This window comes from Lepisma saccharinum, chromosome 21 (assembly GCF_977018435.1).
Source record: "Lepisma saccharinum chromosome 21, izLepSacc3.1, whole genome shotgun sequence".
Taxonomy (NCBI): domain Eukaryota; kingdom Metazoa; phylum Arthropoda; class Insecta; order Zygentoma; family Lepismatidae; genus Lepisma; species Lepisma saccharinum.
In genome coordinates, this window is record NC_139249.1 from 45,340,486 (window position 1) to 45,484,664 (window position 144,179).

Below are 144,179 nucleotides of genomic sequence, written 5' to 3' on the forward strand. Positions count from 1 at the left end.
GCACATCGTGCTTCTCCATTTACTGTTATTTGGACATTCACTTGGAAGTTAAAACTTAGCTTTGTGTGTTTGTTTTCACGTGCATGTGTGTAAGAAGAGTGGTGTGCACATGTGTTCGATGTTTTTCTGGGTATTATTTTTGTTCAAAGCATTAATATAATTGTAAAATATGGAATTTACTGTAATGCAAGGAGTGAAAATATAAACCCAGTTCGTCAGGTTCGTTCCCAAACAACATTAAATAATGGAACGTAACGTGGACCGAGTATTATTCCATGTCGAGAACACGAGACATTACGATCGACAATGTTCATCTCGTATTTCTCTTTGGCATCACTACTCAATTTACAGAGATGTATACCCGTGACTGGTATACAAGCCGGAAAATTGCACTGTTGGTTGGGTTGTCTAGTCACAAGGCGCTTGGTGGTCAGACATGGATGACTTGCTTCAGTGCTTCTTCAATAGGGTCGTTACAACCCAGAAGAGTCCGTGACTGTACAATAACCATTCTTGTACTACGCGGGAAGTGTGCTTCTGCTCATTATCTTGATAAAACATAGAGTTACAAAGAATACCCATCATTTCAGCACTAGTCTTTAGAATGTCAAGGTAATGGTACCTGTGCATTGTCTGTTCGATGAAAGCCAATTTACCAACGCCTTGGGCCGACATGCAGCCCCAAACCATTACGTGACCACCCCCGTGCTTCACTGTTGCTTGCAAATTTTTCTCTCGGAGCTCCTCATTTGGTTTACGCCACACTGTTACCCTCCCATCTGACTCACAAATATTTAATTTACTCTCGTCAGTGAAAATTACCCAATTCCACCATGTCTGATCCTTTCCTAAGTGTTCCTTTGCGAATACTAGTCTTTTTGTCCTGTTTGGATTACTTACAAATGGCTTTCTCCTGGCTACACGTCCATGATAGTTTGCCCTTCTGAGCACTCTTCGTATAGATTCAGGATGACTATGCTTTTCACACTCCTCAGCTACCTCAGCACACACCATTGGAGCACTTATCTTTGTTTTTTTTTAAATTTTGCTCCCGATTACTGTCTCTTCTCCGGGGGAAAAAAATCTTGGTCTCCCTGTATGACCGTGAGACTCGATCCTGTCTTCATCTTTAAATCGCTGAATAATATCTGCAACTGTACTTTTTTTCAAATTCAACATTGAGGCAATTGCACGGTAAGTTTTGCCCTTAGCGTGGTGCCATATCACTAACTGACGTTTTTCAAATGAAGTTCGCCACATTTCTACATAGAAAATGTTCTTATATCACAACTTTGTTAAACAAAACGCGATCGTAATTGCTATAGAAACCTACAGGAAACCACAGTTAATATATATGAACAGAGTATACATACATCAATCAATTCGTAAATCGAAATTGTCACTCTATCGCAAACTTACGTTAACATTTACTATGTGTCCGAATAATTTTGTGGCACTATTTTTGCAACGGTAGGGATTCATCCTCTGTTATATTGTTGCTGATTTTCGTTTTTTAACTTTTTATCGTCCAATTTTGTGCTAAACACAGGGACGTAGCTAGGTTGATCAGTTCGGGGGGGCCAAAAACTTAAGATTTTTTTTTCTATCAAACCATTAAAAACTAACAAACTATAAATATACCATATAGGCCTACATAAGTATATGTACAGTATGTATGTGTATATATATATATATATATATATATATATATATAATCTTGTTGGAAGAGAACATTATTTTCTCCTGTAGCCCCCAAAAATTTACGGATATAGACTCGCGAAATCCACGGCCATTATTCGGGAATCTAAATGCAGAATGAACTTATTAACTTAATGGCATCTAGACAGTCTTCAAAATTCCATGTATTTTCTCTTATGTTAGATTTTTGAGACATCAAGAACAATGTCATTAGTCCTTACTCCTTAGATTTGTAAATTTGCTCGAAGAAAATTGAGAAGTAAAGAAAACTCTCTTCCGTGGGTTTATATATAAAAGGGTGCTGGTATCAGGTGTACGTACAAGTATGACAACGGTGCGAAAATGAAATGTTTGTGTAATGAGTTCAAGATAGGCATCCCATATATATCGCTTATAGCAGAATCGAGTCCGGCGGCCTTTATTCTATGGGACATGCACGAGTCTTTTGTGGCGTCGTACTGTTCACATTGGAGAATGATGACGATATATATGAAATTTTATGCACGCATCTAGTTTCTTAAAAGCAATCTTCTTTGCGCGTGCAAAACTGAATATATGATGGCAATAGAAACAACAAAATTCCCGCGCGTTCAAATTATTGCGCTCTAGTCTTTCAAGGTTCGATCCCTGGTAGGAACTCCAAAATTTCTGTGATGGCCTAACATCGTGAGGACAATTGGGAAGCTACTTGAAATCAATATGTAAGCGAATTCTACTCTCAAAGCTAGATGGGACTCGATGTGATGACCACGTGTCACCGAATGGAAAAACCCATCGGAGGCTTTGTCCTTCAAAATTAATTGTACTGAATAACTGTACTTTTCTTTAGAGGACCTAAACATGGATTTTTTGCACAGTACAGTGTTGTTTTCTTTCACCCTACTTTTATAGTTTTTAATTCAAAGGATTCCACTCCCGAAGCATGAGCATGACGCACTACGAAACCAGAGGTCCAAGGTTCGGACCTTGGACAGGTGTGGTTGTACCATGTCTCTCATCGCTATTCCTTCGGATCATCATTCAGTCTCATCGTCGCATTTAACACAAGAGGGAGAAACCGGCGTAAAATAACGAAATAGAAATTATTGATTGACTTGGTTCATTTTACTTCACTTTTCTGACACTTTTTGGCTAATCGTGAAGATGAGAATGAGTTAAGATTAACTTGATGAAAGGACCATCACAAAGTAGACACATTCTCAGGCCGGGATTCGAACAAGGGACATTCAACACGGAGTTGTCGGCCCAAATAGAAATGTAAATTAGAAAATGCCGTCTTGAATTTGCAGGAACCGAGTTCACCAGCAAGGGCAAATGATTTTCGCTCCCACTAGGATAGGCAAAAACAGAAAATGCTTGGTAAGTAATTTGGCTCTCCATATTTCATGATATTATTATGTAAGCAACAATTATTCGCTATATACCTTTGGATAAATTTTATTTGTATGTCTAGTCAACTTTTCCGCCTAAGCAGCAGCCACAGCGTCTGCATTTGCGGGCGGAGGCCAGAGTTGTTATGGGTCCAGGAATTTTAAATAAATCCAATTCCGATCCAGGAGAAAAATCAGCAAGCGTAAATGGGTTCTGGACCGTAATGAACCTTTTCATTTGAAAAGTTTTTAATTCGGCCCAGGAATATTCTTCCCAGATGAATTTAATTTCGGTCCAGGAACCTTATTTCCTGAAGAATTTAAATACGGTCAACGAACATTTTTTTCCGGATCAGTTTAAATAGGGTCAAAGTTCCGTATTGAAATGAAACAATTCGCAACTTGGTACGAATTTAGATTGTGCGAGAGAAAAGGTATCGGTCCTATAATGGGATTAGAATGTATGCGTTCCCTACTTTAACAATCCTAGGGTTGTTAATGGTCCAGGTATTGTAAATAAATTCATTTCACATCCGGGAGAGAAAATCAGCAAGTGTAAATGGGTTCTAGCCCTCAATTCGGTCCAGGAACCTTTTTTCCGTATGAGTTTAATACGGTGCAGGAACCCTTTTTTTCGGTAAAATTTAAATACGGTACAGGAACCTTATTTTGTGGCTGAATTTAAACACTGTCCAAGAACCTTTTTTCCAGGATCAATTAAAATTCGGTGCAGGATTTTTTCCGGATCAATTTAAATACGATCCAGTAACTTTTTTTTAATGGAACAATACACTACTAGGACCGAATTTAAATTGTGCGAGAAGAAAGGTTCCGGTCCTGCAACGGAACTCAATAAAACCCATATAACTTATGGGTAGATGGACCTTTGACAACCCTGGTGGAGGCTAAATGAAGAAAAATCACAAAATAAGCAGAATTTTGAAACGTATTATTTCTAGAGCATGCACACTACTTTATAAAGTTGACTACATACCTCGTTTCCTTCCTTAATTGAAATGTGACTTATTCTTCATCACATGTGAGATCAACCGTCCTGGGAGTCAAACCCGGTCTCCTGTGTGGTAGTCGGACACCAATTTAGAAAGTCAATGTGTTGGACATTTGGTTGATCAGTCGATCCTACTTCAACTTTTTCGAGACCAAAACAAGCTGGCAGCTTCACACTCGAAATTTCACTTCGCCTACCCACGTGGCGGAGTGGTTAGCACATCGTGCTACGATGCCAGGTGTGCCGGGTTAGAATTCCGGACTGAGCATGGGTGTTTGTTGTGTACATTGATCAATTTAATCATATCATCACTCATTCCCATCTTCGCAATTAGCCAAATGTGGCAGAAGAGCAAAGTAAAATGAACCAAATCAATCAAAATTTCACTCGCAAAGCATGAAAATGAGATCTCAAGCACTCCGTGATCCTACCGGAATCTCACGTTTACAGAAGCTAACTATGAAACCACTTCTTGGATCAAACTGTTCTTCGAACTAGCTGGCAGTCATCAATTGTCGACCAATCAACACAGTAGGGCAAAAAGAAGCAGATGTTTCTTGAAAATGAGTGGAAAGTTACCAAGGAAGGATATAAAGTCCATTACAAAGGCTTATTATGGCCTTTCCTTTCATTGCAGGTTATGAGCACAAGGGTTGAGTGTGGGAACCTGAAGGAACCGCGACATCTTTGTCATTCATCTCCCGTCAGAAAAAGGACAAACAGTAGAATTTTGTCTCTTGCAATTTGAAAAGCCTATGTCCATGCTGAACCATAAAGTAATTAACCCAGAAAGTCCTAGCTACCTGCAGTGCGTTTCGGCGCGGCCGATAACCAGAGCCAGATGAAGAGAAGATTTTGTGGGAAGGGGTGACCTGGCATCTGGCTTAGGCCCCCTGGTGTGCATGAAGGGAAAGTGTGTTTTCAAAAGGTCCCCGACTTCCCAGAAAGGGACGGCCCATAAAATCACTGCATTTCCTACCAATGCGTCCGTTTGTGTTCAACCAAAGTGTATGTCACCGTAGGATCCGAGCGCTTCGAGTTCTGTCGGTTGTGGGACTTATTGAGTCTTTTGTCAACATGGTGCCAATCAGAGTTTCTTTCTGCCAAGGTCGTTGCATCTATTAATCGGCTCTTCAGCTTGAGTGGCAAAATACATGTTGTACGGAGGAAAGTTGCACCGGAAAAATTACCTTCTTAAATACGATGAAACCTGTAAAATATCCACAGATATTTATTCGGGGGTGGTCCCTTTGACAAAACATCAATATTCTCAAAATTCTTCGAACGGACTGTGTAAAACATTGCAATACTCCAAAAACTGAACCTGCTCTGCAACACAAGGAAAATGCCTCATTTAGCAATCAATGTGCCTTTGTTAAGTTGGTAAGTTCAGTATGGCACTACATTTTAAATAATGCTGATGGAATAAATCAATAAAGTTTGTTAAATGACAACGACTCCTTACCACAAGAATATAATTATTCTTTATGGATATCCCCTATAACGGTTGGGGGTTCGACGTGCTGACCCCACGTCACCCCATTACTGGTTAAAGATCTCCACACCTCTAGGTAGGATTGTGGGAGGGACTGGCAGTCGGGAGATAGACCAAGGCCCTTCCAGGGCTGTCGAACCACGGGTTATTATATATTTTTAGATGCTTAAATATATGTGCAACCTCACATGTCTTTCCAGTGACTTATTGCAAGGGTTTTTATTGTACTTGACTCAACAAAATAAGCTTACTGTGTGAGGCAGATTCATACGAACCAAAATAATAACAATAATAATAATAATTTACTTCAAAATTACAAAAATGTATTTACTTGTTCTTGTTTAAATTTTCGATTCTTCGAAAAGTTTGTTAAGGAGTTGAGTTGAGTTGGTGTTTTTAGTCCACTTTATGCACAGTAATGCTAATCGGGACTGGACCTACAGTTTAAAGTAAGATCCGGACCACTGTGTATCGCCCCTCATGTATCGAACCCGGGACCCCTCGATTACAAGGCAACAACGCTATCACTGCGCAATCCGGGAGGTTAAGGAGGATTCTCAAAATCGGTCTTCACGATATCGAGAAAAATATGCGACTCGAGAAATCGTACAGTTTGTGAAGATAATTACTTTTAACACGTTGCGTGTTTTAGACTGTTTCAATAGTAGAATAGTTATTTGGTGCGAATAATACTACCTTACCCGGAGATATGAGGCATCCTGCCACCATTATACTTATTTAGCGTGCATTGCGCTCTGATTCGGGACCAGTTGTAAGTGTTTGCACATATGTGGTTTACCGCTGCACAAGCGGTCGTTCTTCAATCTACTCAAGCTCAAAACTTTGTTTGGACGCAACGGCAACACTCAACGCCCAACCCTGCCTGTTGTTGACCTGCGACTGCTAGGGGTGGAAAGACAGCTCCCTCAAAATTTCGAAAACAACGAAGTTCTAGGTTCCTACACTGACATCCACTATAGCTAGAACCAGAAAAATTAGAAAGAAATCTGGTTTTGGGTTTATGCCACTCAAATTACGTACAGTGTTTCTAACTGAAAGAAAAAATACTGAAAAACTATTTTGCAATATTTGTCATGAAAGTAAAATTTTCAGCAAATGTAGAACAGTTTGCCGGGGCCACGTGAACGTTTCGGGGGCCAGTGCCCCCCCGTGCCCCCCCCTAACGACGTCCCTGGCTAAACATGACATTTTTTAAACGAAAATCAACTTCAACGGTGTACACAGATTTCACTCCCTTCCCGCTCTTAAACGTTAGAAATTTACTGTGTGTCCGAATAATTATGTGACTCACTGTGTGTGTATATATATATATATATATATATATATATATATATATATATATATATATAGCCCCAGTCCCACCATTCACTGACATAAATGTTCTCCATGAAGGAAGCCCCGGAGGCAAAAAATGACCGATTACGACCCCCCATGAAATTGTCCCAATAAACAGATAAAATTCAAAAATCGCCCAATTTGCCCTTTCTTAAGGGTGAAAATGCACTTTTTTCACTTCCTTAGCAACCGTTTCCATGGCTTTTCTTTTTGCTCACATTGTTTCCTTTAATTCTGTAATTCACACATCACACACAGATAAATGAACTCCTGGTTTTGAAAAGGTGCCTCAAACAAGGATGACATCTACATAAGAAGAAGATTCAGTCCAGATACAATTACGTATATGTATATTGGTATACTCAATGCGAGAATATCTACATCGTGCTCGTTTCAAATAAATGTTTAGAGGTATAATGATAAGCAATTCTTTAGAGCTTGCCGTGCTTGTTGTTGACCATGGACACGGACGTTGCTAGGGAACTTATTTAAAGTTTATTTTAACCTCGAAAACTAGTGTAAGTGAATTATGCTAGACTTTTCGAATTTCAAAATGTGAGCGTCAGAATTTATTACTGAGGGGAGGTAGGAATTCGATTACGTTTAAAAATGCGAAAATGACAAGAGACGAAAATATTGCTATTCCGATTTAGTGTCGCTATTGAATTATTTTATACAAAACATCCAACTAACTACGCTTGAAACGGTTATTTCTTACTTAGTTTATTATTAAGGAAATAGGCAATATGTGTACCATATTAGAGCCCAAACACACATAACATTACGTTGAAAACTTTTCAAATAAGCGATCCACGTCGGCGAGTGCACGAGACGCTCACTTAGCCTTTTTCAAAGGGTTAAAATACCCGTTTCATACTCCCTAGCAACGTCTGTTTTTCGTCCAGGAGCTAGAAATCCGCCAATTTTCCCTCATGGCTTTAACAACTTGTACATACAATAATTAAATTTGAAATTCACATAAGTAGTAGTTGAATACGATAAAGTCAATCGCTATTTAATATTCGCAATTAATTTGCACGTACTTAGAACTAATTTGCACGTACTTAGAACTAATTTGCATGTACTTAGAATACTTTACATTTATGTATTTGCATGTTTATAACTTTTATGAATATATAATTATTTATTTTATGAAAAATATGTATATATGAAAGGTAATTAGAGGTACTAAACGCTATGCATATGGTTTTATATTCATTACTGCAAAGTATGTAATGTATCAATCGATAATATTAATGTTTATAATATTGAAAATAAGAGTTTATGGTTTATGAACCGCTATGAAAAGTGTTAATGGTACGAAAGAAGACGGTCCTGGTACTCGAACCCGCGACATGCAACGGTAATAATTAGTATTATGTAATAATGTATGTTATTATGTTATGAAAGACGATGGTACGACACGCTAGACAGAATACGGTGAACTCCGCTCTGAGGATTGACGAGAAAGGAATTTGGGGGAAGTGCGGTCAAGGTCAAATGACGTCAGAACGTCAGAACAAAGAAAGATCCCGATTGACCAATCAGAGAACGCGTCGGTAGATTTTCAGAACCGGTTTTTCCAAGGTTAACTATAACGCAAGAACAGGGGAAAGGTATGCAATACTGTAGGGCAGGGGAGGGATTGAACCAGACAACAAAGGATGTCTGGGAATGCGCAGCAAGGGTCAAATTTTTGAAACTGTGCGTCGCTTGTAGAACCGGTTTCCGCCGCCAATTAATATTCCGCTCAGGGTTGCCCTAAGGCACAGAACGCTTTACCGCGGGTTTTAGGCTAGAGCGCTTGCATGTCAGAACAGATTTCCGTCTAAGTAGGCCAAGTTTGCCCAGAACACAAGAAAAAAGGATTTTTGGATACCCAATTAGATTGGAGCGAGAATTTTACTTTGAACAAGGAGAACGAAATGTAAGGGTTTTTTATCTGTACTATGAAGAAGGGAGAGCTATCAGGGACTGGGCCTACAGTTTTCACTATTTGCTTTTATCACGGGGTATCGAACCTAGGACCCTTTGATTATTGATTTAGGTAGTAAATGTATGTTACTGTGTGCTATTTAACATAATATCGAGTTTATTTTTTACCAAACTTTGACTTTATGTCAAACATTTTCCCAGCTTATCCTTATTTTTATTCAAATAACACAATTTAAACGATTCTAGCAAGAGTTTTTATTATATTTTGGACACACAAAGTGTGTCTTGTCAACTTTTAACTAATTATTTTACAACTTTGTTAGGCAACATTTTTTATTAAATTTTGGACTCACAAAGACATTTTTTTCAACTTTTAACTTATTATTTTACAACTTTAGGCTTATTATTACTCAAATAACACTATTTATACTATTCAGGCAACATTTTTCATTAAAATTTGGATTCACAAAGACATTTTTTCAACTTTTAAGTTATTATTTTACAACTTTATGTTAATTTTTTATCAAAATAATACTATTTATACTAGTCAGGCAACATTTTTTATTAAATTTTGGACTCGCAAAGATATTTTTACAACTTTTTAATTTATTATTTTACAATTTTATACCTATTTTTACCAAAATAACACTATTTATACTCTTCAGGAAAGAGAGAGAGAGAGAGATTTTTTCCAAGTTTACATGATTATTCTCTAGTTTACTCAAAAAACACAATTTAGATGTGGTTTGAATTAAATTTTGTACACATGAAGTATGTTTCGTCAAGTTTTACCCTTTTATTTTACAAGTTTAGGCTTAATATTACTCAAATAACACAATTTAATCCAGTCAGTAAGGATTTGTTATTATATTTTGTATTTACAAAGAGATTTTTTCAACTTTTAACTTATAATTTTACAAGTTTAGGCTTATTATTACCAAAATAACGCAATTTTATCTATTCAGGAAACATTTTTTATTATATTTTAAATTAACAAAGAATTTTTCAACTTTTAATTTATTATTTTACAAGTTTAGGCTTATTTTTACCAAAATAACACTATTTATATTATTCAGGCACCATTTTTTATTAAATTTTGTACACACACGCACTCACACACACACAGACACACACACACACACAAAGAGAGAGAGAGAGAGAGAGAGAGAGAGAGAGAAAGAGACAGAGAGAGATTTTTTTCCAAGTTTACAGGATTATTCTCTAGTTTACTCAAATAACACAATTTAGATGTGGTTTGAATTAAATATTGTACACATGAAGTGTGTTCGTCTAGTTTTACCCTTTTATTTTACAAGTTTAGGCTTAATATTACTCAAATAACACAATTTAATCCAGTCAGGAAGGATTTGTTATTATATTTTGTATTTACAAAGAGATTTTTTCAACTTTTTGTACTGATTTTTTCCAGGGTATGTATTAATTTTTATTTATTTTGTTTTGTATCATATATACATTTACAAATTTTTAACTTAGAGTTTAGTATTTATTTAAATCTTTTCAAAAACACTAAATAAAAAGTACTTTTAGCTAAAATGTAAGCCACAGAATATATTATTATTATTATTATTAGGGTTTACTGATTTCCACTATGCTATTTTTGGTTCTGTATTTCTATATGTATTTATTTAGGTCAGGTTACGCCTGCTACGTAGGAAAGTTGGTTTATTTTAGAGTTTGCTGAGTATTTTGTTACTCTTATACTGGGTAAAGTTTCCTAAATATATCAGGTAGGGCTCCATCCATATACTTTTGTTTTTGCTGTTTGGAGATGATGTGATCAGCATCACTCTCCATTTGATTTTGATTTTATGTACCCAATATTATTTTGAGGCTTAGTGAATTCTAGAGCCTATTTTATCTGAAAATTTTGATCTCAGATAACCCACAACTATTTGTCAGAGTATTTTAAAGGATATTTTATATTTATTATGTGCCACTAGAATATCAAAGCTTGCTTAATTTTTATGTCTGTAACGCTGTTATTGTATTTCTAGCTTAGGCTTACTGGATAAAGTACACGAAATGTTTATCATTTCGACTATTTACCTTTATACTAGGCTAAATTTTTAGTGTAACGAAAATTATTGTGTGTCTATAAAGACTGAAATTTCTTTATCGATGGGTCCATAACTGGACGCTTACCAACATTGTTCCTTTTTTTAAAAAATATAACCATTTATCAATATATTGACAATTCACAGGACAAGACGAAGTTCACAGACGACTGACTACGTATATGAACCATAGGTCCACTTGCTAAACTTTTTTCTATGCTAGAAGAATAATTTAGCCTTATAGCCTTTTTCAAAGTATTTTTGAAGTATTACTAGTTTTTTGGATGCATCAACATTTGGGTTATTTCCATTTGGTTTATTATACGAGGCTACAATCACTATTTGAACACTGAAATCCTCTGATTGAAACTAAAAGCTTAGGCTGTAACTAGGGAGTTAGTATGTATATCGACAATTTATAGGACAACACGAACCTTACAAAGGATTGTAGGTGATGTAGGCCCACACGCCAGAGCTTTGTTAACCTGCAAGAAGCATTTACAGCTAATGCTACGAGGAAATGAGGTTGATTTTTACTGTTTCAGTAGTTATGGTACCGCCTTGAGTCCGATAAATCAATTGATTGGAAAAGATCGATCAAAGATCAATTGATGACGCAGCAGGGTTTTTTTTTTTTTTTTTTTTTTTTATGACGTCATAAAAGGGGCGGGGCTTATTTTGTAAGGATGATTTTGATTGGTTGTGACGTCATAAATGGGCGTGGCTTATTTTGTAAGGAGTGTTTTGATTGGTTGGAGGAATTCGGGTTTTTCCCGCGGGAGTTTCCGGCGTCTGAAAACAGATGGCGTTGATGAGTCAGAAAGTGTGGCGCGGTTGGTTTTCTCGTAATTGGAGTACGTGTTTCCGGTGTCTGAAAACAGATGGCGTTGATGAGTTAGAAATTCCGGGAATTTGGGTGTTTCGTTGTTTGAAGAGAGATGGCGTTCATGAGTCATTTAGGGAGGAGGTGTTTTTCTCGGGCGGCCGTTGATGAGTTTGAAATTCCAGGAATTGGGTGTGGTCTGAAACATGCCCGAACATGTTTTAGATTGATGAGTCATTCTGGGGAGAAGATGTTTTTCTCGGGCGGCCGTTGATGAATTTGAGTGATGGAGAAACAGCAAAAAGAGAAAAGGGGGAGAGATGTAAAGAAAATAAATAGAGTAAAAAAAGTAGGTTTCACGGAGGGGGTGACTGTGCATAGTGTACCAGGGCAGGAAGAAGATAGGAGAGGCACGTGGGCGTTGGATGCTCTGCGCAAAACGATGCGTGCCGAATATAATTCGAAAATACGTCACGGAGACAGTACTATATAAAAAAGAAAAATTGTGTACGTACCGCAGAACTGTTGATCGAAGCCTACCGACCGGAGATCATAACTGAGACTGGCACATCTGTTGCGAGAGTGAAGAAAATTGAAAAGGTAAGAGACAAATATGTAGTTTTAATGTTCTACCTAGAACAATGCAAATCGCTGGTCAAAGACTATCATCACCTTCACACAGTGAGAACCGTAAACATAAATACATCTTTCTTTTGAAGCAGACAGCTTGAAAGGTGAGAAAATAAAAACGGTACCTGTGTCATCAACAGTTTAATGCAGAAGAGGATGACGTTTAACAGTGATCGATGGTGGTGGGGTCGGCTCCCGGTCCTCTTCTGCTGGGGGTGGGAGAGGGGGCGTATAGCGTCCCTCCTCCTCATCTTCAACCACATCGGTGACGTCGTCCTCTTCTTCCTGCTCTGACAAAACAGGAGAAACAGTAGAAGAAATAGAAGGAGAAACAGGAGGCACCAGTTGGCGCTGCCGATTGGCTCTATCGTCATTTCGGTTACGCATTCTGAAAAACAAAATATAAGAATTAGAATATATTCCGTTCCATGTAGATATCGGCTAGAAAGAAAAGTTATCAGATATGTAGCATATATAATCGGAAAAACAGCATGCTATAATAAACGATGTTATCAGAAATAAATTGAAAAATAATTACCTAGCTCTATACCGACGGAGATTGGCGTGGAGCCTTTCCCTGTTCCTGGTACGTCGAGCCCGGAAAATAGCGGAGGCACGCTGTTGGGCCTCCTCAATTCTATGCTCTTCCTCCAGGTACCGCTCAATGTACCTCGTAGCCTCTGCGAAATGCGCAGCGCCTTCAGTGCCTGCTTGATGTCGATAATATGCATTTCGCAGAGCCTCCCCGTGATGGAGTATGTGTTCCTGAAAATATGTGTGAATTAATATATGAAAGTGATTAATTTGTGCAAAACATAATGAACATATTTTCTGTCTAATTTCAGATGTCGACACTCCCTCTCGGATTCAATTTGGTGTATGGCGATATTAAGGAGACAACAGCAGGTCCGACAGAACGAAGGAACTTATGGAGCAAAACACATGCAAGACAGGTTGAAAAACACATCGGCAATTATGTGAATTTCTGTGAAGAAAATGGACTGGCGGAAGAGTTATTGGCAAAATTAGAAGAGACATGTAAAGATATCGAGGTATCGGTGGACTGTTTGGTCAAAATATTTACTTACATTGTTGACAAGAAACGAGATGCGCCAGTGTTTGGCGATTTTGTAGAGAATATACAAAGAGCGCAATATGTACCTTCCCATCTATCTTTAAGAATATGTTTCGAATTGATGGAGGTGTTTAAAGGTGTGAGAAATGAGAAGGGTGAAAATAAGAAGACAGGGGGAACAGGGAAAAATATACATGAACGAATGATGGAGATGTTGAAAAAAAGAAAACTGAACGATTAACAAACACATACTAATACACTAACATCTACCTGTAGTGTAACAAAATATGTAAAAATATCTAATAACCTGTAGTACGAGTTGAAATGAAAAGTTTGTATATGTAGAAAACTTGTAATTTTCTGTAGAAGTTCAATGTGTTAATAAAAGATTTTGTACAGAACAATATTGTTTTTGTATATAAATAGTATTATATTAGAATGCCTAAGACAGGATAAAAACTCCAAAAGTTTAATGAAAAAAGTACCCCGAATCCTGAAATTAACTATGTTTTGATAAAAGAGGTACCGGATTCGAAACCCTCCAGACATGGTTCGAATCCTGGAATTGCCAATGTGTGCATAAAGAAAACCCGGATTCGAATCCCACTCAGGTATGGTTGCGAATGTCGATAGAGACCCTGGATTCGAATCCTGCAATTAACTAAGGTTCCTAAAAACATGTTTGATTCTGCTCAGGTATGGTTTTGAAATGTAAAAGGGTACTTACAACATGTAATAAATCTTGACCATCCATGTTGCTACCCAGATGAAAAGGAGATGAACTGGAGGGAAGGATGCCTGCAGAAGGAATTCTATCCACTTCCTTATAGAGACACACATCTGCAATTATTTTTTGCAACGTACGTTAGAAGTCTGCATATGAGATCACGCAGTTTTTATGAGGCACAACAGTTCCTTGATAATTTTCACAGAAGTTCCTTGTTCCGTGTCAGCACATGTTCTTCGAACAAGACTTCCTTATAGAGACGGACATCTGGTATCATTTTTTGCAACGCGGCCCAGATGAAAAGGAGATGAACTGGAAGGAAAGATGCCTGCAGAAGGAATTCTATCCACTTCCTTATAGAGACACACATCTGCAATTATTTTTTGCAACGTACGTTAGAAGTCTGCATATGAGATCACGACGTTTTTGTGAGGCACAACAGTTCCTTGATGAATTTCACAGAAGTTCCTTGTTCCGTGTCAGCACATGTTCTACGAACAAGACTTCCCTATAGAGACGGACATTTGGTATAATTTTTTGCAACGCGGTTTCCTAATTTCTTTATTTGCAATCGTAGACCCACCTTCCGACCACTCTAACGAAAGGTCTCGACGTGCAGATTAAGAATATATAATCAGATCCGCTCTACGTCAATTAGGGGAGGAGCTAGAGCGATTTGAAAAGTTCGATTTTTTTACCATTTTTTTCTGCGAAAATTTAAAATCGCTGTAGCTCGGCTCCTAATTGAGCTAGGAGGGTGATCGATAGCTTGTCGGACTCGCAGTGAAGTCCTCTTTCCGGTGAACCAGGTTTCATTGTTCTAGGACCGGTGGTTTCCTACTTTCTTTATTTTCAATCGTAGACCCACCTTCCGACCACTCTAACGAAAGGTCTCGACGTGCAGATTAAGATTATGCCTGTAAATTAGTGAACAGGCAGATGCTATTGTGAGGCAATCCTTGAAAATGTCGATCTTGCATATGTCTAGGAAATTCTGTCTCAGCTTCAGACATCCTTGTCTCAACAGCGTAACATCCTTGATGAAGTATTGGAGTAGTTGGTTTTTGTTGTTGAAAGGTACATTTTTGCTGCATTCAATATCATACCAAGACATAAAACGGTGCTGATCTTCAACTGTTTTCATATATTCATAGCCGTATGCAGAAGGAGGAGGCATCGACCCTATGTAATTTCTGTTCTTGTAGGTGTTCCACAGATGCGGATAATAGCCTTTCTGAACAGGCAAACCGAAAATTTTGGAAAATCCGGCAAGATTTGTCTGAACGTAGTTGAGACTGTCCACAAAATGAAGATTTTGGTATGACATACTGATGATTTTGGTACCGTCTAAGATCACACGAGGTTTCATTTCTCTTTCCAGCATTCTTCGTAATAGAAACGTGCAATCGTAACCTCGGGCATTGTGTGCACAAATGGTTATGTTGGAAAATTTATGTTGCAATTCCAGGTAGGACAGGAATGTGTCTACAGGGTCATCCCAGAATATAAACTCTCTTGTTCCACAAACAGAACATGGAACCGTTTGATCCTCTTTCTTGTAACATGCGTGACAGGCCGTCTGCACCACAATAAGATTAGGAACATGAAGAAAAGTTTTCTCTTTCTCGTAGTGAGGAATATCTGTGTAACATTCAAAATCGTAAAAAATATATAGAAATTTTGAATTCTGTTTAGGTTTTGGTATAGCCATGTAGCAGAAATGATTTATAGGTTTCACGCAGTTGCATACAGTACAGTATTTCATGTTACATTTATGTACTTTTTCATATGTATTGTGTGTTAGAATAATTCTGAAACATCGAGGACACTGCTGGATTTCACTACAGACTGTACCATTTCGGAATGGTGTAGAAACATGATTTGTGAAGCAGTTCTCATTTTTGAAAATTCTGTGACATGTCTGACATATTCTGCGAACACCCTGTTCAGGCACACACGGTGGAGTTGAACGGCACATAGAACATAATTGTTTACACAGATGGTTATGAGCTGGTCGAAATATGAGTTCGTTACACCCACGACATTCTTGTTTTACCGCAAATGCTCCAACACGGTTTACTATCACATCATAATGCTGTCGAGTGTTATCATACAGAAGGTATATATATTTGGAAGCATTTTCAACCTGTCCTTCAAACAAAACATCTTTCACATCACGAAGATTGTTGTATACAACAATTTTATATTCTGTAAGAACTTGCTGAAATTTTCTCAGTTCAGGAATTCCACTTCCTGCACACGCATTGTCTGTGAGATCTACATCTGCTTTGCGCATAAGTTCGAAAACAGGTTTGAGAAGATTTCTATTTTTTCGATACTGTGAATAGGACGGATCATTATCGGCATGAGCTTTTCCTATTACCAAAGCTTCAGCTAAACAGAGTGGTTTTTTCCTATTCGGCACACCGACGATACTCCTTTTTTGCGTGCTTAACATGTAATTAGGTAAACAATATGTTCGTTTACCTCCACCACCTCCGACAGGTATATCGACATTGTCGGCTCGTAAAATTAACCGATCTGTAGCCGTGAATGTTTTCGCACTCTGCAATATTTTATACATAATGTTCCACACCATATCACTGTGTAACTGATCACATCTGTGCCACCCGACATAAATATCTTTCACGGTGGGGTCAGATATGTTAGACAGAGTTAAACCTATCTTGTCTTCATCTTTGGTGTTTTTCTTAACATAGGTGAGAAGATTTTCGACACCTTCACGGATCCATGTGTGAGGATCGACAGTTTCTGGAGGGTGTGAGAAACTGAATTCCACACGACGTCCTTTGGAACGGAATTTGGGATATTCGCGTTCTTGAATGTTATGTAATATTATGTTCCCTATTTGTTCACGAGGCACTGTATCACGTTTTCTTTTCTTACCTCTTCTATCTGATACAGAAGCATTTTGGGATAACGGTTCTGCTGAGGGTAAAGGGTCCGGTCTCCATGACGGTCCTGGTAAAGGTTCCGGGTCTGATCCGGATGCGGTGTTTCTGGAAGTTCCTGGTGATGTGACGGCTATCTGCTTCTCCTCGGCAACTCTGGATACAGGATCAGGTGTCGATGACGGGCCTGGCGACTCTTCGGAAATATCTCTCCATCCTTCTCCGGTAAGATCGGGTACGAATGATGTCACGGTCTGTAGTAGACGGTCATATTCCTCTACTAGGGAGATACTTTCTCCCGCGATGATTTTTTGCGCGATGATCGTCAACACTTCCCGCAACTGTCCATGTGTTGTGTAATATCCATCACGATAACGTGCTAACAGATCGTCAGCGGATAACTGTACATCCATGATCGTACGATGACTGTTTCACGAACACTGTGTTGTGGAGAGAACGCCTTTCTTTATATACGCAAGCATGACAAAGCAGTTATTCCCGTTCCTAACGGTTCTACTACGGCTAGTTAACCGTCTTCACCAGATGTTTTCCTGGCAGATATGACAACTCATGTAAAATTCTCAGAAATCGTCAAACGTCTTCAGCAGATGTTTTCCTGACTGATACGAAGGCTCATGTAAATTCTCGGAATCAATTAACCGTCTTTACAAGATGGTTTTTAGGAGTGACACATTCTGTTATTCAACGCAGATGTCTTCCTGACTCATATGAGTTGCAAAAATCGAAATTTTCAAATCGCTCTAGCTCCTCCCCTAATTGACGTAGAGCGGAGCTGATTATATATTCGTAATCTGCACGTCGAGACCTTTCGTTAGAGTGGTCGGAAGGTGGGTCTACGATTGAAAATAAAGAAAGTAGGAAACCACCGGTCCTAGAACAATGAAACCTGGTTCACCGGAAAGAGGACTTCACTGCGAGTCCGACAAGCTATCGATCACCCTCCTAGCTCAATTAGGAGCCGAGCTACAGCGATTTTAAATTTTCGCAGAAAAAAATGGTAAAAAAATCGAACTTTTCAAATCGCTCTAGCTCCTCCCCTAATTGACGTAGAGCGGATCTGATTATATATTCTTAATCTGCACGTCGAGACCTTTCGTTAGAGTGGTCGGAAGGTGGGTCTACGATTGCAAATAAAGAAATTAGGAAACCGCGTTGCAAAAAATTATACCAAATGTCCGTCTCTATAGGGAAGTCTTGTTCGTAGAACATGTGCTGACACGGAACAAGGAACTTCTGTGAAATTCATCAAGGAACTGTTGTGCCTCACAAAAACGTCGTGATCTCATATGCAGACTTCTAACGTACGTTGCAAAAAATAATTGCAGATGTGTGTCTCTATAAGGAAGTGGATAGAATTCCTTCTGCAGGCATCTTTCCTTCCAGTTCATCTCCTTTTCATCTGGGCCGCGTTGCAAAAAATGATACCAGATGTCCGTCTCTATAAGGAAGTCTTGTTCGAAGAACATGTGCTGACACGGAACAAGGAACTTCTGTGAAAATTATCAAGGAACTGTTGTGCCTCATAAAAACTGCGTGATCTCATATGCAGACTTCTAACGTACGTTGCAAAAAATAATTGCAGATGTGTGTCTCTATAAGGAAGTGGATAGAATTCCTTCTGCAGGCATCCTTCCCTCCAGTTCATCTCCTTTTCATCTGGGTAGCAACATGGATGGTCAAGATTTATTACATGTTGTAAGTACCCTTTTACATTTCAAAACCATACCTGAGCAGAATCAAACATGTTTTTAGGAACCTTAGTTAATTGCAGGATTCGAATCCAGGGTCTCTATCGACATTCGCAACCATACCTGAGTGGGATTCGAATCCGGGTTTTCTTTATGCACACATTGGCAATTCCAGGATTCGAACCATGTCTGGAGGGTTTCGAATCCGGTACCTCTTTTATCAAAACATAGTTAATTTCAGGATTCGGGGTACTTTTTTCATTAAACTTTTGGAGTTTTTATCCTGTCTTAGGCATTCTAATATAATACTATTTATATACAAAAACAATATTGTTCTGTACAAAATCTTTTATTAACACATTGAACTTCTACAGAAAATTACAAGTTTTCTACATATACAAACTTTTCATTTCAACTCGTACTACAGGTTATTAGATATTTTTACATATTTTGTTACACTACAGGTAGATGTTAGTGTATTAGTATGTGTTTGTTAATCGTTCAGTTTTCTTTTTTTCAACATCTCCATCATTCGTTCATGTATATTTTTCCCTGTTCCCCCTGTCTTCTTATTTTCACCCTTCTCATTTCTCACACCTTTAAACACCTCCATCAATTCGAAACATATTCTTAAAGATAGATGGGAAGGTACATATTGCGCTCTTTGTATATTCTCTACAAAATCGCCAAACACTGGCGCATCTCGTTTCTTGTCAACAATGTAAGTAAATATTTTGACCAAACAGTCCACCGATACCTCGATATCTTTACATGTCTCTTCTAATTTTGCCAATAACTCTTCCGCCAGTCCATTTTCTTCACAGAAATTCACATAATTGCCGATCTGTTTTTCAACCTGTCTTGCATGTGTTTTGCTCCATAAGTTCCTTCGTTCTGTCGGACCTGCTGTTGTCTCCTTAATATCGCCATACACCAAATTGAATCCGAGAGGGAGTGTCGACATCTGAAATTAGACAGAAAATATGTTCATTATGTTTTGCACAAATTAATCACTTTCATATATTAATTCACACATATTTTCAGGAACACATACTCCATCACGGGGAGGCTCTGCGAAATGCATATTATCGACATCAAGCAGGCACTGAAGGCACTGCGCATTTCGCAGAGGCTACGAGGTACATTGAGCGGTACCTGGAGGAAGAGCATAGAATTGAGGAGGCCCAACAGCGTGCCTCCGCTATTTTCCGGGCTCGACGTACCAGGAACAGGGAAAGGCTCCACGCCAATCTCCGTCGGTATAGAGCTAGGTAATTATTTTTCAATTTATTTCTGATAACATCGTTTATTATAGCATGCTGTTTTTCCGATTATATATGCTACATATCTGATAACTTTTCTTTCTAGCCGATATCTACATGGAACGGAATATATTCTAATTCTTATATTTTGTTTTTCAGAATGCGTAACCGAAATGACGATAGAGCCAATCGGCAGCGCCAACTGGTGCCTCCTGTTTCTCCTTCTATTTCTTCTACTGTTTCTCCTGTTTTGTCAGAGCAGGAAGAAGAGGACGACGTCACCGATGTGGTTGAAGATGAGGAGGAGGGACGCTATACGCCCCCTCTCCCACCCCCAGCAGAAGAGGACCGGGAGCCGACCCCACCACCATCGATCACTGTTAAACGTCATCCTCTTCTGCATTAAACTGTTGATGACACAGGTACCGTTTTTATTTTCTCACCTTTCAAGCTGTCTGCTTCAAAAGAAAGATGTATTTATGTTTACGGTTCTCACTGTGTGAAGGTGATGATAGTCTTTGACCAGCGATTTGCATTGTTCTAGGTAGAACATTAAAACTACATATTTGTCTCTTACCTTTTCAATTTTCTTCACTCTCGCAACAGATGTGCCAGTCTCAGTTATGATCTCCGGTCGGTAGGCTTCGATCAACAGTTCTGCGGTACGTACACAATTTTTCTTTTTTATATAGTACTGTCTCCGTGACGTATTTTCGAATTATATTCGGCACGCATCGTTTTGCGCAGAGCATCCAACGCCCACGTGCCTCTCCTATCTTCTTCCTGCCCTGGTACACTATGCACAGTCACCCCCTCCGTGAAACCTACTTTTTTTACTCTATTTATTTTCTTTACATCTCTCCCCCTTTTCTCTTTTTGCTGTTTCTCCATCACTCAAATTCATCAACGGCCGCCCGAGAAAAACATCTTCTCCCCAGAATGACTCATCAATCTAAAACATGTTCGGGCATGTTTCAGACCACACCCAATTCCTGGAATTTCAAACTCATCAACGGCCGCCCGAGAAAAACACCTCCTCCCTAAATGACTCATGAACGCCATCTCTCTTCAAACAACGAAACACCCAAATTCCCGGAATTTCTAACTCATCAACGCCATCTGTTTTCAGACACCGGAAACACGTACTCCAATTACGAGAAAACCAACCGCGCCACACTTTCTGACTCATCAACGCCATCTGTTTTCAGACGCCGGAAACTCCCGCGGGAAAAACCCGAATTCCTCCAACCAATCAAAACACTCCTTACAAAATAAGCCACGCCCATTTATGACGTCACAACCAATCAAAATCATCCTTACAAAATAAGCCCCGCCCCTTTTATGACGTCATTAAAAAAAAAAAAAAAAAAAAACTGCTGCGTCATCAATTGATCTTTGATCGATCTTTTCCAATCAATTGATTTATCGGACTCAAGGCGGTACCATAACTACTGTTTCACAAGAATGCTATTTTTTATTCACAAAATATTTGCTTTTTCAATTATCTACTTGTACCAGAAGCACTTACAGGCCAACTCTAAATAGACTTCGACTTATTCTATATCAGGTGCTAAATTTATAAAGAACTATGATTGTGTATATTTCTGAGGAAGTACGCAAATGCAGATTACCCGATTAAAGTATCTGAAAAATAGATTTTTCTATGCAAGTATATTTTTATTGACTGGATTATTTAACAGATCAAACAGGAAGACTGCAAAATTCATTAAATGTAGTTCTATAGTATAGGTGGTTTCAGAGATATAAAAGGAACAAATATAAGATTTCGCTTTTTTTGCTTATGAGGCTAATCGTGACGCTAAGGGTAAATGGCGAGGAAATGTAACAGAGGAGAAACAGCCCCAAAAGTTATGGGCTGCATGTAAGTTAATACCACAGAGATATTACAGTAGGTGTAGGTTCTACCACCAGAACTTTTCTATTATAATAATACTGGTTATGCTGTACTGTTAGCTAAAGATGCTGATATTTGAGAAACTTAAAAGCTTATTTGCAAAATTTTAGATAAATAATAATCTGTTAGACTGTAAACATATTTTATATCCATTCTGCAAAAGATCCGATGACAAAATTTAAAAATTGTAATCGCCCAGACAGGGACTCGAACCCTGGACAGATAGGTTAAAAGCCTAACGCTATACCAACTAAGCTATCTGGGCAAAAGGTATTATTTTCTTGAAAAGTTAGTTATGTTAAGAAATATATTGAAACACTTGAGAACACTCTTGGTCTGGTTCGACAGAGAAGGAGACAACATTTCCAAATTTTTACAGACTGGGTGTATTTTTCCACTATAGAGGACTTCACTATATGTAATTCGAAACGCTAAAGTTCAGCTAGCTTCCAAAATTGAGGTAAAGATTGTGTTTGGCGAGCTTAACAAGTTACAATTATATCCAGTTACGGACAAATAAAGCTAAAACTCTCAGATTTACTGTACTAGCCAAGTTTTAGTAACATTTTCTTCACTTTAGTACAAATACCAAAGAAATAGGTATTTTTTATTTATAATTTGACAAAATGTACTAGTATTTAATTCACAAAGTTAGGTAAAAAACAGTATTTTTAAAAAATATTGTTACTGCCTTCAAATTTTATGTTATTTAGCCACTAACAACTGGTTTACACTGTTTGGCATCCTTTAAATAGGAAAAGAAGGAATTATTTGTTTAGTATTTTTACTACTTTATATTTATTTAAGAAAACAATTCTACAGTTTAACTTAATTTTAACAAATTGTTACTAATTTATATATCAAAGTTATGTTATTTAGAGTGTATGAAGGCGTATAAAGTTAATATTTGTACTTATCAGTTCAACTAACAATTATATTTTACACACAAAAGATAATGTTTACAGTTAAATTACTTGAATCAGAGAATAATATTTTACAGTAATTGATTCATTCAGCACTAGTCAGTACTTTTATGCATCAGAAAGTTTTCTTAATTTTCTATTACGCATGCTATTTTGGGCTATTCTTAAAATGTATTTCTAGGGCAAACTGGTTTAATTTTCTGCTTATAATGCAAAGTTGACAGTTTTCGCACAATGCATTGTACATTTGTTATATTCTCTACTTACAATCCAAATATTATGCTTATTTAATGTATAACTGACTAACTCTCTAGCCTTCTTAAACCCGAATGTTCATGGCTGCAGCAACACATGCCTTTCATCTGTCCCTGTCCTGAGCAAGATCTATATACGCCTTTCCTTCCCTACCAATTTCCTTTAGGTCCATCTCTACATTATCCCTCCATCTTTGTTTTGGTCTTCCTATTGATCTTTTACCATCAGGTTTCCCAACAAGAATCCTGTATACTCTTCTTTCCTCTCCAATTCGTACCACATGATCTACACACCTAAGTCTTCTTGATTTAATCATTTTAATAATATCTGGACATGAATACAAATTATGTACTTCCAAATTATGTAACCTTCTCAACTCATCTGTCTCCTCATCTGTTTTAGGCCCAAATATTTTCCTAAGGATCTTATTTTCAAATACTCTCAATTTATGTTTCTTTTTCAATGTAAGGGACCAAGTTTATTTACTGTATTTAACTTTTATTTTTGTAATTAACAAAAATTAAAAGCTTATACTGTAGTTATTATATTTTTTCTATCAGCTTATTTTGAAATTAATATTATTATGTACAGTCTTTGATTTATAACTATATTACTTTTTTATCAATTTATCTAAGAGTACACGCAGACAAACACATGTGTACACACTTTTATGTAAATAGATATGCCTTTTTTCAATATTTTAGTATGAAGATTGCACTTTAGCTATTTAAGCAAGGGTAGGAAAGGTAGGATTTCTGAGAGTTTGTTGCAGGATTTTGTTGTCCAAGTATAGATGAGAACTGAGCTGGGAGACTGTTTTGAACCTTTTCATGATAGTTTGCATGTGAACTGTATGCAAATTGAGCACTATTGACTGTGCATCCTTCTAAGTTTGGCTGTTATTTTACATCAAGTCTGTGAGACTGTAGTCAGTTTTCCCTTTTCAAGTAGCTTTTATTGATTGTATTTGTATATGTTTTGGAGACTTAGCAGTTTTATGTTATGAGGCAGTTTGTTGTAGATTATTTTTACATGATTGTTTTGAGATATTGAGTGTCTGCTGTTTTACTTGTAATTATTTTCCTTCTTGTGTTATGTATTTGACTATATTTTGTCCAAGTTCGTAGTATTTAGAATAATTGTTATTGACTTGTAGATGTAGGGAGTAATAATCCTTTGCAAGATGCCCTATACTTTACTCTGAACATTATTCTTAGTGTTCACTTTTGAAGCCTTAGTATTCTGGTAATTTTATTAATGTAGAGGTAAATTAGGCTGAAATGTAGGCATTTTTCTGATAATTAAAATACTCACTTAGTTGTTTCAGCAGGTAGAAGTTGCATGATGGTTTACTGCTCATGATGTTAATTTGCTCTTCTTATGTACTACGTATGATGTAGCTTACTTGAGTAATTGGAATTTTCTACTGAAAAGAGGATTGCTTGTCTATTTTATTCCTATGTTGTTGAGTTTGTCCATAAGCAAGCCATGATTTCAATCTATCCTATGCCTTGGAAAAATCTAGATATATTGTGTTTGCAGTTTTATGTTTCTCTAAGGTTTCAGCTATGTAGTTTTTTAAACTGTGCTATGGGTGTGACTATTGATTTCTCTTTCTGGATGCCATGTTGGTTTCTGTGTATTCCTTTTGCTGCTTGAATTTGACTTAGGTTGTTTGCTTTATTTCTTAGATCTGGGAATACATCACCTACAATCCTTTGTAAGGTTCGTGTTGTCCTATAAATTGTCGATATACATACTAACTCCCTAGTTACAGCCTAAGCTTTTAGTTTCAATCAGAGGATTTCAGTGTTCAAATAGTGATTGTAGCCTCGTATAATAAACCAAATGGAAATAACCCAAGTGTTGATGCATCCAAAAAACCAGTAATACTTCAAAAATACTTTGAAAAAGGCTATAAGGCTAAATTATTCTTCTAGCATAGAAAAAAAGTTTAGCAAGTGGACCTATGGTTCATATACGTAGTCAGTCGTCTGTGAACTTCGTCTTGTCCTGTGAATTGTCAATATATTGATAAATGGTTATATTTTTTAAAAAAAGGAACAATGTTGGTAAGCGTCCAGTTATGGACCCATCGATAAAGAAATTTCAGTCTTTATAGACACACAATAATTTTCGTTACACTAAAAATTTAGCCTCGTATAAAGGTAAATAATCGAAATGATAAACATTTCGTGTACTTTATCCAGTAAGCCTTAGCTAGAAATACAATAACAGCGTTACAGGCATAAAAATTAAGCAAGCTTTGATATTCTAGTGGCACATAATAAATATAAAATATCCTTTAAAATACTCTGACAAATAGTTGTGGGTTATCTGAGATCAAAATTTTCAAGCCCTCTCTCCTGCATAAATAGGCTCTAGAATTCACTAAGCCTCAAAATAATATTGGGTACATAAAATCAAAATCAAATGGAGAGTGATGCTGATCACATCATCTCCAAACAGCAAAAACAAAAGTATATGGATGGAGCCCTACCTGATATATTTAGGAAACTTTACCTAGTATAAGAGTAACAAAATACTCAGCAAACTCTAAAATAAACCAACTTTCCTACGTAGCAGGCGTAACCTGACCTAAATAAATACATATAGAAATACAGAACCAAAAATAGCATAGTGGAAATCAGTAAACCCTAATAATAATAATAATAATATATTCTGTGGCTTACATTTTAGCTAAAAGTACTTTTTATTTAGTGTTTTTGAAAAGATTTAAATAAATACTAAACTCTAAGTTAAAAATTTGTAAATGTATATATGATACAAAACAAAATAAGTAAAAATTAATACATACCCTGGAAAAAATCAGTACAAAAAGTTGAAAAAATCTCTTTGTAAATACAAAATATAATAACAAATCCTTCCTGACTGGATTAAATTGTGTTATTTGAGTAATATTAAGCCTAAACTTGTAAAATAAAAGGGTAAAACTAGACGAACACACTTCATGTGTACAATATTTAATTCAAACCACATCTAAATTGTGTTATTTGAGTAAACTAGAGAATAATCCTGTAAACTTGGAAAAAATCTCTCTCTCTCTCTCTCTCTCTCTCTCTCTCTCTGTGTGTGTGTGTGTGTGTTCGTGTGTGTGTGTGTTCGTGTGTGTGTATGTAAGTGCGTGTGGGTCCAAAATGTAATAAAAAAACACGTTCAAATCGTGTTATTTGAGTAAATATTTGGCTAAACTTGTGAAATAAACAAATAAAAGTTGAGAACACACACTTTGTGTGTCGAAAATATAACTAAAAGTCTTTCCTGAATAGTATAAATAGTGTTATTTTGGTAAAAATAGGTATAAAATTGTAAAATAATAAATTAAAAAGTTGTAAAAATATCTTTGCGAGTCCAAAATTTAATAAAAAATGTTGCCTGACTAGTATAAATAGTATTATTTTGATAAAAAATTAACATAAAGTTGTAAAATAATAACTTAAAAGTTGAAAAAATGTCTTTGTGAATCCAAATTTTAATGAAAAATGTTGCCTGAATAGTATAAATAGTGTTATTTGAGTAATAATAAGCCTAAAGTTGTAAAATAATAAGTTAAAAGTTGAAAAAAATGTCTTTGTGAGTCCAAAATTTAATAAAAAATGTTGCCTAACAAAGTTGTAAAATAATTAGTTAAAAGTTGACAAGACACACTTTGTGTGTCCAAAATATAATAAAAACTCTTGCTAGAATCGTTTAAATTGTGTTATTTGAATAAAAATAAGGATAAGCTGGGAAAATGTTTGACATAAAGTCAAAGTTTGGTAAAAAATAAACTCGATATTATGTTAAATAGCACACAGTAACATACATTTACTACCTAAATCAATAATCAAAGGGTCCTAGGTTCGATACCCCGTGATAAAAGCAAATAGTGAAAAATGTAGGCCCAGTCCCTGATAGCTCTCCCTTCTTCATAGTACAGATAAAAAACCCTTACATTTCGTTCTCCTTGTTCAAAGTAAAATTCTCGCTCCAATCTAATTGGGTATCCAAAAATCCTTTTTTCTTGTGTTCTGGGCAAACTTGGCCTACTTAGACGGAAATCTGTTCTGACATGCAAGCGCTCTAGCCTAAAACCCGCGGTAAAGCGTTCTGTGCCTTAGGGCAACCCTGAGCGGAATATTAATTGGCGGCGGAAACCGGTTCTACAAGCGACGCACAGTTTCAAAAATTTGACCCTTGCTGCGCATTCCCAGACATCCTTTGTTGTCTGGTTCAATCCCTCCCCTGCCCTACAGTATTGCATACCTTTCCCCTGTTCTTGCGTTATAGTTAACCTTGGAAAAACCGGTTCTGAAAATCTACCGACGCGTTCTCTGATTGGTCAATCGGGATCTTTCTTTGTTCTGACGTTCTGACGTCATTTGACCTTGACCGCACTTCCCCCAAATTCCTTTCTCGTCAACCCTCAGAGCGGAGTTCACCGTATTCTGTCTAGCGTGTCGTACCATCGTCTTTCATAACATAATAACATACATTATTACATAATACTAATTATTACCGTTGCATGTCGCGGGTTCGAGTACCGGGACCGTCTTCTTTCGTACCATTAACACTTTTCATAGCGGTTCATAAACCATAAACTCTTATTTTCAATATTATAAACATTAATATTATCGATTGATACATTACATACTTTGCAGTAATGAATATAAAACCATATGCATAGCGTTTAGTACCTCTAATTACCTTTTATATATACATATTTTTCATAAAATGAATAATTATATATTCATAAAAGTTATAAACATGCAAATACATAAATGTAAAGTATTCTAAGTACATGCAAATTAGTTCTAAGTACGTGCAAATTAGTTCTAAGTACGTGCAAATTAGTTCTAAGTACGTGCAAATTAATTGCGAATATTAAATAGCGATTGACTTTATCGTATTCAACTACTACTCACATACCTTCTTTAAATATTTTTCTAATTGCAAACTAAATTTGAAAATAGTTAATCTAGATATCTAAAATAAAAACAAATCTCCTGCATATGTTTAGATTTTTTATGAATCGCACTGGTTAATGCAAGAGCAGATGTTGCAATGCTAGATTAAAAATGTACACGGTCATATTCGACTGATGCGACACATGGTGCCCAAGAAAATAATAACAATTAAAATAACTTGCACTTTGTATCTTTCGGTGCTTAGTTGAGAGTTTTTAGTACCTTCCAAAACTTTTTTATTATCCTCGATTTTGATTTGATTTGATTTAGTTTATTTTACTTCGCGTTTTGTGCCTCTTGGCTAATTTGCGAAGATGGGGATGAGTGATGAAATTGATGAATGGACATTCACAAACAACCAAGCCCGACCGGGATTCGAACCCGGGACCCTTGGCGTCGCAGCGCGATGTGCTAACCACTTTTTTTTTTTTTTTGTTAAAAGGAAAGCCCCTATGCGGAAGCTTCCCCCCATCACACTTCATTCACTCATATCATTTCATTCATATTTCAATTTCAAGACTTTTCAGGACAGACAATCACAAACATCCATGGCCGAGCCGGGAATCGAACCCGGGACCCCTGGCGTCGTAGCGCGATGTGCTAACCACTCCGCCACAGGGGCCGCCCCCTCTCGGCCACAGGGTCGGGCTTATTATCCTCGAGATAATGACCATCACATATAATTAAATTCATAGTTAGAAAACATGCATCAGACAAGAGTTACATACGAAGATTTAGTCAAGAGATAACATAAACAGTCATGAATAACTTACTTAATTAGTACTTAAAATTCGATAAATCATGGTTATTTTAATAAATTGTTTAGACTTGTAATACTGTTTTGTTAGCCATGCCTGTAATTGAACTTGGAAGCAGACGTTGAAAATGTTACCTTAATGTCTTATTTTTCAAGTAGTGACGTCACGTAAAATATGACTCAAATCAACTGTCCATACCTCACGGAAAATAAATTTTGTGAGGGGAATTGACTACCAGATGAAAACTAAGATTGTGGCTCATGTTGTTTTAAAATGATTCTTGTGCACAATAAGAGATTCTAACAATATACCATAGAACCTTATGGGCTGTATCTGTCAAAAGAATATAACATATGTTTCATTAATTTTATTGTTGAGAAAACAAATGAACATTGATTGATAGCAAGTTTATTAGAAGTGTATATATAGACGGATAGTATGTTAGATATAACTAGAATTACCTTCACCGTAAGTTAGGTTTCAAGGTTTGTGCAGTATATAATTAGTGTGTTATCTTAAAAATGGATACTAGGGAACTTAAAGAAAGTTTATTTACACCCCGGAAACTACTGTGAGTGAATTATGCCAAATTTTCGAATTTCAAAATATGAGCGTCAGAATTTATTACAGAGGTAGGAATTCGAAGGGAATGACGGGAAATAATTACTTTTCATTTACGTTCAAAAATGTGAAAATAACAAGATACGTAAAATATCGCTTTTCCGATTTAGTGTCGCTATTGAATTCGTTTATACAAAACATCCAACTAACTATCTCGTTTGATTCAAGTCTTTATTGTGAAGCTACATTATTTCTCACAGATCACACACACTCTTGGTTTTGAGAAGGAGCTTCAAACAAGGTTGACATCTACAGAAGAAGATGTTTCAGTCCAGATATAATTAGATATTGGTATACTCAATGCGATAATATCTACATCGCGGTTGTTTTAACTAGATGTTTGGAGGTATAATGACAAACAATTTTTCAGAGCTTAACTTGCTTGTTGTTGACCATGGCAACAGACGTTGCTAGGGAACTTTATTTTCACCCCAGAAACTACTAAGTGAATTATGCTAGACTGTTCGAATTTCAAAATATGAGCCTCATAATTTATTACACAGGAGAGGTGGAATTCGATGGGAATACGGAAAACAATTATTTTTCAATTACGTTTTAATTGTGAAAATGACACAATACGTAAATATTGCTTTTCCAATTTAGTGTCCCTATTGAATCCGTTTACAGAAAACATCCAACTAACTAACTTGAAACTGTTCTTACCCAGCTTATTATTAAGAAAGTAAACAAGAGGCCGAACACACATAACGTTATGTTCAAAACTTTTCAAATAAGCGAGCCACGCCGGCGAGCGCACGAGACATGTCGCTATTTAATTCGTTTATATGAAATATCTAAATATTTTGAAACGGACCATATGTACCCAGTTTATTATTATGAAACTAGACAATAATATGTGTTAAATATTTGTAAAATGTAAGAGCACATACACACACAAGCGAACTTATACACGTGTTTCCCTTCATCCAATACAACATGCACGCATCTTCAAAATCATTAAGATAATTGAGGAACCCCATTTATAACATGATTGGGCCCACAAAGTGGCCGAAGGTCAAGCATGCGAGCGTACAAGACGTGGCCAAAGGCCACGCCTAAAGTGCGCGAGTCTTTCCATATAGTAACGCTGCAGCACAGTCGGTGTGTTATAGGGTAGAATATTGGCCACCGTTCTTCTTCACGCCACTGTTCGATCATATCAAATTACATGCGCATGTTGATGGTTCGAAATCTCTGGAATTCAGAAGGAGCGAGCGAGTGATTTAGAGAGCCAAGGAATCCCCCTCCCCCTTCTGTTCTAGCCGTAAATACGATAACGTGATGATTCAGTTACAGAAGAAGAAAATAATAGCTACTATAGTTTTATTTAATTTTTCGCGGAAGACGTCAGCTCAGGCGCGTCTAAAAGCAACAGTAAGAACCGGCTGTAGAGGAGCATCGGTACTTAATGGACAAATCGCAGATTAACTAACAACCTCGCAGAATATGTACTGACTATGGACTTAGCATCAATGTCCTTCAAGAACGTAGTTTCTGAGGTGTATTACATGGAAGTGGAAACGTTGATATTGGAGTGCCTTCTAACAGTTCACTCATTAGGTCCTTAGTTATGTTGTCATTTATATAGTGTGACCGTACGTCCCGTTTTGACCGAGACAGTTCCGTTTGAAAGGCGTGTCCCGGTCGTCCCTTCGATATTATTTAAAAACACTATTTGTACCCTTTTAGAAAAGCCTAGGTGTTAGCTTGAAAACCAAGTATAAAGTTGAGACATTTCTTACTAAAAAAAAGTTGTACCTATTGTCTTGCGTGTGTTCCGTTATTTGTAGAGAGTGCAGTTTCAATATGAACTTGGGAAAAGACACAAACCACAAACTCAAGTGGCAAATCTCGCGTCAGACGTGTGGGGTAAGGTTTTGGAGGAGATTTACAAACGATTGGTGAAAAATTAAGCCGCTCTCAAGAAAATTTTGATTGTTCTGATACATACTTCTGGCACTCCTCAACTTCAGCGTAGGGTTAACATCAAAGGTTGATCAGAAGGAACCAGAAATACCGTGTAAGTCACACCGAGATTATAATAAATAATACCTTTTGACAACGAGAGATCATATTTCAAATAATAAAATAATAATAATAATACTTTGATTATAACAAAAATTTTATAATTAGGCCTAACTGCTTTTTCAGGAGGGGAGGAGGTAAATTGATCTCCTAGGGATGTCCCGTTTTGGGGTCAAAATATTATGGTCACCCTACTCGTACTAGGGCGCCAGAATATCTAGCTGCTCGGTTCTCATTCAATTGTAATTATCATACTCTTACCATGAAAAGGTCCCCCGCGTATTATCCGCGGTCCCGGGTTCGAACTTAGATGAGAGCTCCAAAATTTGGGTGATAACGCAACACAATTAATATAATTCAAAGACTTAATAAGGTTCTCCAGGCGGGGGAGAACAGGGAATTTTTGCACCTGTTCAGGCAGCTCCGGCGTCCACCCAGCGTCGTTTAAAATGGGTACCTGGGGGAAATTCTGGGGGTAAAGGCGGCAAGGGGCGTGGTGCTGATGACATCACCCCCACCTTCGGCCGTGACCAAGAAAGTGTGAGGCCATAACCCCACACCCCCTATACGCCTTCATGGCGTGGTGCATTGCACAGGGGAGCAATTTCCCTTCACTTTTTTTTAAAAAAATAAGGACGATCTGGCTCCTATTGAGAAAGTCTGATAACAGCGTCGATGGGGCTGAATGCGCTCAACGAAGAACCCATTTGATAGGCTCTGGTCTTCAAAAGGCTGTTGGACTATAGAGTGTACCTCTCCATGGCTATGCAGAGCAGCTGCGTTACATTGAAAAACTGAAAACTTCCATTACGTGAAGTCAAATTAACATTTTTTTAATAGCCTCTTCACCCGGTGCCAATCGAAGACCAGTTCTGCCTTTCCTAATCCATTGTTACTTGATTCCACACAAGCTTTATCTTGTTCATGCTTATTATGATAGATTGATTGATTGAGTTAGTTTATTTTACTTCGCGTTTTGTGCCTCTTGGATAATTTGCGAAGATGGGGATGAGTGATGAATGGACATTCACAAACAACCAAGCCCGACCGGAACTCGAACCCGGGACCCTTGGCGTCGCAGCGCGATGTGCTAACCAGTCGGCCACAGGGTTATGCTTATTAGAATTTGTTTGAAATTTGAGTTCCCGTTAGCACACAGTATGCGCAAGAACTGAGAAGAAGGGAAGATGTAGAATGTTGATTGCAATTATTAGTAGTATTAGTATTACATAACAATTTCGTTGTTGGACGATAAAATTACTTTACTTTTTGTTTTAATATTTACACAGTAATGAAACATGAATCATAATTGGATAGTTTCATATTTCCGGGTCGAGAATAGAATTTGACGTCATTTGTATCTCATATTAGGAAATTTTTATTAATACCTAAGAAATATTTTTTAAACAAGTAGAAGTGTGCATGAGCGTCATAAAGCAATATGTATTTCGAGCAAAGCGAAACAAAATTCTAAATGGGTCATTGGGAGAGGAGTGAGCAAGTGAGCAGGATTTTCTTGAAACTGCCAAATCCATTTAAGTCGCCTGTTCTTTCTAAATAAGAATGAGATGGATGTGACTATTAAGAACGGTTCGCAGTGCGTGTCGGAGTGAGCAAGAAATGTTTAGTAAATATATTTCTTGGAAAACTGAGTGCTAACTTTAAAGTAAAAAGCTTAACTTTGAGTTGCGGGCCATAGAAACAAATGTTTAGAGTCCGGAGCGAGCAAAACATGGTAAAGACAGAGAATTTGGTCCAAATTTAACAAAGTATATCTTGTCCCAACCCTCTATCCCCTGTCACGTCCCTGGTCTTGTATATATATAAGTGTCAGTTCATTAGAAACCGAATTCGTTGACTGTGTGCTCACTGAAGGTCTGCTTGAGACGATTCCAGACACTTTGGCGCCAGCGGACAGCTGGGTCGCTCATAACTTGCTTCTGGCGCGGGCACGATTCGGATGGAAACAGACAACTCTGCTAGTGATTGTTGCAGTCTAATTCTCGAATGAATATTTCACCTTTCAACTCCCATGTTCGCAAAATGGTACATATTGTGGTTGGTTAAGTCCACTTTATGCATAGTAAGGCTAATCGGGACTCGACATACAGTTTAAAGTGGGATCCGAGCCACTTGTGCCTCCACCGGGTATCGAACCCTGGACCCCTTGATTACAAGGCGACGACGAACAGTCAATATGATGATGATAGCACTGCGCCATCGGGGAGCCCCAGTACATATTGTGCCAAAATATTTTAAATAGCAGGTGTTAATTGTATTTTTGACTGTAAACACGAGAATCTAATAAAAATGTTCCTACATTTTTCATCACGTTTTAATGAAGTCAAAAATACAATGTTCAGACTTTCTTGTAATACTTTTCTACATATCCAAGTTACAAAATGTTGTAATTTCTCAATGATAACTTTGTTGCAACTTTAATATATTTCTGTCATTGTAATCAGCATTTCTCAGCTACTATATAGTAAACGTTCATGCAACTTTGCACTTTTTTCCTTGAGGCCTGCCATCATAAATTAGGAGGGAGGAAAAGAAACGGATGACACGCTCACTCAACAAGAAACCTTGCATCAGTGGTGCTTTCAAATCTGGTCCGATTAACAATTACAAAAGTCAGAACGAGTTTACGCCATAGATTGAGCTGATGCACTCTATCCGGACTGAGATTTTCTGTCTCCTACAGTTGACTGCAGGCATAGCAGCTTCGTAGTCGGTCAATATTTTCCAAATAATTGCCCTAAATCAAGAAATGTTCCAAAATAGTGGGACATTAAGTGAGATATAATAAGTGGCCCCTTACAACTACATCCATGCAACACTGTAATGCACTTTACTTTACCCTTGCATGTTTCTCATTCATATTATTTATTAGTATTTTTTGTGTTAAGAACACTACAACTTTCCAACGACATTGAAATGTAAAGTCTTAAAATACCACCATAAAATAGAGATTGTTCATTTTATGCTCGTAGGCTTGTTGCACTACGTCGCTGTGTATTAGTAGCGACATGTTTTGTGCTGCCATTGGTTGGAAATGTTTCGTGTGTACGTCGATCCGAACTGTCTCTTTCAAGGTTAGTTGGTAAAACTACACACAATAATAAAACTAGACCGTATGATCGCAATAATCGAGACAGTTTGCTTCTTGTGCTTTTGTAGTCGAGTCAGTTTGTTCTGCCAAGACAACGCCATCCACTTTTTATAAGTAGTTCATTGGAAGCATTTCTTGTGACTAAGAAATGTCTCCGTCTGTTGCTAATATCGGATTCTTGAGATAACAGTGCAGAATAATGGTGTGTTCGCCTCTACCTCACTTTGGTGTAGCCACTTGTTTTATTGCGACATGTTACGAGAGTTTTTTAGTCGACATTCCAAAAAAAAATGTAACGCAACATCAGTTTAGGGTTGTACAGTCACGGACACTTCTGGGTAGTAATGATCCCATTGAAAGTCAATAGTGTTGCTACAACACAGAAGTGTCCGGGACTGTACGATATGATTATTTACCAATAATATACTTCTCCCAACTCGGCCTCGAGAACGTTGGTTCATTTCTTTTTCTTAATCGTGGTTGCCTATTGCAAGGGTGAAGTACTTGTGATATGGAGGTAGCAAGGTGGTAAAAAGGGTTATTTTTTATCCTGCGTTTGAGATTGGGTAACAACATAAAGACATAGGATATTTAAACTTCTTGACTGTATGCTTGCTTTTGGTGCAGCTGGAACTCGTTTGTTTGAGTTGGTGTTTTAAAAGTCCGCTTTATGCACAGTAAGGCTAATCGGGACTGGACCTACAGTTTAAAGTGGAATCCAAACCACTAAGTGCCTCCACCGGGTATCGAACCCGGGACCCCTTGATTACAAGGTGACGAAGAAACCACTACGCCATTTTTTAAAAAGGAATACCCCTAACCGGAAGTATCCCCCGTTTTTCACTTTATTCTCAAGATTTTCATTTCTCGGGTATTTTCAATTTTCAGGTTTTCTCATTTGGATAAACACAAATACCCGTGCCTTACCGGGACTCGAACCCGGAACCACTGGCGTCGTAGCGCGCTTTGCTAACCACTCCGCCACGGAGGTCGACAGGGCCATCGGGGAGGCCTTTGGTGGAGCTCGTACCCCTCCTACTTGACTGCGAGAAGAACTACCGAAGTAAGATTGGACCGGGCGTCCGGTAAAAAAGGCGCGAAAACGAAATGCTTGTGGTCCAGGTGCTAGGACGCAAAGAAGCACCAGCAGACTTCATGGATGACGTGGAAGTAGAGGTCAGGTGATCAACAGTTACTGTGATTGGGTGGTTGCAAGGAATGAGATTTATAAAATATTTTCTTGTTTGCTCCATTCGCGAAACAAACATTTCTGTACGCTTCACATCAAGTTTATACGTCAAGCATTCATTATTGGGTCATTCCACGCCATTTCAACGGGGTCATGACACCAACCAACTCCGATTTCGATGAAATTTGATATACACCCTTCCTTTATGATTGAAACAAACCCCCTAAATTTTTTCACTCTATCTCAAACCGTTTTCAGTTTACAGCACTTTGAAATGTCATCAAATCAGTGTTGTCTGTCACTCTTGAGACCCTACACACAAGATACCCTTGCTTACATTTTATTTCTTTTCTCCTTAACCAATCATCAGATCTCTTTGAAATTTACACAAAGTTCAATGAAATAATGAGGATTTCAGAAAAAATACACCAGCACTAAAAAAATGTTACAAATGCCTATAAAAAGACTAATAATGGATTTGTAGCCTAATTTTTGTGGTGGGAAAACTAGGTTACGAAAATCTGAATTTTCATCATGTGGGTATGATGGAACCAAAAACCTTTGATGTTGAAAATCATTGCAAAGATATGCTCTTTCTCTACAAAAAAATAATTTCTTTGGTTTTTTATTCCTTGTAACGAAAATTTTACGATTTTCGGAAATTGATTAAAATTTCAGGGTCACTCCGTACCAAATGGTCCAGCACTGGTCGCACGACTATTTTTAAAATTTTTCATTTGTTTGTCGTTGTAACCCCTGTTCAAGGGTAGTTCAAAACAGCCATAATTTTTCTAAAACTAGACTTCGTTTGAAAATGGCGGCCATTTTTGTTTCATGACTTGCAACATTTTTGGCCTATGCAGACAGTTGCGATAATTATGATAACTCAGATAAGAAAAATTATAAAAATCTGGGGTAAAAAACATTGTTTTCAGTACATTTCAGGCTACATTTTATGTTTCGTATCATTTTTCACCACATCTAATGCAAATGGCTGAAATTTAGGGTCAAAACTGGCTGATTCAATTTTGAAGGGAAATCAATGTATAGGATATATATTTTTTTTAGTAGGTAAGCAATGAAATATCAGAGCTATATTTTTTTAGAGGAAAATTGTAATATTTCAATTATGTCCTATTTCAGCGGATCCCAAACTTTGTAGTTTTAAAATTTTCCCGCGGCGCCCAAGTCAGAATGTAGGCCTATCTAAAACTTGCAACGCTAAGTTAGTGTTGTTAGGTTGCTTGTCTTAAGTTAAAAAATAAGCACATATTTCAAATTCAGAAACACTGTTATTGTAAAAATTACTAAATAAGCACATGTTTGGAACAATCATATCTAAAACCCTGTGTAGACTAACAAGTAAGTGACTTTTCAGTAAAAATATCAAAACATTTCGCGGCACCCCAGGGCGCCACGGCGCACTCTTTGGGAACCACTGTCCTATAGACTCACACCATTATATACTTGGATAGTTGTACTGTACTGGACCTGTGGTAAATTAACACTTCATTCATTTTACAAGGAAATTAAATAAGTGACTTTTCCTTAGCTCGTTTTGTTCAAATGAGAGAGAGAAAATCACCCAGAGAGATAAAATCAAACAATTCTATTGCGAGTAACCCTTCACAACGATGAAGCAAGTGAGATCCTAGCTCCAGCGAATAATTTGTTAGGGCCGCTTCAGTTGATTATAGTGCACGCTGAGTGTGCACAGAAAATAGAGTTTCAAATATAATGAGTGGCTTTGCAAATGATCTGTGGAGACTGTATTTGTATAAGCATTCTCTTCCTTTCCTGAGGAGAATTCAATAAACCAATGGCTTGGTGTAGCTTTCAGAGGGGAGCAGCACGTGACACGCTTAACTTGCAAACCAGCATTCAGAAATAAATGCAACCTTTCGTATCAAAGCGACAGGACAAGCTGCACGTGTCGCTCTGATTAGGCAGTTTTCTCAATACCGTGCATCCTGTCACCTCGTGCTCTTGTTAGCTCATGCGCGGTGAATGTTTGAATTTAAACTAACTGTGCTAGTGTCGCTTGCCGCTTGCAGCTTCTATGTGAATTCTCCGTGTCGCTTGTCGCCTGTCACTTGTCGTCTGTCGTTTGCAGCTTTTTCGCTGTGTAAGGGAGATTTCACACGAAAGCGACAACCACCACGTGTCCCTTGGAAGCGAACCCGCAGTAATAAATTGAACCTTTCCAACAGAAGCGACACGACAAGATGCAGATGTTTCTTGTAGCTTGCATGTCGCTGTGATTGGCCAGTTTCGTTAATACCGTGCACCATATCACTTCGTACTTTTGTTCGCGCATGCGCGGTGAATGTTTTGCCTTATATGGAATTGTCTAATGTCGCTTGTCGCTTTGGTATAAAATGTCCATGTCGCTAGTCGCCTGCCGTTTAAGCAGATTCCAGACCGAAGCGTAACGCGACAAGCGACAAGCCTCGGTAATCAATGCAACGTTTCGAACTGATACAGCACAGTAAGCTGCAAATATTGCATGTCGCTTGGTTGTGTCACTCAAACTGTATATTTTATCAATGTTGTGCATCGTGACGCCTCCACTTGTTGTCGTGCACGGGCGGTGAATGTTTTAGTCTACAAGACAAAAGAAACCCGTGTCTCTTGTCGATGTGGAAGCACACTGTCGCTTGTCGCCTCCGTCAGAATTCTTCCCCTGACCCCTTCAAGGAGACTTCAGATCGAAACGACAAGTGGCAGGCGACAAGCGACAGACAACACTGGCATGGACGTCAGCAGGGTTTTTTCCAGGGAGGGGCAAGGAAGGTATTTTTTTCCAGGGGGGCAAATAAGCCACATTTTCCCCATTCCCTCAAAGACATTGCTTACATTTGAATTTATCATATTCGTGCATTAATTATTGTGGCTGCAATGAAATTATATGTGTGAAATATAGTCTATAATTTTTGGTTGACTTTCATTTTCCAGGAGGGCACGGCTCCCCTTGCCCCCCCCCTTCCGGACGCCCATGAACACTGGCAGGCGCGTGCCCAGGATTTTCGTAAAGGGGGGGGGTTATGAATCCAACACATTTTCCAGTTCACAGGTCAAATTTCTTGTAATAAATTTGATAGGGGCATATCCAGAAATAGAATCTTAGGGGGGGGTCCAGCCAGGAGTGCCCATTCCCAAGGGCATGCCCCCCACATCAAGTATTTAATGATGACAGCGTATCTATTATTAATAATAATAAAAGTTACTACACACAAAGTGAATCATGTTTTGCTTAAAATCATGTTTCACACACTAACAAATAGTGTTTAATAGAACGAAGAAGAAAAAACAGTTTCGCGGATAAAGTGAGTATTAGTTTCTCCATATTTAAATAGTGTTTCATACTGCCTGGTAGTAATGCAATATATATTGTTTTTAGGAATTCACCACTGCATGTATTATTCTGACTGAAAAAAAATCTTTACTTACTGTACCAAAACAGTGGAGTTCGACATGGCTGAAGATAGGTCTACATTTACAGTATGACTGGCACAGTGTGCACACATTCCTTTTGGGTATTGTTGATTTATTCACGATTCCACACCATTACATCTGCCACTCACATCATAACCTTGACCTGTGTTTTTTTTCATGTCAAGACCAAGTTTGTGACGTTGTTCAAAAAGAACTGATGTCAGATTTTCAGCTGACATATCACCACCCAGTGTGGAACTTGTAAACTTTTAGTGGATATTATTCTCAGAATCCACAAACCATGCACACAGAAAGAATTCTTCTATACCTGCTACATCGTGTCTCATCGGGAAGTATTATGAATCAACCATAGTATTTCCCAAATTTGGGGGGGATGGAGTTCCAGACCCCCTGGATACGCCCCTGATCACATACACACATGTATGCACGAAACAATATTAATAATAAGCATGGTCATTTGAAATGTTGTGTGTTCATTTATAAGAAAGTGATTAGAGTGGAGGCACCGGTAATGGCCACCTTAAGACATTTTTGTACTGTAGATGTAATTTTGTATCATAAAAAAATTGATATTGATTTTGGAAGATTTGAAATGTATAGTTTGAAGTTTTGTGAATCTTGTCATGTGGTCAAATTTATTCTATACATAATTCCCAAAAGACGAAAACATTTTAAATTTTCGATGACATGTTTCCCCACTTTTGGCCACTCTGTATCTAGTTATGGGCATCACTTTCTCCATCTCTAGATTCTCTACATTTTAGAAATTTCTTTCATAGAGGAGCTACTTTATCTGTGCCTTCACTGCCTCTGTTGCAGCCTCCTGTTTACACAGAAATCTGTGAATTTGACCTTGATGTCATAATCCACATTCCTTCCACATCTGCATCAAAGGTCAACAGCTCACAGGTTTTGGGAAGGAAGGGCTGGAATACATGGTAGGCACTAATATTGTGCATTCATTTTGTATGATGTATATATCTGTATCATCAAAATTATTTTAGTAGTCAAGTGTGTAGTAGAGGATGATGTCAGTAGCAGTCAATTAACACCTCAAGAAATGTTTTAGAAGATACATAGAAAAACTAGTTTTACAACACACACATTTAATACTGTTAAATTTTGTTAATTTTAAATACATTTAAATTTTGACTGATTTTCATATTTTTTATATTTTTTTCCTTTCTGTAGAGGATATTGCAACGATGAGATGAAATAGAACGGTCTCACTGCAGTACATGGGCTGTTTTTTTCCTCTAAATAGACAAACAAAATTTATATCCCTTGAAAGTACGTACCTTCTACTTCCATTTTCCGGTGTTACTTTTCTGATTACTATTATATTATTGCGCATAAAAAAAGTTTTTCCTGCTACTAAAAGCAATGCATTTCTCCATTTGTTCACGTCCATATTGTTTACACACAGTTGTTGTCATTTGTTTCGGGGTCCTCCTCTCCGCACAAGAGTTTTGCTACTTTGTGGGTAAAAATTTACTATCCTTCGGACACCTCTAATTTTTTCGTTTCGTCAATTTTTGACATTCGTACTTACGTATCTGCTTCGCGGAACATTCCTGAAGGTGTAGAACATCTAGAAATTGCAAAATAAGCGAAAATAAGGCATTAGTTTTCGGAATGGAAACTGTCGATTTTCGCGATTTTTTTTGTTTCACAACCAAATATATATATTCCTGATACTACCACGACACCAAATTTTAACTATGTTTCTCTAACCTAACCACGTGCCAATAGTTCGTGGGGCTAGCATCAATGGTTCGTGGGGCTAGCGCCAATGGTTCGTGGGGCTAGCGCCACTGGTTCATGGGGCTAGCGCCAATGGTTTGTGGGGCTAGTGTCAATGGTTCGCAATTATTTCCAATTTCTAGATCCTGATACTAACACGACACCAAATTTTAACCATGTTTCCTAACCTAACAGAACTAACCTATCCACGCACCAATGGTTCATGGGGCTAGCTATTCTCCGTCGGAGAATTAATTTTCAACAAACAACACGAAATTTCAGCTATGAAACATTCCCACATCACACAAAACACCTTCCCCATGTTTGACAATGCTACAGGAACTTATTACGGTAAGTAGTTTCTTCTGTAAAAATAAATAAATGTGTCCGAACGATAGTAAACTAGTACCCATTTTTCGGTTAATAAGTGTTAGTGTAACAACCACGCGGTAGTTTTACAAGATGACGTGTGAGCATTTTTCCAATTCAATTTTCTATGTTTGCCTACCCTAACTGAACCTAACCTAACCTTCCGTGAAAGGTTTGTGGATCAATTTTCGCTTAAAAACCTTTTGTGAATAGTTTGTGCAGCAGTTATCAGTTCATAAGTTGGAAACACTGCACATCAGCGGACGATAGACAACATGAGTCAAGATTTGCCCACCGAATTAGCAACGACCAATAAATAATTATAATGTTAAAAATAACGCTTTTTTCATGGAAAAAAAGTGATCCAAAGTTGAAAAATGTTCCGCTATGCATATGAGGTAAGTAGAAATGAATTTTATTTGAAAATAAGGTATAATTTAACAATAACAATTTGTTTGAAATTCGGCATACTCACTAATTTTGGCCCCCTAATCACGAATCTGCAGTCAAAATTTGGCGATCACGTATAAATTTGGCGCTTATTTGGGGGCAGGTGAATCCGGCCAATTTCTAACATGCCCTTAACAGGGAGTCTATAGATATAGGCGGGGAGCAGGAGCGGAGCGGAGCGGAGCGGAGGCGGGGCCGCGATAGCGGTTGGGGGCGGTAGGTCGATTACCCCAGGGGCGGAGCCCGGAACCGGCGGGAAATTTGGAAATCGAGGGTGTGGAAATAAGAACTTAATTTCGATTATTTTGCTATTTCCACGTTTGAGCGCCAAATTTTGACTGCAGATTCGTGATTAGGGGGCCAAAATTAGTGAGTATGCCAAATTTCAAACAAAATGGAGAAATTCCCGGTATTGTAAAATCGCTCCGAAAATAAAAGAGTTAAATGTGTCTCCGGCATATCTAACTGGTACCGAAAATTTTTATTCCGCACCTTCAAACTTACTTTTCCCGATTATTACTAACTACAAAACATTACCAAAAAATTATGAACCGCGTTCCTCCTAAGCAGCCCATATTCTGCAGTCTTACCCTAACGATACTAAATGTGGACTTTAAACAAAAACTAAACTTAACTGGACATTTAAATTTTGACTGATTTTCGTCTTATTTATATATTTTTTCCTTGCTGTAGAAGATATTGCAACGATGAGATGAAATAGAACTGCCCTTGCCTTGGCTAGGGTTCGAAGCCCAGACTTTCGGCAACAAGATCGTGAGTTTCATGAAATAACTTCCCTTCCAAAGAATCGAATTCACCAAATTTTTCTTACGTGAATAACTTCCTCCAAATTTCCAAGCACTTTATACTGGTGTGATTTCCAGCTGCAGCAATCCACTGACATTTAATATTACCTTAATTTGTTGTACATTTATGAGCTCATTTGGCATGTGCATTCAATGGCTTTTTATATTTGTAGGTTTTTGCACAAATGTTGTAGAGAAAAATATCCAGAAGCAAATGCGACATCTTTGCCACGAAGTTTGTATTTGCGTTTGCTTGTGCTACAAAAGGCGCTGTACTTGTGCCTTTCAGTCGCAATGTTGCTAACTAACAATTCTCATTTTTGTTAAAAGAAAACGGCACATTCGCATACGTCCGTAGGTTTTTTCTAAAGCTATTTATTTTTCTGGGTTGGCTACTCTGATTTTGTGAGGCCCCGGAATCTGGATTTCATTATCACTTCCGGTGCGGGTCCTGGGATATGTGGAAAGCGAAATTTCGCGTACCGACATGGCTGCGGAGAGCTCGGGAACAATTTGAATAGCTGGAACAAAGTAACTTCTGTAACGAAGTACCCAATTGGTGATCACAGGATCCCTAGCTCACAATGACGAGCGTTCACACTCACGACTCGCCTTTCGCCCTCATCCTCAAGGATCGACTTTGCCCTCACCCTCACAAGTCTTCGGAGGGTAATGGTGAAGTCTGCTCTCATGAGCGTCGTCCCCCGAAGGGTGACCACTAGGGGTTAGTGATGGGCACCATCGACTAATTTCCACCATCGACTAATTAGTCGTTAGTCGAAACAAAATATCGACTAATTAGTCGAAAAAATTAGTCGACTACTTTTTCGACTAATATTAGTCGAATTAGTCGTTCGACTAATATTAGTCGAATTAGTCGTTTGACTAATATTAGTCGAATTAGTCGTTCGACTAATATTAGTCGAAAAAGGTAGTCGACTAATTTTTTCGACTAATTAGTCGTTCGACTAATATTAGTCGAATTAGTCGTTTGACTAATATTCGTCGAATTAGTCGTTCGACTAATATTAGTCGAATTAGTCTTTCGACTAATATCAGTCGAATTAGTCTTTCGACTAATATTAGTCGAATCAGTCGTTAACGACAAATATTAGTCAAAGTTGAACTATATATTTTTCTTATTAATTTCAAATTCCTCCACTCTTGTGCTGAGCTGAGCCAGGCTAAATTGGACTGTTTATAAACGAATGTTTATACACACACACACACACACACACACACACACACATATCTATATATGTGTGTGTGTGTGTATGTGTATATATATATATATATATATATATATATGTGTGTGTGTGTGTGTGTGTGTGTGTGTGTAGGCGCACAGAGAATAGACCCGGGATCTCTTCATTACAAGGTCACGCATGAGAACATTGAGAACAGTCTCTGTGGCCCGAAACGTTGAGTTGTGTACTCACGATGTCAGTCACCATCAAGGTTCCGGCTTCAAATAAAGACGTAAAGAAGACATAGGCAGGCCCATAGACGGGAATTATCATGTGTCTTGGGTGGGGGGGGGGGGCAAATCCTAATTGGAACAAAGAAAAGATGCGAAATGTTGTTTGTTGGAGTGTCAGATGTGACCGATAACTTTACTATAGTAGTATTACAGTTAGACATACAATTATAGAGATGCTACATTAAAATCTAAAGTAACGGAACAAATCAATCTCACTGATAGATACCTCGCATACGTCGTACAGCTTCATGTTTGATGTTTACATATATTCTTAGAAGTATTCTAATAGTATTCTAATAGTACTGTATTCCTTAACAGTGTTTTCAAATTTCCTTTAATCAACAGTGGAGGCGAGTTCTTGCTCCCATACTATCCAACACATATTGGTCGAAATTTTTAAAGGGGTATGACCATTATGTGAAGCTTTTAAAAATATAGTTCTGATCAGTTAAAAATTATTTATTACGATGTAAACTGCCTTTGGTGCAATATTAGGATGAATGAAATACTAGCGAATAAGTTGAAATTGAATAGTCTAAAACGACAAATATAATTTATTTGTGACAGTAAGCCTTTTTTCGGTATGAAACAAAAAAGTAAGACATTAGTTGTTATTGATTTGTGCATTATAGTCGAAATATTACACCTGAGAAAATTTACCAGAGTATTGCGAAACTGCGTCGAAAGATCATGCGCCGCTATAATTGGTTTCGTTCTCTAACGCACCAATGCGACGATTACGAGATGAGAGATTATAAACCATTTTTTTGACTGAAAAAGCAGGGTGCGACGGTTAGTTAGAAGAAACTCGGGACAGGGATTAAAAAGATTTGACTGTCCCAAAAAATGTGGATGTCTGGTAGACTTGCATCAATTGTTATAAAACTACCTGGGTACAATTACCAAATATGGCAGACTGGAGCCTGCCTCTCTCTGCGAACAACCCATTCATTTATGCAAGGACGAAATAGAATTCATTATATTCGTAAATTTTTATAGCTTCACATTAAAACGTATCATAGTTCTAGGAAAAAATGGCCCCATTGCTGACGTGGCTGGACATGAAGTTCTTTATCAGTCGAACCTCTAATTCACTCATTTCCTAACTAATAAAAGTTGAACTTTTATTAATATTTGAGATTCTTTAATTGCTGGGGAACGCACACCGGACCTTTTGCAGGGTGGTCAGACGCGTTACCGACTGAGCCACCGCGGGCACAAATGTTCGTGATTATAATCGAAATATGAGGGAGTTAAGTATGGATTTATAATTGTGAAAAATGGCACTTTCAAGCAGCTCATCTTACTGAATAAAATGCATTTGGCCTACACGAATATAATTTTGATGTAAAATTGAAATGCAAATGTGCTTCATTTTCTGTTAACAAATCAAGGATCTTACTTTTTTTGAGTGAGGAAACGCGTATCTCATCCTGTTGTGCCTAAAACAGATTAATATTGACTGAAACTGTGTTCAATATCGCATGAAGTGATGGGAGTATATTTAAAATAATTAAGGGATTTAATCGCGAAGTCTTAATCTTGTATTCTCTATTGTTGGTAAGAATGTAATTCTAAAAAAGTGCATTTTCAATTGTCAAGATTCAAAATAAACAGAGACTATAAAACAAACAGAATACAAATGAACGGAAAACTTTAGTATTTAATACAAGAATGGAAAATGTAATAATTGCATCAATGGAAAAATGTTTGTAAAATTGAAAATTATATGTAAAAATAACAAAAATATGTAAAATGTGTGCCAAATGTAAGTATGTAAAATAAATATAGCCCTTCTCGATTCGATTTCCGAGATTCGAAAAGATAATAGAGAATGATTGATTGATTGATTTAGTTTATTTCACTTCGCGTTTTGTGCCTCTTGGCTATTTGGCGAAAATGGGGATGAGGGATGAAATGATGAAATTGATGAATGGACATTTACAAACAACCAAGCCCGAGCGGGATACGAACCCGGGACCCCTAGCGTCGCAGCGCGATGTGCTAACCACTCGGCCACGGGGTCCGGCATAATACAGAATGACATTGATTTTAGCATCATATGTAGATATGTGTTTCCATGTAAATCCGTTCCCTTAAAGTATGAAAGTCTTTATTTTGTGAAGTGAAATATCAATATCACAATAATTTGATTGAACGTTATGAATCACGATTAAGCTACTTGAGGAAACTTCGAGAAATACGAAGATAAGTAATTTTTGTCGCAATTCCCTGCAATGATATATCTCTCTATTCGTACATTTCTTATTTTACGCCGCATTTTTGTCTCCCTAGACAAATCGTGACGATGAAAATGAACGGTGATTAGATTAAATTGATGAATGGAAACTTACAAAAGAACATCCATGTATACACTGGCACTCGAACTCGGAAACGTCGGTGGGGAGAATGTGAATGTGAGTCAACCACTGAAGACGCTCACTTACAAAAGTCGCTTGCAATTTCTGCTGCAGAGGAAACAAAAGTGAAAACATATTAGATGCTGGCTGAAGGAAGTTTCAGATCATAATGCCCCTCATAACATTTAATCTTTTCCCCGCAAATATAACTAGTGCTTATTTTAAATTAAAATAGTTTTCACTGACTTTGTATGAGAACTGTTAGATCATTAGTCTATATTATTTTTTTAGCCAGTGGTATCGATTAGGGGGTCGTAGGGGACAGTTGCCCTCCCCACCTTTTGTCACTTTTGCCTCTGCACTATGCTAAACCTTACCTACCAAGGGAAAGTAAACTGTCCTTACCCCACCCCTCTGTTTTCGAACCCCGTCGCCGCCCCTGATTTTAGCGGGTTTAAAGTAAGAATATTTTCATTTCAGAACAGTGCTATTAACATAACATTTTTACTCCTGAAGGCAAGAAATGGAGCGTGTTGTGATTTTATATATTGCAATATCAAAGAGAGTGGATAAAGATAATTTTCAGGGTTTATTATCAGTACTGCTTTTTCGAAGTCACAAATAGTGCTTGGGAAGGAATGAAGATTAATTTTCCCCCAAAATACTCTCGCAATAATAACACTAAGGAAACATGCAAACCAGCAATATTAAAATAGCAAGACTGCCCCTTTTTACAATTGTACGTTTATATCAGTGGATAGTATCAAACGTCATATAATTATTTTCAGGGACACGTTCCTAGCTTCAGAAAATGTTATCTACAGCAACAATTTGAATATATCCCTTGGTAACACAAACTTTTAACGTGATAAAAGTTTCTCTGAATTATACCTTGTTTTGTTTGATTCTGTAGATCTTTTTATTTATGCCAAAAACTTTCTCCATGGATCAATCCAATAATCAAAGTAATATTACAATGAACATGTACGAACTATTTTTAGCACTGTAAGCATTGTTCAGAGCAATAATTATTCACATCTTCTGCTCAATTCTAAGTGGCAGTTATTCAATTACAAGCTGATCATATACAATGTAACAAATCCTTGAATTGAAAAATATTACTTACATTACATACTTGGATGGCAATCAGTGATATTTTTTATCAATTATCCAATAACTAAAGTAGTGTTTTAATAAACACGTATTGTAAACACTGTAAGCATTGTTGAGCGCAATAATTATACACATATTCATCTCAATTGTAAATGGTAATTATCAAAATACAACCTGATCATAAAACTACATGAAATAAATCCTTGAAATGAAAAAAAAAATACATTACATATTTGAATGTCAGTCAATGGCATTTTTCTTCTCCATTATTATAAGTTGAGAGTTGATTAGAATTTATAACAGAACATCTACACACGCTTTAATTACCAACACATTTTTCTCAGTCATCAACACTTAACATTTTTCTCTCCCCCTGTTACCATTTAGAAACACCAGTATGCCTACATTGCTGGGTTTAAGTCTATTTCTTCTTTCTGAAATTATCTGTCCAGCTTTTGAAAACACTCTCTCAGAAGCCATTGATGTCGCTGGGATGCTTAGATATTTGGTAGCAAGTTTGTACAGATGAGGCAGTGATTCCTTATGTCTCTTCCAAAATAGTCCAGGACAACTTTTCCGGCTTTGGTAGGGCTTGTCAAAGTACTGTTGAACCATGACACTTGCACCTGCAGCAGGTTCTGTTAAGTTTTCCAGTTGCGTTACTTTAGAATCCAAAAAGTTCCACAGGTCCAAAGTTTCCGAAGCTGTTTCTACTTCAGGTGAAGATTCTTCAATCTGCTCCACAATTCCATCTTCACTAAATATTGTGTTGAGCTCTTTGGTCAGTCCTTCAATAGCAAGATTTAAATTTGTTTCGCTGCTGAATGCTGCTTTCTTGAATCGAGGGTCCAGTAAGGCAGAACGTGCTATAGTCTTCACTTCTTCTACCTTTCCGAGCCTGATGTTGATTTGTTCAACTAAACTATCTTTTAGTTTTTCCCTCACGTTTGTTTTTGTGTTAGTGTGGTTAATTTGATGGAGCATGCCATTAACCAGGTGTATTATCTTAGATATTGTGGGATAGTTTTCCGCAGAAACTTCTCTGGTCATTATTTCTAACGGTTTGAGCAGCTGAACACATTCCATGATGATCTCCCACTGATCAGAATTTAAAGGTGAAGGACTTCGAGGCAATGACCCCAAAGCAGCAGAAAGTGGTTCTTTAATTTCTATGAGTCTCTCCATCATAATTAAACTTGAGTTCCATCTGGTTGGAACGTCTTGTTTCACTTTAAGTTCCTTACATCCTAACTGGAATTGTAGAAGTCTTAACTTGTCGGCAGCTACAACACTGGATTTAAAATGAGCCACTATAGAGCGGCAATTCTTCAAGATATTTTTCAGATCTTCACTACTTACAATATCACGTTCTACAGCTAAATTCAATCTGTGAGCTACGCAATGTATATTTTCAATGTTCAGTTTCCTAACAGCCGCGGTAATATTGGAACCTCCGTCCGTTACAATCACAGTAACTTTGTCTTTGATATGCCACTCATTCAAAACTAATAGGATTTGTTGAGCTAAATATTCACTTGTGTGACTCTCATTAAGTTGTTTCGTTGTAAGCACAAAAGACTCCAATTTGCCTTGATTTTCATTAAAATGGTGTGCAGTTACTGTAATGAAGGAGACTGTATTCCTTGAAGTCCAAATGTCTGTTGTAATGGAAACAAATGAAGTTTGGTGCAGCGAGTTCTGAATTTTTCTCTTTGTAGTTTCGTATAGTGAAGGAAGAATATTGGTAGCAAGTTTCTTCCTGCTAGGCAAATTATATCTTGGCTCTAATTCTTCAATTAACTTTCTGAACCCCTCGTCTTCTACAATGGAAAGTGTCTGAAGATCTTTTGCTACCATTTCACCCAAAAGAGAATCGATTTTCTTGATTTTCGCTTGTGAAAGATCGACCTTCCTCCCTTGGAAGCTCATTTGAATTTGTCTTGTTGTTCTGTGGGAAATACTGAGGGATGGCTGAAGCGTAGACTGGCTGTCGGGAGCAGACATATGTTGATTTTGTGAAGTAGAGGCACATTGTGGTGTAGAATAAGGGGCGGGAATAGATTGTGATGAAAGATCAATTTCCGAGGTGGCGGAAGATGACGCCGTAACTGGGAGAGTTTCTGTTTCAATTGTTGGTTCGTCCGGATCTACACAGAATCTTCTTTGTCTCAAGCTGCTCTCAAACTCGGGTATGTGTTTGCGTTTTAAGTGTTCTCTTAAGTTTGATGTGTTATTCGATCTCTTCAGTTCCTTTCTGCACACTTTACACACGGCTGAAACCAAGCCTTTCTTCTCAAAATATTTCCACACATCTGATCTGTGTTGTCTCAACATCGTGGAAGTTAACACTAAAGCACTAACTGCACATCAACTAATCTGCTTGTACGTAATAACACAAGAAACACCACACTTTGAAAGAATTCAGCACATAAAAAAAAAACAGACGCAATGCTGACTGAACACAATGTTCGACCAAAGGTTGAGGCACAAGTGGTTCCGATTCCACTGTAAACTGTAGGTCCAGTCCCGATTAGCCTTTCTGTGCATAAAGTGGACTTAAAACATCAATCAATCAATCAATCAATCAAAACCATCTATGTTTGACTATCAATTAACCAATCATGATAATTAGATGTATAGAAAATGATATATTTTTAAATTAAGTATGTGATAGCAATGATACTTATAATGAAGAGCATGTCTGAACTCCACGAACTCTCCCTCAGAGTGCCCAGACATAAAACACGGAGCAAGGAAACTTTCCACACTGCAACGCCCAGACTCTCGCTCATACAACGTTCAATATTCCAAAGGCTACCGAAACAATTCAACAACATCTCAAACCAAGTAGATATATTCACTGCATATTCGTCTTTTATCACCAACTTGAAAAACATTGTACATAAGTAATGCATTGTGTAAATAATCTGTTTACCTTGGTACTGTCTTGTCTTGTTTATTATTTATATTTTGTTTCTTTTCTTTTCTTTATTATAATTTTTTAATTTTTTGGTCTTGTTTAGTGTTTAATGTGTTCGTTTTAACACCAGTGTACTTTTTACTGTTGTTTCTTTCCGGTTTAAATGGCTTCTGCTGTACTGGAAATTTCAATAAATAATTAAATGAAAAAAAAGACATTTTTTCATCGTGAATGCAGTTCGAAGAAAGTCGGGACGGGGATTTAAAACAAGGACACTCTGGGCTGAATCCGGGCGTCTGATAGATATGCATCAATTAAACCTTTAAAGGTTATAATACTAAAATTATAAAATAACCAAATATTGTAGACTGCAGAGTCCTGGAGCCTATCTCGCTTCGCGAACAACCCATTCATTTATGTAAGAATAAAATCGAATTTCTTGCAAAATCTGAAAAATCGTCAATGTTATTTTCGTAGGTTTTACAGCTTCATATTAAAACATTTCATAGTTGGAGGGGGTAAATGACCCCATTGCCCCACCCCTTGAGTATTAGGCTGGACATGGATGTTCTTTTTGATCAATTCGTCCTCAGTGACATACATCCTCTATCTTTCTTTATTATTATCCTCATTTTACATCGCTTTTATGCCTCTTTAGGCTAATCGGGATGATGAGAATGAATTGTGATTACAGGAAATGGATGAGTGGAAACTTACAAGAAACACCCATGTCCACCACAGGATTCGAACCCGGAGCCGTAAAAGGCGTGAATGTGAATGAACCACCCTGCGCGCTCTGCCACCGATGTTGCTGGCAAATTTGTACCCCATAAGGGGCAGAAAGGTAAATTAACATCTAGCGACTGCAGCAAGTTTGAGATCGTTCTGGACAGCGTATATTTTAGTATTTGCCCCACGAACATAATTAATGTTTATTTTTAATTAAATTAATTTTACCTTACCTTGCATCAGAGCTGGTGGATTGTAAACTCTCTTCTTATATTCGACCGGTTTTTTAAGTTTAAGAATATTTCCATTCCAGTAAAATGCATTTATCATAAACCCTCTAATCCATCTGAAGGTCAGAAATGGATAGTTTTGCTTTTAAAATGTTGCGGTGTCTTTCTTGCACCAACAATGTGCACTGGCCTGTGAATACCAAGAAACTCTCGGAACTATGAATGTGTATCCCTTCAGAGAAAACAAAAATAGCGACATGAATGACGGTAGGCATCGCCCCCTGGAGGTAGGGGGGGATAGAGCTACAGCAGGGTCAGCTTTCCCTTTGCATACCAGCTCTGTCGCGGCATCAAGGGATAAAAGATTCGAGTCACTGACCTTTCCAAGAAATACCTACCTGCTTTGCTTCCCTTCTTGACAATAAGCCCTCTGCTCAAGTAGTCGATTGTTCGTCTGGAAATGAGACATGTTCGGTCATTTCGACTAATATTAGTCGGAATGTTGCCGACTGAAATCAGTCGAAATGTTTCCGACTAATATTAGTCGGAATGTTTCCGACTAATATTAGTCGAACGACTAATCCAACTAATATTAGTCGAACGACTAATTCGACTAATATTAGTCGAACGACTAATTCGACTAATATTAGTCGACTAATTTTTTCAGTCAACTAATTTTCATTAGTCGATAATTTTTTCGATGGTTTTAATAATCGACTAATATTAGTCGACTAATGCCCATCACTACTAGGGGTGTGCGGGATCTAGGTGTATGCGGGATCCCGAAAAGTCGCGACCGGGATCGGGAAAAAAATTACCGTCCCGATCCTAACTTCGAGAAATGATTTACCGACTTTTCGAGATCCCGAGCGGTCGGGAAATACCGGATGGTCATTTTAAAAAGTCGTTAATTTTCGACGTTTTCTGCTTTGTAAGTGTCTGGAACTTATTGTAAATTATTAGTTTTTATTCCAGAAATTTAAAAACAATCACGTGAGGTGAAAATGACGTGTAGAATTCGAGATTTCAAGAGCTTCGTGAAATTTCGGACATTTCCGTCCGTCGGGAAATTACGAATTTTTACCGTCCCGAATGTCGGGATTTAAAAAAAATCCCGTACCCACGAAAACAATTCTGTCCCGCACACCCCTTGAATCCCAAAAAGTCTGGACCTGGATCGGGAAAAAATATTTCCGTCCCGATGCCGACTTTTCGTGATCCTGAGCAATCGGGAAATACCGAATGGTCATTTTAAAAAGTCGTTAATTCTCCCGATTTTTGCATTGTAAAAGTCTGGAACGTATCTAGAATTGTTAGTTTTTGTACCAGAAATGCAAAAACAATTATTTAAAGTGAAAATGACGAAGAATTCGAGATTTCTAGAGCTTCGGGAAAATTTCCCGTCCCGAAAATTTTCCGACTTTGTCGCTGTTCATGACGTTAATAGTTCGATCTGGCCATACTGTGTGTTTACAACATGGATTCCAATACAGGTAACCATAGCAGGTAAACTGCCTATGCTATGTAATGCAAGAAGAATATATATTTTCTTACAGAACAGGAACACAAAGTGAGAAATGCACAGTGCGAACTTGAAGTATGAATAGTGAGTTTAATGTGTCTCCGGCTTATACTACTGTTACCAGGTATTGTTCTCGACATCTACGTTAAAGGTAAGGACACGTAAGATTGACTTGTAGTCTATAACGAAGGACAAATCATTATATTGTAATGCCCATTTGTTGTTATATTCTTTTTAGGGTACATTTTATTTGTTCATTGGTATATTGAAGAATAGTCACAAAAAACAGTTCAAAACATTCCAGAGAAGAGGTGGCTTGACGCGAGTTGTTTGCTGCTGTGGGTCCTGGCCTTATATGAATAACATTTTTGGCTGGTGTCTTTTCCTTGTTCTGTTGGCATTTCGTATCCCAAACAAACCCATTCTTGCCCTTCATTGTTTCTCCTTGCACTTTTATAACAGTTCCGATAGTGTTTTCCTCACCACTTCTTGGTACGCTTGGCTTTATTCTTTTAACTGAAAGAATTAAACTTTCTCCAATGGTATCAAACCCCATAGTGCATCATACCCTCCTTCTGAACATACATATTCAGAACTTCCAATACTACTTACTAACAACTAATTTTTAAGGTGGCAGAGAAGTGCATTGAATTTAAGCTTCAAATATAAGGATATTCCTTACTTAAACCAAAATGTTATTCTAAAACAAAATTACAATTAAATCCAATTTCAAATATAATTCCAATATATTATCCAAATCAACATAATGTAACCCATCATTTTATCATCAAGTATCATTTTTCTTTTTCCGAGGCTGCTCTGGTGTAGTAGAAATTTCAATTTTTTGTACTACTTCTACTTCCAAAGAATCTTAAGTCTACTAATCTGATATTCCCCGGACAGATTTCTTCATTTTTACAGAAGAAACTATTTACAGTAATAAGTCCCTGTAGCATTGTCTAACATCTGGAAGGTGTTTTGTGTGATGTGGGAATGTTTCGTAGCGGAAATTCAAACATTGACGCATAGCCCCACGAACCATTTCCGGTAAGGTTAGGTTAGGTAGGGTCACGTATAGGGTACAATAGTTAAAAATTTTGTTCGAAAAAAATGTGTAGCCCCACACACCATTCTCGCATAGCCCGACGAACCAGGCACATAGCCCCACAAACCATTTGCGGAAACGTGCGTTCTTCAGTTACAGAAACACTTTTTTTTAAAAGAAAAAATGCAATCACTTTGATCAAAAAAAAAACGTGAATACACGTTAATGAGTGTTCCGCGAAGCAGATAGGTAAGTACAAATGTCAAAAATTGACAAAACAAAGAAGTTATAGGTGTCCGGGGAATATCAGATTACCACCTTGGTACTAGTTTACTATCCTTCGGACACATTTATTTATTTTTACAGAAGAAACTACTTACTGTAATAAGTTCCTGTAGCATTGTCGAACATCGTCAAGGTGTTTTGTGTGATGTGGAAATGTTTCATAGCTGAAATTCATGTTGTTCGTTGAAAATTAATTCTCCGACGGAGAATAGCGTTTGGCGCGTACACCTTCATACACCATTCTTCTTCTTCTTCTTCATGCATCACTCGTCGTGATTGTGTTTTGTTCATGTTCATTGGGTATCCAGTGTTTTGAACTGTCTGCATTTGCAACGAGAGTTAGAAGGATGGTGTGTCGCTAGCCCCACGAACCATTGGCACGTGGTTAGGTTAGTTCGGTTAGGTGAGGCAAACATAGTTAAAATTTGGTGTTGTGTTAGTATCAGGATCTAGAAATTGGAAATAATTGCGAACCATTGATGGTAGCCCCACGAACCATTGGCGCTAGCCCCACGAACCATTGGCGCTAGCCCCACGAACCATTGGCACATGGTTAGGTTAGGAAACATAGTTAAAATTTGGTGTCATGTTAGTATCAGGATCTAGAAATTGGAAATAATTGCGAACCATTGAAGCTAGCCCCACGAACCAATGGCGCGAGGTTAGGTTAGTTCAGTTAGGTTAGGAGACAGTTAAAATTTGGTGTCGTGGTAGTATCAGGGGTATATATATATATTATATATATATATACAAAAAAAATCGCGAAAATCGACAGTTTCCATTCCGAAAACTAATGCCTTATTTTTGCTTATTTTGCAATTTCTAGATGTTTCCAACTTATTCCAGGACGGATAGCCCCAAAAACGATTCACGGATAGCGCCACGAAAGATTACAATTTTCTTCGTAAAAGAACGCGAAAAAAATGTAAAAGAAATAGATCTGATGAACTTTGTTCATGGGCATTTCTTGGTTCCGAAGGTTGAAACACTGCATAACAATTGAAAATCGAGGAAAGACAAGCCCGACGCGTCATTATGTAGGAAGGTGTACGTTCCATATTGTGTGTGAGGCAAGCGGAAAGGCTAGGAGAAAGAAGTACTGGTAATGTGAAAAATTGATCTTACTTTCATCAAAACAACGTTGATACACCTTCAGGAATGTTCTGCGAAGCAGATACGTAAGTACGAATGTCAAAAATTGACGAAATGAAAAAATTAGAAGTGTCCAAAGGATAGTAAATTTTTACCATTTTAACTTCAGATTAGTAAATTTTTACCATTTTAACTTCAGATTTGTGATTAGGTGCCCTAAATTAGTGAGTATGAGAAATATGAACGAAATTCGAGAAGGGTCCGGTATTGTAAAGTCATACCAAATCCGATAAGGGTAGGGACATGTCAAACTGGCATCTAAGTTATAGAAAAAAATATCCACATACAACACAGGAACGCAGAGTCCACCTGCACTCGATACCAGTAAGTCGGCAACTGACAAGAGAAAGCACTGCTGTCGTGGGGAGCACCTGGAAGGGAGAAGAGAGGGAGGGGATCCTACTAACCTCTACTTCCGTGTAAAATTTACATACACTACCTATGTAGGGTTAGCGAATATAGTTTTGTGTCGGAACAGTAAAACACCAGGGTCTCTAATGCAGCATTTTAATATGAGATCTGAGTTGTCATAAATACTTATGTTTGAAAACTACTTTATTAAATACTGTGCAAATAACATGCATAAAATGGTGCTATGCATTTCACCCCAACCAGGCAGGCCTTTAAAATTAGAAGAATTTAAGTTTCTTCTTACCCAGAATGTGGAACGACCAAAGTCCGCACATCAACATTCAACATAACTGCAACATTACAGACATGTAATAGTAGATAAACTGTATTGTAAGCAATAAGTTATTGTCATAGAAAGGTATCCCACTTTAAATTTTTAAAAATCGGGACATAGAGTAAAAAAAAAGGGACTGTCCCAGCTAAATTGCAACATGTGATCAACTTATGGTAGGAACATGGATGCTTGTACTTTTTAAAAAAATACAAATCCTCCCATGATAATATTGTGGCCAAGATTGTTACCTGGTAATCCATAGATTCCATGTATAATTGCTGGTGCAGTGAGCACACTGGCTGAGATTGGACAATTAAATTGTTACACACCTACGAGGAAGTACACATACATATACATGCATTAGAGCTGAGCTAATACCGATGTGATGTATTGGTATCGGCCAATACAAGTGGTATCGGTATTGGTAGCAAGTGGTGTTGCAAAACCACTTCAACAAAACTTGGATACTGGTATATATCACCAAAAAAAGTAACTTTTCCTCATAAACATTACCTCAAAAGTGCTTAGTTTTTGCATTCTTAAGTGCTTAAAATCTAATGTGTATTTATGCAACCCAACACTTCAAACGATCACTCTGACATAACTTCCATGGGCACGTGGCAGGGCTGCCACTAGCGTCAATTGACAGTCTTACCTAAGCAAAATACAAAAGAATAATGATACTTACAATGTTGTAATATGTATTTACAGTACTTACAAACTAACCAAGACATAGAATTTCCAACAAGCGTGGACTGAAATTCAAATGTTCATTATAAAAAGTCTATTGTCTTCTGACTGTCATGCAATATCAATAATCACAAAAGAGGTTTGTGACAGATGTTGATGAAATTGAACAATCAAATGCTGCATAATGTGCAGCATGATGCAATGCCAGGGGCACCGGGTTCGAACATGCAGACTTTAACAATTTGTTCAGAAATTATGCCTTGGCATGTAGCAAAACTTTTTTTCATGTTCGTCACATAATATGGGAGCAAGCCCTTGACTGGGAACAAAATAATATTAAGGGTAAAACATATAATTTTATTGTCTGTGTATGCACTAATTGACTTTTTTCCTGTTATACAACACACCGAAGAATTTAGTTTTTCTAATTTCTTATGTCCACTGTATCCGAACCACTACATGTCTCCACCAGGTATCGATTCCAGTGTGACATCCTTTCCTGTCATATATGTATGATGTATGATTGATATGTGCCATTGCATTTCTGTGTTTACGCCAGTTACAGTAGGTGCAATGACCAATTGATGTATCTTGTTTGACTGTCTAGGTTGTTCACCCTCCCCTCCCCTCTCCTTGTTCCCCTACGTTGCATTGTTTTAGGATGCTGCATATTCTCATTTCTTCCCTGGATAAGCTGTAAGCCATTTCCCAACATTGAATATCATCAATTACGTTCATTCTTTCCTACACTCTCCCACAGCGTCAAAATCCTCTCATCTTCTGCAGGATCCATTCTAAAATGGCAAACTAGACAGCTTGCGGCTGGTTATAAAGATCGGGAATATAAAATTTATAGTTCGCACTGGGTGGATACGATCAGGTCCGAAAGTAAAACTTGTTTTCGCTAGGCCTGGAGCCAAACTGAGAAGTGATGAGAGAGTGGAGTGTGTGGCATTTTGCCCGTATCATTGGGTTTTTTCAGGTTATGTTTATTTATATATTTTAAAAATGAAATTCAATTTTCCCTGACAGTATTATATTGAAAATTTGTATTGTTTTAGTCCACTGAATCAAAAACTATTTAATATTTTCTGTTAACATAGTTAAGAATTGACAATCAAGGTCTTACAGCTTGAAATGATTAAATTGAAATCATACATAAACCATTCCGTAACAGACCATTGAGGGTCCAGGCCTACCTACCGACTGCTGGCCACACTCCCACCGGATCCTACTCTTACAGGGCGATGTGTGGTCAGCACGATGAACCCCCAGTCATCTTTGTAGGATTTCATAACCGGGTTATGCTACTCATTCATAGCTCCCCAATTTAATCATGATGGTGAGTGGTCACCAGTCTCATACAAAGGCCGAAATCTCAGGAGAAAATCTGTTACATTTCCCCAATGAGACTCAAACCTGCACATGTCCCATAGCCAGAGCCCAAAGCATGACCTCACAGCCACAGTGCTATTTGACCAACTGTTTGATTCTACTCTTGCTGGATGGCATAATAGTTAATATATCTATGATGAGTTCCCAGGGTTGCACATTGCAATACTGTACTAATACTTGATAACTTTCGTGGTTTAGTAAACCTCTGTTGGGGAGTTGTTAGCACAGCATGCTGCAATGCCAGGGGCACCGGGTTCGAATCCTGGTTTTGATGTGGATGTTTGTGTTTGTTCCAATTATAATACAGAGAGCTGGCCCCCGTGGCAGAGTGGTTGGCAGATTGCGCTAAGATGGTAGGGGTCCCAGGTTCGAAACCTGGTCTAGGCATGGATGTTTATAAGTGTTCATTCATCAAATCATCACTCATCCCCATCGTCACAAAAGTGCCACAAGAAGCAAAGTAAAATAAAAGCAAATCACTCAATCGATAATATAGAGAAAATTCATGTGTGTGAAAATTGAGAAAATAGAGAGAAGGGGGATACTACTGCTTAGGGGTATTACTTTTATTACAAATGTAAAAAAAAAGTAGACAGGCTGGCTGTCATGCAGACGACCCGGGTTCGAATCTTGGGGTGGGTGATCTAAGGTCTTGCCCTGCACAAAGCAGCTCTGGAACTCACCCAGCCTAAAATCAATGGGTCCTGGGGGTAAAGGTAGCCAGAGTTTGGTTGTGATCACATCACCTTTCCGAGATCAAGAATATGTTGGACCTTACCCCCATATCCCCTGAATGTGCCTTCATGGTGCAGTGCTATATGCACGGGGAACTATACCTTTACCTACTATACAACATACGGTAGCTACACACACACTTTTAAATCTGCTTCAATACAGTTTGTTCACACTTGTGTTTTCGCATTATTTTTGTGGATGTTTCAAGTTTATATATCTCCTCCGTGTATTAACTATGCCAAAATTATAAGGCTGACATATTTTATTATCCAAATGCCATACCATATCCATCCTTCAAAATATCTGGTTGCTAGGAAACTAACAGTTCCTGTGCACAAAACCTATTTGGATCCCAACATACATATGCACTATATTGTTAAATAAATTTTTTGTCAAGCAGCCTAAAAAATACCCTAAAATATTTAAGTCTCCATTCTTTATGTCCAAAAATTTAGTTTAGGCAGATATTTGAAAGTGGCATCAGAATTTGGAGCTACCTCAGAATATAAAAAATCAATATTTCATCTGCCATCTTGCTTTCAAGAAATGCAAATGCAAAATAAAATCATTGCCTTGGTGTATCTACTTGCAAGATGAATTTCAGCTAAAGAACTCTAAATTTGCTACAGATATTGTAGTCTCAAAATTGTTGACTTTCCCTCACCCTTCCTAAACCACACACTATATTACAGAGTTTTTATTAAAAACTTCAAGCTTCAAGTCCTAATGTAGCTGAGACTTGGGTTTTTTAATCTACGAAAATCTAACCTCAGATATTGGCATATCTTAAAACTCTCACAAGACATGTTAACTCAGTCTTTCGTCTACCATCTTTGCACATGCCGACAATTTTTTCTCAAATCCTCTAAGTTATCTTGTAACTCAAAAGCTTCACATTTATGGCAAAATGTATGTTTGCGATTTTAGCACCACTCCTCTCCTAATCTATGAAAAATAATTTTAAAAGCTTTACTGCAAATATATGTACTGACGAATTATCTACAATGTCTGAGTTTAGTTCCTTATACTCCGAAAATGCATTGTAGACAGTTTTGGGGAAAAAGACAGCATGGTATAGAGCGTGCGTGCAACATGACGAAAATCAGTTTTTCATTCACCATCTTTTAGCACATTATTCAATTTCACTCACATGTAATACCATTGCATTGTGTCAAGTTTTCTAACTGCAGAAAAAATATGTTATCATGGTCACTAAGTAGATGACTTGACTTTTTTTGCCCATCCACCCCACCCATGCTCCTCCTAAATCGTGCATTATGTTTCGATAATTTTATTGTGAATTTACAGTGCAAGTAATGTCACAATGCTCCTGAAAGTTTTATGCACAAAGTTCGGAATTGTAGTCTCTAAAAAGGTTGAAAATGTCAAAAATTGTCAAAATATGAAAGTGTTTACTTGAGTACCTACCGCACACCCCCTATTTTTAAGAAAAAAGAATTTATGGAAGATTATGAGAGTGAATATATCCTGAAAAAACCACTATAACTTGTACTACATTAATTATTTTGAGTATTATAAGCTTCATTTTCTGGGCCATCACCAGGCCCGACCCTAATTAATAACACCTTGCCCTTGGATAAATCAGAGCATGCAGGCAGAGGGATGCATGAATATAGATTGATGACATAAATAGTACTAACCTCCCCTGGGTTAATAGGTTCATTAAATCATGTTGTGCAATTATTATGAATGCCTCTAATTGATTTTCCTGTGTGATGTTAATCATGATTCCACATGCTTGCTACTATCCATTCTTTAAGGGTTTAAGTTCATTCATGGGCAACCTTGAATAGGTGTACAATCAGAAATAAGGCCATTTTACAGTCACGTCTGTAATCCTTGGGGGGGATTGATCGGACTTTGGACTAACCCTGTGATTCTGCTGCCATTTTCATCAAGATGGGCTTGTTTTTACATTTGAGTTGGTGTAATACACTGCTGTTTGTGAAAATTGCAACACCAAGAAGGAAACGTATGATTGAAATGAACTTTATACAACAGATTAGGTACATGGCAATACACAAATGATTAGGGTTACAGACCTGTATATGATCTCTGACCTTGAGAATTCAGTATGGTGTGAAGTCCCCATGTGTTGCAAACAGAGCCTCTACACGTTGTGGCATGGAATCAAGGAGGGCCTGGATATGTTCCTGGGGAATCTCCCTCCATGCGGTTTGTATGCGAGTCCACAAAGCATCAACAGTGGTTGCTGGAGGACCATGACGAACAAGTTGCCGACCAACCATATCCCGGACATGTTTGATGGGCGACATGTCAGGTGAACGTGCAGGCTAGTGAAGCAGTGGTAACGGTCATTCTTCGAAGACAGCTTGCACATTCCTCGCCACATGTGGCCGGGCATTGACCTGCTGAAATATGGCATGTGGAGTTGCCTGAAGGAGGGACAGTGCCTTGGGCTCTAAAACCTCCCTGACGTAGCGGTTGCTGTTCAGATTGCCTTCAATACGTAGGAGGGGAGATGACACGTTGTGTCCAATGGCGCCCCAAACCATCACACTTGGCGTTTGTCCGCTATGCCACTCAACAATGCAGGTTGCCAGATTGCGTTCACCACGGTAGCGTCTAACACCTATGCGGCCATCACTGTAAGATAAGTTTAAGCGGGACTCGTCCGAAAACACTACATTTTGCTACTTAGCATGCCAGCGATGGTATTCACGTGCCCATTGCAGTCTGAGGCGTTTGTGGTTTCTGGACAATGGAAGCCGATGCAATGGCATGCATGCCACTAGCCCAACCCGCAGCAGACATCGTCATACCATCGATGCAGACAGGTCCACAACCGTTGTAGTGCTCCAGGGTCGAGCCAACACTGTGGACGAAGCTGTACGGTCCGTTACAGCCATGCGGACAAGATGGCGGTCATCCCGTGCTGTGGTCACATTGCGTGGTCCAGTACCTGCTCGTCGCTGTGTACGACCCTCTTCTATCCACTGGCTCCACACACGCATCACTGTCGTAGCAGCATGCCCTGTACGAGCCGAAATGTCATGGTATGACCAACCCGCTTCCCGGAGACCGCTCATTCTGCCCCGTTTGAACACACTCACATGCTGATATTGCATCCTTTGACGTCGACGAGGCATACCAGCACTTGCTTTCACGTTTCCACTTCGTTTGACGGCTCTTGACTGACTGAGCTTGGTGTAACACTGACCTTTTTGGTCACACAAGAGAGGGCCTACATACACGCCATCTCTCTGCAATCCTAATCACTTATTGCTGTTCTACACATCCTCCGAGTTTGGATTCATTTGGGCCATTATTTCTGGGTGTTGCAATTTTCACAAACAGCAGTGTACAATCCAAGGAGAGATGGCTTACTCAGTTATTTTCATTTTAATCAGATACATGTTTTTATTGAACCTGTTCAGAACCACTGTGACCACTGGTGGCATTTAACACATCATTTCTCGTACGATTAACATGCTACTTCTCTTGAACAAAAATGTTTGAGTTCATTTTATTTCAAATTTAATTGTTTGTTCATTACATGTATGAAAGTGTGACATATTTGAATTTGTTTCCAATTTGTGGGGTGGAAATTTCTTCAAGAATATGCTTTATATTTGTTATTGGTTGTAACGATTTTCTTGCATTATAAAAGCATTATTGATATTCATTAAAATAATGTTGTAAAACTCATCACAATTCGGGTCTCTCTTCACCTCTAACTAAGTTCGCAAGTGTCGCTACTCAGTTGTTACACGTAATTTCCTCACAAACTCATAGATGTCTCTGCCTACCAGCAGCCTTGCTTCTAATCGAGGGAAGAGATGACTCGCAGTGTTATGTTTGAATACCTGCTCAACAGACATTGGGTAAGAACTACAATCACGTTATTGACTCGCACCATTCATTGCCAGTGTATACGCCGATGCAATACGAACTTGATTTACACAATGTATATACTCTTGATTTTCTACTGGGACTTCAAGGGCTGGCTGAGAATTGGTGCCCGCTACTAACTACATTGTGTGATTGATGTAAGAGAGAATTCGGGTGATAAATTCGCAGATGTCTTTTTTTGATATTGTCATGTCAGATTGGAGATCTGATGCAACATTCCATTTTGCCCAAGGTTCATTCCATGCCAAACAATCCAATTGTGGTTGCATGACTATTTTGGAAAAAAATCATTTTTAGAACATATGTTTGTAGGTGTTTCTAGATATCAAAACCAATGTTCAAAATAAATTATTGTCTTTAGTTCTCCTGAAGTAGCCATTTTTCCAACATGGCGCATGACTTTCTTTTCTCATATAGCACCTTTCAGAAACCTTAATATCTCAGAAACCATTAAAGCTAGAGACTTGAAACAAAATTCATTTTGTAGCTAATGAAGTATACTCTCTATGATCAAGTATGTTTTGCTTAAAATTGCATCGTAAGTACGAAAATTATGGTGGAAATTGTGGTAACGATATTTAAAAAATTGGATTTTTATACCCGATTTTTTCAATGAAGTGGTTTAGTCTAAGGCTTGATTTTTTTCATGTGTAGACCAGCCTACAGGGTGTCTGTAAATAAAATATCAGTGCTTAGAAATTCAACCCTTTTTTACAGCATGGGCTCAAACATGGCTGTTCATTTAATTTTGATAGTTTTCGGGTTAAATATCTCAGATGGTTCCTCTTGAAAAATTCTGAAATTTGGCACAAAGGAAGCCCTGCACGATCTAACTCACAGTAAAAATCTCAACTTTTAGATTCAACTCGTTTTGGTCAATATGAGGTAACGTATGTCACCTAATTTCTGACATTGCAAAGTAAGGTTGAACTACATTCCATACTTACAATAATGAAGTCTTTGCTTTCTCTTCTTTAAATTTGGGTTAAATAAAGCCACAGAAAATATAGTAACATAAGGTTTAAATAGTTGACTTACCAGAAATTGAAATTACAAGGTATGACAATTGAAAATCTGCAAAATCTCATTGCAAAAGGTATGATTTATTAGGTACCAATGGCCAGTTGGTGTTGTCAGCTACAGTTTCCTTTTCATTATCTTTGTTAAATCAGGCAGAATTCTTTGTTCTTTCATTAAGTTCCTAAGTAAATTATCAGGAACTTTCAATTCATCACATATATTTTTTCTTGACTAAGTGGTAGCAATCAAACTGATGATTCTGACCTTTTCAACATTAGTTTTTGCTAATTGACATTTTTCTTCTTATAATTTCAATTATATAATTGTACTGGCCATGCAAAGGATTATCACACTTGCTTTCCTTTGCACTCCATGTATGATGTGAATAGTTTTCGATCAAGAGCACTTTATTGTCTTCAACTTTCCAGTTTCCTTTGCACTCCTTGTATGATGTGAATAGTTTTTCGAGCAAGAGCACTTTATTGTTTTTCTGCAATCAGCCTCCTCAGTTTTGAAACAGGAGACACATCAAAAACAGAACAGACTAAATGCATTTCCTTTCGTTTTTCTTGTGTTCGCACAATGACTTTACATTCTGGCATATAAGTGAGTCACTTTCTCCAGATATGAAAATTTTACTCCAACATGTCAGGCATATTGATTTAACTGGTATAAGGCTTACCTGACACTTTTTTGCCTTACCATATGATGCAAATTGATTTTAAAAATTCCCTTACTTAACTTTTTCTTTAAGTGGTAGGCACAACATACTTTACCATATAAACATCTATTTTCAATGGTATTTGCATATTGTCTCTAAGCCATCCACCTATAGTCTTGACCTAAGAAGTGTTTATCATTTTCACTGAGTTCGTTAAGATTAATTAGGTCTTTGGGAACCTTACCAAAAGTGTATTTTTGACAGTCCTCTCCAGTTAAGAATTCTACAGAACACTCCATTTCCAGTCACAGCTAATGATCATTTACAAGTCACTACTCTCGGCACATTAGGCAAAGGAAGAATGACAGCAGAAATTGTCCACCCACAGATCAGTTTCAGGCTCACCTCACATCCTATCAAAACATGTCTCTGAATCTTCTGCTATGCATGACTCGCATCGACTTCAACGAATGTCTTTTCTTGAGGAAAAAATATTTATATATATATTCTACCAGCTTTGACCCTCCAAAATAAATAGCCTACTTTCAGTGGAGTGCCCAAGGAGGGATTGGTTGTGGGTCAATATCCAATACCTTTAGCCTAGTATTCCATAAACAATTTCATCGGTTAGGTTAGGTTAGGCAAAAACAGGGTTTATTCTTAAAAAGTATATGTAACCCCATCCCCTCCCTTTTGAAATTCTTGAGCATGCCACTTCCTGTCTTAAGCTGCATGTACTGCTATATTTAAAAAATGTTGGGGAAGCTCAGTTTTGTAGCTGACAATACCAACTGCCCATTGGCACCTAATAAATCACACCTTTTGCAATGAGATTTTGCAGATTTTCAATTGTCATACCTTGTAATTTCAATTTCTGGTAAGTCATTTAAACCTTGTGTTACTATATTTTATGAGACTTTATTAACCCAAATTTTAAAAAGATTGATTGATTGATTTAGTTTATTTTACTTCGCGTTTTGTGCCTCTTGGCTAATTTGCGAAGATGGTGATGAGTGATGAAATGATGAAATTGATGAATGGACATTCACAAACAACCAAGCCCGACCAGAATTCGAACCCGGGACCCTTGGCATCGCAGCACGATGTGCTACCACTCGGCCACAGGGTCGGGCCAAATTTTAAAAAGAGAAAGAAAAGACTTCATTATTCTAAGTATGGGATGTACAGGGTGGCTTAAGTCACTTAACACCAACGATACAAGGCCACTGCAGCGTGCAACATGGAAATGGTGATGACCAATCGTTATCAGGCCAAGGGGCCATCTTGAATTCAACTTCAGAATTTTAAATGGGAAGGAGGTGATATAATATATCAAATCAGGCTAGAATTTCACGAGAAATGCAATGGTGAAGGTTTTTTCGATGTATCTTTAACCAGTAAAAAGTTATGACTGAATTCTTGTACCAATTTGCTCCTTTTCGAGGTGTTAGAAAAATGCCTTAAAATTTGTTTAGTGCATCGGTAATGCATCGAGATCAAAGTGATGTCTAGTGAGAGAAGTTCGCATGCCATTGCACACGATTTAATCGGATACATCCACGAAGAGCTGCACATTATGAATGGTTGTCGCGAACAATTTACAGTGTGACGCTTCCATTGAATTAAAAGTCCTTCACAGTGAAAAGGCTAATGTTTATGTTCATAAGGAAGTTCATAAACAGAATATGCGACCCTTGTCATCTGATAAAATAACTTTGGACAGAAATTGCTTCACAACGTTCCCATAGTGTTCTGATGTCCCTCCCTATTGGAAAAAAAAACCCTCTGTAAAAAGTACCTTCTTCCATAAGCAAGGATGAAAAACCTGTTTATTTAACAAATCCAAGTAACCCTAAGCATTTAAGGTTCCGTTGATGAAAAATTGACTAACCAATCGTGTTCCACACAGCACGACACACCATTAACTTACCAGCACTAACCATTCAGCTTTGAGCTGTCGAAAATGGGTTATCAGATAGTTTAACCTTACTTTGCAATGTCAGAAAGTATTTGACATACGTTACCTTATATTGACCAAAACGAGTTGAATCTAAAATTTGAAATTTTTACTGTGAGTTAGGTTCATGCAGGCGTTCCTTTATGCCAAATTTCAGAATTTTTGAAGAGGACCCATCTGAGATATTTAACCCCGAAAACTGTCAAAATTAAATGAATGGCCATGTTTGAGCCCATGCTGTAAAAAGGGCTGAATTTCTAAGCACTGATATTTTATTTACAGACACCCTGTAGGCAGGTCTACACATGAAAAAAAAATCAAGCCTTAGACTAAACCCCTTCATTGAAAAAGTCGGATTTAAAAATCCAATTTTTTAACTATCGTTACCACAATTTCCACCATAATTTTCGTACTTACGATGCAATTTTGAGCAAAACATACTTGAATATCATAGACAGTATACTTCATTAGCTACAAAATGAATTTTGTTTCAAGTCTAGCTCTAATGGTTTCTGAGATATTAAGGTTTCTGAAAGGTGCTATATGAGAAAAGAAAGCCATGCGCCATGTTGTAAAAATGGCTGCCCCAGTAGAACTAAGGACAATATATATTTTTTAACATTGGTTTTGATATCTAGAAACTTGTACAAACGAATGTACTAAATATGAAATTTTTCTAAAATGGTCATGCAACCAATTATTTTAAAATTATTTCATTTGGCATGGAATGACCCCAAAGAATACGTAGAGGGACCAGATTGCTTGTGATACATATACAGAGACCATGACATTTATTTTAGGACTATGGCATGTAATTATGTCTACTTCAGAAATCTACCTTCCGTATTTTGTCAATGAGGACTTTACGTAAGGACCTTGTTACCAAACTTCATGAGTATGCATTATTGCAAGCAACAAGTGATTTTGACTGTGCCCAATTATGCCGAGATTTCACGGTAACATCATGTGCCCGTGATAAGAAGTGAAAAGCCCAGGGTTGTCCCAGGTGGGCCCAGCCCAGTTTTCCCCAGGCGGGTTTTTTTTCTTCAGAGAAACCCACTCAAAATTTGTTGTTTTTTTTTTCAGAAAATAATGTATATTATTGCTTTAAATAATTGTGAGGTTCTAGAATTGTCAACAGTTTGAGAAAACTTGTCAAATAAAGGCTTAGCTAAGCTTGTAATACTCAAAACAATTAACGTGGTACAAGTCACAGTGCTTTTTTTTTTTCAGAATATGTTTCTCAAATCATGCTAGAAATAGACTTTTAACACAAATAATACAAACATATGTCCTAGAAACAAAAATCAAGAGGGTCTGAAATATTTAGATAAAACATTGAACAAACAAAGCTTATAATTTTTAAATGTGGTGGCACTTTAGATATCATTCACTTCCGTATTTGGGCAAGCCACATAGTTTCACCTGTGACAATCAATTTTTACAAAATTTAGTATAGTGCAAATGTTCTGTTTTCTTTCCAAAGCCTCCCTCCCTCCAGTCCAGTGCATTGATTGAATGTAATGGGTTTCTTGCCCAGGTAGGATAAATGTTATTTGTGCTTAGGAGCTCTATACCTAAAAAGTTGAGCACTCTCATACTCTACCACAATTTTATTTTTTTTCCTAAAAATAAGGTGTGTTGGGTTCTCAAGTAAATACAATTCATACGTGTACTTTCATATTTTGACCATTTTTGACATTTTCAAACCTTTTTATATACTGCAATTTCCAGCTTTGTGCATAAAACTTTCAGGAGCATTGTGACATTACCTGCAATGCAAATTCACAATAAAATTATTGAAAAAAATAATGCACGATTTAGGACGAGCATGGGTGGGGTTGAAGGGCAAAGAAAGAGAAGTCATTATTTATTGACCATCATAACATGTATCTGCTGCTAGAAACTTGATAGACTGCAAAAGTATTACATGTGAGTGAAATTAAAGTTTGTGTTTCAAGATAGTGAATGTAAAACTGATTTTCCTCATGTTGCACGCACGCTCTTCTGTGCCATGCTCTCTTTTTCCCTGAAACTGTCTAGAATACATTTTCAGAGTATAAGTAACTAAACTATCAGTCACTGTACAGTGTATATAATTCATCAGTTCGCAATTTTGCAGTGAAACTTTTAAAAGTATTTTTAATAGTTCAGGAGAGGAGTGGTGCTAAAATCGCAAACATACATTTTGCCATAAATGTAAAGCTTTTGCAATTTTTATAGTTACAAGATAACTTAAAAGATTGGTGTCATATTATATTAAAGAAAAAATTGTCACCATGTTTATAGATGGTGCACAACAGACTGATTTAACATGCCTTTCAAGAGTTTTAAGTTATGCCAATATTTGAGATAATATTTTCATAGATTAAGAAACCCAAGTCTCAACTATGTTAGGACTTGAGCTTGAAGTTTTTAATAGGAAGGGTGGGGGAATGTCACCAATTTTGAGACCAGGATATCTGTAGCACATTTAGAGTTTTTAAGCTGAAATTCATGTCACAAATAGATACACCCAGGAAATGATTTTATTTTGCATTTGCATTTGTGGAAAGCATTTCAAGATGGTGGATGAAAAATTGAGTTTTCATATTCTGAGGTAGCTCCAAATTGTGTTGCCACTTTCAAATATCTGTGTAAAGTACATTTTTGGACATTATGAAAAGAGACTTAAATATTTTAGGGCATATGGCTTGACAGATATTTATTTTTAAATATAGTGCATATGTATGTTAGGATCCAAATTGGGAGTCACTAATGTTTTTTGTTTTTTTCATGGGAACTGTTAGTTTCATAGCAACCAGATATTTTGGAGAATGGATATGGTATTCCATTTGGATGAAATCAGCCAAGACAATAAAATATGTCAGCCTTAAAATTTTGGCATGGGCAATACACGGAGGAGATATTTTAACTTGAATCATCCACAAAAATAATGGGAAAACACAACTGTGAACAAAATGTATTGAAGAATATTTAAAAGTGTGTGTGCAGCTGCCGTATGTTAGATAGAAGGTAAAGGTAAAGTTCCCCATGCACATAGCATTGTGCCATCAAGGCTTGAGGGAATATGGGGGTAGGACCCTATATTTTCTTGATCTCTGCCATTTTGGAGATGGTAATCACAACCAACCTCCAGCAGCCTTTATTCCCCCATGACCCATTGATTTGAGAATGGGTCAGTTCCAGAGCTGCTTTACGCAGGGACAAGATTGGAAAAATTCCGACCTTAGATCACCCACCCCAAGATTCAAACCCGGGTCTTCTGCATGGCAGTTAGACAGCCTGTCTACTTTTTTTTTTTTACATTTGTAATAAACGTAATACCTCTAAGCAGTAGTATTCCCCATTTTCTCTCTATTTTCTCTGTATTCTCATTGGGACAAACTCAAACATCTATGTCCGAACCTGGATTCAAACTCGGGACCCCTGGCATTGCAGTGTGCTATGCTAACCACTCTGCCACGGAGGTTGACTATACCACCAAAGCTATCAAGTATTGGTATAGTATTGCAATGTGCAACCCTGGGAACTGATCATAGATATATTAACTGTTATGCCTTCCAGCAAGAGTAGAATCAAATATTTGGTCAATTTTTTAAGAATATAGTATTTGTGTATAAACACTCACCATCATGATTAAATTGGGGGAGCTATGAATGAGTAGCGTACCCTGATCATGAAACCCTTCAACGATGACTGGGGTTTTTAATCGTTCTGACCACGTCACCCCATAACTGTTTGGGTTTTTAATCGTTCTGACCACGTCACCCCATAACTGTTTGGATGATCTCCCACCTCAGAGTAGGATCAGGTGGGAGTGCAGCCGGCAGTTGGTAGGTACGCCTGGCCCTCAATGGTCTATTATGTATGGCACGGGTTATGTATGTTTTTAGTTTATAATCATTTCAATATGTGAGACCTTGATTGTCAATTCTTAACTATGTTAACAGAAAATATTAAATACTTTTTTATTCAGTCAACTAAAACAATACAAATTGAATGTTCCAATATATTACTATCAGGGAGAAATGTATTTCATTTTTAAAATATGTATGTATTTATAATCATAACCTGAAAGAAAAACAATAAAACCCAGTTTTGCCCATGTTTTATCTGAAAAAAAAAAAAACCGAAAAACTCACTTGTTGGGCAAAATGTCAAGCCTGGAAAAGGGTTAATCACACCTAAAGTCTGAAATATTGGAATATTAATGTGCATTAGTAAATAATTGTTCCCTTGGTGCACTGAATGTGCGCAAGTGTCAACACTTCTTTGAATGCTGATAATAAACATTTATTTATTGCGTGGGTTGCAATTTTGCATGAATCATCTCAGTTCACACATTGTATGTTGTGTACGCTTATGGATGTGATCTGTTGAAGAATTTTTCCCATGTACTATATTTTTGCTTACTTCGTTGCAGTTTCCGCAAGTGACAAATTCAACGACTGTGTTCAATATTGGGACAAAATGGTGATCTCTCATAAGTATGGTTCATACTTCCCCATTTTGCCTTCTTTAAAATAAAAATAATTTTTAAATAGAGAAGCTGAGTTTTTGCATGACCAAATGCAATTCACATAGCAACAACAGTCCTAACGTATGTTGTAAAATATGTTGTTGGAAAGAATATTGATGTAAACAAAAAGCAAGGAGGCATTCGCACATGTATAATTTCACATATTTTTTTTTGAGATAGTTGTGGAATCTTTATAAAATATGTTCTGTTATTATGCTATTTAAATTTGATGAATGTTGTTATATTTCTATGTTCCATTATATTCCAAAATTAATATGTTAATACCTCAACCATAATCTTGTTGTCTACTACCAGTATAGAAGGTGCAAATATACTAAGTCATAGTGTAAGAATATACCAGCATTTAATATCAAGAGATAGTAGATAATCTGGTAGTATTTACCTTGGTGTTTAATCTGAGATATGTATGTGCTCCCTCGATTGCCGAATTTCTGAATTGGTTGAATGTTACAAAAGAGAATTTCCTACTTCATCTTTCAAGTGCTCTATGTTTTGGTGCATTTTTGTAAGTACCATTTAGGGACCCTTGATAGAGCTAGAAGTGGCTCGTGACTGCAGGCCGGATGCTTGTAAAGTTAAATACTTTGTACACATTAGGTTGTGGCTTTTTACATGGCCATATTTGATGCTCCACAATTGTTCCAACCCACCTAATACTTTACATGGTTAAAAATTTTGAAAGATGAACTTTTCAATTGCATGATTTTTTTAATTTTTTTTTTTAATTTGTGAAATGAGAATTATTTGACATGGAGAGATAAGATGAGTTTTATTTTGAATGAAATGTTTATTGGATTCAGAGGCAGTATGATGTCGAGATTGTATCTTGATACAAGCAGAGTTAGATGAAGTAAAAAGAGAATTTTCTTATGAAATTATGTTTTGCATGCTCTTGCGATCCCCACTTTAAGCCAAAATGATCATTAAAATTTAAAAAATGTAGTATCACTATGTTCCTACATTTGTAATTTATCATAAGAAATATTAGACACTTATTTAGTGCACCATGAGGAGAATTTTTTTTCAAACAAGACTAAGTTGCTTCTTCTTATCCTATCATGCATTTTTAGTACATACTATTGCATAATACACACACACACATACATGCATTGCCACGTGCCACCACCCTCATAACTCCAATATTTGGAGCCACAAGTTAGGCAACACTGCTTCTTCTTCTTCGTCAGTTGCGACCATCAGTTCTCACACAGGGATGAGAGAAGTGACACCAAATTGTACACGTCACTCTAAATAAAATTCAAAGATGTTCAAATTAAAATGTCCAAAACTTTAATACTGATTCATGAGTGTTGCATACTTATTCATACAAATAAAAATAATATTGTGTTGGGTCCTGTTCTCACATAGGCAGTGATGGGTCCTGTTCTCACATAGGCAGTGATAAGTAAATTATCTCGCAACAGAATGCCTTTACCAATGACAGCAAGAACTCAACTGCAAGGCATAGCTACACCGATTGTTATTTTACTACAATGGTGCAAATTTGCATTCACCCAAGGTCCAAATCCTTTGAGGAAAGAGTAAATAATTTCATTTTTTTTTTTTTTTTAAATTTCTTTCTTCACTGCACGTTCAAAGAACACAGACTTGGAAACCTGGGTGTTAAAAGTCAAACCTTCTGATTAACTCAAATGAGACAAATAAGGAAGTATTGTATAAATAATTGTTAAGTGCACTTTTATTTTATGCAGTTATTTCTTTGTTCTTGACAGGTATTTGTATACATTGAAGATATAACTGTAAATTGTCAGAACGAAAATGGATGATTACCAGAAACTTACAGATGAAGAAATATTGAAAACATTTGAAAGTTTGAAAAATGAGCTAATGGCAGAGCTTTCTAAATTACCTGAATCAATTCGAAATGAAGCTGTTCATTTGAATATAAGGTGAGTTGCATGAATGCTAAATGTATTTGAAATTTCACAAGCAATTTATGTTATATACATCTTTGATCTCTTCCACATCTATATGTTATTTCACTTCTTGATTTGCCTTCTGATCATTGTAATTAGATGTTTGATGAATAGTATTCTGAGCAAATTTAGCCAGGTTGTCACTGTAGTGTAAATATTATTAACGATTATTTTGTATGTGAATACAGTGCTTATGTGCATGTTATATGGATGTCCACTTTTAGTGCTGCTAGAAACAAAATCAGATCTAGTGAGCAAGATGATTGAGTAATTCATCTAAACGCACAGCCATGAAAATAGGTGACTGGACAGAATTGAGCTGGTGCCACATGTTGGGAATGCAAAGCTCACTGGTTGCCATGCACTGTGTGGCTTCCACGGGACTCTATGGCCTAGTTTGAGCATCAGACCGACCTCTCTCTGGGGCATACAGTTGTCATCCCTGACCTTTCAACCAAATACTGTCAGTTTGTATCACATGTATTACAAAGGCCAACTCTACAATGAGACTTTTCCTTCTCTAAACCCTCCGAACACATAGGGTTTTGCTCCATCGTGGCAACAGGGCAAACTTCTGCAACCCATCTAATTTCATGGCCGTGCGATTAAGTGCCTTTGAGAGTCATGTTCCATTTGGGGTAAAAATATATGAATTTGAGGCATGTTCATTTTACACCCATGTCCAAAAGTTAAGCATAATTATATGGGCAACATCTGTGCTACAAGTGCACGTCTGTATGTAGAGGAAATGATAAATTTAACATGTTAGCACCAGGTATCTAAGAAAAATTCTGCAATGGACTCCAAGGCAAAGCAACTGGTTTAGAACCGTATCATATTAGTTGAATGTATTGACAGTGGCGACGATTAGGGATGGGGGGCATGGGAAGCAGTTCCACCCTCCCCCTACACACACTTCATGTCCCCGCACTATGGTCTCTTAATTCTAAGCATTGTCTACCAGTGGATTTGACCCAAAATCATCTGCCTGAATTCCATTTTCAATACGATTCTTTCTAATTACAACCAGTAGAAAGTAAACTATCCTTGCCTCTCTCCCCACCTGCTGCTCAGTTAAGACACCTAATCGCCGCTACTGTGTGCATACATTTTTAAACAAGAAAAGCAACATGTAAGTAACAAACGCCACATGAACGAGACTGCACAAAACAATGTATGGCATTCTCACCAATTTCGTAATTGCTCTATGACGCCAGGGTCCCTGATTCGAAATCCGGCCTGGGCATGTATGTTTGCGAGTGTCCATTTATCAATGTCATCATATCATCACTCATTCCCATTTTCGCAAATTAGCCAAAAGTGGCACAAAAAGCGAAATAAAATAAAACAAATCAATCAATCAATCAACCAATATCATATGAAATGGAACACGTAAAGTTAGGGAAACACATTACTCTGCATAAAACTCCATATCTCATCAACCCCTGACTAAAGGCACGAAACAGAAACAAATCTCTAGAGGAAATCATAAGCTATGAATTTTGTTCAGTAACATTAGGATATAAATTACATAGTTTCTTACATATTTGCTGTTCTTTGTGTCGGAAACCAACATTTGCGCTAATTCAAAAAATTAAAGTAAATATTTGAATCTTTGTAATTAAATTAAGATTTATGGTAGCTCTCTCAAACAAAAACCATAATATAGCAAATTCTGTTCTTTCATTTTGGTTATCTTCACTTTTGTGTACAATGCACCGTGTACAATGCACCGTGTACAATGCACCGTTTTCGAGATTTTTTTAAAATTTTTATTTAATTAATTTTAATTTTTTAATATTCACTATACCATTCTGCACAATCTGGCACAAGAAACATTTGTGTTGCAATTATTTCCAGGTTAGGCCTTTTTTCCCTGTTCGTTTCCTCTACTATATGCTGTTAGAGAACTTCACCTCAGTACATCTGGGCATTAATGAAATCATCAGCGAAAATATCCATTTCAATCCCCCCTCTCCCTCGAACAACATGTTAGCCCACACCAGCATGCAACCACAGCAACCAAAAGATCGGTTTCCGGGTCACTTCAGCCATGATTAGCGCAGCCCGAGAGATTAAAGAATTCGAATTTGATATGACATAGTTCACCGGATACAGAAGGAGGTAAGGTAGGGGGCGAGGACATCAACCGAAGGTCTTCCAGCATTCTATGGGAGGCCACGCCAGTTTGTTGCATAACTCACCAACATGCACATCTAAGTGAGACTTTTTAACGTGTTTGTGTGTCAAGCCTTGTGCACCCATGGCTTTTTAGATCAGTGTTTTAACTTGGTGGGAATATGGCAGTTTTATGTGTGTAGGGTCAGATGGCCAAGTGTTCCTTTTTATTCTTTTTTATCAAGCCTTACCAAAATTCCTAAGTCCTTGTGATATCTGATGCTGCTAAGGTGTAGTCACACTGGCCTAGTATGGTAACCTGATGAAGGGACCAGTAGAATCCTGGAACATTGTTTTCGTTAAAATCAATACTTATTATCATAAGTACCTTTAAGTATATATATTTTATTGTATACTAACTTATACAACTTGAGTAAGACGCACGAGCAATAAATATAATAACACCATTAAGCCTTGTTTCCATGATTATGAAAAACTAAATATGCTACCCAAGCCAGTAATTTATTTTATTAAAAACATAAACTAAACGTAACGTTTGAACCTTCTAGCAAGGTCTTCATCAGACTCTGTATCAAGTACAAAAGTAACAAAATACACAAAAAGGCATTATATATACACAAACATTACTCCCTCCAGACTATTAGAAAGTTGATAGGAACTTTCTAGCAGGTGGCTTTCACTTGCCAACTGTACTTTCACCTAGAAGGCTAAACATAATTACTTTCATATAGAATGTTGTTTGACTTTTTATCTCATGCTCTTTTTCCTTCCTTTTTCCTCCCTTCTCCTCTCCACTTTCTCTCTTGTCCTTTCCACTCTTTCTAACACCTTCTTCCATTCTTTGTTTAACTTCAGTCCCCCAATCCAGTTCATTATGTCTTCTTCACCTTTCTTCTCTATTTCCTTGGGTTCCTTCCATTTTCTCACTAGCATTCTCTTATCCCTTCCTATCTGCTTAGCCTCATCCCACTCTATGTCATGTCCTGTTTCTCTCGTGTGTTTAAATATTGCATTTCTCTCTCTCTCTTAAGTCGTACATCATCCCTATGTTGTTTCAACCTGTCTTTCAGGCTTTTTTTCGTTTCTCCTATGTACACACTCTGACATTCTTTACATTTCACTTCTAAGCTAAACATTGTCATCTTCATCTCATTTAACTTAAGTCCTATTATGAGGTCTACTACTTGTTCACTGTTCTTAACTGCTCTGCTTTCTTACTAACACTTCAATAACTTTCTTTAATTTCTTTTCCAAGCGTTCCAAAATATTGTTTCTGCAGTTCATTACTGGTCTTAACTTTATCTCCTCTTTGTGTATCTTTGGAAAGCCTTTCAAACTTGGTAGTCTTCCTGTCTCCTTTTTGCATTTCTTGAATCCTCTCCTCCTACAGTCTTTTATGACCCTTTCTTTTATAGTTTGTTCTTCTCCTGTTCCACAAATCTCCTCATATCCGTTTTCTTTTAGGTCTTCAAACTTCCTCTCGTACCATTCTCTTTCCATCACCACAATTGCTCCTCATTTATCTGCCTGCTCTATCGCCACATCATTTCTTGTCTTGATTTTCTTCATTTCTTTTTATGTATCTTGTTACTTTTGTACTTGATACAGAGTCTGATGAAGACCTTGCTAGAAGGTTGAAATGTTACGTTTAGTTTATGTTTTTATTAAAATAAATTACTGCCTTGGTCAGCATATTTAGTTTTTCACTAAATATAAATATGAACAGCAACCAAGCTGGTTCCATTTGATGATGTTCCTGGGATTGTACTTTCTGCCATATTTTCTCCAAGCCATAGTTCGCAGGGAATCAGTTTGCGAACTGAATCATGACTCATCTGTAAAGAGCATAGCCCCCATTCATGCAGGGTTCAATTTTCATGATATGTAAATGGTGCCCATATATACCCTGCAGAGAGTGCGACACAGACTACAGACCAGCCTCTGGTACAAAATTTGTGATGAAACCATAACTTGCTTGGAAGACAATTGCCATACATGCTTCTTCTGTTGTTGTACAGTTAAGAACAGGTAAGGGAGTGTATTATATAGTTACAAACATATGGGGTTAGTTTGGATGAGGACTATAAATAATCACTACTGTGATATCATCTACTTCACATTTGCTCTCATATGTCCCTTTTTTGTTGCCTCTGGGGGTGTAAGGGGCGACCTTCTGATAAGGCGCCCACAAGTCAGCCTCACTTCCACATAGTATAAGCTGGATTGCATTTTGCAGACTAACAGGGCTCTGGTGACACACTATTGCCAGTATAATTCTGTGTGTTGTCCTGTATTTCATCCTTGTGTGTGCTGAGTGACCCTTTACAGCCTCAGCTTTTAACCGTTAGAATGTTTAACGTTTTAGCTAATGACATTAAGTTAATTTAGTTATGGCACAATTGTGTTCTTATAGGTGTTTTGGATAAGGTAAGAGGCTGGACCCCGTATAATGTGACGGGTGCAAAATAGCCTTTAACTCGGATCCACCCAAAAATTGAAATTCAAATTCAAATTTGCTGCCTCTGATATTCAGGTAGTAGTGTGTGTGTGTGTGTGTGCACGTTTTTGTTGGGGGGTGTACACACCATAATTTTACTTCGCACCCTTTTTCAAAGCCACTTTAACTCTTATAGTGTGACATTACGTTGCAACTTATTATAACCTTGTCATCATGTGGAGCAAGGTGTTGTATACAAAAGGCAAGCCATTGAAAGAGAAGCCGCACTTACTATCCATGACAAAAATGTTGAGCCTTCTCTTTACGTGCTTGTAAAATTGTACTCTGTGGGAGGAAGAAAGTAAAATATACCTCACCTCAATGGAAAGCCTCGAGTATCTACACTGGCGTCCAAAACGTAAGCACGGAAGCAAAGATATTTTGGTACAAAGAAGAAGTATATTGCAGAGCACACTATTTTACATAATCACGAATGAGCACATGGTGGATTTTGAAACTGCTTCATCAGCATCCAATAGCAGCCTATGGGCGTATGTCCAGAACAACATACACAATCACACTCTGTAATGAACCACAGGTGAATCAGTATGGGCGTATGCCCTCCTATGACAGATATACACAGTTGACATTATCGCTGGATACTCATAACAAGATTATTACGGGGTTCCTGCAGCAAAGTGTTTCACTTCTCATAGGGAGCCCTTCAGAGTTCCGGCAGTGGTGCTGGTAGAGGTCTCCTCTGCGCAATGTTTCTCTAAACCATCCCATACATGTTCTATTGAGTTGGGGTCTGAGATGGATGTAGGCCACTCCATTTGATGGATATCCTTTTCCTCAAGGAGGTTGGCTACAGATGCTGTACGATGAGGATGAGCATTATCGTGCATAAAAATGAAATCCGGACCTACAGCTCAGTGGAACAGGCGAACATTATGGAGGATGACATCAATGAATACCTTTCACCTGTCAATGATCCTCATTCCAGTAGTTGCAGCCCAGACCATGATTCCCCTGATACAATTTTTGTCCCTTTCCACAACATTTTCTTGCATGTGAGTCATTCCATGCGAAATCAACATAGCCCCCAACCTGACCATCTCCGATTTTCATGAAATTTGGGAGTTGATAAACCTTCAGTGCTTCATTTCTCGTGAAATTCTAGCCTGATTTGATGTATCACATCACCCTCTTTCCTTTCAAATTTTTGCATTGAATGGCGGTAAACAATATGCCAAACTTGCACTTGACACACACAGTTAGGGATCTCCTTGTGCCTAACCTATTTCTCTCATGACCAGGATAACTCCTTTACATTTTGTAGAGGGTGTTGGACTTTTGACTCGTCATAGTTCATGTAATGAGGTTTTTATCAGTCACATAGTTACACATATTATTTTGTATCTTCTGACCCAATTGCAGTCCCACAATGATTTTTTGATATGTTCTATAGTATGACATGAGGGACCAAATATATTTTTTTCACGATTTTTGGTGATGACATGTTTTGAGATATTCAAGGTCAAAGGTCAAGGTCACATGACAAAATTATATTTTTATCGAAAGGTGGGCTTGTTATATATCACTGGAAAGCTTGTTCCATTCCCTGTACAATAAGCTTTATTTGAGCTTCCCAGGCAAAATAGTGGCGGAGTTACAGCACATTTAGTATAACTAAGCGGGCTCAAAAAAGGGCAATTTATACGAACTTTGACCTTGAATAATTTAACAATTACAAGACGCATGAGACTAAAAATTTTCATAGTTACTAAGTTCCATGCATAGTTTCAACTCCCCAAATTTCATGAAAATCGGAGATGGTCAGGTTGGAAATTGCACATATCTGTGTTGATTTGGCATGGAATGACTCGTGTACTGTTTCCCAGGTTCACGCCTGATGTCCAGAATCAGATGTCAGACTGAACCAGCTTTCATCTGTGATTAGAACTCTACCCATTCTTCAGCCGTCCAAATACAGTGCTCTCAACACATCACAAATAAGACTGTTTGTGGGCCAGTTTCAAAGGTACACATTTAATAGGTTTCCGTACATACACCCTTCCTCATTCAACTGTCTTGCTACAGTTTGACGAGATACATGTGTCCTTGTACTGGCAAACAAGTTATTAGACAACTGACCAGCGTGACTGACGATTACATTTTGCACATAACATCACATAATGGTCTTCACCTGTTGTTGTCTTTCATGGGCAATCTCCCCCAGAATGTCTAGAGGCATTTCCAGTTGTCCTGTACCTTCTCCACAATCGTGAAACAATGCTGTGATCAATTCCTAATTCACTGGTCACAGCTTGCCCTTCTTCCAATCTTCCGACAATCCCACCATGATCAAACTCACTTAGATGATGCATTTGAGCCACGTGCATGATAAGCGCAAGCACAGAAGCACAGTTAGTCCACAAGACCTCACTAAACCAACGAAACCACTGCTTGTACTCTCACACTACGACTCTCGACTTTGCACTCGCCGATGTTACTGACCAACTGACAGGGTAGGTAGATAAGCCCTTAGACTACCCAATGGATCACATATTTGCGTAATGTATAGTCCTCGTGGCACATATAATGGAAAAGTCACTTTTGTGCTTAAGTTTTGGACACCAGTTATTTTTTAATAAGCATCATCTGAAAATTAATCTTCATTGCATTTTATTTATTGTAAGGAAAAATTCACTAAAAAGTGTAGTTTTTTCTTCCATTTTGCAAGAACGGTGAACTTAACATCATACAGGTCATAATCAACTCTTGATATAATATTGATGTTTTTTGTACTTGAAGGTGGATTATTTTTGCAACTCTGTGGAAAAAATCGAATGCAGATTTTCACTACATACTTCAAAGATTGAAAATTTAGGGAAACGTGCAATCTTGAAATGCATAATTGCAAATTCAATGAAATTGTAAAACTGTTTATATGACACATTTGATCCAAATCCGAAAGTTTAACGTGTGTATCTCAAGTTTGGCCACAGATATCCATTATTATTTACCGCTCCTAATATGTTAAATGCACAGATGACATATGGCGAAGTGCAGCCAATCTCAGACTGCACGGGCTGCAGGTGCATTCAACATCATTTCTGCCTCTCTGTATAGCCTGCAGGAATATTGGAAGTGTGTTCCATTGATCCGAATCAAAACATTGTGGCACTGTAAGAAATGAAAGAAAATTTTATCATATTATGAATGAAATACATTTTCTTTGTATACTCGTTTTTGTTACATTTTCTAGCTTTTATCGAATCTTTATACTTTCATAATTTTCTTTGTATCATTTTGAATAACTCATTTAAACAGAGTAAATGCAACGATGAGGATGATTTGATGAAGACGATGAAAGATTTTATAATATTTGAATTACTGACTTCTGGTTTCGCACTCTCTTCTGTCCAAAAAAAATGTAAAAACTTGTGATGTACAGCAACTTCAAAACAAAGGAAAAGAGGGAAGAATAAGTGCACATAAGGATTGTTATGGATGTGTGCGAGTTCAATCAATAATTTATGGTTGGAACACAGGAGTGATAAAAGAAAATTTGCATTAGTCCATTACAGCATCTCAACAATGCTTCCCTGTGTGCAACAATCACACACAAATCAAAACTTTCAGCTCACTTCCTGAGTCAAAGCTGCTGGCTGAATGAAGAGTTTAAAGGGCTGCAGGCAACGTGTAACAACAAAGTGGACTTCATTGTAGCAACAATATGGAAATCGTGCAAGCTTGTTGGGTCATTCCATACCAAACCATCCAATGGTGGTTGCATGACCATTTTAGAAAATTTTCATCTTTAGTACATACATTTGTACATGTTTCTAGATATCAAAACCAATGTTCAAAAAAATTTATTGTCTTTAGCTCTCCTGGCGCAGCCATTTTTCCAACATGGCGCATGGCTTTTTTTTTGTTCATGTAGCAGTTTACAGAGACCTTAATATTACAAAACACACCTAACACATAATTCATTTTGTAGCTAATGAAGTATACTTTCTATGATATTCAAGTATGTTTTGCTAAAAATTGCATCCTAAGCACGAAAATTATGGTGGAAATTTGTGTAACAATAGTTAAAAATTTGGATTTTTAAGCCCAATTTTTTTAATGGAGGGGTTTAGTCTTGGGCTTGAATTTTTTTTCATGTGTAGAAGTACCTGGGGGGTGTCTGCAAATAAAGTATCAGTGCTTAGAAATGCAAACCTTTATTACAGCAAGGGCTCAAACATAGCCATTCATTGAATTTTGACAGTCTTCAGGATTAAATATCTCAGATGGGTCCTCTTGAAAAATTCTGAAATTTAGCACAACAGAAGCCCTGCATGAACTTAACTCGTAGTAAAAATCTCAACTTTTAGATTCAACTCGTTTTGGTCAATCTGAGGTAACGTTGCAAAGTAAGGTTAAGCTACATCCCATACTTAGAATAATGAAGCCTTTTAATTTTTCTTTTTTAAAGTTGGGTTAAAGAAGCCTCAGAAAATATAGTAATACTTGACTTACCGGAAATTGAAATTACATAGTATGACAATTGAAAATCTGCGAAATCTAATTGCAAATGGTTTGATTTATTTGGTATCCACATCCAGTTGGTATTGTCAGCTCCAAAACTGAGCTTCCCCCATAATTTTTTAAATATAGCAGTGCATGCAGCTTAAGATAGGCAGTGTCATGCCCAGGAATTTCGAAAGGGAGGAGAGGAGGGGGTTACGTATACTTTTTTTAGTATACAGCACTGTTTTGGCCACATTATCCTGCCTTGGACGTAATTGTTTATGGAATACTGGGCCAAAGTTACGGGGTTATGACCCCCACCAACCTTTCCTTGGGCACTCCTGTGAATGTTTGTTATCTGTGACTGGAAGTGGGGTGTTCTGTAAGATTTTTAACTGGAGAGGACTGTCATAAATACACTTTTGGTAAGGTTCCCAAAGACTTAATTATTCTTAACAAACTCAGCGAAAATGATATAACATTTCTTAGGTCAAAACTATATAGTCTATGGGCCAAGTGGCCAAAATCAGGAATTCGGTATAATTTGGGGGATTTTCCTTTATGCCACAGTTATATGGGTGTGTAAGGATACAAAAAAACATGCTTGCCATTTCAAAGTGAAATGACGGTGAATCCAAGATGGCGGATGTTGACTTTTGAAAAAAATGATTATATCTCTGAAACCAACAGCCCGATCTAAACGAACTTTTTTTAAATGAAAGCTTAATATATGTTCTATATTTAATGTTATCTTTAGTTCTTCGATTGGAGTAACCGTTAAGTAGTTAATGACGAATTAGTAAAAAAATCGTATTCTTTACTATTAATTTTATATTTATCATTAATTTATTAATAATCTAGGCATCTGAGAAGAAAATGTTCCAAACAGACATTGTAGCATAAACGCTTATCTTTAATTTGACATATTACACTTGTTGGTTCTCACCTTAGAATTCATATAAAACAAATGAATTATGTAGTGTGTGCATCGAATTCTTCTAGCAGCATGTCCCCTTAGTCCTATTTAATTACATGTATTGTAACTGGTATTGACTATTGAATAGTATATTATTGTTATATACATGAAATAACATTTAATAACAATCATAATAATTGATATTAGTATTATTATTATTATTCTTAATAATAATAATATGTTTTTGTGGTAGTATTAACTAGCCATTAATTTTGTTTAATTGTTACCAATGTTCATGGGAGAATGTTATTGAGTGATTGAAATTAAAATTTTGTATGCGTCAGCACTTAGACTATTTTCACCCAGACTATTTTCACCCGTCATATTATATGAGGCCAAGCCCCTTACAATGTATAAAAAATCACCATACATGTCTCTAAAATCTCCTTACCCATCGTAAAAACCGAGGCGGTACTGGAGCACTCAGCACTTACATTCCTATGAGCAATACACAGGAGATCATACATACAACCATACAAAGTTAGCCTCCCCGATGGTTTAGTGTAACATCGTTGCCTTGTGGTATAAAGGAAAATTAGTACCCCCAAATTATACCAACATCTTGACTGGCCCATAGACTAATAGGTGGATGGCTTAGAGACAATATGCAAATTACATTGAAAAAAAATTGTATATGGTAAAGAATGTTTTGATCTTCAGAAGTACGATGTAAACAAAAAGTTTAGTAAGGGAATTTTTAAAATCAATTTGCATCATATGGTAAGGCCAAAAAAGTGTCAAGTTAGCCTTATACAGTTATAATGCCTGACATGTTGGGAGTAAAATTTTCATATCTGGAGAAAGTGACTCACTCAAATGCCACAATGGAAATTATACCTTTGTGCCAACCCAAGAAAAACTAAATTAAATGGATAAAGTCTGTTCTGTTTTCAATGTATCTACTGTTTCAAAACTGAGGAGACTGATTGCAGAAAAACAATAAAGTTTGCTCGAAAAACTATTCACATCGTACAAGGAGTGTAAAGGAAACAGGAAAGTTGATTTTCACAAAGTATTAGAACTAAAGAAAAGGAAGGCAAGAGTGACAATCCTTTGTGTGGCCAGTACAGGTCATTCGGTTTAGCTTGAGCTCTAGCCTTCAGCTGTGCAGAAGCCTGCCATCAGCGTGACAATACAAGAGTTCCACTGAGAGCAGAGTTGCTAACTGCCTTAACAAATACCTATATCCATAATCTGATTTCAGAGCTTATTGTTAGGTGTGTTCGGTACTTCCTGCATTTATATATATATATATATATATATATATATATATATATATATATATATATATATATAAGCGACAGTTTGTGTTACGTACCCGCACGAGTGCAACATACGGCAAATGATTGAAATAAGGAGTCATAGATGGCAGCACACGGAAAAAATATTAGGATTGCAGATTAAAGCAACAGTGTGCATGGGAATTGAATGAAAGTGTTTAGGAATGCTGAAACTAATTGTGATTACATAAACTTATGAACTTAGATTAATAATGGATAAGGATAAAGGCAAAAGAAAGAAATGATCAACATGTATAGCATATGTGATTATATGCAGAGATAATGAAGTCAGAATGCGATTACGATTTTGTAGGAACGAGTTTTTCTACTAGACATTTTGGTTGATCTTCCTTGTGCGGTGCCAACTCAGTGGGGACCCCCAAGCACTTCCTTTGCGGCACATATATTGCAGACCCGGATCGAGGTCGAGTGTGGACCAGATGGCGCCCCTTGATTAACCCCTTTTCTCTGCTTGTATTAGGCTGTGGTGCAGCAAAACATTGATTTAGATTATTATATCCTTGACAAATGCCAAAAAGAAGGCGAAAGAGAGCAGTCCAATGAGGAAAGTTGAATAGATGAAGGAAGTTGTATATAGAAGTCTGTAAATAAGAAATATATTCACTAGAAGAATAAGTGTGTGTGTATATATATATATGAAAGGCATATGAATTTATTAATAGAAGAAGAAGCCTATTAGCCAATAGAAGAATAAATCCCTCACATCTCCATAAAGAAGAAGAAGCCTTCTAGTACCTACAATATACCTAAAAAGAAATATATATATAGTAATGATGAAGGAGACAGTAAACACTTACCACACGAAGAGAAATTGTATATTTCGCGATTTGAGTCGCATTTTCAAGCTAGAAGGAAAACGTTCGGCGTTACATGGAGAAGAGGCACAGAATACTGACCGTAGCGTCTCTACGATCAGTGTTGCCAGAAACAGTTGATAGATGACGAAAAGTACTTTGGCCAGTGTTTTCTGTAAGGTGGGTGGGTAGTTTCGGGGAGGAGAGGAAAGGGTTACTGGTTGACTAGGTTGAGTCCGGGGGGTATAGTGGCGTGCATGCCTGCTATATAGGTCCTTTTCCATCACCTGCAGAAAGATGTGTCAGAGCGGGGGGGGGGGGGGGGGTAAAAGATGGATGATGGCAACACGGAAGCAGTTATTGAAGGTGGTGTTATGGCTGTTGGTGGGATGGCAACTGTGAAATCGGAGTTTTGGGTGGAGGAACAGTGATTATTGATCCTTAGATCCAAGGGGGTGAAGGTTTCGCCTACGTAGAAGTTGCCGCAGATTTATCAGATGAGGGTGTAAATTAGGTTGGATGAGTGGCAGGTGCCCTTAGGTGAAGGGTGAATTCACCTGCCACTGTGGGGATCAGGAGGGTGGGGAAGGTGATGAGTATGGGGCAGGTCTTGCATCTGGGTTTGTTGCACTTTGTGCTGGGGGAGTGGTGTGGAGTGGGTGGGAGTGTTTCGGACCAAGATGTTTTGGAGGTTGGGGGACTACGGAAGACGTCCCTAGGTTTTACCCGAAAGATGTCCCTGGTATCAGGATCACTGTGCGGGATCGGGAGGAGGGAGTGGAGGGTATGTCTGATTTTCTTATTGTGGGGGTGGTATTGGGTGATCAGAGTTGGAGGGTTGGTTTTGGGTGGTTTGGTGCAGTTGTGGGAGTTGGCTCTAGTGATTTGTTTGTTGATGAGGGTGGAGGGGTAGCCACGGTTGGTTAGGGCTACAACCTAGCCTGCACCAAGCCCTCATCCATCTTTTACCCCCCCCCACTCTGACACATCTTTCTGCAGATGATGGGAAAGGGCCTATATAGCAGGCATGCATGCCACTATACCCCCCGGACTCAACCTAGCCAACCAGTAACCCTTTCCTCTCCTCCCCGAAACTACCCACCCACATTACAGTAAACACTGGCCAAAGTACTTTTCGTCATCTATCAACTGTTTCTGGCAACACTGATCGTAGAGACGCTATGGTCAGTATTCTGTGCCTCTTCTCCATGTAACGCTGATCTTTTTCCTTCTAGCTTGAAAATGCGACTCAGATCTCGAAATATAGAATAATTTCTCTTTGTGTGGTAAGTGTTTACTGTCTCGTTCATCATTAGTATTTATCCGCCCTTCTGGCACCTTTTCTGATCCTTTTCCTGTGGTTTTATATATGTTTTATATATGTGTGTGTGTGTGTGTGTGTGTGTGTGTGATAAATAAACAAACAGACAGCTTTAAATACAATCATGTGTATAAATTGAATGTAGCGTGAAAAATTAAGAAAATATGGTGCATTGTACCTTCTGTAGTAGTTTAAACAAGTTGTTTCCTTTCGTTTTTTTTCTCACTCAAATAACTTATCAATAAATCTTAGTTGCCCTGGGAATCTCATGTTTTACCTTGGCCTAAGCCGGACTGGTGTCACCCTCTCCGGGAGGTGGCATTTGAGAAGGTGATAATCCAAGGGGAAGAATGACAGAGGAGAGAGTGAGACCCCAATACTCCTATGGAGCTTAACCGGACCGTGTCTAATTGGGGAAACAGCATGGTAGTCTGATGTGCAGCTGTAATGTGTTTTAGATTTTTATTGTTTTTTTTTAACCACACACTTTTACCAATCCTATATCCTGTACCTATGGAGAGTTTGACATGGTTATGATTTATACATAACCTAAACGTGACCAGCCTGAGGAAGGGAGCAGTTGCATCCCGAAACGTCACAGGAGTTAGCTTGATACTCGCAAAACGTAAGTTAATAATATATATAAATACTTTAATTTGACATCTCATATCTGTATTTCTCAAATCACACAAAAGAAATTTGAAAAAAACCCAGCTGCGATAGTAAGGTGTTTTCCTCCCTCCCCCCCCTCTCTCTCTCTCTCTGCCCCCCCCCCCCCTCAATCAATCAATATATGGACATAATTTCACTTTTGCCACTTGTGAGATAGAAAAGGCTTGTGCTTGGTCGTTCTTCTTTCTCCAACATTTCTCAGTACTTCAAATTTCTGAACACACTCTTATTGTGCCCGATGTGTGTGAGGGGTCGTAAGACTTTTCACATATTGCTGACATTTCATGTGTAGCATGCCTAGATTGAGTGGAAAGTTGTGCTTTGAAATAAATCTCATCTCATCTCTGAATTGTATACCTTACTGCAAAAATGAAAAAAAAAAAAAACAAATACATTGAGCTGCTGGAAGCATTTGTCAAATTCCAAACTGAATTACATTTTGCAAACATTCTGAAATTAAATTATTCAACTTAATTATTAAACTCCATATTCAATGTATCTGAATGCCATACTTACACAAAAATTTTTTTTAAAAAAATATGGAGGGTTCAGGATTTTAACCCACGACTATTAATGTCTTGGAAAAAAAGATATCTGAGATGCGAGTACTTTACCAATACTCTACAACTTCGCTTGTAGTAAATGTCTTGAAACGTATTGATGACTTCGCACACTACCACTTTTCTATCCGATGAACGCATTTTCACTGGAAATTTAGATAATTCTTACTTTTGCTCATTGCACAGTATTTACAAAGGTGTTGTTATATTTTATTTGCATAAACTATTCATAATTATGCCCTTTTGTGTTCAAATTTGACAGCAATTTCCCAATAGTGGACCACGAGCGAGTGCAGTGTTTCCAACCTCACAAAAGTTTCTCTGATAAAAATTGTAACATGCCGAATCGCAAGTATTCTCTTAAATTATTCCTCATACTTGAGTTTTCAGTTTTGTTCTCTATTAATATGTTTGGTGAATATAGTTTCTGAGTTCTTGTTATAAACAAGAATGTAAATCTTTCACACAGGGTTTCTCGCCTAGTAGAGGGATCTGCAGTAGAGTTGGCTACTCGTTGCTGGTTCTGCAGAGCTATGTTGCCAAGTTAACGATTTCTGGACTTAGACATTTTTCAGGGCAGTCAAGTAACATTTGGAGAAGTGTACAATGTGAAAAGATAATATATTGAAATTTGATTATTATTCCGTGCTTATCATTTGGATATGCTTTTCATCGCCATTGGACTGACCATTACCAAGATAGCAACACTTTTATTATACATTAATTGTGGCTCTTTAACAGCTGATAGCAACATTGTATATCACACAATTGAATTTAACTTTTTTAAAAGCACACGAAAAGGATGAATGATGATGTAATAAAATTGATGAAGGAACACTCGCTGAGAGCACCCAGGAATCAAACCCGTAACTCCTGGAGACTACTCATTTCTAACTCCTCAATTTCATCATGGTGCTGGGTGGCCACCAGTCCAATATGCATGCTGAAATCTCAGGAGAACAGTTGTTACACTCTCACATGGGACTTGAACCTATGAGCATCCCATAACCGGAGCCCAAGACATGACACCTTAGACCGCATGGCCTTTATGGCGATGGTGCATCAAAGCCAAGATCACATCATGTAATTTGGTTGGGAACAAATTGATCATCGTCCCTATAGCCTTGACCTAGCACCCAGTGACTATCACTTGTTCCTGCACTTAAAGAAGCACCTTGCCTGTCAGTGCTTTATCACAGATAATGACGTGAAAACAGCCGTGCAGCAGTGGTTATCACATCAGGTGGCCGATTTCTATGAAGATGGCATGCAGAAGCTGGTCGTATGATACGATAAGTGCCTTAATGTAGGTGGCAATTATTTTGAAAGGTTGATGTAGGCCCAGGCTTTCATGTAAAAATAAAATTATTACAACACGTGTCAATGTGTTTGTGTAATATCAAAACGGAACTTACTTTAAAAATACTTCCAACATTTAAATGCATTACAAATTGCTTCGCATGTGTGGTGTATGGCCAAGGAATCATACGTGAACATAGCTTGAATATAACTTGTGTGCATGAATTGCAAATTTCTTTTACTATGTCTGTTATGTTGCTTTGCAGATATTCATCTGAAAATATTAATACTGAACAGATGTATATAAATGGAAACTTGGAAAATAAAAATAGTAATAAAAAACAAGGTGTCCACTGTTGATCTGTCTTTACATCTATAAAAGAGCTGGCTATGTTGTTACCAGTGCTGTAGGCCTACTTAGTTATTTCCAGGGTAAAATAATTTGCTCTCGGGATCACTGACATACACAGGGAGTGGGAATTTGATGGGACCCTCTCAAAATTTTGAGAAAGCATTTTCCAGTGGAAGCAGTAAAGAACTATGATAAATCCATAGTGGTCATGGGCATCGCCAGAAATTTTTGCAGGGGGAGGGGTCGGGCAAATGATAAAAGATTAATAGGAGAAAAATAACAAGCAATATTACCACAGTTATAATTGTTATTATACAATAATATATTATAAGCTAACAAAACTAAATTTTATTCCAAATAATAATAATAATAATTATATAAATGGGGAGACTCGATCCACCAAACGAGTGAATACCAGCACAACTATTTTCCATTATTTCTTTTGCATTTTATGCAGTTACTATCTGGAATGCATTTTGATATTAACCTTTGCACGTCTCGTTCAAGAAAAGGCTTTAAATGTTAGGGAGATTTTTTAATATATAGTGTGTTGTGTTACCTCTCACATGCAACTGTAATTATTAGAATTTTGTATGAAATGGTAGAATATAACCTTGTTCCTGTATTTTCCACTCAATGTTTCTATCCATTGCATTTTTAATTTGATTATTCTGTTCGAATAATAAATAAATGAACTTGATTTCTGTTCTTAACAACAAGAGAATTGTGTAGTAATTGTGCTGTCTAATGTGTTTGTGTTTGTCTTGTGTAGTAGTTCCTCCATTCATATTGGGGGTTACGCGTAGAACTGACAACTCTGCACTGTAAAAAGACATGTCAAGAAACAGCAATATAAGGCCATGGATGTTCCCAAGGTAAAATAGCCTGGAGGTAAAATAGTCCTCCGTTCGGATCTCTGGGTGGGGACTACTTTGGGAGGTCCCTGCACTAAGGATAAGATCTACATTAGGAATAAGGATATTAAATTAGGCACCTGGAATGTTCTGAGCCTTTACCGGCCTGGGGCATTTCAGTGTACAGTTAATGAGATAGTTAAGTATAAATTAGATGTAGTAGCTGTCCAGGAAGTTAGGTGGCCAGGAGAAGGGAATTGTAAAACTAAAAATTATACTTTTTTCTATGGTGGTACTGAAAATCATAATTTTGGAACAGGCTTTTTCATAAATAACAGAATTATCTCGACTCTTAAAACAGTAGAATAGATTTGATGTTTTGCAGGATTTAAATGATGAAAATATAAATGAGACAGATGTAAATAAGAATTGGGAGGAAATATGTAATGCAATAGAATCAGCAGCTAAAAAAGTGTAGGATACCATAAACCAAGAAAAAGTAAGCCATGGTTTGATATTGAATGTCATAATCTAATAGAAATAAGAGATCAGGCTAGACTTAAGTGGTTAAATAACTCTGATGATACAAATCTAAACAATTATAATAGAATAAAGCAAGAAGTTAACCACACATTTAGAAGTAAAAAAAAGAGATTACTTAAAAAGCAAAATTAACGAAATTGAAACAAACAGCAAAAATAAAAATATCAGAGATTTATATAAAGCATGGCCGTATTTAGAGGGGGTGGGTTTAGGGTTCAACCCCCCCCCCCCCGAAACTTCTGACATGTTGGATTAATGGAAGTTCAGAAACCAAAATCTGTAACAAATTTTCAATTTTTTTTTAAGCATCACAAAAATACATGGAGACAATGTTGAAACGATCGAGCTAGAATTTTCATACATTTGGAATTCTGAAACTTGAGTGAAACAGGATTTATTCTCAGAATTGTAGCCCACCCGCGACCCCTCCATTATCACTTCTGCTGTCATCTTTCCATTGTTGCTCCTGCGTCACAAGGAATATAGACTGAAGATTCCCTTATGATTGTCCCAAAATTCCATTTCCAGCTTTTAAATTCCCTGTCCGATAAGTCGAAAATCCCCCTTGATATTAGTTCAAACCTAGGATCTCATTACGTTCGCGATTGAGGTTACAATCCATGCACCAGGCTAAGTTTTTAAAAAGAATAACTGGTTCCACACTTTTCAAAATTCCAAAAATTTAATTTTAAAGTCAAACAACAAAAACTTTATGACTAAAATTTCCATCTAACTTTTAAAGCTTTTCTCTTGAAGGTATCTAAAGTTTAATGACGAAGTATAATAATTGTGCATTTCAGTACACACTGTATGAAACGTAAAAAAACAAAAAGAAACTTGTGCTGGATATTCACTCATCTGCTGGATTGAGTAAGCCCCCTCAAGGATATAACAATAATATAATAATAATTATTATTAGTATTATTATTATGGAATAAAATTGTTTTATTATGAAATTTTAATTATTATTGTACAATTATTTTTATTATTTCTATTATTCAAATTTCTGGCGACGCCCATGGGAACAATTATGAATGAACACCCCAGAATATTTTCCTGCCTACGACCATGATATAAAGGTGTAAATGAATTTAGAAAGGGGTGGCAACCTAAAGTAAACTTGATAAAAGATGAAGACTGTGATTTTCTAGCTGACCCAAGCGATATTCTGAACCTCGCCCAGCAATAAAGTCAATTCAATTCAATTCAACTACCTTAATGACCTTTTAAACGTCCATGTAGGAGATAAATCCAAAGTAAATGAAGTCCACACAGCAGAACCTTTAGTTCCAGAACCTAACTTGACTGAAGTTAAAGATGCTATTAAAAGGCTAAAGAATAACAAAGCACCTGGCATTGATTTAATACCAGCTGAGTTAATTAAATATGGTGGAAATTCATTAATATGTCAAATTCATAAATTAATTTGTTTAATATGGAATAAAGAAGAAATCCCTCAACAATGGAAAGAATCCATAATTGTTCCTGTGTTTAACAAAGGTGATAAAATGAACTGCAATAATTACCGTGGAATTTCTCTACTCTCAACAACATACAAAATATTGTCTAACATTCTTTTAACAAGACTAACACCATATGCTAATGAAATTATAGGTGATTATCAATGTGGATTTTGATGTTACAGATCAACTACAGATCAAATTTTTCACATCAGACAGACACTTGAAAAAGAGTGGAAATATAATCAAAATGTCCATCAGCTATTCATTGATTTCAAAAAAGCATATGATTTGGTCAAAAGAGATAAATTATATAGTATATTAGTAGAGTTTGGAATACCTAAGAAGCTTGTTAGTATGATAAAAATATGCACCAGTGAAACAGAAAGTAAAATTCGTGTGGGTATTAATATGTCTGACAAATTTACAATTCATGATGGGTTAAAACAAGAAGATGCAATATCTCGATTGCTCTTTAATTTTGCCTTAGAATATGCTGTAAGGAAGGTAAAAGAAACTAAAGAAGGACTAAAATTAAATGGTGTGACTCAGTTGTTAGCATATGCAGATGATGTAGACTTGCTGGGGGATGATGTGAATACAATTAAGAATAATGCTAAAATATTTTTCAAAACTGCTAAAGAGATAGGTTTGGAAGTTTACAAAGAGAAATCTAAATATATGCTTACAGGCCAAAACCAAGTGTTAGGTAATAATCAAAATCTAATTATTGATAACAACTCGTTTGAACCAGTTTCCAAATTCAAATACTTAGGAGTAATATTAACAAATGAACATTATATTATAGAGGAAATAAAAAGTAGGCTTAATTCAGGAAATGCATGTTACTTCTCTCTTCATATACTTTTGTCTTCTCATTTAATATCTAAGAAACTAAAAGTTAAAATATACAAAACAGTAATTTTGCCTGTAATATTATATGGATGTGAAACTTGGTCCCTTACATTGAAAGAGGAACATAAATTGAGAGTATTTGAAAATAAGATCCTTAGGAAAATCTTTGGACCTAAAAGGAAAGAGGAGACAGGTGAGTGGAGAAGGTTACATAATTTAGAACTACATAATTTGTATTCATGTCCAGATATAATTAGAATAATTAAATCAAGAAGACTTAGGTGGGCAGGTTATGTGGCATGAATGGGAGAGGAAAGAGGAGTTTACAGGATTCTTGTTGGGAAACTTGATGGTAAGAGACCTGTAGGAAGGCCAAGATGAAGATGGAAGGACAACGTTGAGATGGATCTAAGGGAAATCGGTAGGGATGGAAAAGAGTATATAGATCTTGCTCAAGATAGGGAAAGATGGAAGGCCTGTGTTGCTGCAGCCATGAACCTTCGGGTTTAAGAAGGCTAGAGAGTTAGTTAGTTAGTTTAATAAAAATTTCTATATTTTCCATTTTTTTCAGCAAAAAGCCTTTGTATACATGTATGGTTGTGTGCATCCTGAATGATGATATGCTTATGACTTGTACAAAACAATAATTTGTCGTGTTGATTCATTATTCTATGTTGGCTGTTAATTTCATACTACCTAACCTCTTTTTCTAAAATAACACACTTGACTACGTGCATTCGTGTATGCATACGTTAGGAGCACCAATTTTTTAATGCCACCTCTATTTGGTGCAAGGTGCATAAATCTTAATCTTTAACCTCAGCTAGAATACTTTCAGGGTAGCGTTCTTTGTAGACAACGAAACCAGACAGGATGCCTTCCAATGGAGATGGTTAAACGAATATATTTTTTAAACAAAGGATACATGGAATCAGAATATTTACATGATAAGCTACGTTCTTCTACAATTCTTGTTTACAGTCAACTTTCATCTCAATATGCTCTTTATTATCTCTTTTCTTGATTTATATATTCTTCTATGTGGACTTCCTTCTGGACTTCTTCCTTAATGGATGTTCTGGATCCAGACTTCCTTCTTAATGAAGGATCTGGATCTGGACTTCCTTCTCGATGCAGGGTTTAGATCTGGGCTTCCTTCGTGGGCTTCCTTCGGGATTTGCTTCTATTTCCGCTTTTCTACAATTTAGGAATTCCTGTATCCTTTTTCCAGCTTTTTTTCCTTTAAACTTTGGGAATTATACTACAGGGTGGCTACTCACTGGGAATTCTGTGTGAATTCTGCTTGAATTTTTCTTCGTAGACATGAAAAATTGCAACCTTTATTAATCCAAATCCTATTGAATTTATACATGTTGATAAATGCCCTGACGCGAGATTTTCACAGTTGAGTTATTTTTATTGAGGAAGGAAAATAATGTTGTGTGAAAAATAAAACACAATTCTCTCGATCTGTTTACTTTCAGGTTGGCAACAGACCTGGAAAACCAGGAAGAGTCAGGGAATTTGAGGTGTCAAAAAATGTCAGGGAATCTTGTCTTGCTTGACTTTTTTTTCTTTTTCTTTTAAAGATATCGTCATGGAACTCTGCACGGGAACAAGAAATCAGAAATCTTGTTGCTAAGTTTCGGCCTGAAGTTTTAGGCCCCTTTTATGCACAACTCAACCACGTCGCCAAAAATCAGTGCTGGCACTAGAGAGAGAGAGAAATTTCTGGAGGGGCAGAAAAATGTGTTAAACCTCTAAATATTACGTGGAAAATTCATTGAGTTATCATTTTTTCTTATCCGCATGGGAGTAGTAAGGGGCAGAACTGTCAACAGGTTGAGGGGGTGGGAGCAGGTGGTGCCGTCCGATAGTTGTTTGTCATCGCAGTAAGGCATTTTGTTGGACAAACTGAAGGAACATGGAAACAAATAGTTACATTGATACATACGATTTTTGTCAAATATCGCCACCCGACAAAGTATGTCACTACAACATACGACAGAAATTGCATGCCACTCTTATGGAATTGATTTTTGTTGGATGTCTTCTGATTGCAACATCCAACAAAAATCGCATGCACAAACAAGAGCTTTGGACTGCAAATATGCTGCTGGAATTTTATTACTCTCGTGTCTCACTTTCCCTTATTTAATGTAGAAGTGCTTACAAAGGTTTTCTTTCATCATCCTGACGTACGAGGTTTGGCTAGAAAAAAACCGGATTGATGTTGCTATTGGCAAACAACGAATGCGCGAAGGTTGAGCAATGCATGATTCTATACTACCATACCCTGCCTACAGAATGACTAATTGCCCTGGGTGCAGACCTCTCAGTTTCGCTGTGGCACTTGGACAAAGCGGAACGTGTGTCTGTGCTCCGTCGGAAAAATGCTGAGTATTAAAAAGGAACAGCGTGTTCCTTTACAAATCCGCAACAGAAGTGTACGACATGTTAAAATCTGTGTACGGGGATGAGTGTTTATCACACACACAAGTGTTTGAATGGTTTAAACGGTTTAAAGAAGGACAGGAAATGATCCAAGACAACCCACGTTCAGGACGACCATGCACGTCGAAAACGGAAACAAACATTCAAAAAGTGAGTGATGTGATTCGAAAAGATCGTCGATTGACCATTAGAGCAGTTGCTGAAATCACAGGAATAGACAAAGAAAGTGTTCCACAAATTTTACACGAGAATTTGAACATGAGTAAAGTGTGTTCAAAACTCGTGCCAAGGAACCTGACATTGGAACAGAAGGAAGCTCGAGTGAACATTTGTACGGACACTTTGAAGAACATTGAAACAGACCCTACATTCTTAGAGAGAGTGATAACCTGCGATGAATCGTGGTTTTTCACGTACGACCCTGCCACAAAGCGCCAATCAATGCATTGGAAGACCCCGAGTTCGCCATGTCACAAGAAAGCTTGCATGAGCAAGTCCAAATTCAAAGCCATGATGATTGTATTTTTCGACATTCGAGGCATTGTGTACATTCATTGGGTACCCGAGGGTCAAACTGTAAACCAACATCATTACATTAATGTGCTGAAAACCCTTCGTGAGCGAGTAAGAAGACGATGACCTGATTTGTGGCAACGGAAGTCATGGATTCTGCACCAAGACAATGCTCCTGTCCATACGGCCCTGTCAGTGAAGACATTTTTGGCTAAATATGGCATCCCAGAGTTAGAACATCCGCCGTATTCCCCGGACCTTGCTCCCTGTGACTTCTTTTTATTCCCCAAAGTGAAGTCCGCCCTAAAAGGAACCAGATTTGAGACAGTAGAAGCTGTGCAAAGAAAAGCGACGGATGTAATGAACATGATCTCCGAAAATGACTGGTAACACTGCTTCCAGCAATGGAAAATTTGTATGAGCCGGTGTACAGATCGTGCAGGGGAGTACTTCGAAGCAGATAAAGTTCCTGTTGTACAAAATGCCGAATAAAAGATTTCATCAGTCTGGTTTCTTTCTAGCCAAACCTCGTATTACTGGTTTCGCACAAGTTAACATAATTTTACAATGATATTGCACTATTCTTAGATATCAAGAAGAATCCAACAAAACGGGATATATATTGAATACTATCACGAAAAAGTGAAACATAAATCTGCATTGGTGAACGTTACAAAAATTTGGCATGTGCATGGTCCAAACCTCAAATTTACTCCAACACTACTATTTCAATTAAATTAACGCCACTCTCTGTCCTGTCTGTTTAAACTAGTGAGAGATGGTCATTAATCTCTCACTCAGTGAAGTTAATGTCCAATATTATGAAATAAAATACTAATAATAAATACATAAATATTTTAATATCATATTTACTCAAATCATTCAATCATAAAAGCAAATGACTTTCTTCAAGAATTGACTTTTCTCTGCCAGCCCTGCTAAATTTTCACTTTCCATCTACTGATTTATACGAGGGGTGCCCAGAAAGTAATTTCCAATTAGTATGGACCTTGATTTTTCGCAAACGCGAAAACCGTGAAAAATGTTAATTGCTGCGAAGTTGTGTTTATGAATGTGGAGTAATGTCTGGACACATTTTTCGCCTGTTCTAAATATCGAAATAATACGAATTTGGCATAAAAATGCGAATTGTTGCTGTTTTAGCGATTTTTTTTAAAAAAATGTCCTAAAACAATGAAAAATTCCATGAAATCCAACATTCTTGTCTTTTCTAAGCTTAAAGAAACAAAATGTGTCATATTTGTGTACATGGAACGTGCAAGTTTTCAAACATTTTATTCAAGATTAAACTATCTTGCTTGTTATACATGGAATAATTCTGACAACCACATTAAATCATGTATCTCCCACGATTTTTTCAACATCTCTCAAAACAATTTGCATCACAGAGCAAATTGGCAGGGTTCTAATGGGAGATCGAATGTGTATCTACCGTCACACGGTAGCCGCATCTTCAGTATTTGTCGTGCGAGATGTGGTTTGAGTTACCAAACTAAGTGCACACCATTGGCATTAATCGAGCGAGAAATAATGAAACTCAGTCATTTGGGTGTCTGACTACCATGTGAGAGACCTGGGGTCGATCCCCTGCAAGGGAGAACCGGGATCTTTTCCACCTGTTCAAACTGCTCCGGCGCTCACCCAGCATCATATCAAGCGGATACCTGGAGGAAACTTTGGGGGTAAAGGTAGCCAGGAGCTTGGTGCTGATCACATCATCCCCACCTTCAGCTATGATCAAGAAAGTGTTGGGGCCCTAACTCCACACCCCCTAGATGCCTTCATGGCTTGCTGCTAAGCATAGGGGAGCACTTTACTTTTACTTCCTCAAGAATATGATCTAATATATCAAACTGTCACGAAATGTAGACCATGTGACTTACAATTTAAAATAATAGTTTACAAGCGCAATGGAAGTATTAAGTTTCGTATATTTGGCAGAAAAATGTTCTAAAACAAAAACGCGAATTTTGGGAAACGTACTAACAAGTCAAAAAAAGATAATGCCAGTTTTTGGTGCCATAATTTATCTGTATCTGTCACATGAGTTTGATTGATTTAAAAATTTTGGGCGTGTCAGCACTTATGGTCATTATGCACCCTTCAGTATATACAGGGAAAATTCCATTACGTAAAACCCTTACATGAATATTAAAAAGGGGGTATGGAAAATTACTTTCCGAAAATAACTTTCAAGATATCAAAGTGTCACGAAGAGCCATAGGCCATGTGAATTACAATTTGAAACAGTAGTTTAAAAACATCATGAAGGTATAATGACAGGTATTTGCCAGAAAATTCACTAAAATGAAAATGTGAATTTTGGGAAAAATAATGCGAAATAGTAAAAAATAAAAAATACACAATTTGGAAAAAAAATAACAAATCAAGGTCACTACCGATTAGGCATAAATGAAGCAATAATATCAGTAGTAATTTATTGCATTAGTAACAGTGAGTCCTACCTAATTTTCGGCATAATCACCACCTTTGTTCGGTCATTTGTCATAGCATGGCACTAAATTTTGTATGCCCATGGCATATGTGTTTTGACAGCAAAGACTAGAACTATCTCTACCGCAGTGTAGCTGTCAAATCCTTGTCCTGCGAGAAACCTCTTCAGTTGAACAAAGAGATGAAAATCTGTACATGCAAGGCCAGGGTTGTACAGGGAGTGGTCCAAGATCTCTCACCTGAAGTGATGCAAAGGGTGCGCGTGTACTCAGCTGTATGGGCTTGTGCACATTCGCTTGGCCTTGTGTGAAATGTCTGCACCATCGTTTGACCATACTATCACTTACGACATCCTGTCTGCACACCTCGCATGATTGCAGGTGGCTCTGTGCAAAAATCTGATTACTACACTTAGGCTACATCGCAGTCTGTGGGAGACTGTATGAGAGCTGCAATCTCTAACCTAGAACTGTCCTAAAACGGCTGCATTGCGACTGTACCAGATTACAGCTACATGCCACTTCTTCCTGCATACATGTGTGTGTCGCTTTCCGGCCATTAGTACTGCGTACAGGCACCATTGGAGCTTTTTTTAGGATGCCCCTCGTATATGAACTTTCAGAAGCTGTTATTAACAGAGTGTTCCTGTTTTAATGTTTGGTTAGCTAAATCAGGTACCTATAGAATGCAGTTCTATAAATTCCATGCATTAAATTTCTAATACCTACATACCTTTTTTGTCAGCAATAATGGTATAACTGCATGTTGTCAGTTTGACAGTACTTCACTTGGATATACTGTACTGATGCATAAATTCCATTGATAATGTAAGGAAATATGACACTTTATTTTGTAGAATTCAATTGTTTCACTTATATGCAAGAGTTAAGTTGTTTGCTTCACAGAGATCAGAGAACTAGCTTTATGCATAAAAAAATGAGTCCGCACTCATGGTTCTTGCAAGCAGAGGGTACCAAGCCTCAGTGGAAATATCTTACACAACTAACAATGTTTTGCAGGTTAGAATATATACCATAATATTTGTGTGACTTGTAGATGTATTTCGAGTCTGAGTATGTGAAATGGCAAATGTAAATTAAGGACCTCAAATTAAATGTTTTAAATATACCGTTTAATGAAATTAATTAATTAAATTACGTAAATTGGCTACATTGCAATCACACAGACACTTCATATTGTTACTATATTTGTGTGTACATATCAGTGGCACAACCACAGGGGCATCCCCCCCAACCTTGAATGGAAATCAATTCTAAGGAGGGCAAGGGGGCAAACATTAATGGCCAAGGGCACCTGCAGAGGGCACATAGGGGCAATTGTTACCTTCGATTTCAAATCTTATGCAAATAAAAATACATTTTATAAAATTTTCTAGCTCACTTCGCTCGCAATGCCTGCTTTTCTTCGTCTCGTCAAGTTCAGAGCCATAGCTAGGGAGTGGCGGGAGTCGACCCTGGCTGCCCAACAAGCTAAATGATAAAAGTTGTAAAAGAGAGAATACCATGGCACCTCGTGAAATTATTTGCACCCTATTATATCAATATTGTTTTCAGTTTGCAAGAAAATGGATTAAAAATTTATTTGTTCGCTTCACTCGCAATATGATTGTTTTCTGTAATGCATTGTAAATTACCAGAGAGAGAAACAAGACATGCATGAGAAAAGGAACATGCACATTTGAGAGACAATTTATATAATTTTTGCTGTTGGTTTGTTATGAGATGGATGAATTGATTATGTAATGAATATAAGTAATAGACGTATGCTATATATATATATTAAAGAAACTTTGAATATGTACACAATTTAGTGTTGGCATGTATTTTCTTATTCTACATCACTCTATTTTGAATATGTGTAAAACATATGTTGTACATGAAAGTTATACATGTCATATGTAGGAGAAAAATAATATTTGGAATGCATTTATCATGCATGTTCTGCCATTCAAAAATACAGTTTGTGTACTTGTTTTCCATTATTAATGAATGTGAAATTGAACGTTTTTTTTTTTCTTAATGTTTAAAATCATTTGTTGCAACACAAATGCTTTCAACACCGACTTCTACCTCCTTTTTGTGTAATTTATGAGGATGATAACGTCTTTGACACTAACACCACTACTACTACTAATAATAATAATAATCGTCATAATAATGTCATTATTATTATTGGTACATTTGTCCTGATACTTGTCCCCCCCCGGCAAAAGTTTGTGGCTGAGCCTGTGTTACATGTGTATGGGTGTTGAGAGGCGGTAATATGCAAGGTTCAAATAGAGAAAACATGTCCTTGTGGCCTTGAATTTTTTGGAAACTTGCCTTGAAAACTGGGAATTATACTTGAATTTTATCGTGGTCCTAGAGTAGCCACACTATACTAATCTCCTCCCTTACGGTTGTGATTAGAATGCGCCAACACTAAATATGTGCAACAATGTGTATACTTGGTGCAAGACGACTTACACATGCATCCAAGTAGGTGCCACGGCTGAAATGCGAAACCAAAAGTTCTGTGGGGCGTCGACTGGAACTTGCCACCACTGGTGTAAACAAAATTTCCACTATGTAAATGGTAAATCAATCAGACAGATTCAAGATCTGTTCAAAGACACAAATTTGTATCAGTGCTTTTAATTTTAGTTTTCTGATTAAGTAACATATGATCACTGATTTGATTTATCAAATATATACATTAATTTATTCCTTTTATATTTATTCTTTATGTTCTTATAATAGATTCTATTGTTTCTCATCTTTTCAATTTGCTTTGTTCTTATTTATATAGTTATTCACGTATATTGTGTTAATTTTCAATTTTGCACGCCTGGTTCTGCCATTTCTCTCCATTCCGCTTTGGTAAACTATTTACATTATTTGGTTTTATTGGGTACGTAACAACTTTCATTACAACCTCTTCTCAGAAATTTTGAGAAAAAGTTTGTTGTATTTGTTTTATTGATTTAATCACTCTTTTGACTGTTTATCTTCTCTTGTCTGATGATTTCAGTGAAAATATATCATCTGAAAGCACAACATTGGAGTGTGAAAGGGAAGCCAATTTTAGCACTTCACAAAAAACATGTATTAAAGATAGCAAGTCTCTACCAGTAATCCCATATTCCAGTGCTCACTTCAAATCAGAAGATACAAGCTGTGAGAAAACTTCAGTGCTTGAACATGCCATACGTGAAGTTGATGACATTTGTGGGAATGATTTGGATAATTTTGGACCTGTGATATCACCGGATACAAAACCTGATTCAATGAGAAATATATATATGGCAGAGAAGTCAGTTGTCTCCAAATCAGAAGTCAAAGAAGAGGGAAATGCATTCAATTGGGAAGAAAATATATTTAATGTAGGAGAAGAAAGCAAAATTTCATTTGCGAAAAGAGAATATGTGAAGATGGAGGAAGATGTGAAATATAATGATGAAGAAATCCCAACTATTAAAACAGAAGAAAGGAACATAATAAATGTGACGGATGTGGATTTGAACTACCCAGTAAAGGATGAAGATACTAATTCCAGGTAATCGAAAATATCTACATTATAATTTTCTTTACTATTGTCAATAAGATTTTTCCAATGTTAGTCAAAGAGTGTGTTGCAAAATTCTTTCACAGATTTAAGTCAAAATGGCACATAAAATGTAGAAGAGAGCAACTTGTGGTTGTTTTAATCGAAATTGGTAACTGCAATTTTGTACTATCTCTTCACTTCAACATGGAGTCTTTTAGTTGCCCACGAGGTATCTATCTATCTATCTTATGCTTCACTTCAGTTCTTCACTGTTAGACTACTGTCACCCTGGGATGCCACAGCTGCTCTGGTGACAATTCTCCTGACATCTGTTGGGTCTACCAATGGGATGTCATGAAAGAGTTCACAGACTAAAATTTACAGCTTATTGCAAAGTATGCTTGAATGCAGTGGCACAACCACAGTGGAGTCAGGAGGGCATTGCATGTTTAATCTTAGGTGGAAATAAATTACAATGGAACAGGCAAGCTGGGGAGGGGGTCAAACATTCAAGTAAGAAGTAGGACTAACAATATCTAAGACTAGCCTAACAATATAGGATATTCAAGATGAAAATAATGTTAGGGAAAACTGATGCCAAATATCGACTGTCGTCTTCAAATCGTATAACTGTCTCATTTCATAGGACTATGTGCTTCATGAATTGCACCAGTCATTGATCAAAGACAAACTCGTACAGGAACAAGCTTTGAATTCTATGTAAGCATTTTATCTTTCTCTTCATCATTTTTAATTACATATGATATCTACTATTTCATAATCTACAATTTCTAGGAAGGGCATACTATAATGATTTACACTTTATTTTTTTCAGGTCCCATGGTCCACCATTCGAGAAGTGAGGACTGGCATATGAAGCTACAAGTCTAGTCTACCAATTGCAGGCATCAGTGCCCAAAAAGGATTCCCAGTGTTCACACAGCAGCACGTTCTGTACATCATTGTCAGCGGACTATAATGGTCAGCTTTGAACAAGTTGGTTTCAATGGACAGAGGGTGTGACCACAGCAGAGATTTACAGATGATCGGTAACAGTGTGTGGTGAACATGTGCCTTCACGGAAAACCATTTACAATTGGGTGGATGGCTGGAAAACAGGATGCACATCAACAGAAAAAGGAACAAGGGGGTCTGCTCACATTCACACTCACACGATGCTGTCGTTGCACCGATGTCAGGGATTTGGGAACCCATCTGGTGTACACTTTCACCATATTGAGGTGATTGTGCACGATTGGCTGCAAGGTGTTTCTGGACAGGCCCATGTTCACCTCCATTTCAGAAAAGATGATTCACCTGTTCTGAAGAATTACTTGCTCAACCTGTGTCGTATTTGTTGGTGTTGTGACAATCACTTTCCATCCAGAACTGTTGATGGGCCTCCTGTTTTGCAGCCTTCCACCCAATTGTAAACGGTTTTCCGTGAAAGCGCATGTTTACCACACACTGCCACCGATCATCTGTAAATCTCTGCTGTGGTCACACCCTCTCTCCATAGAAACAAACTTCTCCAACGCTGGCCATTATAGTCGCTTTCCATGTTGCCCTATAGTCAGCTGACAATGATGTATGGAATGTACTGCTGTGTGAACACTGGGAATCCTTTTTGGGCACTGCTGCCTGCAATTGGTAGACTAGACTTGTAGCTTCATATACCAGTCCTTACTTCTCGAATGGTGGACCATGGGACCTGAAAAAAAATAAAAGTGTAAATCATTATAGTATGCCCCTTGTACATGTGTGGTTGAAAAGCCACGGACGCTTTCGTGTTGTAATGGCGTAATTTACTTTCAATGGGATCATTGCAACAAAGCCATGGTTGATTAGGGCTTGATGCAGACATAGGTTGTATTATGGGTGGGATGAGGGGGATGAATTGAGGCATTGGCCTCAATCTGTGATTTTTTTTTTCCAGAGGCCTCCCTGAAGGCCTTTCCAACTTCACACTCATCCCTGACACACCAGTGTCTGTGCCTTCTGTTTTCTCCACACAATTGACAACCCTAGCAACACTAGGAGACCCATTGTGTCCAACTACATTTCACCCACTGAACTAATATCTGCCTTCGTAGACTCCCACCTCTCTCATCTGCAGTGTCTGTGCCTTCTGTCTTCTCCACACAATGGACAATCCTAACAACACTGGGAGACCCATTGTGTCCAACTACATTTCACCCACTGAACTAATATCTGCCTTCGTAGACTCCCACCTCCCTAATCTCCAGTGTCTGTTCCTTCTATCTTCTCTACACAATTGACAATCCTAACAACACTGGGATACCCATTGTGTCCAACTACATTTCACCCACTGAACTAATGTCTGCCTTCGTAGACTCCCACCTCTCTAATCTCCAGTGTCTCTGCCTTCTGTCTTCTCCACACAATTGCCAATCCTAACAACACTGGGAGACCCATTGTGTCCAACTACGTACATTTCACCCACTGAACTAATATCTGCCTTCATAGACTCCCACCTCTCTAATCTCCAGTGTCTGTGCCTTCTGTCTTCTCCACACAATTGACAAACCTAACAACACTGGGCGACCCATTGTGTCAAACTACATTTCACCCACTGAACTAATATCTGCCTTCGTAGACTCCCGCCTCTCTACTCTCCAGTGTCTGTGACCTCTGTATTCTCCACACAATTGACAAACCTGACAACACTGGGAGTCCCATTGTGTCCATCTACATTTCACCCACTGAACTAATATCTGCGTTCGTAGACTCCCACCCTTCTAATCTCTTCTCCAAGCCATGGCCTATCTCCTAAAACGTATATATCTGGTCATGGAAACATACAACAAAGAGTGGGGTTTGACATGTTGACCACACTCCACCCCATATCTAACTGTTTGGATGATCTCCCACCATGGGTGAGTGAGTGAGTTGGATCAGGTGGAAGTGAGGCCAGTAGAAACTTACATACAGAATGTCCCAAAATAGTGTTTGCACTCTTTTGAAATATAATAATGGGAACACTAATAACACCAAGTATAAACTTTTTTTCTAGTCACATATCTTAAAGTTACAGATATTCATTTGCAGCAGTAAGTTGTCTGCAATGCTGTAGAACAGATCAACAAACAGCAAATATGGTTTTTTGTAAAAAGGGAAGCACAGGAAGAGTCAATTGTATGTTTCATGTCATCCAATGACCATGGCTCTGTGGGGTACACATTATTATTCAGTTTCCCAGAGGTAGAAATCTAACAGTGTTAAATTGGGAAATCTGTGTTGTAGATACTTCTTACATTGCTCAAAAGAAAATTTGCTCACCTTTGCCACTTCAGGTATACAAATGCCTACCGCCTGGTGGCCTGTGATGGAACTAATATCAACAGAATACCTACACATGTTTACACACACGCACAGTGGTATGGGACCATTTTGAAATCAATAATATGCAAGCTACTTACCTGAACTATAAACATAACCCCACAGCGCTACAGCCCTTGAAGGGCCTGGGCTTACCTACCGACTGCTGGTCTCCCTCCCACACTGTTCCTCCGTCACCTGTTATAGCGTGGAAATCTTAGACCAGTATTGGGGTGATGGCTGATCAGCCAGACGAAACCCCAGCCGTTGTAGGTCTTCTTGACCGGTTTACGCTCACTCACTCGGAGCTTCCAAATTTCCTAATGATGGTGGGTTGCCAACGGCCTTATACGTAGGCCGAATAAATTACGACCAAAGCCGGATTCGAACCTACGCCGTCCCGCAGCGAACGATCTCAAGACGAGTGAACACCTTTTTTTAGGGTATAACGTCATTAAGTTAAGGTAGAGCAGTTGGTTAGGTGCTGCTTTCCTTAATTTTCGTCAAGCCTGAAAGGTCGCTGGTTCAAATGCCTCCTGTCAGCGAAGAAATCAGGCATCTTCTCCCAGCAACAGCGATGCACATCTGCATGCACCTCGGCATCACAGGTGTAACAGTGTCCCTTCAGGTGCTCTTTCAGCCTCAGAAAAAGGAAAAAGTCACAAGGTGTGAGATCTGGGCTGTACTGTTGTTGGGGTAAAATCTCATGGTATTTGAGATGCTGTAATGCATCCTGTGTTCGGATTGTGTGTGGGTGTGCATCGTCATATTGAGGAATTGCATCCTTGCAAGGCATAACTTGCAGTAATCGTGCACGAAGTTTTTATAAAGTCTTCACGTACCAATTGCAGTTTACAGTGGTTCCATGTTCCAAACATTCTGTGTGGACTATACCTTCAATTGGTGAATGGCATGAATCAGTTCATGCACGGAAGTGTTGCAGGGGAAGCACGAGAACTTTGACAAATATTTCTTTTCTCCTGAAATTTATACTTACTAATAAAAATATATATCAATATCTTGATCTTCATAAGAAACTATGCATGATTTACTTAGTAACAAGATGTTCTTTTGTACAACCCTGACACTTAGTAACAAGATGTTCTTTTGTACAACCTTGACAAAATCTGAACATATAAGTAGAGGACAGTTCTGGCAACAGTACATTACTCACAGTCAGAATGGTTGCTAGAATCCTGTGCATGCCTTCAAAAGGAAGTGCTGCTTTCAAAGAAAAAGATTGAAGATAAAAACATTGGTGATTGTTTACCTACACTGAGCATGGTGGTAGAAGGAACAGGACTACAATGAAGTGGAGCATTTCACACAACTTCATCCACTTCGAAAAGTACTTTCCACAGCCGACACTGCACAACTGAATGAGAGATTCGTTCAATGCAGACCCTCCATCAATGTTTTCCAAAACAGAAGAGGAGCAGCTTACTGAACTTTCCTCAGACAACATAGTGAAGTATATGTAGGTTTCTATCTGCGACAATGTCTTAATTTTGTATCCATCCGCAAAGAATAAGTATCCATAGTTAAACAATAATGAGGCCTTACACATTATGCTTCCTTCTGTGACTTTATATCTTCGTGAAACTGGACTTTCGACCATGACTGTGATCAAGTCCAAATAAAATTCAAGAGTAAATATCCAGACTGAGATGATCCTTGTCATTTCCAAATATATACCCAGATTACTTATAATGTGTGCCACCAAGCAAGCTCATACAACTCGCTGATTCAGCTAAACATTGCCATATGCTTGATATCCTGTTTTTTTACTCTGTTTTTATCTCTCAGCTTATGAACATTAAAGAAAATTGCATCATCTGTATTTATATGTTTTCATTACTTGTATGCATACATTAACACATGAACAGATTTTGTGTTGTTTTTTTATGGTCACATAACATGCATTTATCTATTATTGCTGATGGTAGGTGCATGGTGAATGCAGCTTTTGGCATCTGAGGGGAACTGCGACAACAAAAACTTTGAAAACCCCTGGTGAATATTATTAAAATGAATGTTTGGAATTATCTAATATTCTCTGAGGCATATATCGTTATTCAATATTCTTCACAGTACTTCATATTATAACTCTGTAGGAAAGTAGCATATGCTGGTTTTAACAAATGGGTAAACTACTACAGATTTTCACCTACACAGGTAAACATAATATGGAGGTATGTGCTATGAAATAAAACACCATACGAGGGGGTACCAATAAGTTTTCATTATCCCCATGAAATAATTGAGACAGAAAGTTGAGTTTTATATCCTTTTATTGTGACTTCTCTACATAGTCACCATGCAGAGTTACACATTTCTCCCAGCGTTTTTTGATCTGTCGAAGACCATCATTGTAGAACTCTGCAGATTGCATGGCAAACCAGCGCTCCACCTCCAATATGACATCGTTAGTGTTGTCAAAATGGCGACCCCGAAGTGGATTCTTCATATGTGGAAAAGGAAAAAGTCACTTGGTGCTAGATCGGGAGAATAGGGTGGGTGCGGTAATAATTCATAGCCACAACGGTGAGCTTCAAGAACCGCTGCTTGCGATGAATGAGCGGGTGCATTGTCCGCAAGGGGACGGATCCCTTTGGAGATCATGCCGCAATGTTTTTCCTTCACAGCATCTCGTAACTTCCTCAGAAGTGAGCAGTAGTATGTCCCAGTGATAGTTTCTCCCTTCCGAAGGTAGTCTGTAAGGATGACCCCATGACAATCCCAAAACACTGAGAGCATGACCTTCCCAGCAGACTTTTGCACCTTTGCTTTTTTGGGGGGAGGGGACGAGGGGTGCTTCCATTGTTTGCTCATCTCTTTTGTCTCAGGATCATATAGCTAGATCCAACATTCATCCATAGTTATCATATGGGCAAAAAAATCTTACTCGTTTTGTTCCAAAATGATCAACATCTGACTCGACATGTCACGCCGTGTTTGTCTCTGAAGAGGAGTGAGCAAACGCAGAACCCAGCGGGCCGACACCTTAGACATATGCAATTCCTTATGAATAATATTCCAAACACTACCATAACTGAGTCCACTTTGTCGCATGATGTTTTGGATAGTTATGTGTCGATCTTCCAGTATCAGATCCTCGATTTTCTTCACTGTGGCGGCGTCATCCGTGGATGATGGGCGTCCAGATCAAGGTTCATCTGTAACAGACATGTGACCTGTTTGGAAATGTCTCTTCCACCTCACAATAGTGTCATAGGATGGGCAATCACCACCATACACAACTTTAATTTCTTCATGAATTTGGCGGGCGTTGTGACCCTTCAAATGCAGAAACTTAATAACGCTGCGAGCTTCGATCTTCTCCATTTTGCACTTTACTGACAACTAGCGCCACCTATAAAGAACACATAGAAGGTCTAATGACTACAGAAGCAAAGTTTCATCGAAATCACTCAATAAATTCTGGGGGATAATTAAAACTTTTTGATATCCCCTCGTACATTTAAGTGTTAAATTTCATGAAACTTGTATCAGACTGATTCCATTTTAAATCCCCCCAGGTAATGATTGGGCCTCTTCCATGGGTGAGTGGTAGCATCGTCACCTTGTAATCAAGGTGTCCCAGGTTTGATACCCTGTAGAGGCACATAGTGGTTCGGATCCCACTTTAAACTGTAGGTCTAGTTCCGATTAGCCTTTCTGTACATAAAGCAGACTTCAAACAAGAACCCCAGGCAATGACACCCACCATTCAGATTTTAATGAAACTTGGTGTATTCGTTAATACTACCAATGTATGAACAATTTTTCTTCTGTAGCCCTCATAATTCCTGAGAAACAGGGGGCTAAATTTCCTAATCTTGCATGGATCAGTCAATGCTGAGGCCATGGTGGGAGCCTACAGTGCTTAACAGAAATAGTTGTATCTCGAAGTCAAAGTGGCATACCACTCTGAAACTTTTTTTCTAAAGTTCATATATATATATATGTATATTCCATTAAAAAAGTTTTCATAAAGATTCCTCCACTGACAATCGAGAAGAAACTATTGTATTGTTTATAATGTTGATTTTTTTGTATGTCAACATCTCAGATTCCTAAATTTGCATTATCATTATATTATTATCATGCAATTTTTTTCCAAATTTAAGATTAAGGTAAAGTATATTCTGAAAGGCTATGAAATAAAATTAGTGAAATTTGCTGTGCTTATTAATCAATATTCTTCGAAACGAGGTTTATGTACATGCATACAGTCATTCTGTGCCAAATCATCACCAAAAAGAAAAAAAAAACTTTTCAACCTGACCATTTCATATTTTCATGAAATTTGGTAGGATGGTAGAAGACATGGAGTAACTTTTGTAGAAGAAACTAAATGAATATAACATCTTTTGAAGTCTTAATTATTCTTGAACCAAACAATAATATTGTATGTATTGTAAGGTTGATTGATTTGCTTATTTTACTTCGCCTTTTGTGCAAAATGATGAAGGAGACAGCAAACACTTACCACACGAAAATAAATAGTTTGATATTTCATGAGGTTATCACATTTTCAGTTGAAAAGAAAGAGGTGCACAGATTCACACCATCTATATATATGCATATATATGTGCATCAGGCTCCGGCCACGTATGGATGCCATGTGAATTCACTTTCTGGATCTCCCTCACATGGAAACTTTCAGAAATTCTTACCAATAGTGTGTTTCTGTTTTAATATCAGATTAGCTAAAACAGATGCAGGTACAATGCATTCTATTCCTCTTACACAAACTTAAATTTTTATATCGTTTTTGCCAGCAATAATGGTAACTATGTGTTGTCACTTTCACAATACTTGTATATGCTGTAAATGTTTGTATGGAAGGAGAAGTCCCACTGATAATGTAAGGAAATAGGACACTTTGTTTTGTACAATTCCATTGTTTACTTTCATAATGAATAGTCCCGAGAAGCATGTTTATGTATTTTTATCACCCATCAGAATGCTGTATGTTGCCATTTGAGCATCGACCAAGCTGCAAATTCACCTTGCCAAAATCTCACACATGTGTGCAAGGTTTAGCTTGTTTGCTCGTCATCGAAAACAGAAGTCATAATAATAATCTTTATTTATTTGTTGACCCTTTTTGCATTGGTATGGATATCATCAGATACATGTAAATATAGATAAGATATAGTATAAGAGATATTACAGTATAAAAACATCACAGAAGTTTATATAACGCACATATGTGATACACAAATTTACATAAATTGAACGTTTACAATATTAAAAACAATGATAAACAGGTATGCCCATAATAAAAATATATAGTGTATGCATGATTTTTTTTAAGTTGGATACATGATTCTTTAAATTTATGTGATAGTATTATAAACACTAAGCTCTATGAGATTACTAGATTTTTGTATCTCATCATTTAGTATGAAAATAATAGATTTATAAACATACAATCAATATAAAGTCAAAATTTTGTTTTGACAAAAGGCAAATCTACATGTGGATTTGGATGGTATTTTGCATATAAGTCTAACAGGCCTTTTCTGTAGTGTAAATACTCTTTTTGTATGTACGTGAGCTACTCCTCCCCAAGCTGTAATACAGTACTCTAAGTGAGGATAGATAAGACCATAATATGGATTCATGATGATTTCCTTGATATGATACTGCGAAAGAATTTTCAACAGGTATAGGTTTTTGGTGAGTTTATCCAAGATATACTCAGTATGACATGCCCAATTTAGTTTTATCTTCGATGATCAATCCTAGAAATTTTAGCTGGTTAACATACTGTATTTCATTCTCATCTAAGTAGACCGTCAAGTTATCTATCAAAGTTCTTCTTGTTGCCAGGGTTAAAAATCATGAAATTTGTTTTTTGATGGTTCACATTTAGGCTATTAGCGTTTAAGTACTGGGTTATTTGATTAATCGAGATGCAAATTTGTATTGTTTTTTGTGTCACAGGTGGGATACAGTACAAAACAGCAGTAAATTAAAAAGTTTAAATAATCTAATTGTATGGAAAATAACTTCTTCCTTTTTAACTTAATTATGGATAATACTTGAATTTTTACGAAATGACAATTTTAGATTGTTCACTCACAAGTTAGCATAAAGTTAAAGCATTGCATTTAAATATTTTGACATGCAATGTCCCTTTATTTTAAACTCCCGTATATGAAAAATCCCAGTAAAATTTCCATCCTATCTTGGTGAATTATAATAATTTCTCAGTTTGAATATAAATGATAGAAAAGTCGGGGAATGACCCAGAGTATGTGCAGCTGCTGTAGAATGGTACAGTAAAAGAGAAAATTGCCATGGAGTAGTAAACAACATGTGGCTGTAGGTTCATATGACAGTAGGTAGATACTGTTACACATGTTTCTGCAAGCATAAATTTAAGAGTGTAGCCTATGTTAGATGATAATTTCTTGTAATTCAGCATATTGAAACTTTTTGTTTCAGGAACAAAGAAGAAAATTTAATATTACCTGCTTTCATCAGAAATTGTGGGAAACCATCAGGAATCATGTGTGCTGATGAAATTGTTGGTGGAGGTATTAAATATCATCACACCATTGGATCCATGTCAATATGTTGTAATATAAAATCATTCAATAAATCAGTTGCTTTAATTAAACGTAAGTATAGGAATATTCTCAATCGAAAAGAAAATATTAATATCAAACCTGAAATCAAGGATAGGATTTATCGTTTCAATTGTACTCATTGTGGAATATCATTTACAGAGAAAGTAAATTTAATGTGTCATATCAAAACACACAATGAATTAATTTTGTTGAAAAGAAACCAATGCAAGAAAACAGTTATCCAAAACATAAAATTAAAAAAAGAAGGCCACAAAGGAATTCGTCCACATGAATGCCCTCAATGCAAGAAGAGATTTAATCATAGTGGACACTTGAAAATCCATTTGAAAATTCACGAAGAAATTCGCCCATATGAATGCCCTCAATGCAAAAAGAGATTTTCTCGAAGTGGAAACTTGAAAGCCCATTTGAGAATTCACGAAGGAATTCGCCCATATGAATGCCCTCAGTGCAAAAAGAGATTTACTAGCAGTGGACACTTGAAAGTCCATTTGAGAATTCACGAAGGAATTCGCCCCTATGAATGCCCTCAATGCAAAAAGAGATTTACTCATAATTTCGACTTGAAAGTCCATTTGAGAATTCACGAAGGAATTCGCCCATATGAATGCCCTCAGTGCAAAAAAAGATTTACTACAAGTGGACACTTGAAATCCCATTTGAGAATTCACGAAGGAATTCGCCCATATGAATGCCCTCAATGCAAAAAGAGATTTACTCATAATGTCAGCTTGAAAGTCCATTTGAGAATTCACGAAGGAATTCGCCCATATGAATGCCCTCAGTGCAAAAAGAGATTTACTACAAGTGGAAACTTGAAAGTCCATTTGAGAATTCACGAAGGAATTCGCCCATATGAATGCCCTCAGTGCAAAAACAGATTTACTCATACTGGAAGCTTGAAAACCCATTTGAGAATTCATGAAGGAATTCGCCCATATGAATGCCCTCAGTGCAAAAAGAGATTTACTGAAAGTGGACACTTGAAAGTCCATTTGAGAATTCACGAAGGAATTCGCCCATATGAATGCCCTCAATGCAAAAAGAGATTTACTCATAATTTCAACTTGAAAGTCCATTTGAGAATTCATGAAGGAATTCGCCCATATGAATGCCCTCAATGCAAAAAGAGATATACTCGAAATGGACACTTGAAAACACATTTGAAAACTCATTAACGAATTCGTCCATAATGTCCTTAGTACCAAAAGAAAAACATGCTTTAAGTGCTAACTTTTTAATTAATTTGATAATTCACGAAAGCATTGGTCATACAAATCCCCTACAAAGGAAAAACTTATCTTTGAAAATACAATCTGGAAAATTGATTTGATGGAATTTTTTCTTATGCAAGCATTCATAATACATTTACGAGTGTTTGTGGATAGCTTCTAGCTTTATTTAGAAGAAATGAGATTTTACGAATGATGTTGATGTTTTTATTTAACATGTTCTTTGTGAAATCTGTCTCACTTGTTTGACTTTTGTCGGAATTTTAGAAAACCTTCTAAAAAGATAAATGGTTGTTACTGAAAACTTGCCTTTACAACCTATATGACCTCAGCAGTTGTAACAAAACAACTCCTCTTCTGGTGTTTTTTTTTTTAAGATTTGGGTAGAGATAGTCTTATGAAGGGGCTAAGCATATGGAAAATAGCAAATGATTCAGAAATTTTGAATGAACCCAGGTGAGCCAAATTTTGCATTATGAAGGTGGCTCTGTGTGCTGATGCGATGACCACTGATGTGCCGTAGACTATAAGTTTACATCTACATGCATTGTCTATGTGTAATGTACATGAATATTGCATTAGCTTATACTAGTTCACATAGTCTACTGTAGAGAATAGATTTAATGTAAACAACACGGAAGAATGAAATTCCTTGTTCTGTTTAAATGAGAAAGTATTTTTTCGTCTTCAAACAAGTCTATTATCTGTGCCGGTAACCAACTTATGACCATCTAATGTAAACAAACTTATTTAATTTTCAGTAACGATAGAAAAATGGACTACTGGGAAAAAACAAATGACAAGTCAGGTAAACACTGATCTTACTGTTTACACTGACAAAAGGACGGGAAAGCTGAAAAAAATAGATTTTTTCGCCATTTTAATACATAGAAAAATGCATTTGTCTTTAGCTCTTAGACGACCGAACATGTTTTCCCGGTAAACGCACGAACGACCAAGGCATTTTCAGCGGAAATTTTAAATTTCCGCATGCTTTTATATAATATTTTATATCTCTGGTACTAAGAGCACTGGGGTTACAAAGTATACCTTGTTTTGTTCAGTACAGATGTGCCTATAAGCCTATGACATTAAAAAAAATTTCCGTTATCGGGTAGAAGAGGAAAAATAAGAAAAACTTGCTGTTTTTTTTACGAAATTTTAAAATCTGCTGGTCCCCACATGGTGACGCAGGGACGTAAATGTGCAAAATTGTACCAGCACATTGCCTGCTATGTTTTACACTATCGTAAAAGAAATCACGAACATATTCGAGATACTTTCTTGGAAAGGATATATTTTCCAATGTGAAGCACACGATTTTTTTTGAGCGAGAAATTTGAAATTTGGCGCACATACATTAATGTTTTTTTTTTAACTGAAATTAAGAACACTGGGGTTACAAACCTCCTTTTGTTCAGTACAGATGTGGCTATAAGCCTATGACGTAAATAACAAATTTTCCGAAGTCTGGCAGAAGAAGAAAAATGATTTTTTTTATGAAATTTGAAAATCAGCGGGCCCCCATGTGACGACGCCGCGACCTAAATGTGTAGAATTGTTATTTTAGTGCGATCGTTCCTTGGTAAAAGTGCCATTAAAAATCCCCGAACTGATTGAATAACTATAATAAATTAAAAAATAAATGGAACGAGATTTCCGGAGGGCTGCCCCCCAAATATAACCCAAATGAAATTAAATCTTACTGGTTGTTTATGACACACCTCAAGACTCATGCAGAACAAAAATAAGAAGCACAGTATGTCCCAAAAGCTACATGTAAAAGCATATTGTCACTTATAGGTGACAGGCCGTCGTTTAAGGGCTAATGCAGATCTTTTCAAGCTTGTGTTCATTTACCTGGTGAATCACAAACTTTTATCTATAAAATTATTAATATTGTATTTGGATGATTACTATGTGCAATAAAATTGTATTTGAACCTAAATAATATTTTTTGTTGTTGGGAATCCTTGACCCTAGAATATTGATATATGTAATTATTTTTGTATGCACGATTGTCACATTGTCAGTTCACATCTGCTCTATCTCCTTCTAGGAGTTCTACCACTGATAAGTTTAGGTTGTGATACTACAGAGTACAGGTACATATACTTATGTAGTTTTACCCCAAATAGCATAGATCTTTTTATTTAAGTCTTTGCTCTTTTTTAACGTATAGGACTTATTGAACATTTTCTCTTCAGTGAAACTATTTATTACATTTATTACAACATAATTACTGTTACAAATGTTGCAAGCTGCTCTCGGAAGGGAACCAAAAGAAATATTTTTCACAAGGTTAAGTTGTTTTTTCTTTGTTTAGATACTTCTTATTTCTAGTTTATGCTAGATCATTTTTATATGCTTTGGAAGGTAGAATTCTATGAGATGATTATTTGCATCAACTTTGTTTTCTGACCAGTGTAATACAGTTTTCAAATGCTCTGCGTGTGTGTGCATAGACACACATATTACATGTAATACATACATTACCAGATTTCTTGATTTCAACTCAGAGTTTGGTAACATTTCTGAGTAGAGTTTCTAAAAAAGATTTCTTTTTCTGATAAAAAGCCTCCTTTGGTGGGAAAAAATGGAAATTTTTGCCATTTGCACCTCATCTATTTTTCTGGCAGTTTGAGTTGTGTGACAGCAAGTAACAGCCAAGAACGTACAAATTTGTTTTGCCCTAGAGATGTGTGTATATCTAGACCTACCCAATGGCATAGTGTCTTTTAATCTATCTATCTATCTGCAGTGTTTGATCCCTGGTGCAGATGTAGTGGTTCAATCTATCCACAGTGTTTGATTCCTGGTGCAGATGTACTGGTTGAGACTCCATTTCAGATTTGTTTGTCCAGTCTCAATTAGGCTATCTCAGCATAAAGTGGGCTCTAAACAAACTTTTCTAATAAAATTCCAGATTTTTGAAGGAGGATAGATCTCCTTTTTTGCCATTTGTAGGTAATCTATTTCTGTCTCTGCCTTTCTCAGTTTTACCAGGGTGCAACAGAATCTGTTGTTAGCACCGAGTGACGATTCCACATAGGTAAAGCAGCGACAGTGAAAAATCAGGAGAAGCCAGGTGAGTACAATATCTCAGTGTTAGAGCAATGGCATAATGGAGTCCTGGTCGAGCCTATGTTTTTCGCTGAAAATTTTGAGTATGTTAATACATTTAAGCAGCATATAGAATTATGAAAATGACAGAGAAAAACCAACCCTGAAAAAATAAAAAGGTCAACATTTTTTGAAAATGCTGCTTGTATGATTTATGTGTCAAAAGTTGTATTCTAAATTCAGAAAAGAGTGTCACTTTACATTAGAGAGACAAATGAAAGCTGTGGAAAAAGAAAATTGCTTCAAGCTAATGTACTTTCATTGATTGCAAGCCGTTTGGAGAAAAAGCTGAAAAAAGCCCATCCAAAAAGTGTTTTTCCTTAAAAATGCAATTTTTTTCTGATAACTTTGCAATCTAGTTCTGAATATTCACTGATTTTGGCAAGTTGTTGGGAAGTATTTCAGAATACTGAAGTAAGAATGACTAATTAGCGCAGTTAGAATTTTACCAATTATTAATTTACTGGAGAAATTATGACATGACAAGTAGCTTATGCAAGCATGCACACTTCCCAGTGGGCTGGACTTTTGAAACGATAAGTGCCTTAATGTAGGTGGCAATTATTTTGAAAGGTAGATGTAGGCCCAGGCTTTCATGTAAAAATAAAATTATTACAACACGTGTCAATGTGTTTGTGTAATATCAAAACGGAACTTACTTTAAAAATACTTCCAACATTTAAATGCATTACAAATTGCATTGCATGTGTGGTATATGGCCAAGTAATCATACGTGAACATAGCTTGAATATAACTTGTGTGCATGAATTGCAAATTTCTTTTACTATGTCTGTTATGTTGCTTTGCAGATATTCATCTGAAAATATTAATACTGAACAGATGTACATAAATGGAAACTTGGAAAATAAAAATAGTAATAAAAAACAAGGTGTCCACTGTTGATCTGTCTTTACATCTATAAAAGAGCTGGCTATGTTGTTACCAGTGCTGTAGGCCTACTTAGTTATTTCCAGGGTAAAATAATTTGCTCTTGGGATCACTGGCGTACACAGGGAGTGGGAATTTGATGGAACCCTCTCAAAATTTTGAGAAAGCATTTTCCAATGGAAGCATTAAAGAACTATGATAAATCCATAGTGGTCATGGGCGTCGCCAGAAATTTTTGCAGGGGGAGGGGTCGGGCAAATGATAAAAGATTAATAGGAGAAAAATAACAAGCAATATTACCACAGTTATAATTGTTATTATACAATAATATATTATAAGCTAACAAAACTAAATTTTATTCCAAATAATAATAATAATAATTATATAAATGGGGAGACTCGATCCACCAAACGAGTGAATACCAGCACAACTATTTTCCATTATTTCTTTTGCATTTTATGCAGTTACTATCTGGAATGCATTTTGATGTTAACCTTTGCACGTCTCGTTCAAGAAAAGGCTTTAAATGTTAGGGAGATTTTTTAATATATAGTGTGTTGTGTTACCTCTCACATACAACTGTAATTATTAGAATTTTGTATGAAATGGTAGAATATAACCTTGTTCCTGTATTTTCCACTCAATGTTTCTATCCATTGCATTTTTAATTTGATTATTCTGTTCGAATAATAAATAAATGAACTTGATTTCTGTTCTTAACAACAAGAGAATTGTGTAGTAATTGTGCTGTCTAATGTGTTTGTGTTTGTCTTGTGTAGTAGTTCCTCCATTCATATTGGGGGTTACGCGTAGAACTGACAACTCTGCACTGTAAAAAGACATGTCAAGAAACAGCAATATAAGGCCATGGATGTTCCCAAGGTAAAATAGCCTGGAGGTAAAATAGTCCTCCGTTCGGATCTCTGGGTGGGGACTACTTTGGGAGGTCCCTGCACTAAGGATAAGATCTACATTAGGAATAAGGATATTAAATTAGGCACCTGGAATGTTCTGAGCCTTTACCGGCCTGGGGCATTTCAGTGTACAGTTAATGAGATAGTTAAGTATAAATTAGATGTAGTAGCTGTCCAGGAAGTTAGGTGGCCAGGAGAAGGGAATTGTAAAACTAAAAATTATACTTTTTTCTATGGTGGTACTGAAAATCATAATTTTGGAACAGGCTTTTTCATAAATAACAGAATTATCTCGGCTCTTAAAACAGTAGAATTTATTAATGATAGGATATCATATGCAGTTTTACAGGGTAGGTGGTGTAAAATTATTTTAATAAACATACATGCAACAATGGAAGAAAAAGATCATAATACTAAAGATGATTTTTATACAGAGTTAGAACAGGTCTTTGATAAATTTTCTCAGTATAATATGAAAATTCTGTTAGGTGACTGTAATGCACAGATTGGCAAAGAAGAGACATTAAACCCACGATTGGTAAAGAAAGTCTTCATGAATTAAGTAATGATAATGGTATAAGATTGATTACTTTTGCAACCTCAAACAATTTAATTGTGAAAAGTACCACTTTTAAACATAAGATATCCATATATATACCTGGTCTTCTCCAGATGGTAAAACTCATAATCAGATAGATCATATTCTCATTGATAAGAGAAGGCATACTAGTATAATTGACATTCGTACACATAGAGGTGCTGACTGTGCCAGTGATCATTATTTAGTAATTGCTAAATTAAGAGAAAGACTCTCAGTGATAAATCATAAGCAACAAAATCTTAAAGTACTAAAATTTGATACAGGAAAATTTACTGATGAAAGAATTAAGAAAGATTACCAAATTAAACTGTCAAATAGATTTGATGTTTTGCAGGATTTAAATGACGAAAATATAAATGAGACAGATGTAAATAAAAATTGGGAACACATACATAATGCAATAGAATCAGCAGCTAAAAAAGTATAGGATACCATAAACCAAGAAAAAGTAAGCCATGGTTTGATATTGAATATCATAATCTAATAGAAATAAGAGATCAGGCTTGACTTAAGTGGTTAAATAACTCTGATGATACAAATCTAAACAATTATAATAGAATAAAGCGAGAAGTTAACTGCACGTTTAGAAGTAAAAAAAGAGATTACTTGAAAAGCAAAATTAACGAAATTGAAACAAACAGCAAAAATAAAAATATCAGAGATTTATATAAAGGTGTAAATGAATTTAGAAAGGGGTGGCAACCTAAAGTAAACTTGATAAAAGATAAAGACTGTGATTTTCTAGCTGACCCAAGCCATATTCTAAATAGATGGAAGAACTACTTTAATGACCTTTTAAATGTCCATGTAGGAGATAAATCAGAAGTAAATGAAGTCCACACAGCAGAACCTTTAGTTCCAGAACCTAACTTGACTGAAGTTAAAGATGCTATTAAAAGGCTAAAGAATAACAAAGCACCTGGCATTTATTTAATACCAGCTGAGTTAATTAAATATGGTGGAAATTCATTAATATGTCAAATTCATAAATTAATTTGTTTAATATGGAATAAATAAGAAATCCCTCAATAATGGAAAGAATCCATAATTGTTCCTGTGTTTAAGAAAGGTGATAAAATGAACTGCAATAATTACCGTGAAATTTCTCTACTCTCAACAACATACAAAATATTGTCTAACATTCTTTTAACAAGACTAACACCATATGCTAACGAAATTATAGGTGATTATCAATGTGGATTTAAACGTTACAGATCAACTACAGATCAAATTTTTCACATCAGACAGACACTTGAAAAAAAATGGGAATATAATCAAAATGTCCATCAGCTATTCATTGATTTCAAAGAAGCATATGATTCGGTCAAAAGAGATCAATTATATAGTATATTAGTAGAGTTTGGAATACCTAAAAAGCTTGTTAGTATGATAAAAATATGCACCAGTGAAACAGAAAGTAAAATTCGTGTGGGTATTAATATGTCTGACAAATTTACAATTCATGATGGGTTAAAACAAGAAGATGCATTATCTCCATTTCTCTTTAATTTTGCCTTAGAATATGCTGTAAGAAAGGTAAAAGAAACTAAAGAAGGACTAAAATTAAATGGTGTGACTCAGTTGTTAGCATATGCAGATGATGTAGACTTACTGGGGGATGATGTGAATACAATTAAGAATAATGCTAAAATATTTTTCAAAACTGCTAAAGAGATAGGTTTGGAAGTTAACAAAGAGAAAACTAAATATATGCTTACAGGCCGAAACCAAGTGTTAGGTAATAATCAAAATCTAATTATTGATAACAACTCGTTTGAACCAGTTTCGAAATTCAAATACTTAGGAGTAATATTAACAAATGAAAATTATATTATAGAGGAAATAAAAAGTAGGCTTAATTCAGGAAATGCATGTTACTTCTCTCTTCATATACTTTTGTCTTCTCATTTAATATCTAAGAAACTAAAAGTTAAAATATACAAAACAGTAATTTTGCCTGTAATATTATATGGATGTGAAACTTGGTCCCTTACATTGAAAGAGGAACATGAATTGAGAGTATTTGAAAATAAGATCCTTAGGAAAATCTTTGGACCTAAAAGGAAAGAGGAGACAGGTGAGTGGAGAAGGTTACATAATTTAGAACTACATAATTTGTATTCATGTCCAGATATTATTAGAATAATTAAATCAAGAAGACTTAGGTGAGCAGGTCATGTGGCATGAATGGGAGAGGAAAGAGGAGTTTACAGGATTCTTGTTGGGAAACTTGATGGTAAGAGACCTGTAGGAAGGCCAAGACGAAGATGGAGGGACAACGTTGAGATGGATCTAAGGGAAATCGGTAGGGATGGAAAAGAGTATATCTTGCTCAAGATAGGGAAAGATGGAAGGCGTGTGTTGCTGCAGACATGAACCTTCGGGTTTAAGAAGGCTAGAGAGTAAGTTAGTTAGTTTAATAAAAATTTCTATATTTTCCATTTTTTTCAGCAAAAAGCATTTATATACATGTATGTTTGTGTGCATTCTGAATGATGACATGCTTATGACTTGTACAAAACAATAATTTGTTGTGTTGATTCATTATTCTATGTTGGCTGTTAATTTCATACTACCTAACCTCTTTTTCTAAGATAACACACTTGACTACATGCTTTCATATATGCATACGTTAGGAGCACCAATTTTTTAATGCCACCTCTATTTGGTGCAAGGTGCATAAATCTTAATCTTTAATCTCAGCTAGAATACCTTCAGGGTAGCGTTCTTTGTAGACAATGAAACCAGACAGGATGCCTTCCAATGGAGATGGATAAACGAATATATTTTTTAAACAAAGGATACATGGAATCAGAATATTTACATGATAAGCTACGTTCTTCTACAATTCTTGTTTACAGTCAACGTTCATCTCAATATGCTCTTTATTATTTCTTTTCTTGATTTGTATATTCTTCTATGTGGACTTCCTTCTGGACTTCTTCCTTAATGGATGTTCTGGACCCTGACTTCCTTCTTAATGAAGGATCTGGATCTGGACTTCCTTCTCGATGCAGGGTTTAGATCTGGACTTCCCTCGTGGGCTTCCTTCTGGATTTGCTTCTATTTCCGCTTTTCTACAATTTAGGAATTCCTGTATCTTTTTCCAGCTTTTTTTCCTTTAAACTTTGGGAATTATACTACAGGGTGGCTACTCACTGGGAATTCTGTGTGAATTCTGCTTGAATTTTTCTCCGTAGACATGAAAAATTGCAACCTTTATTAATCCAAACCCTATTGAATTTATACATGTTGATAAATGCCCTGACGCGAGATTTTCACAGTTGAGTTATTTTTATTGAGGAAGGAAAATAATGTTGTGTGAAAAATAAAACACAATTCTCTCGACCTGGCAACAGACCTGGAAAACCGGGAGAAGTCAGGGAATTTGAGGTGTCAAAAAATGTCAGGGAATTTTGTCTTGCTATTTTTTCTTTTAAAGATATCGTCATGGAACTCTGCACGGGAACAAGAAATCAGAAATCTTGTTGCTAAGTTTCGGCCTGAAGTTTTAGGCCCCTTTTATGCACAACTCAACCACGTCGCCAAAAATCAGTGCTGGCACTAGAGAGAGAGAGACATTTCTGGAGGGTCAGAAAAATGTGTTAAACCTCTAAATATTACGTGGAAAATTCATTGAATTATCATTTTTTCTTATCCCTATGGGAGTAGTAAGGGGCAGAACTGTCAACAGGTTGAGGGGGTGGGAGCAGGTGGTGCCGTCCGATAGTTGTTTGACATCGCAGTAAGGCATTTTGTTGGACAAACTGAAGGAACATTAAAACAAATAGTTACATTGATACATACGATTTTTGTCAAATATCGCCACCCGACAAAGTATGTCACTACAACATACGACAGAAATTGCATGCCACTCTTATGGAATTGATTTTTGTTGGATGTCTTCTGATTGCAACATCCAACAAAAATCGCATGCACAAACAAGAGCTTTGGACTGCAAATATGCTGCTGGAATTTTATTACTCTCGTGTCTCACTTTCCCTTATTTAATGTAGAAGTGCTTACAAAGGTTTTCTTTCATCATCCTGACGTACGAGGTTTGGCTAGAAAAAAACCGGATTGATGTTGCTATTGGCAAACAACGAATGCGCGAAGGTTGAGCAATGCATGATTCTATACTACCATACCCTGCCTACAGAATGACTAATTGCCCTGGGTGCAGACCTCTCAGTTTCGCTGTGGCACTTGGACAAAGCGGAACGTGTGTCTGTGCTCCGTCGGAAAAATGCTGAGTATTAAAAAGGAACAGCGTGTTCCTTTACAAATCCGCAACAGAAGCGTACGACATGTTAAAATCTGTGTACGGGGATGAGTGTTTATCACACACACAAGTGTTTGAATGGTTTAAACGGTTTAAAGAAGGACAGGAAATGATCCAAGACAACCCACGTTCAGGACGACCATGCACGTCGAAAACGGAAACAAACATTCAAAAAGTGAGTGATGTGATTCGAAAAGATCGTCGATTGACCATTAGAGCAGTTGCTGAAATCACAGGAATAGACAAAGAAAGTGTTCCACAAATTTTACACGAGAATTTGAACATGAGTAAAGTGTGATCAAAACTTGTGCCAAGGAACCTGACATTGGAACAGAAGGAAGCTCGAGTGAACATTTGTACGGACACTTTGAAGAACATTGAAACAGACCCTACATTCTTAGAGAGAGTGATAACCTGCGATGAATCGTGGTTTTTCACGTACGACCCTGCCACAAAGCGCCAATCAATGCATTGGAAGACCCCGAGTTCGCCATGTCACAAGAAAGCTTGCATGAGCAAGTCCAAATTCAAAGCCATGATGATTGTATTTTTCGACATTCGAGGCATTGTGTACATTCATTGGGTACCCGAGGGTCAAACTGTAAACCAACATCATTACATTAATGTGCTGAAAACCCTTCGTGAGCGAGTAAGAAGACGATGACCTGATTTGTGGCAACGGAAGTCATGGATTCTGCACCAAGACAATGCTCCTGTCCATACGGCCCTGTCAGTGAAGACATTTTTGGCTAAATATGGCATCCCAGAGTTAGAACATCCGCCGTATTCCCCGGACCTTGCTCCCTGTGACTTCTTTTTATTCCCCAAAGTGAAGTCCGCCCTAAAAGGAACCAGATTTGAGACAGTAGAAGCTGTGCAAAGAAAAGCGACGGATGTAATGAACATGATCTCCGAAAATGACTGGTAACACTGCTTCCAGCAATGGAAAATTTGTATGAGCCGGTGTACAGATCGTGCAGGGGAGTACTTCGAAGCAGATAAAGTTCCTGTTGTACAAAATGCCGAATAAAAGATTTCATCAGTCTGGTTTCTTTCTAGCCAAACCTCGTATTACTGGTTTCGCACAAGTTAACATAATTTTACAATGATATTGCACTATTCTTAGATATCAAGAAGAATCCAACAAAACGGGATATATATTGAATACTATCACGAAAAAGTGAAACATAAATCTGCATTGGTGAACGTTACAAAAATTTGGCATGTGCATGGTCCAAACCTCAAATTTACTCCAACACTACTATTTCAATTAAATTAACGCCACTCTCTGTCCTGTCTGTTTAAACTAGTGAGAGATGGTCATTAATCTCTCACTCAGTGAAGTTAATGTCCAATATTATGAAATAAAATACTAATAATAAATACGTAAATATGTTAATATATTTACTCAAATCATTCAATCATAAAAGCAAATGACTTTCTTCAAGAATTGACTTTTCTCTGCTAGCCCTGCTAAATTTTCACTTTCCATCTATTGATTTATACGAGGGGTGCCCAGAAAGTAATTTCCAATTAGTACGGACCTTGATTTTTCGCAAACGCGAAAACCGTGAAAAATGTTAATTGCTGCGAAGTTGTGTTTATGAATGTGGAGTAATGTCTGGACACATTTTTCGCCTGTTCTAAATATCGAAATAATACGAATTTGGCATAAAAATGCGAATTGTTGCTGTTTTAGCGAATTTTTTTTTAAAAAAATGTCCTAAAACAATGAAAAATCAATGAAATCCAACATTCTTGTCTTTTCTAAGCTTAAAGAAACAAAATGTGCCATATTTGTGTACATGGAACGTGCAAGTTTTCAAACATTTTATTCAAGATTAAACTATCTTGCTTGTTATACATGGAATAATTCTGACAACCACATTAAACCATGTATTTCCCACGATTTTTTCAACATCTCTCAAAACAATTTGCATCACAGAGCAAATTGGCAGGGTTCTAACGGGAGATCGAGTGTGTATCTACCGTCACACGGTAGCCACATCTTCAGTATTTGTCGCGCGAGATGTGGTTTGAGTTAACAAACTAAGTGCACACCATTGACATTAATCGAGCGAGAAATAATGGAACTCAGTCATTTGGGTGTCTGACTACCATGTGAGAGACCTGGGGTCGATCCCCTGCAGGGGAGAACCGGGATCTTTTCCACCTGTTCAAACTGCTCCGGCGCTCACCCAGCGTCGTATCAAGCGGATACCTGGAGGAAACTTTGGGGGTAAAGGTAGCCAGGAGCTTGGTGCTGATCACATCATCCCCACCTTCAGCCATGATCAAGAAAGTGTTGGGGCCCTAACTCCACACCCCCTAGATGCCTTCATGGCTTGCTGCTAAGCATAGGGGAGCACTTTACTTTTACTTCCTCAAGAATATGATCTAACATATTGAACTGTCACAAAATGTAGACCATGTGACTTACAATTTAAAATAATTGTTTACAAGCACAATGGAAGTATTAAGTTTCATATATTTGGCAGAAAAATGTTCTAAAACGAAAAATGTTCTAAAACAAAAACGCGAATTTTGGGAAACATACTAACAAGTCAAAAAAAGATAATGCCAGTTTTTGGTGCCATAATTTATCTGTATCTGTCACGTGAGTTTGATTGATTTAAAAATTTTGGGCGCATCAGCACTTATGGTCATTACGCACCCTTCAGTATATACAGGGAAAATTCCATTACCTAAAACTCTTATATTAAAATTAAAAAGGTGTATGGAAAATTACTTTCCGAAAATAACTTTCAAGATATCAAAGTGTCACGAAGAGTCATAGGCCATGTGAATTACAATTTGAAACAGTAGTTTAAAAACATCATGAAGGTATAATGTCAGGTATTTGCCAGAAAATTCACTAAAATGAAAATGTGAATTTTGGGAAAAATAACGCGAAATAGTAAAAAATAAAAAATACACAATTTGGAAAAAAAAAAATAACAAATCAAGGTCACTACTGATTAGGCATAAATGAAACAAGAATATCAGTAGTAATTTATTGCATTAGTAACAGTGAGTTCTACCTAATTTTCGGTATAATCACCACCTTTGTTCGGTCATTTGTCGTAGCATGGCACTAAATTTTGTATGCCCATGGCATATGTGTCTTGACAGCAAAGACTAGAACTATCTCTACCGCAGTGTAGCTGTCAAATCCTTGTCCTGCGAGAAACCTCTTCAGTTGAACAAAGAGATGAAAGTCTGTACATGCAAGGCCAGGGTTGTACAGGGAGTGGTCCAAGATCTCTCACCTGAAGTGATGCAAAGGGTCCGCGTGTACTCAGCTGTATGGACTTGTGCACATTCGTTTGGCCTTGTGTGAAATGTCTGCACCATCGTTTGACCATGCTATCACTTACGATATCCGGTCTGCACACCTCGCATGATTGCAGGTGGCTCTGTGCAAAAATCTGATTACTACACTTAGGCTACATCGCAGTTTGTGGGAAACTGTATGAGAGCTGCAATCTCTAACCTAGAACTGTCCTAAAACGGCTGCATTGCGACTGTACCAGATTACAGCTACATGCCACTTCTTCCTGCATACATGTGTGTGTCGCTCTCCGGCCACTAGTGCTGCGTACAGGCACCATTGGAGCTTTTTTTAGGATGCCCCTCGTATATGAACTTTCAGAAGCTGTTATTAACAGAGTGTTCCTGTTTTAATGTTTGGTTAGCTAAATCAGGTACCTATAGAATGCAGTTCTATAAATTCCATGCATTAAATTTCTAATACCTACATACCTTTTTTGTCAGCAATAATGGTATAACTGCATGTTGTCAGTTTGACAGTACTTCACTTGGATATACTGTACTGATGCATAAATTCCATTGATAATGTAAGGAAATATGACACTTTATTTTGTAGAATTCAATTGTTTTACTTATATGCAAGAGTTAAGTTGTTTGCTTCACAGAGATGAGAGAACTAGCTTTATGCATAAAAAAATGAGTCCGCACTCATGGTTCTTGCAAGCAGAGGGTACCAAGCTTCAGTGGAAATATCAACATATAATACCGAGAATGGATAAGGAGGCTGATAAATTACAATATGTATTTCTTAATCAATCACTCTTCACTCTAATCTCATTTAGTGGTAACTTTAAAAATAATGAAGTATTTTATTTTAAACTTACTGTTTATGATAAAATTCCATAATCCAACTTACTGTGTATGATAAAATTCCATAATCCTTCCCTAGGTTGTGAATTGTAATAATTTTCCAAATTCACTATTTTGCAGTTTGAATTCAAATCATAGAGAATAGAGAAATTAATTGAATTTCATAGAAGATAATATTGGTACTTAACAAATCCATACCTGGATCAGTATGAGTTTATTATTTCCATTTGCAACAAATCGATTTAGTTAAGTTTGTAATTGTCAGGAAAAAATGTAAATTTTGTTCTGGAAAACCTGGAAAAGTCAGGGAATTTCATTCCTGCTTGTTTGTAGCCACCCTGACTTTGTTACTGGCTTTTGTAGAGCAATCTGACAGATGGAAGATTATTGCAAGATAAGATTTCTTGAAGATGATTAGGTAGATTTGAGTTTGAAATTCTTGCACAACTAACAATGTTTTGCAGGTTAGAATATATACCATAATATTTGTGTGGCTTGTAGATGTGTTTCGAGTCTGAGTATGTGAAATGGCAAATGTAAATTAAGGACCTCAAATTAAATGTTTTAAATATACTGTTTAATTAAATTAATTAATTAAATTAATTAAATTGGATACATTGCAATCACACAGACACTTCATATTGTTACTATATTTGTGTGTACATATCAGTGGCGCAACCACAGGGGCATCCTCCCCCACCCAACCTTGAATGGAAATCAATTCTAAGGAGGGCAAGGGGGCAAACATTAATGGCCAAGGGCACCTGCAGAGGGCACAGAGGGGCAATTTTTACCTTCGATTTCAAATTTTATGCAAATAAAATTACATTTTATGAAATTTTCTAGCTCACTTCGCTCGCAATGCCTGCTTTTCTTCGTCTTGTCAAGTTCAGAGCCTTAGCTAGGGATAAATAAATAACTAAATAACTAATAAAAGTTGTAAAAGAGAGGATACCATGGCACCTCGTGAAATTATTTGCACCCTATTATATCAATATTGTTTTCAGTTTACAAGAAAATGGATTAAACATTTATTTGTTCGCTTCACTCGCAATATGATTGTTTTCTGTAATGCATTGTAAATTACCAGAGAGAGAAATAAGACATGCATGAGAAAAGGAACATGCACATTTGAGAGACAATTTATATAATTTTTGCTGTTGGTTTGTTATGAGATGGATGAATTGATTATGTAATGAATATAAGTAATAGACGTATGCTGTATATATATATATATATATATTAAAGAAACTTTGAATACGTACACAATTTAGTGTTGGCATGTATTTTCTTATTCTACATCACTCCATTTTGAATATGTGTAAAACATATGTTGTACATGAAAGTTATACATGTTACATGCAGGAGAAAAATAATATTTGGAATGCATTTATCATGCATGTTCTGCCATTCAAAAATACAGTTTGTGTACTTGTTTTCCATTATTAATGAATGTGAAATTGAATGTTTTTTTTTTTTAATGTTTAAAATCATTTGTTGCAACACAAATGCTTTCAACACCGACTTCTACCTCCTTTTTGTGTAATTTATGAGGATGATAACGTCTTTGACACTACCACCACTAATAATAATAATAATAATAATCATAATAATGTCATTATTATTATTATTGGTACATTTGTCCTGGTACTTGCCCCCCCCCCCGTCAAAAGTTTGTGGCTGCGCCTCTGGTGCATGTGTATGGGTGTTGAGAGGCAGTAATATGCAAGGTTGAAATAGAGAAAACATGTCCTTGTGGCCTTGAATTTTTTGGAAACTTGCCTTGAAAACTGGGAATTATACTTGAATTTTATCATGGTCCTAGAGTAGCCACACTATACTAATCTCCTCCCTTACGGTTGTGATTGGAATGCGCCAACACTAAATATGTGCAACAATGTGTATACTTGGTGCAAGATGACTTACACGTGCATCCAAGTAGGTGCCACGGCTGAAATGCGAAACCAAAAGTTCTGTGGGGCGTCGACTGGAACTTGCCACCACTGGTGTAAACAAAATTTCCACTATGTGGATGGTAAATCAATCAGACAGATTCAAGATCTGTTCAAAGACACAAATTTGTATTGGTGCTTTTACTTTTTTAGTTTTCTGATTAAGTAACATATGATCACTGATTTGATTTATCGAATATATACATTAATTTATTCCTTTTATATTTATTCTTTATGTTCTTATAATAGATTCTATTGTTTCTCATCTTTCCAATTTGCTTTGTTCTTATTTATATAGTTATTCACGTATATTGTGTTAATTTTCAATTTTGCACGCCTGGTTCTGCCATCTCTCTCTATTCCGCTTTGGCAAACTATTTACATTATTTGGTCTTATTGGGTACGTAACAACTTTCATTACAACCTCTTCTCAGAAATTTTGAGATAAAGTTTGTTGTATTTGTTTTATTGATATAATCACTCTTTTGACTGTTTATCTTCTCTTGTCTGATGATTTCAGTGAAAATATATCATCTGGAAGCACAACATTGGAGTGTGAAAGGGAAGCCAATTTTAGCACTTCACAAAAAACATGTATTAAAGATAGCAAGTCTCTACCACTAATCCCATATTCCAGTGCTCACTTCAAATCAGAAGATACAAGCTGTGAGAAAACTTCGGTGCTTGAACATGCCATTTGTGAAGTTGATGACATTTGTGGGAATGATTTGGATAATTTTGGACCTGTGATATCACCGGATACAAAACCTGATTCAATGAGAAATATATATATGGCAGAGAAGTCAGAAGTCAAAGAAGAGGGAAATGCATTCAATTGGGAAGAAAATATATTTAATGTAGGAGAAGAAAGCAAAATTTCATTTGTGAAAAGAGAATATGTGAAGATGGAGGAAGATGTGAAATATAATGATGAAGAAATCCCAACTATTAAAACAGAAGAAAGGAACATAATAAATCTGACGGATGTGGATTTGAACTACCCAGTAAAGGATGAAGATACTAATTCCAGGTAATCGAAAATATCTACATTATAATTTTCTTTACTATTGTCAATAAGATTTTTCCAATGTTAGTCAAAGAGTGTGTTGCAAAATTCTTTCACAGATTTAAGTCAAAATGGCACATAAAACATAGAAGAGAACAACTTGTGGTTGTTTTAATTAATCGAAATTGGTAACTGCAATTTTGTACTATCTCTTCACTTCAACATGGACTCTTTTGGTTGCCCACTAGGTATCTAGTTGACATTGAATTTCTCTTAATTGTTTTTCATGGCCTGTCTTATGCTTCACTTCAGTTCTTCACTGTTAGACTACTGTCACCCTGGGATGCCACAGCTGCTCTGGTGACATTTCTCCTGACATCTGTTGGGTCTGCCAATGGGATGTCATGAAAGAGTTCACAGACTAAAATTTACAGCTTATTGTAAAGTATGCTTGAATGCAGTGACACAACCACAGTGGAGTCAGGAGGGCATTGCAGGTTTAATCTTAGGTGGAAATAAATTACAAGAGAACAGGCAAGCAGGGGGGGGGGGGAGGCAAACATTCAAGTAAGAAGTAGGACTAACAATATCTAAGACTAGCCTGATAGGATATTCAAGATGAAAATAATGTTAGGGAAAACTGATGCCAAATATCGACTGTCGTCTTCAAATCATATGACTGTCTCATTTCATAGGAATATGTGCTTCATGAATTGCACCAGTCATTGATCAAAGACAAACTCGTACAGTAACAAGCTTTGAATTCTATGTAAGCATTTTATCTTTCTCTTCATCGTCTTTAATTACATATGATATCTACTATTTCATAATCTACAATTTCTACGAGGGGCATACTATAATGATTTACACTTTATTTTTTCAGGTCCCATGGTCCACCATTCGAGAAGTGAGGACTGGCATATGAGGCTACAAGTCTAGTCTACCAATTGCAGGCAGCAGTGCCCAAAAAGGATTTCCAGTGTTCACAGCAGCACGTTCCATACATCATTGTCAGCGGACTATTGACAACATGGAAAGCGACTATAATGGTCAGCTTTGAACAAGCTGGTTTCAATGGACAGAGGGTGTGACCACAGCAGAGATTTACAGATGATCGGTGACAGTGTGTGGTGAACATGTGCCTTCACGGAAAACCATTTACAATTGGGTGGATGGCTGGAAAACAGGACGCACATCAACAGAAAAAGGGACAAGGGGCTCTGCTCACATTCACACGCTGCTGCCGCTGCACCGATGTCAGGGATTTGGGAACCCATCTGGTGCACACTTTCACCATATTGAAGTGATTGTGCACGATTGGCTGCAGGGTGTTTCTGGACAGGCCCATGTTCACCTCCATTTCAGAAAAGATGATGCACGTGTTCTGAAGAATGACTTGCTCAACGTGTGTCATGTTTGTTGGTGTTGTGACAATCACTTTCCTTCCAGAACTTGTCCCTTTTTCTGTTGACAGGCCTCCTGTTTTGCAGCCTTCCACCCAATTGTAAACGGTTTTCTGTGAAGGCGCATGTTCACCACACACTGCCACCGATCATCTGTAAATCTCTGCTGTGATCACACCCTCTCTCCATAGAAACCAACTTGTCCAATGCTGGCCATTATAGTCGCTTTCCATGTTGCCCAATAGTCCGCTGACAATGATGTATGGAACGTGCTGCTGTGTGAACACTGGGGATCCTTTTTGGGCACTGATGCCTGCAATTGGTAGACTAGACTTGTAGCTTCATATGCCAGTCCTCACTTCTCGAATGGTGGACCATGGGACCTGAAAAAAATAAAAGTGTAAATCATTATAGTATGCCCCTCGTACACGTGTGGTTGAAAAGCCACAGACACTTTTGTGTTGTAATGGCGTAATTTACTTTCAATGGGATCATTGCAAAAATGCCATGGTTGATTAGGGCTTGATGCAGGCATAAGTTGTATTATGGGTGGGATGAGGAGGATGAATTGAGGCGTTGGCCTCAATCTGTGATTTTTTTTTTTTTCCATAGGCCTCCCTGAAGGCCTTTCCAACTTCACTCTCATCCCTGACACACCAGTGTCTGTGCCTTCTGTCTTCTCCACACAATTGACAACCCTAGCAACACTGGGAGACCCATTGTGTCCAACTACATTCCATCCACTGAACTAATATCTGCCTTCGTAGACTCCCACTTCTCTAATCTCCAGTGTCTGTGCCTTCTGTCTTCTCCACACAACTGACAATCCTAACAACACTTGGAGACCCATTGTGTCCAACTACATTTCCCCCACTGAACTAATATCTGCCTTCGTAGACTCCCACCTTCTCCAAGCCATGGCCTATCTCCTAATACGTATATATCTGGTCATGGAAACATACCACAAAGAGTGGGGTTTGACATGGTGACCACACTCCACCCCATATCTAACTGTTTGGATGATCTCCCACCATGGGTGAGTGAGTGAATTGGATCAGGTGGAAGTGAGGCCAGTAGAAACTTACATACAGAATGTCCCAAAATAGTGTTTACACTCTTTTGAAATATAATAATGGGAACACTAATAACACCAAGTATAAACTTTTTTTCTAGTCACATATCTTAAAGTTACAGATATTCATTTGCAGCAGTAGGTTGTCTGCAATGCTGTAGAACAGATCAACAAACAGCAAATATGGTTTCTGTAGGAAGGGAAGCACAGGAATAGTCAATTGTATGTTTCATGTCATCCAATGACCATGGCTTTATGGGGTACACATTATTATTCAGTTTCCCAGAGGTAGAAATCTAACAGTGTTAAATTGGGAAATCTGTGTTGTAGATACTTCTTACATTGCTCAAAAGAAAATTTGCTCACCTTTGCCACTTCGGGTATACAAATGCCTACCGCCTGGTGGGCTGTGATGGAACTAATATCAACAGAATACCTACACATGTTTACACACACGCACAGTGGTATGGGACCATTTTGAAATCAATAATATGCAAGCTACTTACCTGAACTATATGTCTTCTTAAAGTTTGGAATGTCCTCTACAAGAATGTCACTACTTTTCTACGTAGTCACTATGATTGTCCACACGCAAATGCCTCCTGTCAGCGAAGAAATCAGGCATCTTCTCCCAGCAACAACGATGCACATCTGCATGCACCTCGGCATCACATGTGTAGCAGTGTCCCTTCAGGTGCTCTTTCAGCCTCAGAAAAAGGAAAAATTCACAAGGTGTGAGATCTGGGCTGTACTGTTGGTGGGGTAAAATCTCATGGAATTTGAGATGCTGCAATGCATTGTTCCGTACCTTGTGCTTTTGGAGCCAAGATGGCCACCATGTTATTCTCTGGACACTAGTGCCTACTGAAAGTGAGAGAGTGAAGAGTCTGTGAGGAGAGAAGCGATGCTGTACCAGAGATGTATTGCAGGTTGGCTGCAAATAATGTATATTTTGCGACGAATACATGTCGATGTAATTGAGTGTTTCATTTATGTGTATTAGTCTACCTACAGCACCATTACCTTCCTGGAAATGCCGAAACAAGAAAAGTGTCTTCTTGTTGGATGACGGGCGCGAACATGCATCCTGTGTTCGGATTGTGTATGGGTGTGCATTGTCATATTGAGGAATTGCATCCTTGCGAGGCGTAACTTGCAGTAATCGTGCACGGAGTTTTTCCAAAGTCTTCACGTACCAATCGCAGTTTACAGTGGTTCCATGCTCCAAAAATTCTGTGTGGACTATGCCTTCAATTGGTGAATGGCATGAATCAGTTCATCCACCGAAGTGTTGCAGGGGAAGCACGAGAACTTTGACAAATATTTCTTTTCTCCTGAAATTTATACTTACTAATAAAAATATATATCAATATCTTGATCTTCATAAGAAACTATGCATGATTTACTTAGTAACAAGATGTTCTTTTGTACAACCCTGACAAAATCTGAACATATAAGTAGAGGACAGTTCTGGCAACAGTACATTACTCACAGTCAGAATGGTTGCTAGAATCCTGTGCATGCCTTCAAAAGGAAGTGCTGCTTTCAAAGAAAAAGATTGAAGATAAAAACATTGGTGATTGTTTACCTACACTGAGCATGGTGGTAGAAGGAACAGGACTACAATGAAGTGGAGCATTTCACACAACTTCATCCACTTCGAAAAGTACTTTCCACAGCCGACACTGCACAACTGAATGAGAGATTCGTTCAATGCAGACCCTCCATCAACGTTTTCCAAAGCAGAGGAGGAGCAGCTTACTGAACTTTCCTCAGACAACATAGTGAAGTATATGTAGGTTTCTATCTGCGACAATGTCTTAATTTTGTATCCATCCGCAAAGAATAAGTATCGATAGTTAAACAATAATGAGGCCTTACACATTATGCTTCCTTCTGTGACTTTATATCTTCGTGAAACTGGACTTTCGACCATGACTGTGATCAAGTCCAAATAAAAATCAAGAGTAAATATCCAGACTGAGATGATCCTTGTCATTTCCAAATATATACCCAGATTAGTTATAATGGGTGCCACCAAGCAAGCTCATACAACTCACTGACTCAGCTAAACATTGCCATATGCCTGATATCCTGTTTTTTTTACTCCGTTTTTATCTCTCAGCTTATGAACATTAAAGAAAATTGCATCATCTGTATTTATATGTTTTCATTACTTGTATGCATATATTAACACATGAACAGATTTTGTGTTGTTTTTTTTATGGTTACATAACATGCATTTATCTATTATTGCTGATGGTAGGTGCATGGTGAATGCAGATTTTGGCATCTGAGGGGAACTGTGACAACAAAAACTTTGAAAACCCCTGGTGAATATTATTAAAATGAATGTTTGGAATTATCTAATATTCTCTGAGGCATATATCGTTATTCAATATTCTTCACAGTACTTCATATTATAACTCTGTAGGAAAGTAGCATATGCTGGTTTTAACAAATGGGTAAACTACTACAGATTTTCACCTACACAGGTAAATATAATATGGAGGTATGTGCTATGAAATAAAACACCATACATTTAAGTGTTAAATTTCATGAAACTTGTATCAGACTGATTCCATTTTAAATCCCCCCAGGTAATGATTGGGCCTCTTCCATGGGTGAGTGGTAACGTCGTCGCCTTGTAATCAAGGTGTCCCAGGTTTGATACCCTGTAGAGCCACATACTTGTTCAGATCCCACTTTAAACTGTAGGTCTAGTTCCGATTAGCCTTTCTGTGCATAAAGCAGACTTAAAACAAGAACCCCAGGTAATGACACCCACCATTCAGATTTTAATGAAACTTGGTGTATTCGTTAATATTACTAAGGTATGAACAATTTTTCTTCTGTAGCCCTCATAATTCCTGAGAAACAGGGGGCTAAATTTCCTAATCTTGCATGGATCAGTCAATGCTGAGGCCATGGTGGGAGCCTACAGTGCTTAACAGAAATAGTTGTATCTCGATGTCAAAGTGGCATACCACTCTGAAACTTTTTTTCTAAAGTTCATAAATATATGTATATTCCATAAAAAAATTTTCATAAAGATTCCTCCACTGACAATCGAGAAAAAACTATTGTATTGTTTATAATGTTGATTTTTTGTATGTCAACATCTCAGATTACTAAATTTGCATTATCAATATAAGGCAAAGCGGTTATCATGTAATTTTTTTCCAAATTTAAGTTTAAGGTAAAGTATATTCTGAAAGACTATGAAATAAAATTAGTGAAATTTGCTGTGCTTATTAATCAATATTCTTTGAAACGAGGTTTATGTACATGCATACAGTCATTCTGTGCCAAATCATCACCAAAAAGAAAAAAGACAACTTTTCAACCTGACCATTTCATATTTTCATGAAATTTGGTAGGATGGTAGAAGACATGGAGTAACTTTTGCAGAAGAAACTAAATGAATATAACATCTTTTGAAGTCTTAATTATTCTTGAACCAAACAATAATATCTTATGTATTGTAAAGTTGATTGAGTTGCTTTATTTTACTTTGCCTTTTGTGCAAAATGATGAAGGAGACAGCAAACACTTACCACACGAAAATAAATAGTTTGATATTTCATTAGGTTATCGCATTGTCAGTTGAAATGAAAGAGGTGCACAGATTCACATGTATATATATGCATATATATGTGCTATGTGCATCAGGCTCCGGCCACGTATGGATGCCATGTGAATTCACTTTCTGGATCTCCCTCACATGGAAACTTTCAGAAATTCTTACCAATAGTGTGTTTCTGTTTTAATATCAGATTAGCTAAATCAGATGCAGGTACAATGCATTCTATTCCTCTTACACAAACTTAATTTTTTATATCGTTTGTGCCAGCAATAATGGTAACTATGTGTTGTCACTTTCACAATACTTGTATATGCTGTAAATGTTTGTATGGAAGGAGAAGTCCCACTGATAATGTAAAGAAATAGGACACTTTGTTTTGTACAATTCCATTGTTTACTTTCATAATGAATAGTCCCGAGAAGCATGTGTATGTGTTTTTATCACCCATCAGAATGCTATCTGTTGCCATTTGAGCATCGAACAAGCTGCAAATTCACCTTGCCAAAATCTCACACATGTGTGCAAGGTTTAGCTTGTTTGCTCGTCATCGAAAACAGAAGTCATAATAATAATCTTTATTTATTCGTTGACCCCTTTTTGCATTGGTATGGATATCATCAGATACATGTAAATATAGATAAGATATAGTATAAGAGATATTACAGTATAAAAACATCACAGATGTTTATATAATGCACATATGTGATACACAAATTTACATAAATTGAACATTTACAATATTAAAAACAATGAATGCATGATTTTTTTCAAAGTTGGATACATTATTCCTTAAATTTATGTGATAGTATTTATAAACACTAAGCTCTATGAGATTACTAGATTTTTGTATCTCATCATTTAGTATGAAAATAATAGATTTATAAACATACAATCAACATAAAGTCAAAATTTTGTTTTCACAAAAGGCAATTCTACATGTGGATTTGGATGGTATTTTGCATATAAGTCTAACAGGCCTTTTCTGTAGTGTAAATACTCTTTTTGTATGTACGTGAGCTGCTCCTCCCCAAGCTGTAATACAGTAATCTAAGTGAGGATAGATAAGACCATAATATGGATTCATGATGATTTCCTTGATATGATACTGCGAAAGAATTTTCAACAGGTATAGGTTTTTGGTGAGTTTATCCAAGATATACTCAGTATGACATGCCCAATTTAGTTTTATCTTCGATGATCAATCCTAGAAATTTTAGCTGGTTAACATACTGTATTTCATTCTCATCTAAGTAGACCGTCAAGTTATCTATCAAAGTTCTTCTTGTTGCCAGGGTTAAAAATCATGAAATTTGTTTTTTGATGGTTCACATTTATTCTATTAGCGTTTAAGTACTGGGTTATTTGATTAATCGAGATGCAAATTTGTATTGTTTTTTGTGTCACAGGTGGGATACAGTACAAAACAGCAGTAAATTTAAAAGTTTAAATAATCTAATTGTATGGAAAATAACTTCTTCCTTTTAACTTAATTATGGATAATACTTGAATTTTTACGAAATGACAATTTTACATTGTTCACTCACAAGTTAGCATAAAGTTAAATAATATATTTGCTTGAACAGTGTTATATATTTGAAAATTCATCAAAAGTCGATGTGCAGTAGAGATAGCTTATAATTTAACATCTCACAAAATAAACCATAAACTGCTAAACTCAAATTAATTTCCTCAGATGAACGAAGGTGAGCAGGATGCAGAATCTGGACTCTGAAAACAGGAGTAGAAGACAGTTTATTTAAATTTGTTTAGTATTTAACTCTTTTTGAGACTAATTACTTTCGAAATATTTCATGGAATTAAAGTGAACAGTAAAAAAGTAAAGCTTCTCATGAACATGTGAGTAAAAGCTAAAGATGGCTCCAAAAAAAGAAAAAGAATGCCTTCTTGACGGCTTACCTGTAATGTTGTCATCTTGTATTTAAGGGGTCCTAAGTTCTATTCCTGGTACAGGTATACTGTACAGTGGATCGGATATACAGGGTGCTCAGAAATTCCCCTTACAAACTCCTAGGGCTATTGGAGGGGTCTGAGTGGACAATATTTGGAATAGGAACACATGTCCAGAAACGTACAGTTTCGGTGCTACAATCATGACAATGTGTCAAATGTGACTGTTGGTATGCAATGGGGTAAGTAGTACATGATGTCCCGGGTTCGATACCCGGTGGAGGTACATAGTGGTTCGGATCCCACTTTAAATTATAGGTTCATTCCCGATTAGCCTCACTGTGCATAAAGTGGACTTAAAATACCAACTCAAAAAAGTAGTACATGACGTCAGAAGATCACCTGATGACCTAAAGTGTAATCATTTATTACAACCATGTCAAATGAAGTGTTACATAAGGTACAGAATTGAATGAGGTGTGACTCAGTACATAATACAAACAAATTTATTTGGTAGCAATGCCAAGGGAACAAAATACAAATGTACTATTCATTGGTCACAATGATACTTGTGTCGACAGTGGAACGCAACAATTTGTGTTTGTCTTCCGCACTGGATATGTCGCATACGGCACTGCTCAACTAAAACAGTGGCTCGGTGTGACAACCGCCAAATTCGTTGCACACATTGTACCAACGAATCATGTTCTGGTACACTCGCTCCATCAATCCTGGTGTCCCGTCAATCTCTTGTGCACCGACCATAACTCGTGCCAGCAGTTCTTCCTCAGGAGTATCGTACACCATACTCTTCAAACGATTCCACAAGAAATAGTCCAATGGCGTTAAATCCGGCGATAGTGGGGACAAGGCAGTTGGGCCACCTTGGTCTATCAACCATTGCCCGAATCTTCGGTTAAGATGGTTAGTGCACCGTGTAATGTGAGGCGGTACACCATTGTGCTGTAACCACAGTTCCTGAAAGACGTTCAATGGCACCGCATCCAAGATCAGGGCCAAAACTTCCTGTAGGAAGATCAAGTACGCAGCACCCGTTAGCCTGGCTGGAAAAAGGTACGGCCCGATCACAAGACTGTCCAGAATACCTACCCACACATTTATAGCAAATCAGTGCTGGAATCCCCGGACATACGTTTTCGTCTGTCCAGACATGGCTGTTTCGAGAATTGAGAACACACTCACTAGTGAATTTACATTCATCTGTGAACAGAACTCGGCGATGAAACTGGGGCTCGTCAATGAAGCGGTGCAGAAAACACGTGCAGAAGTTAACACGTGCTGCACAATCGGCTGGTCTCATAGCTTGTACCCTTTGATGGTGGTAAGAATGTAGTTGTTGCTCATGCAGAACCTCCTACACGATGCTGCTAAAAACACCCATTGCATGCGCAATTGTTCGCGTACTTTTTGACGGGTCCTGTTCAACGTGGTGCAGTACAGCCTCTTCCAATTTGGGTGTGCGGTGTCTCTTTGGAGCACCACAGTCCTTCCTGTCGGCGGTGAAGGTACCTCGTTCTCTAAGCCGTTGCATAATGCTGGCAAAAAGAGTATGCAATGGAGTCTTACGTTGTGGATAACAATCTTGATACAGCCGACGAGCTGCTGTTCCATTCCCTTGCGCTGCACCATACACAACGATCATGTCTGTGTATTCTGCAAACGTTTACTCAACCATGTTCATCGCAGACCCACAGGCACGTGAATGGGGATCAGGGCAGGATACCACAGCAGGGTAGACGTCACGTGCCATAAGGTGATATTCTGACGTCATGTACTGCCCACCCGGTTGCATACCAACACAGGCACATCGAACATATTGTCATGGTTTTAGCATGAAAACGTTAAGTTTCCTGACATGAGTTCCTATTGAAAATATTGTCTACTCAGTCCCCTCTACTAGACCTAAGAGTTTGTAAGGGGAATTTCCGAGTACCCTGTATTTAAAGCAATAGTGGCATCAGACTTTCTGGGTGGGTTGGTCACTGCATGACTGTCAAAGATTTGAGTGGCCACATCTTCAAAGAAAAATGTGTGTTGATATTTACATTGTTGTTGCATGGTCGAAATATGGTTCCCATCATATACATCATAATTCATACACATGAATTTTAATTTTACCATGAAATTTGGCTGGTGCATTTTAACAGGGTAGGCTGGCAAGTGGACAACCCTGATTCTGACACTGATTTAGAGGATATAAAAGCAAACAGGGCTCTGTTAATGCTCGGCCAGACCTTTGGCCAACACCAGCGAAGGCATTTTCGAAATTTCTTCTCCTTTCTAAAAACTTTTATGATCCAGTTTAATAGGCTTATGTTGCCATAAAACCATGAAAGAAACCCACATAAAGATTCACATGGATGCTCTAGAAGGAATTCTAAGCATATGTATTTTTTAAGATTTTGCAATATCATAGCAGTTTTTTGAAAGGAGAGGAAATTTCGCTGCCTTCAGCCAAAGGCTCAGCCAAACCTTAAGAAATGTGACATCCTGTGCAAATTATATCTGCGAGGCCCTTATAGTATTTTGACAAGTGAAAATATGGTCAACTTGCAATTTCATTGAAATTATACAACATGGTTATTATTATTACTGTGTAATTATTACATGTTGTGTTATATAACACTGGGTTTCACTATGAACCATTTCTCTTAATAACATTTTGCTGGTTCAGATTTTGTTTTGGCTCTATGAGTGTTTGTATACAGTAATGCACTACAGATTCATTGTCTCCACTGATATTTTGTTCTGTCAGAAACATGGCATTAGTACTCAACATAAGCTTAGTCATACTAGCAGAGACGCAAACAGAATGAAATCCTGAAATTAACCCTTTTTCTCAATTCATGCATTGTTGAATGGTATTTAAAGGAAGCAAAAATACTTGAAAAAATCTTTATGACTTTTAAAGACTTTTTGGTCATTCTTTTAACCTTTCAGAATCCAGATTCAAATGTATATTCCCTAAGCATATAACGGAAGAGTGAGGCCCCTCACAGAATGGGGCCCTTTGTGGTAGCACAGGTTGCACACCCCTAACAGGGGCCCTACTCCTAGCCAACAAGAAACACTAGATAAATAAATGATCTTTTAGCCCAAATATGCATTATTTGTATGGAATTTAGGAGGACATTAAAGATAATGTCTCCCCAGAAAGTATTCCTTGCTCTCCTCATTTATTTCAGGGGAGGGGAGGGGGCATTGTCACTGAAAGCCACCTGAAAATATTTTGCCCACCCAATCAAAATTTTCAGAGAATTCCACTGGGAATGCTACTACAAAACTACGATCTAAAAGAATTCTGTATGTGAAAATAAGAATGTTAGTAGTCATAGGCTTTGCCAAAGTATGACAACCTGTCCCCATTCCTCTTCCTGCCAGAAGCACAGCATGTACTGGAATTGACAATCCTTCTTCTCGACTATCTTAGCTAAAAAAAAAAGTCTGCCTTTGTCTGGGCATTGTCACTGCAACGACTAGTGGCATTTATATGGTGGAGGGGCCAAGGGCGAAAAATAATATACTACTGAACCTTTCGTGAGACTTGCAATGTTCAAGGAAACAAGGAAAGATTTAATGGATGGAAAGTTGCAAGAAGCTTAGCAACTCTGAACTAGCCTTTCATTGTTGGTGTACCAACAAGGTGAGGTTCGACCAGCATTGAACGGACATTTTCCTCGCTACTAAATGAGGCAAGTGTACTTCAGCACTAGATTTATGATTAGGGGCACACAAAGGCCTTCATACTCTGTCCTGGAGACTACTCACTATCTGTGCTGGGCATTCTGCTGCTCCCTCTGGATGCGATGCCAGCGTTCCAGATTGATCTCCCTCCGAACGCGGAACTTCTCCAGCGGTAGGTAACGCCTCACCTGCAGGGCCAGCTGGTAGAAGGGCTTCTGCTCGTCGAAGGACATGTTCCTCCAGAGCTCAGCTGCCATCTGACACAACTCCTTGGGTGTCTTTTCTGGGTTCTCCTGAGGGTAACACAACGACAACATTGTCAACCAGTTCATGTGGAGAGAATTCAACTTTAGCTTCTAAGTGGATGACATTTATTTCAGTATCCTGGTAAATGCAGTACTGAAAATGGGGAAGTCATCTTATAAATAAAATTTGCATAAACACCCCTCTCCTTCTGCTTCATTGTACCCATTTTAAGCCATAAAATTATTCCCTGCCTAACCCCAAAGCTCAACCAAGCATCCTCCTATCTAGGAATTTCCATTTCAAGCACTAGGAATACACACGCAGTCAGGTAATACATATATTTGTACCCTCTTTGGTCGGAAATAAACCCACATTACTACTATTAAAATAATATAACTAGAAGAAAGCATTAGTTTAATACCAAAACTACACATTCAATTCCTCACATAAATATATCTTCCCTGAACATTCACTGCCCTGAATTTTCTTTTTTTAACAAATTGCTATTGCATTTTGCAAAAAAAATATATTAGTGACTTTTCTTCTACATTACATATAACTATATTTTCTTAAAGAAGGAGTAATACAAATGAAGTAACGCCTACGATCTGTATAAACGAAGTAGTTCATCAGCTCAGTATTCATTTACAAGGAGAATGGTGAAATGGGAAACCTTCAGAACACTGGCATATACAAGGGGAGTTGATGGGGCTGCAGACCCTACCGACAGTTTGAGAAAATCAAAATTTCCAAATGAAAGCAGTAAAGAAATCAGGAAAAACCAATGTGTTGATGAAAACTCCACTTATCATCATCATCATCATCATAATCCTTTGCCGTTTCCTGTCTCTGGCTGGGTCGGCATAGAAGTCAAGCCTCTCCATTTTTTTCCTGGTCTTCCACCACTCCTCTGTTTCCACGGTGTTCCAATCTTGTCCTCTTCTCCTAACACTCTCTGCTATCTGTTCATTCCACCAACATCTTGGTCTCCCCCTTGGCCTTATTTCCACTCCGTGTGCATTGTAAGATCTTACTGGTAGTCTTTCTGCATCCATCCTCTTCAGGTGTCCGAACCAATTCATCGGTGCCTGATCTATCCTGTCCTGAAGCTTCACCACACCCACTGTCTGTCGGATCTCCTCAGTCCTTATTCTACCCCTTCTCGTCTTCCCTAATATACTCCTTAAAAATTTCATCTCCACCGCCTGCATCTTTCTTTTGTCTCTCTCTGTCTTTGTCCAAGTCTCTGCTCCATATGTAATTATTGACACATAGTATGTGTTATATACAGGCCCATATCTAGGATTTTTGTGACGGAGGGGCCATACACAATGTAGTTCAGTTTTGTGTTCCGCAAAGCAACAATGTTTTCAAAATTCCTTCAATTTTCTTATTCGAGCGCCATTGAAAAGTCATGATAATTTTATGTTTAGAAAATAATATGTTTATAAATTAATTGTTGCGTATTAGCAATTATCATTACAATAAAGAACACGTCTAAATGTGAGTTAACAAAAAAATAAAAAAAAATAATTAGACATTTTCGCATCACGACTGCAGTTTAAAAGGATTTTTTGGACTGTCCTAATGTCTAATAGCGTTGCACCAATGATTATAAAACTAATACTACCCAATATTGTAGACTGGAGACTTCTATGCAAGATACACATTAATTTATACAATAACAAAATTGAAATTTTACATATTTGAAAAATCGACGATGTTTTTTTCGTAGTTTTTTATAGGTTCACACTTAAATATTTCAGGGTTCGAGGGGGGTATGGATGCCATTACCCCTCCCCTGAGTACGAGCCTAGTTATATATTACCTTCTTGGATTTCATAGGTCCACCAACAATTTGTCCTCTCCACCCTTACCTAGAACGCAGTTACGTGATATACACTTTTACATTTTCAGCCCTCTCTGGAAAAATCTTGTGTACACTAGCACTTCTGATGTAGTTTTTTTAAGTCCTAGAAACTTCTTGCATTAAAATTATATTACTATTTGATTTCATCAAACATTCACACATGTGGCAAAATACTGTAAAGTAGTTCTTGATAATAATGTTTTGATTGATTGAT

General features: G+C 37.3%; 2 protein-coding genes across 8 annotated transcripts; one reads left to right on the forward strand and one right to left on the reverse strand.

Moving 5' to 3' along the window:
- Window positions 1-47,972: 47,972 nt before the first annotated feature.
- On the reverse strand, window positions 47,973-49,952 carry LOC146004157 (zinc finger BED domain-containing protein 4-like). The gene has a single exon (XM_083142824.1). It carries the CDS (start codon window positions 49,950-49,952, stop codon window positions 47,973-47,975), a length of 1,980 nt encoding a protein of 659 aa, XP_082998950.1.
- Window positions 49,953-52,867: 2,915 nt separating this feature from the next.
- LOC146004037 (uncharacterized) lies at window positions 52,868-114,051 on the forward strand. Of its 7 annotated transcripts, none has more exons than XM_083142620.1 (4): window positions 52,868-52,990; window positions 72,815-72,991; window positions 101,578-102,102; window positions 111,892-114,051. In XM_083142620.1, the coding sequence occupies exons 2-4, from the start codon at window positions 72,861-72,863 to the stop codon at window positions 113,213-113,215; spliced, it is 1,980 nt and encodes a 659-aa protein (XP_082998746.1). In that variant the 5' UTR covers window positions 52,868-52,990; window positions 72,815-72,860; the 3' UTR covers window positions 113,216-114,051. The 7 variants fall into 7 exon arrangements, with proteins under 7 accessions (XP_082998746.1, XP_082998743.1, XP_082998745.1 ...); XM_083142617.1 differs by having other exon boundaries at window positions 52,951-53,003; XM_083142619.1 differs by having other exon boundaries at window positions 52,988-53,103.
- The last annotated feature ends 30,128 nt before the right edge of the window (window positions 114,052-144,179 follow it).

Coding starts and splice junctions, on each gene's coding strand:
- LOC146004157 (XM_083142824.1), bottom strand. CDS start 49,952: ATGTTGAGACAACACAGATCAGATGTGTGGAAATATTTTGAGAAGAAA.
- LOC146004037 (XM_083142620.1), top strand. CDS start 72,861: ATGGATGATTACCAGAAACTTACAGATGAAGAAATATTGAAAACATTT. Junction 72,992..101,577: donor GCTGTTCATTTGAATATAAG/GTGAGTTGCATG, acceptor TGATGATTTCAG/TGAAAATATATCATCTGAAA. Junction 102,103..111,891: donor GATGAAGATACTAATTCCAG/GTAATCGAAAAT, acceptor TTTTTGTTTCAG/GAACAAAGAAGAAAATTTAA.